A 144,179-nucleotide genomic window follows, 5' to 3' on the forward strand; every position below is an offset into this window, starting at 1 on the left:
AGTGCCTACTTTTTTGAGTGCCCAGCTTGAGGTGTCTGGGGCCTGCACAGCACCTCTGAAAATCCAGGTCCATGATGTCTCAAATTGAGCTCCCAAAGTCGGAGGCTACTTTGGAAAACTGTGGCCTTAAACTTTTTGTGTGATAAAACAGGGATCCTGATACATCTACCTGCCTCACATGGATGTTGTGAGGTTTAATTAATTAATGTCTGTATAATGTTTAAGAATTGTAAAATGGAAGCTAAGTGCTAAGTATTGGGTTTGTTACAATTCAAGTTATAATCACTGCCAACAATTCCTTCTGCAAATGAAGTTCAGCACTGGGTTAGTCTATATTATTATCAAAAGCAGCAGCACTCAGCTATTCACAGTCAGAAAGTCACTCTGTCATCAACTGGAGCCCTAGAGAGTCACAGAATTAATCACATTAGTTTTTTTTAAAATGTACATAACACATTTATTATGAAATAAATGTGACACTTAGGCTATGTCTATACTACAAGCTAGGAGTGTGATTTCCCCTGCTTGTGTACACATACTCTCATTGAGCTAGCATGAGTATAAATAGCAGTGGATGTGTACCCAGCCCAGCTAAGCCATGCTGCTGCTGCCCCTACTCATGCTACCCCAGCTCTGCTGTTATTTACACTGGTCCTTGCTCAGTGAGAGCTGGCGCAATGAGCAGGGGGCTCACACCTCTAGCTCAGAGTGTAGACATAGGTCTTGTCCACATCACAAAGTTGCAGCGCTGGTGAGGGGGTTACAGCGCTGCAACTTAGGAGGTGTACACATCTGCAGGGCATCACCAGCGCTGCAACTCCCTGTTTGCAGCGCTGGCCGTACTCCCGTTTTGTCTCGGGTGTAGAGGATCAGTGCTGGTGATCCAGCGCTGGTAATCAAGTGTAGACACTTACCAGCGCTTTTCTTGACCTCCCTGGAATAAGCAGGTATCCCAGCATACCTGAGGAAGCCTCTCTGGTAATCAAGCAGGTATCCTTCCCCACGGTTTGCTCCGGTGTTCTCCGAATCCCCCCGCAAGCGGGTCTCCTTCCCAACGTTGCAGGGGGGTTCGGGGAACGCGAGAGCAAACCGCGGGGAAGCAGGTCTCCTTCCCCGGTTTGCTCTCGCGTTCCCCGAACCCCCGAGCAAGCAGGTCTCCTTCCCCACACCCCCGAGCAAGCAGGTCTCCTTCCCTGCCGTTTGCAGGGGGGTTCGGGGAACGCGAGAGCAAACCGCGGGGAAGGAGACCTGCTTGCACGGGGGTTCGGGGAACGCGAGAGCAAACCGCGGGGAAGGAGATCTGCTTGCTCGGGGGTTCGGGGAACGCGAGAGCAAACCGCGGGGAAGAAGATCTGCTTGCTCGGGGGTTCGGGGAACGCGAGAGCAAACCGCGGGGAAGGAGATCTGCTTGCTCGGGGGTTCGGGGAACGCGAGAGCAAACGGCGGGGAAGGAGACCTGCTTTCCCGCGGTTTGCTCTCGCGTTCCCCGAACCCCCCTTGAAGCCGCCCAACAGCGCTGCAGTGTGGCCACATCTAACACCACTTGCAGCGCTGGTTGCTGTAATTGTGGCCACTCTGCAGCGCTGGCCCTATACAGCTGTACTAATACAGCTGTAACAACCAGCGCTACAACATTATAGATGTAGACATACCCATAGCCTATAAGGGACAGCTCACTTCCATCTGAAAATGGAGCCTATTGTTACAAGTAAGAGCAAACATTACTATAACTGAAGAGATTAGAAAGTATATTTTTTTCTGATTTCTTTATTTAGCACACTGGCCAGTATCTACAGTTCTTTACTCAGCACTTTGTGTACAAACAGTGTCAGGGTTCCCTCCCCACTCTGAACTTTGGAGAACAGATGTGGGGATCTGCATGAAAGACCCCCTAAGCTTATTTCTACCATCTTAGATTAAAAACTTCCCCAAGGCACAAATCCTTTCCTTGTCCTTGGATGGTATTGCTGCCACCACCAAGTGATTTAGACAAAAATTTAGGAAACGGGTCACTTGGAGTCCCTAGTTCCCCAAAATATTCCCCCAAGCTCCTTTATCCTCTTTTCTGAGGAGGCTTGAGAATAATGTGAGTACCAGCCAGACCCTTTGCCTCTAGGACACTGAAAATCAATCAGGTTCTTAAAGGAAGAACTTATATATTTTTTTAAAAAGCAAAAGAATCAGGATGGAAAGTAACTTTACAGGGTAATAAAAAGATTTAAAACACAGAGGAGTCCTCTCTAGGCTCAGCTTCAAAGTTACAAAAAACAGGAATAAAACTCTCTCTTACCACAGGAAAAATTCACAAGCTAAAACAAAAGATAATCTTAACATATTTTCTTGCCCTTACTTACAATTTTTGTAATCTCAGATGGATCGTTTTAGGTATGTTTTCAAGAGATGTTTTTCCTGCCTGGTTTCTCTCTCTCCATCCAGAGAGGGAACAACAAAGAGAGCATAAACAAAATTCCCCCTGCCCCAGATTTGAAGTATCTTCTTTCCTTATCAGTCCTTTTGGTCAGGTGCCAACCAGGTTATTTGAGCTTCTTAACCCCTTACAGTTAAGGCAATTCAGTACTTCTACTCAGGAGGTATTTTATGCTACCCTTAGCTGTATGTTTATGTCACGCCCCTCCCTCCGCCCAAATCATAGATGGTACTGGACAGCCAGTTTCACACTGGCTGTGATTTTTTCCTGGAGCTCTAGGAGAAAACAGAGTTACTAAGACACATGTACCTCTATATATACTACTAATTATATAAAAACTAACAATATTTCCCACATTTTAAGGACAATTTTAACCAGTTGATTCTGGGAAACTTTTACAGGAGAATGCATCAGCCACTTTGTTAGAAGCTCCTGAAATGTGTTGTATATCAAAATCAAAATCTTGGAGAGCTAAACTCCACCAAAGGCATTTTTTGTTATTTTCCTTGACGGTATGAAGCCACTTTAGTGCGGCATGGTCGGTTTGCAGGTGGAAACTCCATCCCCAAACATATGGGCATAGCTTTTTCAGAGCATACACAATGGTGTAACATTCCTTTTTGGTGATTGACCAGTGGCTTTCCCTCTCAGACAGTTCTTTGCTGAGAAACACGACAAGATGGAATTCTTGATCCAGTCCTTCCTGCATTAAAACTGCTCCCACACCACACTCAGATGTGTCTGTGGTTACTAGGAAAGGTTTGTCAAAGTCTGGGACCCTTAGCACGTGGTCAGACATGAGTGTTGCTTTAAGCTGGTTAAAAGCCTTCGGATACTCTTCAGTCCACTGAACTGCATTTGGCTGTTTCTTTTTGGTCAGGTCTGTTAGTGGGGCAGCGATCTGGCTGTAGTGTGGTACAAATCGCCTGTAATAACCTGGCCAAACCTAAGAAGGATTGAACCTGTTTCTTTGACTTTGGGACAGGCTACTTTTGGATAGCATTTACTTTAGTCTGTAGGGGGTTGATAGTTCCTTGACCCACCTGGTGTCCAAGGTATGTCACTCTGTTTAGCCCTATTTGACTCTTTTTAGCCTTAACAGTTAGTCCTGCCTTCCTTATGCACTCGAAGACTTTTTGTAGATGCTCCAGGTGTTCTGCCCATGAATCAGAAAGTATGGCCACATTGTCAAGGTAGGTGACTGCAGATTCTCCCAGTCCCACTAGGAGACTATCCATAAGTTTTTGGAAGGTGGCGGGTGCATTTTGCAGCCTGAAAGGGAGCACATTAAATTCATACAGCCCCTTATAGGAGATGAAGGCTGACCTTTTCTTAGCAAATTCATCTAGCGGTACTTGCCAGTACCCCTTGGTTAAGTCTAAGGTAGAGATGAACTGGATATGTCCCAATTTCTCCAATAGCTCATCTGTGCATGGCACTGGATAGTTGTCTGGGCAAGTTACAGCATTCAGCTTACAGTAGTCCCAGGGCCGGCTCCAGGCACTAGCATTCCAAGCTGGTGCTTGGGACAGCATTCAGCAATGGGCAGCAGTCCCTGTTGTTTTGCCCCCAAGCAGCGCGCTGAAATGCCACCGCAGACAGTGGGGGCAGTCCGTGCGCCGTTAGGGCAGCAGCTGTGTTTCCGTGGTGAGGGCAATTCGGCAGCAGCTTCTATGTTTAGCTGTCTGAGGTGGCTTAAGCTAAACACAGAAGCTGCCGCTGAATTGTCGCTGCTGTGGAAACGCGCCTGCCGCGCTAAGGGCACACGGACTGCTCCCACTGTCCGCGGCAGCAATTCGGCATGCTGCTTGGGGCGGTGAAAACTGTAGAGCCAGCCCTGGGTAGTCCACACAAAAGCATATTTCCCATCTGGTTTGGGAACTAGAACCACTGGAGATACCCATGAACTTTCAGAGGGGCAGATTACATCCATCTGTAGTATGTCCTGGATCTCCCATTTTATAGCAGTTTTGGCTTGAGGAGCCACACGGTAAGGTTGGGCTCCAATTGGGCGAGCATTACCTGTGTCGATGGAGTGGTATGCCTGTCCTGGGATGACTGAGAACATTGGCGTGAAGTTAGCGCACAGCTCCTTGATCTGCTGTCGCTACATACGTCCAAGGATCATGGAGAGGTTCACTTCTTCCACACCACCGTCACTTTTTCCATTATAGTGGACACCTTCAGGCCACTCAGGATCATCTTCTCCCTGGGCTGTAAACTGAAGAAGCTTTAACTCTCTGGAATAGAAGGGCTTTAGAGAATTAATATGGTACACATTAGGCTTTAGGATTGAGGTTGGGCACGCTATGAGATAGTCCAAGAGCTCCTGGGAGCTGTTAACTGTAAATGGCCCTTCCCATGATGCTTCCATCTTATGGGCCAGGAGCGCTTTCAAGACCATGATCTGGTCCCCTACTTTGAAGGAATGCTCTCTGGCATGTTTATCATACTAGGCCTTTTGCTCTTCCTGAGCATCTTTTAGGTTTTCTTTAGCAAGGGCCAAAGAGTCTCTTAGGGTGTTTTGTAGGTTGTTTAAAAAGTCCAGAATGTTACTTCCTGGAGAAGGTGTAAACCTCTCCAATTGCTGCTTCACCAACTGTAATGGCCCTTAACCTCGTGGCCATACACAAGTTCAAATGGTGAAAAGCCCAAACTGGGATGTGGAACAGCCCTGTAGGCAAAGAGCAAGTGCTGCAACACTAGGATCCAATCATTGGAGGGCTCATTTACAAATTTACATATCATGGCCTTCAAAGTTCCATTAAACTTCTCCACCAGGCCATTGGTTTGATGGTGGTAAGGGGTGGCAACCAAGTGATTCACCCCATGAGCTTCCCAAAGGCTTTTCATGGTCCCTGACAGGAAATTAGTTCCCAATCCCATAGGGATGTTGGAGGGCCAACCTACCTTGGCAAAAAATGTCTGTTAATGCCTGGTACACACTTTTGGCCCTGGTGTTGCTTAGAGCTACTGCTTCCGGACATTGGTGTCAAAATCCATGAAAGTCAGTATGTACTGCTTTCCTCTGGGTGTCTTTTTCGGGAAAGGACCAAGAATATCCATAGCTACTCATTGAAATGGAACCTCTATTATGGGGAGTGCCTGGAGAGGGGCTTTGACCTGGTCTTGGGGTTTTCCCACTCTTTGGCACACCTCACAAGACCGGACATAGGTAGAAATGTCCTTGCCCATTCCTTCCCAGTGGAATGACCTCCCCAAATGGTCTTTGGTCCTTTTCACCCCAGCATGGCCACTAGGATGATCGTGGGCTAAGCTTAAGAGCTTTACCTGGTACTTAGCTGGAACTACCAACTGTCTTTGAGGATGCCAGTCCTCCTGGTGCCCACCAGAAAAAGTTTCCTTGTATAAAAGTCCTCTTTCTACAAAAAATGGGGATTGATTAGATGAGCTGAGAGGCAGTGGGTTGCTTTGTGCTGCTGTCCAAGCTTTTTGGAGGCTTTCATCTGTTTTCTGCTCTGCCTGGAATTGTTCCCTTGATGCTGGAGACAGTAGTTCCTCACTGGATTATGGACTTGGGCTTGGTCCCTCTGGAAGCGATGTAGGCGAGGGGGTTGTTTCCGTTGTCTGTGAACCACTTTCTGCTGGAGCACTAGGTTGTATTTCAGGCTCTGGCTGAGTCTCTTGTGCAGGTTTAGCTGCTGCTGCCAGTGCAGGCTTGGTGGTGCCCTCTGGCGTTGGAGTTGCAGACAGGGTTACAAATACTGGATTGAGTGCTGACAATGGTGTTGGTGGTGGTTGCTCTGCCAGTTCCGGCTTTGGGACTGGTTCTGGCTGGGTCTCTGGATCTGGATCCACTACTGCTGTTGCAGACATTGGCATGAGGTCCAGTTCCATCACCTCAGTCTGGGTCACTGGTAACACAGACTGGGCCCTGGTAGAAGGATCAGGAACAGAGCTAGGTGAGAAGGCTTGCTTAGCCTGGCTGCGGGTAACCATTCTCACCCTCTTGACTAGCTTCCCATGGGAATGGGATAATCATCATGGACTGCAAAAGTCCACATTCCTGACCAGCCCTTGTACTGGACAGGCAACTTGGCTGTAGGCAAGTCAAAAGAGTGACTTGAAGGGTTGAATCATCACTTGGGCCTCTGGGTTGATGAATTTGGAACCACTAAGGATTGGTGGATAGCTGACACCTATGCTCCAGTGTCCCTCCACGTGATAACCTTCTTCCTGCCCACACTCACAGTTTCCCTTCACTCTGAGAGTATCTGGGAGGCATCTGGCCTAAAGACCTTTTCTGTGATCCCGGAGCAATGAACTGCAATCTGTTGCGGTTCTTGGGGCAGTTGGCCTTTACATGCCCCAGCTCGTTACATTTAAAACATTGCCCCACTGACTGGTCACTGGAGTGAGATGGGTTGCTGGAGAATGGTGTGGTGGGAAAATAAGGTGTCTGGGGTTTTCCTTGAGGTGTAGGTGGTACCTTGGGCTGCCCCCAGTGTCAGGGTGTCCCTCCTGGTATCTGCCCAAACTGCAACCAGGGTTGTTCCTCTCTGCTACCTCCACCCGTTTTGTTCCAATTTTCCCTGCCTCTCTGACGGTCTGGAACTGCTTGTATTGATCAGCATAAGAAGCAAGACTTTCTGCTGATTCCATTTTTTTATCCCATAAACACTGTTTTACATCATAATTGGTCATAGTCAGGAACTGCTCCTGTACAACCAAATCACACATCCCTTCAAAGTTACACACACCCCTTCCTTTGACCCATTTATCTAATAGATCCTTCATCTGGTTTACATAAGCCATATTACTTAGTCTAGTCCCTCTCTTAAGGGCTCTAAATTTTACTCTGTACGTTTCAGGTTTAATTTGAAATTGTTTCAAAACCAAATCCTTAAATTTACTGTAGTCAGAAGCATCCTCAATAGACATCTTGTTGAATATATCCAGAGCTCTTCCAGTCAATTTTGTTACCAATGTGGTCATCTTTTGATATTCAGGAATTGCATGGAGGATGCACAGTCTCTCAAAGGTGATAAAATATTTAGCAATATCACTGGATTCATCATACTGTGGACATAGCCACTCACATTTGTGGATTTTTGGGGAAATTGAGCCAGCTGCTGAAGGATTCCATTTTCTCCATTCCATCACCTCCAGTTCATGCTGCCTCTCTCTTTCCTTCTCCTACTGAGCATGCTGCCTCTCTCTTTCCCTCTCCTCCTTAGCAGCTTTTTCTCTGGCCACTTGGGCATCAATCTCCATTCATTTGAATTCCAGTTGTTTTTCTTGTTCCTTCTTTTCCTCTTCAGCTTCCCATCTGGCTAATTCTAGTTTTTTCTGGATCTCACTTTTTGTCATATTCGCTAACCTTCCTGCCCTTACCGCAGCCTAGCCCGAGAGCTAGAAAAAAACAAAACAAAACAAAACAAAACCAGCTTGTGAATTCCTTGCTGTAGCTTAACTCCTCTGCCTTCAGGCAAAGAAAAACAAAAACAAACAAACAAAACCTCCAGCTGCTCTCAGCTAAAAAAAAAAAAGTGACCTTTAAAAAAAAAACAACCTTCCCTGGTTTTCAGGCAGCCAAAAGGAAAAAATGTATCCTTTTAAAATCCTGAGGTCTTACAGGTAAAGATTCAGTACAGCTGCTCAGGAGGGATTTTATGTTACCCTTAGCTGTATGTTTATGACAAATGGTTTCAGTACAGCCACTAGAAAATGAATCAGTTTCCCCCTGTTTGTGTAGGCCCGTAGCAGGCTGCAGCCCAGAGCTGGTTTTAAATAAACTGACAGTTAAACAAAACTGAAATAAAACTTGTGAGGGTTTTTTCTCCCAACTCTCCTCTGCAGCCTGGAGTCCAGGCTGCTCTCATTCTCCCTAAACCAAGGAAAGGCTAGCAGCTCCTCCTCTTCCTACCACTATCTCTCCTACTCTAAAGGTAGAGGCAGATTATAAGATACATTTCTTTCCAGAGCTTGGCTTAGTCCACTGAGAGACAGGGAGCCCTGCTCTACCCTATGTTACAAGGCTTCTGATTCCAGGCCCTAAAGAGTATGTCTACACTACACCTGGAAGGTGTGATTCCAGTATAAACAGACTCATGGTAAAAATAGCAATGTGGCATGACAGCTTCTGAGGCTAGCAACCCAAGTCCAAGTCTGTCTAACCCCCTGATCCAAATAGTAACCTGTTTTTTTCCTAGATATCACCTGTTTCCCCAGAACTACTTTCTCTTTCTTAGTGTCCCCTTCTGCCATCTTCTTGGTCTACATCTACTGCAGAGCTCTTGTAACAGGATAGCCTGGCCTCATGAGACTTCCCCCACTGGCTCTTGAGGACCTGCAAACCAATGAGAAGTTCTTACATAACATGAGAAAAAAACATCAATTTTGTTTAAAAAAAAATTGGGAGGTGGGGGGTAGACACAGGCAAGTTAACTTCCCTAAAAGGCTTAATTTTGGTGAAATTGATTAGTTTCAAGTTGTCTTTCTTTAATACATTTATAAAATTGACTAAATAAAGGTTGAAATATTAGATATTTTCATTTATGTTAATTTGATATTGGCAGAAATAATGATTGAATCACCTGTCCCTCTACACTTGTTGTTTTAGGAGTTGATCCTGTAAAGAGCCTTATTAGCCTAACTTCAATTCTGGGCAAATTGGTTGAAACTATAGTAAAAAACAGAACGATCAGATACATAGATGTACACGATCTGTTGGGGGAAAAGTCAACATGGCTTATGTAAAGGGAAATCATGTATCACCAAGTTATTAGAATTCTTTGAAGGTGTCAACAAATATGTGAACTAGAGTGATCCAATGGATGTAATGTACTTAGACTTTCAGAAAGCCTTTGACAGGGTCCCTCATCAAATGCTCTTAAGCAAAGTAAGCAGTCATAGGATAAGAGGGAAGGTCCTCTCCTAGATCAGAAACTGGTTAAAAGACAGAAAACAAAGAGTACCTTCAATATAGTGTGCATTTTTGGTCACCCCATATCAAACAAGAGATATGAGAACTGGAAAAGGTACAGAGAAGGGCGACAGAAATGATTAGTGGTATGGAATAGCTTCTGTATGAGGTGAGATTTAAAATGAGATGTTTCATTTTGGAAAAGAGATTACTAAAGGGGGATATGATAGAGGTCTATAAAATTATAAATGGTGTGGATAAAGTGGATAAGGAAGTGTTACTTATTTCTTTATGAAACACAAGAACCAGGGGTCACCCAATGAAATTAACAAGCAGCAGATTTAAAACAAAAAAAAGGAAGTACTTCTTTACACAATGCACAGTCAACCTGTGGAACCCATTGCCAGGGGATGTTCTGAAAGCCAAAACTATAACTGAGTTCAAAAAAGGACTACATAAGTTCATGGTCAGGGATGCAAACCTGTGCACTGGGTGTCTCTAGCCTCTATTTGCCAGAAGCTGGGAGTGGATGACAGGGGATGGATCACTCAATGATTACCTGTTCTGTTCATTCCCTCTGAAGCACCTGGCATTAGCCATGTTGGAAAACAGGATACTGGGATAGATGGACCATTGCTCTGACCTAGTATGGCTGTTCTTATGATCTTAGAGACGTCCTGATTACACTGATTGAGCGGTTTCCTTAGGAAAAAATGATTGGTTGTGATCGTTCAAAGACATGCACATGTTTAACTTTACTGGCTTGACTTCCTGTGGTTACTTACAGTGCATAAGTCTTCGCAGGATTGGGAAATACATTGTCATATTTTTTCCTGAGGCAACCACCGCATCATCCTTCTGAGGATGTCTAATCTTATCAAACCTGAGCAGAGACCTGTATGCATATGGTTCAAGTGATACATAAGCAATAGTGGTTGTGTTCTAGAAAACAAATCTCTTAGATAGTTGACATTTAAAATGTGACTGCTGGCTGGTGCAGTAATCATCTTTATATGTGTAAGGATGGATTTTTAACTTGTAACACTGAGAGCTTGAGTATGTTCTTCAGTGGTGCACATTACTAAACGTTTTGTAAAATCAGCCCCTTTCCCAAAATATAGGATGATATGTGCTGCACAATGTTAGTATTTATTTATACAGTACCTGAAGGCATGCTAGGCACACAAAGGCAGAGGTCCCTGTCCTGAAGAGCATGCAACCTAAGGTCCAGGTGAAGTGACTGCAGGATGAGAGCCTAATTTTAGACATGACACGAGTAATGAGTGTAACTGAGGGAATGGAATACGAAAAGACAAGGTTCACACTGACAAAATCATGTGGTTGCTTATTTATGCTACGGGCACGTCATGTTTGTTCCATTAGACTTATTTATTAATGGTAAATTAACTCACTTCTTGTAGATCAAAGGCAATACAGGACTGATTTTTTGTTTTAGGGGGGATTCACATGAGGAGATGATGTTATGTGGAACAAGGATGAGGCGCAATGCGTATAGGGGTGCACCCTGTATCTGAAGAATCGGGTCTGTATATACCTTTCAGTTATTTAATGCATATTTATACCATAGATCACAATGCCTCCATGAGAAACATTTTTCTTAAACTTACAAGCCTGAAAAGAGAGTAAATTAAATGCATAAAACCATGAACAACTAGCGTTGTCTTTTACATGGAGAAAAGCAAAGTTAGGCATAGTTTGTGTCCTCCCCCATCCTTTCTCTTGAATCTAGGATGTTTTGTCATAGAAGTGCCACGTTTTATTATTTATTGTTAATGTACCATGTCTGGTATACAAAAGTCTCTGCAATTCCTAAACAATGGAGGTAATCAAGTATGAATTCCAGCCTTAACTTTCAGCTGTTGGGTTTGCCAGTTTAAGCCAGATGCTACACTATTTTAACATTTAGGGTTAGATTTTATATTCTTACATTGACTAGTACCTTGCTCTATCAGTGGTCTCATTGGAGTTAATAAACTACTCTTGGGGCATAGCATTACTAAACCCGAAGAAAGGCATCAGGGTATGGTCAGTGGTGGATGCTTTCCAAATACATTTAAGAAATGCATGAGAATTTTTGTTTTAAAACTGGAATGCTGAAGTGAGAAAACAAATCCCAGCTTCTACTGTTGTCTGTTGTATTAGGACTAATTCATGGCAAGTATGATTCTAGCCATGATGGAGGAAATACTTTATCCACGTAACTGACCCAAATCTTTGTCATTTGTATGCAGAAAGGGGGAGACTGGGTTAATAGGAGGGAAGAAAAGGGCAAAAGGAGGAAGGGGGTTAAAGCGTTCCTGGCCAAGCTGTTGCAGACGCTGTAACTTTTTCATGTATGTGCTTCTGCAGCGCAAAAGGCGCCCCGCAAACCCAGCGCGTTGGGAAACGCTGTAGGTGTGTTGCAAAGAGCTCCTCTTCTCCCACATCCCCCGCAGCTAGAAACCCAGGGGCGCCGTTTCCACCCAGAGAGGCCAGTTTCACAACCTGGCGCGGGTGCCCGGAAGGGGGAGCACGGAGCGGCCATTAACTCTTGCAGGGCCTGACTTGCGGCGCCTGCGCTAGTGCTCTGGGTGTGAGCGGCGGCGGCGCGAGCGGGCTGTCCCGGGGCGCAGCGCCGAGCCATGGTGAAGATCAGCTTCCTGCAGCCGGCGGCCGGACTCAAGCCGGAGAAGGCGGCGGAGGGCGATGGGGTCAATTCGGAAATTCTCCTGCCTCCGTGTGGGGTGAGTCGGGGCGCGGGCTCCAGCGGGCGCCCCCTGTTCTCCGCCCCGGGGCGGGGGAGCAGCAGGGTGCAGCGCGCCTCCAGCCGCCGCGGTGCCAGGGGAGGCAGAGTGGCCGCTCTGCGGGCGGCCTGTGCCTTGGGTTGTGGGGCTCCCCCTACGCCCGGTGAGCCTGGGGCTGGGGGCTCCAGACATGGCAGCGCCCCCGCACTACTGACGCCCCCCCATGCCGGGTGAGCCTGGGGCTGGGGGCTCCAGACATGGCAGCGCCACCGCACTACTGACGCCCCCCCATGCCGGGTGAGCCTGGGTCTGGGGGCTCCAGACATGGCAGCGCCCCCGCACTACTGACGCCCCCCCATGCCGGGTGAGCCTGGGGCTGGGGGCTCCAGACATGGCAGCGCCCCCGCACTACTGACGCCCCCCCCCATGCCAGGTGAACCTGGGTCTGGGGGCTCCAGACATGGCACCGCCCCCACACTACTGACCCCCCCCATGCCCGGTGAGCGTGGGGCTGGGGGCTCCAGGCAGACAGCCCCCCCTACTGTCCCCTGCCATGAGCTGGGTGTATGTAGGTGTCCAGATATGTTATCCTATCCCCTACCCGGTTCCCAACCCACTCTGAGTCCTGTGTTTGTTTTTATTTTGGTGGGGGGGCGGCTTTACCGAATGTATCTGTGCTTGCTTCCTCTGTGTATTGTGAGTCTGGGGAGCCCTGAGCATCTCCCCCTCACTCCCCTCCCATTGTGCATTGCTAGTCTGGGTGGCCATGGGGCCTTTGGGATCATTTTAGGCCCCAGAGCTGGAGAGAAAAGAGCAGCGAGCTGGGACACAGCGCGTGCTGACTGGGTAAAAAATGTGCACTGCCTCCTGCTCTGGTTTGTAAACCTCTTATTTTGCTACAGAGGTTTTAAAAGTGAAATCCTGCTTGTGAAGGCAGTTTCCCTCTTCCATCCCCTGGGCAGTAGTGCAGTGGTGGTGTGGGGGAACCAAGAAATGTTGTTCGTGATGGCTCTGGTGCCTGCTTTTGCTTCCTCGATATCACTCCACTCCTCTGCTCTGCGATCTTTCGCTTGCACGTTTTCCCTCCTGCCTAGAAGGAATGGCTGTCATTTCCCTCCAAAGCCTGCATGGAACATAAATAACACAGCCAGATTTGAGCATGCAGAGCCCTGTTTACCATTTGGTATTTTTCTGTTAGTTTGTTTCTGTATAGCTGAGTCTGTATGGGGAGATCACTTCTTCCTTCAGCCACCCCAAACCCATGTCCAGATAGCCTGCTGAGTCCCTGAGTGGGCACGTCTTTGTCCCTGTTATTTAGGAAACTGTCCTTGACTCTTGTGAACTGCAGCCTCCTTTGTCTGGACGGTAGATCGACTTGGAATTAAAAAGACATCAGCAGATCTTGGCACACTGTTGACTTGTTACTGGGACATCTGGACTCATTTACCTGACGTGTTCCCCCCACCCCCATAGCTGGCCTCACTTATGTTTGCTGTTAAAGGGCTACCCATTGAAACAAGGGCCTATTCTTTTCTACCTGTTCCCGAAGTCACAAATTCAGCATTATGTGACATCAGCCAGTTCCATGGCAACAGATTGTGATGACATAGGTACAAGATTATAATTGTAGGCTCAATCAGGGACAAGCTGGGTTGTTAGAGGGGGAGACATCCGATTTTTGCTTGATGGTAGCAAAGGAAAAACAGAAGCATTGGGCAGCTTTTAATATTAATTATACTCATTTTTCACCTCCCTGCCCACACCAAGTTAGACCTGATGTGAATTCTCTGTAAGCTTTTTTTTGCAGGGGTGTGGGGGAGGGGAGTGGAAGGGCTCAGCATAGCTACTGCTTGTGATTTTCTTGCATGAGCAGACACCATAAAAGAACAAAGCTGTATGGCACTGTAGACAATGATTTGTCCTAGGGTGAGAAATGGGCATATTGAGAGGCAGCTGGGCATACTATTGTAGGGAGTGGTCCTGCTTGGGCAATAAAGATACAAGATGGGACCAATAAATACAAATATTGCGGCAAAAAATGCCTTTTGGCCCTGGGCATTCACTTGGGTGGAGGTGATCTGGGGCTAATTGTTCCAGGATGATGATCAAATGAAAAATGTCTTTTGCCTGAAGTTCATCATTAGCGTGGAGAAGAGAGTGGGAGAAATGAACATCTGAGGTCTTGAGGAAATTCCGGGATCTTGGAAAGATTAGGAACCAGGGGAAGGAAGTGGTGATAAAGTGTAACTAAGAGCATGGCACAGTTGTGCTCAGATTATTCACTTTTTCCAAGATAGGAGTTGATGTTCACAACTTGAATTTACTTTGATTTACTTTCGGTAATGGATGATTGAGAAAGGAAAGTTCTTGCACAGAGATGACTAGTGGAAGGGACACAAAAGGAGGTATCTGCTAAGCGGGGAGAGGGGAGCCCTGTGGAAATTGGGATCCTGCCAGGCACAGAGGTGTTTTGGGTGTATTATTACCTCCTGGGAGTACTAGGTTGTTCTTGAGATCATGGGATCTAATTGATGCTGATGTGTCCCTACCAAGGAATGCTGTAATACGGTAATTGGCAGTGCGTATTGCATGCTAGTGGCTGTGTATATGGTACCTCTCAATCAGAATGAAGAACTATTCCTAGATGAAGAGATCAATATTGTCACAAATTGATATTAATCTAACTACTCCTCAAATCACATGAACTGTTAACGAGCTCCTCCTGCAAGGTGTTCTTTGGAGATGGACCCCCATTTGAAGTTAATGAAGGTCCATGCAGGTGTGCATGTGGAGCATCTACCTGAACTGAACAACTTACAGGATCAGGGCCAGCTTAACTGACAACACTATATGATTTAAAATGCTTGTGAAACAGATGGTGGCATTTAAACAACATTTTACATCCCTTCACAAGTCCCTGAAAGTGTGTGCAAAGTTTGATTATTTATTACATCCTGATATCCCACCGTGTTGAGAAAAATTGTGATGTATCTATGTTGTTGATACCAAGCTAGTTGTTCTGAAGTGCATTCTGGCTCTGGGAAGTGTCTGCCAGAACGAGATCGTGCAATTCTCTATGAAGGTTCCATTTATAAAGGATTAATAATAGGTGGTTTAATAAATTGTTTAATTGTTAGAGTCCAGCAGGTCAATAGGTTGATCAAAACTGTGATCTTCTCTAACACCCCCTACTGATATGCTTATGACTGTACATAAAACGTATTGCTAGCATCTGTGTAACAGGCTTAAAACATCTATTAATCATTAACCCTTTATAAGCTATTTATAAATGGAACCTTAATATAAAGTATCACCATTTATGGTCTCTCCCTGATTTTCAGATCCAATTTGCTCAGGGTTATTTTTCTTTCTCCTTCTCCCTTCAACTTTCACCACTGAAAACTCCACCAGAATTGGAAAATCATGCGGGTTTCTTTTGGCTCGCATGTCATTTGCAATAAAGATTTCTACAACTGGAACTTAGTTAATAATTTTGCTGATGTTGCATGAGTCATCTTCCCTTCTTCTGGTCTTTTGAAAATAGGAGTTAAAAAGTAGCAAAAGCTTACTTCACTCAGCAGTGTTACCAACGCCAAGCATTCAAAAATCATGAGGTTGGCTTAGATCATGAGATTTAAAACACAAACGAATGTTGGGTCATTCTTCTTTGCCTTTTGGTTTCTGAGTCTTTAGGATGCACTTGGGTCTTGTTTTCAAGCTTTATTTTTGTCCTCCAGCCCCCCAAAAATATACCGTTTTTAAAAATGAAAGCTGGGACTCTTAGGTAGTCTCTGGAGTCCAGCAGTTGGGGCTTTAAGAAAAACGCCAAATATTGCAAGATTTCTGATCAAATTGAAAGTTAGCAGCACCAAGTCAGTGACAATGAATGCACATAGGGAGCGTGTGAGAGAGTGGTATTTTTATGATGTCACTTTCCAGACTAGAACCACACTTTAAAGGATTAGATATTTATTGATATTATCTTGTGTGTGTGTGTAACTCATGCTAACTGGACCAAAAGGGAGACATATTTCCCTTTTGTATAACAGAACAACTTTTACTTACTCAGTGGGGTTTCTCATTCAATAGGGGAAGGAGTAGGGGGGCCGTGGTATTGCTACCCTTTCTTCTGCACTGCTGCTTTTGGTGGTGCTGCCTTCAGAGCTGGGCGCTGGGACAGTAGCCACCACTGTCCACTCTGTCTTCAGATCTGGGTGGCTGTATACTAGATTTCCTTGGGGAGACTAGATTTCATAGTTTGTGATGCAATTTTCACGGCTATGAATTCGGGAGACCCCTAATTATAAAAAGTTCATAAAAGAGGAGTCTGACAGCAAGCCCAAGTGATGCAGCAGGGAAGTACAATGCTGCACAGTTGAGGTGATTGGTTTCATTTGGAGAGACACTGTAATTCAAACTCAATCAGAAAGTCTACATAATTTTGAGGCAATCACAATATTTGAATATTTCGTAGTGAAAGCAATCTACTTGTCATTAACACAACCTGGAAGACTCTTAACAGCCTTGCTGAGTGTGGATTCAATAGTCTTTGGGGTTATGTAGTCAGCAGAATGACTTGTATTATCTTTTATTAAAATATATTTCAACATACTTAACTGCTTTCAGTATAAGTTTTAATCAGGCTTGTTTTGATTTAAATGGAAAAGTACAGTTATATATGCAGATATTTTCAAATACACTGATGACAAAACAGCTTATTGTCTTTTATTTGTGGATGATCATGACACACAGGTAAAGTCAAAAGATTTAAACAAGACACGAGAAGTCATTCTTCCGCTTTACTCTGCGCTGGTTAGGCCTCAGCTGGAGTATTGTGTCCAGTTCTGGGCACCGCATTTCAAGAAAGATGTGGAGAAATTGGAGAGGGTCCAGAGAAGAGCAACAAGAATGATTAAAGGTCTTGAGAACATGACCTACGAAGGAAGGCTGAAAGAATTGGGTTTGTTTAGTTTGGAAAAGAGAAGACTGAGAGGGGACATGATAGCAGTTTTCAGGTATCTAAAAGGGTGTCGTCAGGAGGAGGGAGAAAACTTGTTCACCTTAGCCTCTAATGATAGAACAAGAAGCAATGGGCTTAAACTGCAGCAAGGGAGATCTAGGTTGGACATGAGGAAAAAGTTTCTAACTGTCAGGGTAGTTAAACACTGGAATAAATTGCCTAGGGAGGTTGTGGAATCTCCATCTCTGGAGATATTTAAGAGTAGGTTAGATAAATGTCTATCAGGGATGGTCTAGACAGTATTTGGTCCTGCCATGAGGGCAGGGGACTGGACTCGATGACCTCTCGAGGTCCCTTCCAGTCCTAGAGTCTATGAATCTATGAATCTGTTTGTTTAGACAGCCTTTAAAAAGGCACTCAAGATTAACAGACCTAACCTGTGATGGCCTCAGCTCTCCACCCCAGTAGTAATGGGTAACTATCCTACAAGGATGGTGCAAGATCTGGAGTAAGGGGTTTCTTAAAAATCTCTTATAGGAAAGTGGGATAAGGGGGTTTGGAAGATAGGGTTGTCAACTTTTGACTCTCACAAAAATGAACACCCTTGCCCTGTCCCCTCCCCCAATCGCTCCCTCCCTCCTTTGCTCTCTCCACCCTCCCTCACTTGCTCATTTTCACTGGGCTGGCTCAGGGGGTTGGGGTGCAGGAGTGGATAAGGGCTCTGGCTCTGGGTGTGGGTGTGGGAGGGGGCTCTGGGCTGGAGCCAAGGGGGGTTGGTATATGGGAGGGGACTCTGGGCTGAGGCTTTGGGGTTGGGCTGGGGATGAGTGGTTTGGGGTGTAGGAGGGGCTCCAGGCTGGGATTGAGGGGTTCGGAGGGTGGGAGGGCGATCAGGGCTATTGCAGGAGGTTGCAGGGGCAGGAGGTCGGGGTGCCAGAAGTGAGGGCTGAGGGCGTGAGCTCTGAGGTGGGGTTGGGGGTGCAGGAGGGGGCACCGGGCACAGGTCGAGGGGTTTGTGGGTGGGGGATCAGGGCTGGGGCAGGGGTTTGGGATGTAGGAGGGGGTAAGAGATGCAGGCTCTGGGCGGCTCTTACCTCAGGCAGCTCCTGGAAGCTGCGGCATGTCCCCCCTCCTGCTCCTATGCAGAGGCATGGCCAGGTGGCTCTGTGTGCTGCCACATTTGCAGGAGCTGCCCCTGCAGTTCCCATTGGCTGGGAATAACAGCCAATGGGAACTTCAGCCGGCACTTGGGGCAGAGGGTAGTGCATGGAGCCCCCTGGTTGCCCCCACATGTAGGAGCCAGAGGGGGGACATGCTGCTGCTTCTAGGACCTGCATGGAGCCACAGCAGGTAGGGAGCCTAATGTAATCCTGCTGTGCCACCGACCAGACTTTTAACAGCCCAGTTAGTGGTGCTGATCGGAGCCACCAGGGTCCTTTTTCGACTGGGTGTTCCAGTCGGAAACCAGACACCTGGTAACCCTATTGGAAGAAGGTATTCCTAATTTCCAGCCCTCTTTTTGCCTGGTTGCAGTTCAGGTCAGAAACTATGACTGAGCTCCCCACTCTGCTGAGTGTGAAGCAAAATGCCACTTCCAGCAAATGTAGTGTTGGGTGTCAGCAAACAGGACTGCAATAGTGCTTAGTATGGCTCTGGTAAGACTGCACTTGGAATACTGTTTTCAGCTGTGGACTTTTAATTTCCCAGGGAGACAGATGCCAGTTGAAGGGAATGCAGAAAGGAGTCATAAAATGATCAGGGGCTTGAGGGATTGATTTAAGATGAAAGGTTGAAGAGCATTGTTAAATAATGATTAAATCTGTGAGATATTCACCAACACCTTTCAAATATTTATAAACACAGAGAGGGAGCAGAAATACTTAGCATGGACTGAGGGACCTGGGGATGTCAGAGGGGGATACAGCTGGAAGTAATTGGATGAAATTAAGGAAGGGGAAATTTTTAAATGTTTAAAAAAAAAAATCTTCCTGTCACAAAATGGGCAATGTGTTAACTTGGTGTGGGTGTAGGGAATTATCCAGCATTGGAAGAGCTAGCAGCCTCATCCCTTTCCTATTGAAATGAAATGGAAATTTTGCCATTGATTTAGTCGGAGCAGGATTGGGACCTAAAATATTGAATTAGTATTCATGCTTTTCATCTTGAACCTGGTCCAAAGTCCACTGAAATCAATGGGAATCTTTCTGTTCTCTTCAGTGGGCTTTGAGTCATGACTATTCTGTTCATCACTGTGTAATGCTGAAAGTGCTTATTGAGTGGCCATGTCTGCTGCCCTGTGATCATCCTGTACCCCTTGATGGAGCCTGAATCCTTGCTTCTTTTTGTGTGGCCTCCCTCATATCAGATGGACCTTCATTTTGTGGCATCCTGATTTTCTCCCTGTAGAGTTGCTAGCATCCACTGTAACAGCTCTGATGATGATTACAACCAGCACAAGAAGAATAGGTCTGGCTGTTGGGGTAACTGCGAGTACTTACTGTGAGCATGAGTTACCTGGCTCTAAAGGAGTTAACAGTGTAAAAAGGCCTAAATTTCTTTTCTGGCAATTATGGGGCCTTGGGGATTTTCTTCCTGGGTGCACTGTATTTCATCACTCCCACAATAATGACCCTCCCCTACTTCAGTGACTGCCATAATCAAATTTCCCAATAAAAAGCAAAAGGTCACTTTGAAATGCAGAAGGTTAGGTCCTCTGTGCCACAGCATGAGGTGAGCATTGTCTCCTATTGCAGGGACTGAACATCAAGCCACCACATCCACTCTGGTTTCTTCTCCTTTTTGTTTTTTCCCTCATGCTCCAGACAGGGAGAGTTGAATCCGGCTCTTCCCCTGAACTTACCAATGACTGTCTCTCTCAGATTAGAGGTTCATCTGAGGTTTATAAAGTTGCTGCTCTGAGGGTGACTGAGTTTCATATGTGGAGAAAGTGGATAAGGAAAAGTTATTTACTTATTCCCATAATACAAGAACTAGGGGTCACCAAATGAAATTAATAGGCAGCAGGTATAAAACAAACAAAAGGAAGTTCTTCATGCAGCACACAGTCAACTTGTGGAACTCCTTACCTGAGGAGGTTGTGAAGGCTGGGACTATAACAGCATTTAAAAGAGAACTGGATAAATTCATGGTGGTTAAGTCCATAAATGGCTATTAGCCAGGATGGGTAAGGAATGGTGTCCCTAGCCTCTGTTTGTCAGAGGATGGAGATGGATGCAGGAGAGAGATCACTTGATCATTAGGTCCCCTCCCTCTGGGCACCTGGCATTGGCCACTGTCGGGAGACAGATACTGGACTAGATGGACCTTTGGTCTGACCCGATACGGCCGTTCTTATGTTCATATGTGATGTGCAGGGGCATTGTGTCCCAAGGGGCTGTGATTCCTACCACATGTAGCCAACATCCCTTGTTTTTGTGGCGATCTGTGTTTAAAGTAGAGGTGGCAAAGATATGTTTAAACATAATAGCTTTTCTCAATCTGCACTTCTCTTGACCTCTCCAGTTATTATAGAAGTTATTTCTATGTCAGGAAGAGGTTTCTCCTTTCGTATAAGCCTACAATGAAGACTCAAAAGAGCAGTGTCCAAGCCACATTGGCAGAAGTGCTTGTCAATGTGATTCTGGTGCAGGTGACATTAAGTGCTAGGGTATGTTGTACAAATTGCGACTATGAGTTTACCTGAACTCAGCTGTTCTGTAAAAATTCTTAAGATGTTTCAACAACCTAAATAACAGATGTCAATGAGAAAAGGTACAAAAGGGAGATAAAATAACTGTATTAGTCAAAACAAAAAGGCCAAGTTGATATGATTCAAGGATTGTTGAAATTATGCTTGTTAAAAACAGATGTGGAGCTGTAAATTAATGAGGCAAAATTGGTATGTCAGAATTAGCCCTAACTAATGGACAGAATAATGAGGAGATAGATTGTTCCACCCATCACTCCCTTTGTGGCTTCTTAAAAGGAAGAGATTTTGTGAGAAAAACAAAAAGAAAAAAACCCAGAATGAAAGAACAGACAGAGGCTACTGGAGCAAGCTTCACCATCATACATGCCATTCCTCCCCCCCCCCCCCCCCATCTCCTGCAACCCTGAGCCTTTTCAGCCTGATCCTGACAGGTATCTTGATGAGACCAGGGTAGAGAGAGGGATCCAGATGACTTTGCCACCCTTACTGGCTCCAGCTGACTCATAATTACTCAGAGATAAAACAGGATTGGATTTTTAACAGCAGCAGCTGTAGTCCATCTCAACTGATTTCTTTGCTTACCTAGTTATTACCATCTTTAATGACATCTAAGAGACTGTCAAACAAGGGTTTGTTTTCCTTCTGAAATGCTCTGCAGCTGAAGGGAAAGGGAACAAGAAATGTTAAAATGCATGCCTTGCTTAATGCTTTACATTTCAAATGCTTTAACTGGTTTTCCTTTTCTGTATCTTTAATAAAAGGTTAACAGGAATTTTAATGGTGTGTTTGCCATGGTACTACACAGGCTGAGGTCTCTGCATACCAAGCGCTAGACCTTGTTTAATACTGTTTTAATGTTCAATAATAACTGGGTTATGTTAACACCTTTAGGTTATATTTTCCATCTAAATTAATACAGCATTTTCTGTGGCACAAGATAACCTAGATGGCTACATGGGAATGGACTGTGCTTTGCCTGCTTGTAAAAGCTGCTCAACACCAGGTCTAAACTAGCAGTTACACAGCGTTTAGCCAAAGTCATTTTGCTAGTATGGTTCTAGGCCTCATATAGTGAGAGTAGGGCTCTGGTGTGTGACTTCTATGCAGGATGGCTTGTGGAACAGCAGTGCTGGGTTGAAGAATTTGGGGGCCCTGTGCACTGCAGAAATTGCCTTCCCCCGGTTCCTCCACCCCTTCACTCAAATTTGGCCTGGCACCCACCTGTCATGGTGCAGGTTCAGCCAAGTCAGATCTTAACGCTCTGACCTCATATGCCAGGTCACAATCGCACTCACTCAAATTTGGCCTGTCTGCCACACCATCATGGCAGAGGGGTGGCCAGGCCAAACCTGAGCAGCGCTTTGACCCTGTATGCCAGGTTGCAATGCCACCCGCTCAGACTGAGTGGTCAGGGGGCAGAGGTGGGAGGATTGGGAAGGCATTGTTTGAGAAATGGCAACTATTTCCTGCGGGATCCACTCGTCTGGAATGATAGTATCTTAATTGGATTTTAGACATTATTGCTGGATATTCTAAGCAAGGATAATATAGGCTGCTTCTAAAACTGGAGGAGAAAAAAGTTGGTAAAATAGCTATTTCTAACAGAAGTGCTAAATAATACTGGGGTTAGAAATGTGGGAATCTCTTTCAGCAAATGATATGTAGGCTGAGGTGTTGGAGGCTTTCTGAGCTTGTGAATTTTGGTTTCTTAAAAGTGAACCCTCAAGCTGAGTACATGTTTTAAAAATTGAACAGGATTCCAAGTCAATACAAAATTGCAAATAGGTGTATTTCTAGCATGAAAATGGATCTTTCATTTACTTCCCTTCCTCACTGTACCTTTCCCCTTGAGAAGTTGGTAATACAATAAGCGTTGTGCCAAAGCATGGGAATCTAGCTGAGTGTCTCAAAAAGGGATAGTCATTTTAATAAGCATGAGCGGAAAGAATGTGAGAAAGAGGCAGTAAGCTTATTTCTATGTGGAACATAGTGATCCAGCTGCCTCCCCCCTGCCTCCCAGGGCGCTTGAGTGATTTTTTTTTTTTTTTTTAAAGTTTGAGACATTTCTTTTGAGATGCAGTAAGCTCTCTGCCAGTCTGTCTGAAGACAGTATTTCATAAGAACATAAGAATGTTCATACTGGGTCAGACCAATGGTCCATTTAGCTCAGTATCCTGTCTTCTGACAGTGGCTGGTGCAAGATGCATCAGAGGAAATGAACAGAGCAGGGCGATTTTCCAGTGAGCCATTCTCTGTCATCCAGTTCCAGCTTCTAGCAGTCAGATGTTTAGGGACACGCAGTGCATTTGGTTGCATCCCTGACCATCCTGTCAACAGCATATCATAGATTTATATAGTGGCATTATGATATTTTCTGTCTTATTACCTATCCATTTCCTAATGGTTCCTAAGATTGTCGTACTTATTTTTGACTGCAGCTGCACATTGAGTGGATGTTTGCAAAGAACTATCCACAGTGACTCCCAAGATCCCAGCTACTTAAGACCCCAGATTGTTTTCCATGTGTATTACTTTGCATTTATCAACACTGAATTTCATCTGCTGTTTTGTTTTGTTTTCATCTGCCAGTCACTCGGTATTGTGAGATCCCTTTGTAACTCTTCACATCTGCTTTGGACTTAACTGCCTTGGGTAATTTGGTATCATCTGCTGACTTTGCTACCTCACTGTTTACCCCCTTTTCCAGATCATTTATGAATATGTTGAACAGCACAGGTACCAGTATAGATCCGTGGGGAACACTGATGTTTACTTCTCTCCACTGTAAAAAAATGTTTAATCCTACTCTTTCCCCCTATCTTTTAACCAGTCCATTAAAGGACCTTTTTTTTTTTTTTTCCCCATCTCTTGGCTGCTTATTTTGCTTAAGAGCCTTTGGTGAGGGACCTTGTCAAAGTTGTTCTGACAGTCTAAGTACACTATATCCACTGGATCACCCTTGTCCGTATTTGTTTGACCCCCTGAGAGAATTCTAATAGATTGAAGAAGCATGATTTCCCTTTACAAAAGCCATATTGGAAATGTTCCACAACAGATCGCGTTCATCTTCGTGTCTGATAATTCTGTTCTTTATTATAGTTTTAGCGAGTTTTTCTGGTCGTGAAGTGAGGTTTACCAGGCTGTAATTGCCTCTGGAACCTTTTAAAAAAATGGATGTAGCATTAGTTATCCTCCACCCATCTCATATAGAGGCTGATTTTAGGGATAGTGATACCACAGTTAGTAGTTCTGCAATTTCATATGTGAGTTCCTTCAGAACTCTCGGGTGAATACCATATAGTTTTGGTGACTGTGAGGGGGTGGACTAGCCCTGAGGTCCTGCCACACCCTACCCCAGAAAAGGGCAGTAGAGAGGTCCTCCAGGATGCCTGAAGTGGCTGTGTGTGAAGCAGCCAATCAGAGCCCAGCAGGTTAGTATAAGAAGAGCTGCAGGGCCAGAGCGAGTTCAGTTCCTTGCTAGAGCTGGAGGAGAGTGGATGGTGTGCCAGGCTGGCTGCTGGGACTCCACAAGGACAAGGCCCTGAGGTAAGGGTGAAGACTGTGCGGGAGCCATGGAGCAGTGGCCCAGGGAATTATAGCAGTAACACCGTTTATTTAAAGGGCCATTGTGGACAGCTGCTATCTATAGGGTCCCTGGGCTGGGACCTGGAGTAGAAGGTGGGACTGGGTCCCCTCCCCCACCATCACCAGCCACTGGGAAAGTGGCCTGGACTTTGAGACAACCCAGAAGGGGAACTGTAGTCGCCCAGCTGAAGAGCTGGCGCTAGAAAGGCCCTCAGAGGGCTAAGACAGTGCCTCCAGGGAAGGAGCCCTGGGGCACTGCTTTATTCCGGAGCAGGGACAAACTGAGAGAGACATCAGAGGGTATTTAGAGAGGCCCCTGTTGGACTTGTTGCTTATAGCTGTCAGACAGACTGTATATGACTTGGCCGGAGAACTGAGTCACTGAAGACCCACCACAAACAGAGTGAGTGTGCAGGCACATGCACTTGGCCAGAGGGCGCTCGCGAGAGGTGAATGTGACCCATACAGTGACTTATTACTGTTTAATTTATCAATTTGTTCCAAAGCTTCCTCTGTTGACACCTCAATTTATGACAATTCCTCAGATTTGTCATCTAAAAAGAATCACACAGGTGTGGGAATCTCCCTCACGTATTGCACAGTGAAGACGGAGGCAAAGAATTTATTTAGCTTGTCTGCAATGGCCTTGTCTTCCTTGGGTGCTCCTTTAGTACCTCAGTTGTCCAATGGCCTTGCTGGTTGTTTGGCAGGCTTCCTGCTTCTGATGTACTTAAAAAAAAATTGCTATTAGTTTTGAGTCTTCTGCTAGTTGCTCTTCACATTTGTTGGACTGCCTAATTATACTTTTACACTTGACTTGCAAGAGTTTATGCTCTGGTCTAGTTTCTTCAGTTTGATTTGCCTTCCCAAGTTTAAAGGATGCTTTTTTGTCTCTAGCTGCCTGTTTTACTTTGTTGCTTTTCCATGGTGGTGGTTTTTTGGGTATTCTTACTATTTTTATTATTTTATTTTGGGTATACATATAGTATGAGTCTATTGTGATGTTTTAAAAAAGTTTCCATGCAGCTTGCAGGCATTTCAGTCTTGTGACTCTTCCTTTTAATTTCCATTTAACTAGGCTCCTCTTTTTAAACTTGAATGCTGCTGTGATGGGTTTCGTTGGTATTTTCCACCCTACAAAGATTTCCAACTACTATATCAGAGAGTAGTCTCTGCTGGTATAAAAGTCTTGTATTTCTCTAAGCCTATGTTATAAATTATAATCAAAATATATCATGTTATATCTTGTTGAAACCTCTCTCTCATTATTTTTTTCTGACTATTACATTCATGACTATGCATTATTACAGCTGGAGTAATAGCTGAGCTAGAAATGCTTATTAGGGATTTCTATCTCAGTACTTATATGGCACCTGTCATTGTGGTATTTGAATGCTTCCCAGGTATTTAGAAATAACAGCACTCTCTCCTTTCCCTACCTGTAGGCAGAATAGCTTGACAAGTTTAGTAGTTGGATTTTTTGCAGTGGCTTGTGTGAGTGGGGTGTGTGTCTGTCTACATGTTTGAGAAGAAACTGTTGCAGGAAAGTTAAGTGGAAGAGATGAGCTTTGTGTATTTTCTGAACACAGTGAGGTTAATGGTTATTCAGTTATTTCATCTGGACATGAATTCCCTCCTTTGGCTGGGACCAGCTCCCATGACATTCCTGTCTCTTGCCTTCCTGAGCCACCCACTAGTGACCAATGTTGTTTTGGTTCCAGTAGAACACGGCTGTTGGGTGTGGACAGTCACACTGAAGAGGAAGCCGTCTCTCAAAAGGGACATGTAGAATAGTGAATCACGCTCTGTGTTCAACCCGAAGTCAAATTAAGCCTTTTGTTTTCAATCCCATAAAGGTGTTAATTGGATCACCACCTCTCCATCAGGTCTGGGACCCGTATAATAGAAACACTGCTGTTGCTGCTCTTTCCCTTCCTCATTTATTTAAGTCTTTTTCATCTGTCATAGAAAGTTAGGTATATACTATTGTCATGGTATAATTCCCCACTCTGAACCTTAGCGTCCAAAAGATGGGGTACCAGCATGAATTCCTCTAAGCTCAGTTACCAGCTTAGTACTTGTAGCGCTGCCACCAACCAGGAATTCCAGTGCCCGGTACATTCTGGTCCCCCCAGAACCTTGCCCGGGGACCCCCAAGACCCAGACCCTCTGGATCTTAACACAAGGAAAGTAAACCCTTTTCCTCACCGTTGCCTTTCCCAGGCTTCCCTTCCCTGGGTTACCCTGGAAGATCACTGTGATTCAAACTCCTTGAATCTTAAAACAGAAAGGAAAATCCACCTTCCCCCCTCCTTGTCTCTCCCCCTCCCAGACTCTCCCTGAGAGAGAGAAAGTAATCCTAACACAGAGAGAAATTAACCTTTCTCTCCCTCTTCCCTCCTTTCTCCCCACCAATTCCCTGGTGGATCCACACCCAGTCCCCTGGGGTCTCACCAGAATAAGAAAAACAATCAGGTTCTTAAACAAGAAAAGCTTTTAATTAAAGAAAGGAAAAAACAGTAAAAATTATTTTTTGTAAATTTAAAATGGAATAGGTACAGAGTCTTTCAGCTATAGACGCTGGGAATACCCTCCCAGCCTAAGTATACAAGTACAAATTAAAATCCTTTCAGCAAAACACAAAATTGAACTCCTTCCAGCCAAATACATATTTGAACTCCTCCCAGCCAAATACACATTTGCAAATAAAGAGAACAAACATACCCTAACTCGCCTTATCTACCTAGTATTTACTATTCTGGACATATAAGAGACTGTGTCAAAGAGATTGGAGAGAAACCTGGTTGCACGTCTAGTCCCTCTGAGCCCCAGAGTGAACAGCAACCAAAAACTAACAGCACACACAAAAACTTCCCTCACTCAAGATTTGAAAGTATCCTGTCCCCTGATTGGTCCTCTGGTCAGGTGACAGCCTGGCTCATTGATCCTGTTAACCCGTTAGAGGCAAAAGAGATATGAAGTACTTCTGTTCCATTAACTTTTAACTATCCGTTTATGACAACTATACATTTTTATCTATCCATATGCCAATGATGTCTTCAGGAGTCAGTTGTTTTGATTACAATAATACATTGCTGCTCAAGTGAGGGCAGTTCTTCTATTCAAGAAACTACTGATTGTAGATCAGAAAAAAGTCTAACTGGGTCCTTTCTAAGGAGGATGCATTATTGCAAGTGATCTGTTTTTGTGCTTGCTGTTTGTTTGCACATGCATGACGTTACAGGGAAGATTTATTTTCCTTTGTGAGACTAGTATTTTTTTTCTTAATGCAATGCATTCTAGCTCACAGAGTTGTCAATTTTGGCAAATACTGTTCTAGCTTAAAAAAGAAAAAATCTCCCTGATTTTATTTCCTATGCTGTCTAGATCATTAGTGAGCTATCACCTAATCTCCTAACTCCCAAGACTCTTTTAATAACAAACCTGGGAAGACTGAGTTTATCTCACTGGGTTTTTAAAAACCAAAACCAATTCCTATGTGTGGTAAACTTTCTAGTGCAAGACTTATTTTTTCAAGATTTCAGATCCTGTTGCAGTCAGTGTAACTTACGCAGAGAATTACAAAAAGGGTCTGTCAAAGGGTGGCTGGCCCTTGTAACTGAAGCACGTCCAACTCCTCTGTGACAGAACAAATGCTCCCAGTTTGGCCAATTAAGAGGGCAGGACAGCACCTGGGGGCTGTAAAAGGTTAGGGAGAGTCTCAATGAGTTGGAGAGGCCTGGTGAGAGTCAGGGCATGTCTACACTGCAGCCCTAAGTCGACCTAACATAGTATGGCTGATGTCCACACTAGTCTCCTTCTGTCGATGGGGTGCATCTGCGTCCTCACAAGGAGTAGTTCCACTGAATGAAAAGCGGCAGTGTGGGGGTCTGAGAGCCAGGGCTCTGCCCTCCGCGCAGTTTCCTGCCAGGAGTTCAACTGCCCCCCAAGCTTCTCACTCTCAGCCAGTAGCGGGGGGCAGGTGCCTGGGCTTCTCAGCTCCCTGAACAGGGGGCCTCCGGGCAGCATCCCAGCTGGGAGTGGGAAGCTGGGGGCAGTTGGGCTTTAACTGCCTGGCTTGGAGCCATGAAATTGACAAGAATGACAGCTAACACCCCATGTAAGTAATGCAGTATCTACACAGACACAGCATCATCCTAATATAATCCTGATATAAATCCTACGCCTCTCATGAAGGTGGAATTATGTCAGTGTAGTAGGGCACTTACATCTGCGGGACAAGACTGTAGTGTGTACACTGACATAATTAGATCAGTGTAAGATGCCGTATCCTGACCTAACTGTGTAGTGTGGACCAGGGTTCAGTCAGGAGATTGGAGCAGAGAGCTCCTCAGGGAGGGCCTGCAGAAAGCTCTCTGCGGGCTCTCCCTGGGAGGGAGGAATTGGATTGAAGCAGAGGTGAAAGTAAGCCGGAGTGGTCCGTTACGGCATACTGGCAAGAGCCAGTACGCCTTACCCAACGGCATCGACTTCCATGGCGGGGATTGAAAGGGTTCAGAGCTCCCCGCGGCTGCGGGCAGCCCAGAGCCCTTTGAATCCCTGCCGCAGCTGCGATTTAAAGGGCTCAGAGCTCCCCGCGGCTGTGGGCAGCCGAGAGCTCTTTGAATCCCTGTGGTGGCTGGAATTTAAAGGGATCAGAGCTCCCCGTGGCTACGGGCAGCCCAGAGCCCTTTGAATCCCGGCCACAGCTCTGGTGGCTGGGCTGGGGCCAGGATTTAAAGGGCTCCGGGCTTCCCTCAGCAGCAGGAGCCCTGGACCCTTTAAATCCCTGCCCCAGCCCCACAAAGCTCGGGGTTCCACATGGCAACCAGAGCCCCAGGCCCTTTAATTTGCCCCTGAGCCCCAGGGGGCTCACAGACACCTCTCCAGCTGGGAGTCCCTGGTTGATTTAAAGGCTCTGGGTCTCCTACCCACAGCTGGTTCCCCAGGGCCTTTAAATCTTGAGAGGCCATGCCTCTTCCGGATGAGGCCACGCCCCCCTCAAGACTCTGGCAGTACCGGTAAGTCCTGTAAATTACTTTCACCCCTGGATAGAAGACTTTGTTTGGGGCTTGAGAAAAGGCTGAAGTCAGGAAAGCAGTGAGAGGGGTTTGTTGTCTGGCGTCCCTAAGCCAAGGAGCCTGGGCCAGAGAGCTGGAGAGGACTGGAGGCAGGAGTAGGAGCAGCAGCAGAGGGATTTGCCTGCTGGCTCTGAGCTCATGCTAGGGGCTGGAGAGGGCAGAAGAGTAGTAGTGGAGGAGCTTACCCACTGACATCTTCAGGGCCAGTGAGCTGGACCTAAAGGAACCATGAGAGGGTCAGGGGAAGTGAAGGATGCGTCCCTGGCAAGGATGCTCCCAAAAGAGAGACTGTAGGGATTCTTGCAGGGAAGAGTGGGGTTTCACTCCAGTCAGAAGAGCTGGAGTGCATGTCCTGGTGCAAGGACTGTGCTGGAGAGCTGGGGTGTGCCTGGTGGCGGATGCCGGGGTTGCACTGGAGAGCTGGGTAAGGTGGGAAATGCCAAGGCATGGTGGGGGGACACGGGGGCTATATTTAATGTGTTAGAACTATGGAGTTGGGAGGAGTTGTGTTCATGTAGGGCTTTCTTTGGTAATAAATTAACCAGGGCTAGAGGCACTAAGAGACTGGACTGTTTCAGGGGACTCTGAAAAGGGAACCTGAGGCAGGCATGCTGGTTGTACTGTGGCTTGCCGCAGGAACGTGATCCAAGTGGCATGGCCCTATGACAGGGTCATGGCCAAGATTTCTGGAAGTGAGTAATGGTTTTTCGTGTCCAACTGAAGACATCTTAAAGGGTTCCAATTTTCACAAAGCACTGAGCACACTATAGTCTGAAATATTATTATATTATTTGTATGACCCTATCTCCTAGGAGCCCTAGTCATGGACCAGGACCCCATTTGCTGGCATTGTGCAAATGCAGAACAGAAAGATGGTCACTGCCCTGAAGAGTTTACAGTCTAAGTAGACAAGACAGACCAAGGCGGAGTGAACAGTGTGGTGGCAGCAATTGTCATGCTCCAATATTTTGTGGGGGTTTTTTGGATGGATTTAGTTAGGAGAGGTCAGTTAAGAGAAGGAGATGGGGCATTGAAGGATGGGGGTGCAGGGGCACAGAGAAGAGGAGAAGATGGTAAGAGGAGTAACACTGAGGTGAAGAGACTGTGAGTGGGGGAGAGGGCTGGTTGGACCAAACAGCCAGTCAGCACAGGGCACAGAAATCCAGTCAAAACTATAGAACGTTCTCCAAGGCCCTGTTTATCAGCACTGTAAATCTGCTTGTGGACTTGGTGTTTCAAGGCCTAGACTTGATCATCCATTCTGTGTTGTAAACCTGGGCTTACAGTTGCTGGACCCAGGTGTCTCAGCCGTACTAATGCATCCCACTGCACTACGCAGACCTTCTGATTTGGGTCTGTGCCTTGATCTGTGTCCATGCTGCAAACTGAGAAGGTTTGGACTGGGGCTTGGGCTCTGACCTACCCTGCTAACGGGATCCTAAGGCCTGGGTCCTTGCTAACCTGAATCATACTCTTGGGGGAATTCTGTGCCAAAACATTTAAAATTATTTGCCCAGAAAAGTAAAATTCTGCACACAATATTTTAAGATTCTGCAAATTTTATTTGTCAAAATAACACTACATAATCACGCCAGTTTCAAATATTTTGGTAATTTATTTCAAAATACCTGTCAGCAAGTATGTCTGTAACAATACAGAGACACACGAAAACACCTGCACCATTTCCTCCCCAGAACCCAGCCATCACTCACTTTCACTGGGCTGGGGCATGGGGTTGGGGTGCGGGAGGTGGTGAGGGCTCCAGCTAGGGATGCAGCCTCTGGGGTGGGGCCAGAAATGAGGGGTTCAGGGTGTGAGAGGGGACTCCAGGCTGGGGGAAGGGGTGAGGGGTGTGTGTGGAGTGCAGGCTCTGGAAGGGAGTTCGTGTGTGGGAGGGGGCTCAGGGCTGGGGTTTGGGCTCCGGGGGTGGGGCTGGGGATGAGGAGCTTGGGGTGCAGGAGGCGGCTCAGGGCTGGGGCAGGGGGTTGGGGTGCAGGAGGGGGTTTGGAGTGTGGGCTCCAGCTGGGTGGCAGTTATCTCAGGTGGCTCCCAGTTGTCCAAGCAGTGGGGCTAATGCAGGCTCCCTGCCTCCGCGCAGCTCCTGGAAGTTGCCGGCATGTCCAACTCCTAGGCGCAGGGGCCAGAGGGCTCTGCACGCTGCTCACACCAGCAGGCACCACCCCTGCAGCTCCCATTGGCTGCGGTTCCCAGCCAATGGGAGCTGTGGGCCCGGTGTACGGCACCTTCCCTGCACCTAAGAGTTGGACATGCTGGCCACTTCTGGGAGCCTTGTGGAGGCAGGGCAGACAGGGACCCTGCCTTAGCCTTCCTGTGCTGCTGACTGGACTTTTAACTGCCCAGTCAGTGGTGCTGAATGGAGCCGCCAGAGTCCCTTTTCGACTGGGCAGTCCAGTTGAAAACTGGATGCCTGGCAGCCCTAACCCCAGAGGCCCCTGCTTTGGCTGCTTCTGCCTTTAGCAGCTGGAACCTCTGACTGGCTCCGCTTGGCAGCTTTCTCCTAAACCCACATGGTGGAGAGGAGGGGAGATGCCCCGAGACCTACTGCCCCCACATTGTACTTGGGAAGAGTCTCCATTGCACAGTGTTGGGGGTAGGAGTGGCCCCAGCTGGGCCCCTTTTTAGTGTGTCTCAGGTTGAGTGTTGAAAAACAGAGGCATCCAAAATCATTAATCATTTTTGCAAATCTCAGCCTGTATCTTTACAGAAGCTCAAAAAGTTGGTATTGTTCTTAAATTGTACATTTGGGCCTGAACTGTGTACTAATGGGACTTGGAGTCTAAGGGGAAAGCATTACTAACTTCATTGATGCAACAAAGCAATGAAATGCCTTATTGCTAATGTACAAAATAAAATTTTCCCCCAGGATTCAAAAACGCTAGTAGAGATGAATAACTTCAGACGAAATGCAAAACCTTTCAATGGTAGGAGTTGTTTTTGGAATGTTGTCTGTTCCCAAACATGTCAAGACTGCAGAGCCTTTTCTTCTTTTGTAAAATTCATTAGCACATCATAGTAAGTCAATAACCTACTTGGCTTTTGTTTTGGTATTACTTGTACAGTCAGACAAAAAAAGGCTGGTATTCTCTGGGTTCGTCTATGCTGGAAAATTAGGTTGACCCAGCTACATCGCTCAGGGGTGCGAAAAATCCAGTGACATAGATAGCGTCTACACTGAAGAACTACTGCAGCTGTGCTGCTATAGCATTTTAAATGTGGACAAGCCCTCTGTCTGAGATGTACATGATCCATTGTGGCATTTGTATTTGAAAGGAGATTAGCCAGGCTGTCTCGGGGTATGGCTACACTTGAAACTTCAAAGCGCTGCCGGGGCAGCGCTTTGAAGTGTGTGTGTGGTCGCAGCACCAGCGCTGAGGAAGAGCTCTCCCAGCGCTGCACGTAAACCACATCCTCTACGGCACTGTTTACACTGAGACTTTACAGCGCTGTATCTTACTGCGCTCGGGGTGTGTTTTCACACCGCTGAGCGCGAAAGTTGCAGTGCTGTAAAGCGCCAGTGTAGCCAAGTCCTTTGTGGAAGGTCTCTGCAAATAGCTGACTGATCTGTATTTATTTTGCTTTTGTGGCATTGAATAGTTTTGTTTCCTTGTTTACATGTTCTAGATAAGGGTTTTTTTCACTTTTTTTTTTTTTTTTAAGGACAAATTTCTCAAACCTGGGTGCGCAAAGTCATGCTTGGAAATCCATATCTAAGGATCTAAAAAAAACTGGCCTGATTTTTCAGAGTTGTTATGTGCCTGCAGTTCCTGTTGATTTATGAAAATAAGACCACTTTTATTTGAATGCTTTAATATGGCCTTAGGAGCCTTATTGTAAGCACTTAGTTTGAAAATTTGTGCCTACGTCTTCACCACAACCATTTATTCTCTTCTGTCTTCACTTCTGTTTTACTTGGGCTTGGAAATCTAGCTGAGTCTTACCAGAATTGGCTTTGTTAGTGCTGCTAATGCCTTATATGGTTTTCCTCCTGAGAAACCATGAGGAAAGCTGGAAGAACTTCAGTTGAAAGCTATTATGCATCTGCCAAAGATACTTGTTTAATTTATATAAATATGTATCCCCTACCCTTCACTAAGAGGGGAAATGGAACAGCCCCTTGGTTCCCTAAATCTTTGAAGGAAGGACAGGTTGGGGGAAAGAGGGTTGAATACCCCGTTTTACTGATTGGAGAGAGTGAAAACATGATCACAGAACTCTGAATGCTCTCACATATTAAGCTGCATATTTAACATCCTTCTATTTTTGTCATTTAGCCACAAAACTGTGTTTTAATTCATTAGCAGTTATTGTTGATATTCTAATTCACATTGCTGCAAAAAAGCTAGAAAAAGGCAGTTAAATTTTGTTTCTAGTCACATGGGGTTGTATTGTTTGAAGATGTGATTAGATTAATTAACTGTGACCTTTTTGTCTTTAAATGTGATAGTCTGTTAATTATAGCAGTTTCTTTTTGTCTCCTACACCTCTGAGTCAAAAAGCCACTGTTTGTGTTCTCAGTGGAACTGCTACTTTTGGGGCCCTGTAAAAACACCCTGTATAAGTGCTTTCCACAGGAAAACTGGTTGCCTTGGAAACCATGATGCAATATTTTTTCATTTCTAAATCAGAGCATTAAAAATGCTTCCCAGTTCATAAGATGTCTGGATTCTTTGTTTTGCTACTGGAAATGATGTTCGTGGACCCTTCATAGTATTGCTGCAGCATGGCACCTCTGATTCGCACCCCTAGCCATATTCAAGACACTATCTCCTGCTTATATATCACTTCCCATTTCTGTTTATTTCACTGGCCTCTCCTACCTGCTTATAACCAATTCTTATGATAGAAAGCAGGAGCACTTATCCCAATATACCAGAAAACCTTTTTAGTGTGGAGAATTATTGAAGTGGTTCAGAAGAAATTTCACCTTCTTAAATTTGCCTTTAAGAAATATTTACCTCTCCTCCCCCATTAATTCATCAGCTCATTCCGAATCTGCACCCCACTAGATTTTCTTCCTTAAGATCCCTGTATGTAATCTGCTGCCCCTCTCTGACACCAAACCTTGGATGCGGGGCTTTGGAGTGGAGACCGGAGCAGGAGCGCGGAGCAGCTCCGGAGCAGTGGAGCTGCAGGTTTTTGCTTGGAGCTGGAGCGGAGCCAGAGCACAGCTCCAAAGCCCTGCTTGGATGACTACTCCACTGTTAGCTGTTACCTTCCCCCAAGAGGTACTTGGTTTGAGCTCCTATGGTGTAGATCAGAAGTCTCAAACACGCGGCCCGTGAAGTTATTTTCTGCAGCCGGCATGCCCTCCTTCAGCATTTACCTAGCTTGGCTCTGGCCCGACGCGCACCTGCCTGCCTGCCCTGCCCCTGCTCCGCTCCTGGAAGCGGACAGAACCTGGGGGAGGAGAGATGCAGGGGTATGTGGTGGTGTTGCTTCAGCTACCGCCCGCAGCAGCTCCAATTGCCTGTGGTTTCTCGATCCCGGACAATGGGAGATGCTGGGGGCGGTGCCTGAAGCAACAGCAACACACACACTCTTATGCCTTTGCTCCCCCACATTCCAGACACGGAGCGGCGTGGTGGCAGGGCGGGCAAGCAGGCAGGGAGCCTGCCCTGCACCTGGTGCATGGTGGGCCAGAGCCCACCCCCCGAACTCCTGCAGTCGACACTCCTGCCCTGAGCCCCTTGTCGCCTCCTGCACCCCGACTTCCTGCCACACCCCTCCTGTACCCCAACCCACTGTCCTGAACCTCCACCACACCCCAACCCCCTGCCATACCCTGCACCCTGACACCCTGTCCTGAGCCCCCTGCTGCACCCCTCCTGCACCCTGACCCCCTACAACACCCAACACTCCTCCTGCACTCCCTAAGGGCAGGGAGGGGGCGGAGTTGGGGTGGGGATTTTGGGGAAGAGGTTGGAATAGGGGTAGGGAAGGGATGGGAAGAGGCGAGGCAGGGTGGGACCTCATGTAAAGGATGGAGTTGGGGTGCGGCCGAGGGCGGCTGGGGGTGAAGGTGTCAGTAATGTGGCCCTCAGGCCAATATACTAGTCCTCATGTGGCCCTCTGTCATAACATTTTTCCCAGATCTGGACCTTAGCATCCAAAATATGGAGGTTAGCATGAAAACCTCCAAGCTTAGTTACCAGCTTGGACCTGGTAAAGCTGCCACCAGCCAGGAATCTATACAGTGCCTGGCGCACTGTGGTCTCCCCAAAACCTTCCCTGGGGGACCCCCAGACGCAGATTCCTTGAGTCTCACAACAAAGGGGAATAAACCATTTCCCTTCCCTGTCCTCCCCTCCAGGTGTTCCCTCCCTGGGTTCCTGGAGAGATATACAGAAGCAAGCTCCGTGAATCTAAACAGAGGGACTCCACCCTCCCTGTTTCCAGTCCTGGAAAACAGAAGTACCGAGAGCTAATCTCTCTTCCCCCCTCACCCAGAGGGTATGCAAAGTCAGCCTTAGTAAATCTAACACAAAGAGATTTCCCCCCCCCCCGACTTCTTCCTTCCACCAATTCCCTGGAGTCCCCACTAAAGAAAAAACTCCAACAAGTCTTAAAAAGAAAGCTTTATATAAAAAAGAAAGACACAAAAATGGTCTCTCTGTATCAAGGTGACAAATACAGGGTCATTTGCTTAAAAGAAAAAAATGAATAAACAGCCTTATACAAAAAGAATACAATTTAACACATTTCAGTAACTACACACATGTAAATACAAAAGAAAACAATATAAACCTATGGTCTTCCTATCTTTGTACTTACAACTTGGAAACAGAAGATTAGAAAGCTGGAGATAGAAAAATCACTCTCATAGCCGAGAGGGCACAGACACAAGACAAAGAACAAAGAACTCACACACAAACTTCCCTCCACCCAGATTTGAAAAAGTCTTGTTTCCTGATTGGTCCTCTGGTCAGGTGTTTCAGGTTACTGGTGTTACCCCTTTACAGGTAAAAGAACATTAACCCTTAGCTATCTGTTTATGACACCCTCATGGTCATTTGAGTTTGAGACGCCGGTGTAAATGACTCCTTGGTACTTCCCTGAACTCCGTAATGCCTCTAAATGTGGAAGGCACTGATACTGGATGCTGGAGTCTCATGGTATGAAGGCAATGGACTGGAGGATTGGTGGAAGGGAAGTATGCTTTGGCGTTAGAAGGGAGGGGCGGGGTGCATTTTGATGTAGCGATTGGGACTTTTTTTTTTCCTTAGGAAGATGATCTAAAAGATTTTTGTAAGTATGCTAGAGCTTTTCTGAACCTTTTCTGATTTCTGGCCATTGCTCCTATATGCACTACACCGTGGCTAGAAAACTCACAAGAAGTTAAGTATATTTTATTTCTTCCCAAAGTCGTCAAAGATGCTTTTCATACAGACCTTTTAAAATTCCATTAAGTGGTTGCTAATGTTGAAGAAATTGGGCACATGATGATTGCGAATCCTGAATACAGGTAGTTTGACCCTTTTATCTCTTCCCATAATTGACACTGACCTTTGGTTGCCAGAATTAGAAAATTGCACCATTGTGTAAATCTGTATTTGTTTCCAGAATTTCATTTTGCTATGTGCTCTCAAGGTTTGCAGTCTACTTGTGGTGTTTATAGCTCTGTTACCATGCCTTACACTTCCAGAATACAGACAGTTCTTTTAAAACAACAAACAACTCTCTGAAGATAGCCAGCATTATTGTAGATGCTGCTCTGCCTTTCAGATTATCTATTAGCTGTAGAGTTTCCTCTTAAAGCTGCATCTCACTTCAGGCTTCTACTCCTAAGTTTCTACTCCTTATCTTCAGTTCAGTTTAGAATGTCAAAATAACATCTATTATTTTTAATCTCCCAAATGTGCCTCACTTTTGGGATGCATATTTAGAACATTTGTCAGGCAGTCTCTTACCCATTAATCCCTGAAAAATCTAGGACAAAGGATTCCAAATCTGAATAGCGCACACATGCATAAAAGCAAAGAAAAGAGTTGGTATAGATATAGACAAGTCCATTAAACAGCTGAATACATATAAGCATGTTTGACCTTAGCTAATTTTAGTATTGCATTATCAACAGGAATATGTGTTTATTTTAAAGTAATTGCAGATCACACCAAAATGAAAGGGGAATGTCTTGAATCCCACGCAGAAGATTTCAGGAGAAAGTGATAAATAATAACATTCTTCTATGTAATTAGATGCCATTCTGGTGGAAATAGAGTGATGTACTAAAGAGCAATAAGCTTTGAAGGGCTGAATGCCCTTAACACTTTTCTGGGAAGGTTGTTACAGTCTCATGTTTTGATCTCTTGGCAGCAGCTGACAAAATAAGGCAGACAGAACTATTTTAAAAGCCAAAGAGACAGGTACAAGAAAAGGGCAGGAGTTAAATCCATCTCAGCTAGAGGACTCAGGTGTGATATGATTTGAGAGCTGTAAAGTGTGACATTGCACAACTTCCGTTCCTTTGCTTCCATTTATCATTCCCATCACACGGTCATTAGGAAGGAGAGATCAAACCTGGTATCTTTTTTTCATAACCCTGATGCAGTATTCATAAGCAACGCTAAAGACCAGGCTAAATGGTTGCCATTACTGTGCTTTGTTAATAATACTCTAGTTTTCTAGGCCAAGGATTGCAAAGCATGCTACACGTGTTTAGGGGGAGATGTTCAAAGGCCCAAGGAACACCTAAGTGTACAGTTCCCAGGGAAAGTCAGTAGGAATTGGATTCCTAACTGCTCTTTGTGCTTTTGAAAATCTCCTTTTCCATTAAACTTCTCCACACTCCTGAGATATAGGTGTTATCAAATGGGGGAAACTGAGGCACAGAAAGGTTAAGGACATGCACAGGGTCACTCATAAACTCACTGGCAGAGCCAGTAATAAAATCTAAGTCATCCGACTCCAGCCTGTGCCTTTTCTACAAATCCATCTTTCTGACCCTACCACCTTGTTTTTCCACAAGGACATGAGCTTTGACAAGCTTCCTCTCCTGGTTCTGCTTGTTCTCACTTCAACCTCAGTCCCCAAAATTGCCTTCATAAAGCCTGATTTTAGCTCCATCATTCTCCCACCCAAGGAGGATTGAGTCATGTTAGAGTCCTTCTACATCAGGCATCGGAAACCTGGAGTGTATGGCTGCCTTGTAACGTGAGTTAATGAATGTTCTGTCTCTGCAATACTCTGCTGATCCCCTGTTAGCAGAAACCTATGTTGGACTTTGTATTCTGTTTCTCCTTTTCCTTTATGCATCCTTCCCTATTCTGTATTGCCTGATATCCTTTCCTTCTGCAGCCTTGTGTGTGGTGCAAATGTACAGGAAACATGCAAGCCTCTCGAGCTCTGTGATGCAAACAGCCACTCACTTGGAAGCGTGCCTAACGAGAAAGGGTAGTACAGATTTGCTGCATGCCCTGCATGCTGCATGTATGTCTGCTTGATGCATTTGTAAGGAAATGGATATTATTTCCCTTCCTGCAACTTGCCAGCTATTCCTGTGTTGCTGGGGAGCTTCATCTCCATTTTCAGTTTCCATTTCAAGCACACAGATTGGTGCACACTGTGAGTGTGGCATGTTTGTATTAGTATTGTTATGACTATTTATTGGTATTGTGGTAGTGCCTAGCAGGCCTGGTCATGGAGCAGGATCTTGTTGTGCTAGGTGCTGTACAAACACAGAACAAAAGGACAGTGTGTGCCCCAAAGAGCTGCTTGTTTTAAAAATCATTGTAGCTAGATATTTATTTTTTGGGCCAGGCAAATGCTGCCCTTGCACCTGCAATAAATCCCCATGCTTTTGGGGGAGCCTAACTTATACCCAGGACTTCCCCCTCTCAAATAGCCTGGCAACACCCTTCACCTTAAAGAATTCCATAAGATCCAACCCCTCCCAGTTGCAGGAAGCCTCCCTACCCAGCTGATTCTCTCTGCTCCCCCGACCTTCCCTTCAGTAACAGGAAGTACCCTGACTCCGCTCTTCCAAGTGCTGCAAACCCAGCCTATTCAGCTGTCTAACCCTCCCATCCCAGATATGTGCTGCGGCTTATGGAAGTCTACCTGAGGTCCTGCATGTTGTATCAGGCCCTACAAAACCTACCACCTGCTCTACTTGATTGTTTCCCCATTTTGATACTCTTTAGACCTTGGATCTGTCACTCACTGTGTTCACAGATGCTGTCCAACGCCTAGCACGACGAGCCCTGACATGTTTAGCCCATAGGTGTAACTCCTGTATGTGTTTGTAAATAGTTAAACAGGACACTGTTGATCTTGATCTTGTCTCTCTTAAGCCTGCTGTTTATTTAAAATTAAAAGAAAAACCCCAAACAAAGAGAGAGAGTTTTTGTATCTGCCTTAATTTTAAGCACATTCTCCCAATCAGCCTGCAACGTGACTTCTTCATGTCCATGGAACTGCCCTGACAGTAAATCGGAGATGCTGAGGATATCTGACCTTCTGTACACGCATGCTGCTCCTCTGCTCTGTTCTTGTGAGCAGGCAGAGCACTGAACCATACAAAAGAGCCTGTTTTATCAGAAAACAGGAATTCTTGTATGTTTCAATGCCCTGTCTCCTGGCAGGAACTTAGAAATATTTTCAGTGCATGCAGGCCTGCAGATCAAACCAAATTCAGCGAGGTTTATTATTCAGGCCCGCTAGCTTCGATTGCCTCTCTCTCTCCCTGTGCTGTGCAGCCTGTTCACTAGAATACTTGGGTAAAAGCCAAGGGACACAGTCTCCCTTGTTTTGTAATGGACGGTTCCCTACCCCCACATGGGAAAATGTGCTTGTGCTCCTCCCCACTCCAGACAGTGAGCAGTGTGAGCTTACTGCTAAATCCATAAAGCAGACGTATCTCAGATTAGCTGGTGCTTATTTCAGTAAGGGTGTCCTGGGCTCTGCTGTGTTTAAATATTCTTTGTCAGTACTAAGGCCTCGTCCAGACTAGGGGAGGAAAATCGATCTTAGATACGCAACTTCAGCTACGTGAATAACGTAGCTGAAGTCAAATATCTAAGATCGAATTACTCACCCGTCCAGATGGCGCGGGATCGATGTCCGCGGCTCTCCGTGTCGATTCCGGAACTCCGTTCGGGTTGATGGAGTTCCGGAATCGATGTAAGCGCGCTCGGGGATCGATATATCCCGTCTAGACTAGATGCGATATATCGATCCCTGAGCAATCGATTTTAACCCGCCGATACAGCGGGGTAGTCTGGACGTGGGCTAAATGTGTGGTTTGCTCACTACAGTGACTTTCATTGTACTACTAGATTGTGTGCCTTGTGTTATAATGTTAAATTAGCATTATCAGCATGTTGTGAAATCCCAGGGACATTGGGGACAATGATGTAATGTCACACACCAGACGCTTCTCATGTGATTTACTGTCAGTGGTTAGAGCCCTCATACCACGCACTCTCGGGGCTTGGCTACACTTGTGAGTTAGAGCGCATTTAAGCCCTAGCTCACTCCCCGTCCACACTGGCATGGCACGTAGAGCGCAGAGCTGCCCAGAGGGGGGGCAAGTGGGGCAATTTGCCCCAGGCCCCCACTAGAATATAATATTCTATAATAGTGCAATTTTTTTTCATGGAAGGGGCCCCCAAAATTGCTTTGCCCCAGGCCCCCTGTCCTCTGGGCAGCCCTGGTAGAGCGCTCTGACTTCAGGGCTAGAACACTCCTGGTATCCCACCTCAGCAAGAAGATTAATGCTTGGTGCGCCTTGGCTAAAACGCCTGGGCATCAGTGTGAATGAAGAGTTGCATTACTGGGCTCTGATCAGCCTCCGGAAACGTTCCATAATCCCCTTAACTCAAGTGGCCACTCTTATCATGTTTTGTAATCATTGCAGGAATATGGATATGCCTTTTGAAAGATCTGTTTTGGACAGCCAGCATGCTTATCTGCTCTGAGACAAAGCAACCATTACTGTGGAATGCTGTGTGTGAGAGAAAGAGGCGGTTTGGGGGCGGGGAGGGTCTGCTGCTGTCTGAACTTACAAGACACCATGCTGACATGCTCTCAGCCCCTCCAAAACCCACTCTCTCTCCCCCAACATACACACAACACACTCCCTGTTACACTCCACTCCCCCCATTTGAAAAGCACGCTGAAGCCACTTGCACACTGGGATAGCTACCACAATGCACTGCTCTCTGTGGCTGTTGCAAGAGCTGCTAATGTGGCCACGCCAGTGCGCTTGCAGCTGTCAGTGTGGACAGATTGCAGCGCTTTCCCTACTGCACTCTGCGAAAGCTGGTTTAACTCAAAGCGCACTACATCTGCAAGTGTAGCCATGCCCAGAGTTAGTGTCCAACTCTTGTCCCCTTCCTGTGGTGTGCCTTTCCATTAAACTGACTCTCAGTCTCAGCTTTCTCCTGAACTTGGCTTGTTTTGAAGGTTTCTCCCTCAAGGCCCTTCTCTTGCTGCCCCTAGGTCACTCTTTCCCCTCAGACTGCTCTTGGGCTTGAGCTAATGAGCAGCATCTGGTCTGATGTCCTACATGAGTCAGCAAAATAGATATTGATGAACAGAAATTTGCACACAAAATATTGACACATTTTTAACCTTGTTGAGTTATTATATTGACCTCCCAAGAGAGTGGTTCTTTTTTTGGAAGACCTTTTTATATATTATTATTATTATTTATTATTATTATTTTTAAAAAATGCTTCCCAATGCTAGAACTATGAAAGGTGGGGAGGATGCTAGCCCTGCAAAACTTGCAGTAAAGAATACTGTATGATACGTTACTGTGCTTCTCAATAGTGTGCTGTTTCCCTTTGAGATATGTGCTATGTCTAATTTCGAAATGGACTGATTTTCTTATTAAAAGATTAGTTAAAGGAAAAACTGCTTCCATGTTAGAGAGTCAAATATTCTCAGGGCAAGAAGCTGTTAATGAATCAACTGCGATGACTTTTTTTAGAGTGTAATGGGCAATTTTCATTTGTAATACAGGAAGTAGCAGTGTTACTGAGAACATACATACCTTGTGACTCTAGTAGTTGACGGCCCAATAGCAGGCGTGGATGCTTTTTCTGAAGTTTAAAGATGTGGTTAAAGCAGGTTGTACACCAGTTTTTCCAAGAGCTTCCATTCTGTCTGTCTCATAAGTGACTCTGCCTCTGGCCCAGAGGCTCAAATGCAGATTGTAATTTAAAAGCAAATAAGTGTCAGTTTGTTCACGGTGACGAATACTACTTCTCACCTTGCAAGTTTTTAATCTGCTGGGCTGAGATGATAGGTGGGACAAGTAATCTTTACAGTGTGTTTTGTCATGGTTAATAGTTCTCCTTTAACTGAAAGGCAGCATCTTTAATTTATCTGACTGAACCTTGCTCTTCTTTCCTCGCGTACCCTTACTTTCTTCATTTACTCTCTGGCTTTGCTCTTTCATTGTTTCTTTGCTTTTCCCAACTCAAGCTAGTTTTTTTTTCTTCTGCAAAATTCGAAGCATTTTTATCTTGCCACAGGGATACGTTGTAGAGATCAGATTTCCATTTTGTGTTATATGCTAGAGCAGGCATGGGCAAACTTTTTGGCCTGAGGGCCACATTGGGGTTGCAAAACTGGATGGAGGGCTGGATAGGGAATGCTGTGCCTTCCCAAACAGCCTGGCTTCCATCCCCTCCCACTCCATGACTACCCCCCTCAGAAACCCCAACCCATCCAACCCCCCTGCTCCTTGTCCCTTGACTGCCCCAACCCCATACACATCCCCGCCCCCTGGGAACCCACCCCCATCCAATGCCCCCTGTTCCCCGTCCTCTGACTACCCCCCTCCCTCAACCATTCAACTGCCCCCTGTTTCCTGACTGCCCTCAGGACCTCCACTGCCCAGAGCACTGCCCTCATGGTGGCATGGCTCTGTGGGGGACGGGAGACAGCGGAGCAGGGGCCAGAGGCTAGCTTCCCTGGCCGGGAGCTCAGGGGCTGGGCAGGATGGTCCCGTGGGCCATAGTTTGCCCACCTCTGCGCTAGAGAGAGCAGCCTGTTATACTGTTCCTCTCACAGGGCAAGTCTACTTTCGCTGCACTGTGAAAAGGCAAATGAGGGAAATTTGCCCAGTTCAATTGTTTTTCACGTTAAAACACTCTCTTTAAGTTTGAGTTTTATGTGCTTTGATCTTTCTGAATCCTCTCCAAATGCTCACACTCCAGCTCATCCTCTCCAAGAGGCAACTTGCTGAGAAAGCTATGGATGCATTATCTCTTACAGGAACCTGGCACGTGTTTCAAGTAATTCACCCATAAGCATTAACATTTTTCTTGGCTGTTGTTGCTCGAGTTTTAGTAACAGGACCACCATTTTTTTTTTCCACCCTCACTCTCTCTGCATCATGACCGTGAGCACTAATAATCAGCAAAGTGTGTTTTGTCAAGGCCGTTGCCATGTAGCATGTTTTTCCCACCTTAGCATTGCTGGTAGAGATTCTTTAACTTCCTTATAAATGTGATTGTTTGGTTTTGAATAGTCACTGCTTTGAACTGCTCACTCTGTGACGGGGGAGAGCTTACATTTTCTTCAACTTCCTTACTCTCTCGATGAAGAAGCAGTACAGAATTGATTATGCGCTGATCCCACAGCATTGGGAGTTGGCAATGTATTGCGAAGTTGTATTTGTTGTGCAAGCAAGGAAAACAAATTTAGATTAGCTTCTCCTGAAGGTGCTTGGGGATTGCAGTTCATCTGACGCCACTCACATTCTTGTCTTTGCAGCTATACCTGTAATAATACTAAAAAAGTAGAAAATCTGTCTGATCCATGTCATCTGGGAATTAATCGTGCAGTGAAGTTGTATAAAAATGAGGTTAACAGCATAAGGTCAGATTATTTGCTGACTGGCATGGTAGAGGTGGGACTATCAGAGCCTGTGACAATTCCCTAATTCTCTGGCCAGCCGTTTTCCTGGAGACAAGTTAGTGCAGCCTAGAGGCTGCTCTAACATACACCAGATAGTAACTGTCCTTCTTTTCTTCCTGACATGCCCCTCTGCACTGGAGGTTGTGGGGAGGATGGTGTAGGAACTGGCAACACTGTCTCTGATCTCATTTGGCCTATGCTATACCAAGGGAATTTCCAGCTAGGAAGGGGCAGCCTTCCTGAGCAGAACAAAGGGAACAGAGTGAGGCAGAGAATCTGCCCCACTGACTTGAACTAAGATAGAGGGCTGCTATCCAGGCCTATAAAGATTTTGCCCAGGAAGACCACTTTTGCCTTTGGGGAAGGAAGATCTATGGGTTCAAGGCTTGGGATCATTCTACTGCAGTTCAGTAGTGGACGAAGGGGAGGGAATGGGTCTCAAGTCAAAGTCAAAATGCTTTTTATTTCTCTGGTGGGGAAGAAGGGAACTTGGACAGCTCTTGCTGTGGCTTGTTTAGCCCAATCTGCTTTTCAAGCTGCCTTCTGATCACAGCCTGATTGGATGAAGCATGAAGACTTGCAGGACTTAAGGCTTGGAAAGCAGATTGGGCTAAACAAGACTTTAAAAATAAACACCTTGTGCTGGATCCCACATAGAAGGTTTCTGGGTTTGACGTTCCACGGACATATTAGTCATCTCTGCAATAAATTCTGCTACTCCTGGTGTAGTCATCTAGCTCAATCAACTTCAGGTGACATTGTAGTTGGTGCCCTACACCAGCGATACAAAAGAAGAAGCAACTCCTCTGTTTGCATGGCTAATCATCCCACTAACTACCGTTTGGTAAATCTCACCTTTTCCCTTTGGATTTGTAATGGATTTTGAAGTTAACATGACATTTTGCATAAAACAAGATTGTAAACAACATGTGAGAGAATATAAAATGCTGGCACATACTTGTCAGTAGGATTTCGGTCATTCTTCTGCACAACCAGCCCTGGAGCACGGAGCATGATGTTCTATGATTTTGTCTAGGTTCTAGATACAAAAAGGGGCTAGATTTTTATTAAAAAATAATAGTAAGTAGTCTTGTATTGCCCTACAAGTTGTAACACTCTTCAGACCAACCAAAGTCAGTCCTTTTTTAAGTGCTTAGGATCAGTGATTATTTCTGTTGAGAGATTCCATCCCTTCCTTCTCACAAATAAAGTGTGTGCGCAGTTCCAATCTGCATTATCTGCTTGTTTAGCTGGAATGTAGCTTTACATTCTTCCTTTTGGAAATCTGAGCACCGCTAAACCTGCCTGTCAATTTTCATCTCCCTGGTTCAGGATTCTAAGTGTCCTTATGTCCTCTATCTTAATGTTCTAGAGATTTTTTGGGGGAGTGGGGAGGGAGGGATTGGTGGTCATACAAGATCAGAATATTGGTCCATCAGGTCAAATATCCAAAAGCAGCCAGAGCCAGCTGCTTCACAGTAAAGTGCTAAAGTCCTTGAAGTGGGAAATTGAATAATCTATACTTAGGGAAAGTTTATTCCGACCTCTGTCAGAGATTGACTAATGCCCTGAAACATGAGTTTATTTCCTTTCCAAACTCTTTTCTCTTTTGTTCCAAGTCCCATGTACCTTGATTGTTTGTTAAAGGTGTGTTGGAATATGATTCGTGGGAGCTAGGATAATGTTTTGAACACAGATGGTTGATAAAATCATTGCACCCCTATCGTTAAGCAGCTCTTTAAAACAAGTGTATCCCCTGTCCTCTATTTTATTTACTCCAAGGACTGTCCCTGAAAAATTCAGCTCTTCAGTTGATTTTCATATTTTTTAAAAGGAACTTGTGCACAGATATGGGAGAAATGCACTTACATTTATCAGGCATTTTATTTCATAACTTCTAGTTCTTCTTCGAGTGATTGCTCACATCCATTCCAGTTAGGTGTGCGCGCCGCGCGTGCACGTTTGTCGGAAACTTTTTTTACCCTAGCAACTCCAGTGGGCCGGCAGGTCGCCCCCTGGAGTGGCGCCGCCATGGCGCCCAATATATATCCCTGCCGGCCCGCCCGCTCCTCAGTTCCTTCTTACCGCCGTGTCGGTCGTTGGAACTGTGGAGCGCGGCATAGCTGTCCTCCACGTCCCTAGCTCTCCTAGTTCTCTATCGTTTATCTATCGTTCATCTCTAGTTCCATTATAGTTGTTAATTAGTTTGTTAAGCAGATAGTTAAGTTAAATAGTTGCTAAGTAGTTCTTTGCCGGGGGCTTAGCCCTTCCCGGCACCCGGCGCCAGGCTCATGCCTGTTTCGCCGGGCTTCAAGCAGTGTGCGGCCTGCAAGAAGCCCATGCCTACCAGCGATCCCCACGAAGCGTGCCTGAAGTGCCTCGGGGAATCGCACAGATCCGACAAGTGCCGCATCTGTAAGGCCTTTAAGCCGAGGACAAAGAAGGAGAGGGATCAAAGGCTCCGAACTCTCCTAATGGAGGCGGCACTTGACCCGACGGCTTCGCAGGCCGTGGTATCGGCACCGGCACCGGATCGCTCCGGCACCGAGAAGACTCCTCGGCACCGACCCTCTCCGGCACTGGAGTCAGAGTCAAGGCCGTCGAAGTCTGATACTCCGGCCAGGAAGACCCGGCTTGAGCGCCCGGCCTCGACATCGGCCGTGGCGCCGCCGGCACCGTCAGCACCGTTGACTCCGGGTCCGGCGGGTCCGTTGAGTCCGGTACCGCCGAGCTCCCCCATGAGATCTGGGGTTGAGATAGTGGTCCCGTCCACACCGGAGACCTTCGCCTCGGCTCGGGACCTTATTGCCCTGACTGAGCCCACTCGGCTGCCACCCCCGGTACCTCCGGTGCGGGTCGTGTCCAGAGGCAAGCCCATGATATCGGCACCGCCCAGAGACAGTCGTTCACGATCCAGGTCCCGACGTCTTGGGCGCTCCAGATCCCGACGCCGCTCCCCGTCCCGGCACCGCTCCCCTCAGCGGTACCGGTCGCACTCGCGGCACCGGTCGGCATCGAGACGGTCGCGGTCAGGCTCCAGTCGTCGACACCGGCACCGCGATTCCAGGAGCGGGTCCCGACGCTACTCGCCGCACCGGTCGACCTCCCGGCACCGAGCTGGTGGCAGGTCCCGGTCCCGGTCGACCTCCTGGCACCGAGCTGGTGGCAGGTCCCGGTCGACCTCCCGGCACCGAGCTGGTGGCAGGTCCCGGCACCGAAGCAGCGCCCGGTACCGATCAGGATCCCGGCACCGTGACAGATCCCGGTCCCGATCCCAATCCCGGCACCGATATGACTCCCGGCACCGGTCCCCGGCACCGAGACGATCCTCCGTGCCGGCCCGCGCAGACCCTTACCATCCAGGGTCGGCCCCACCATGGCCCTCGAGACAGCCGTCCGTATCTTCCCAGACGGACAGCGGGTATGCGCTGGGCACCGACAGGCAGGCGGCGCTGTTCGGTGATCCGCCGCTGCAGGACCAAGGCCCACAACAGTGGGGATTCTGGACACCCTGGGCATACCATCAGGCCCAGGGCCCCCAGCAGCTCCCTGCTAGACCGGCGACTGCGGAGCGTAGGGCCCCTGAAGCCTCGTTGTCTCGCCCCCCTCCCTCCCCGGAAGGGGAGAAAGGGTCCAAGCAGCAGGACTCCGCTGCGGCTCCGGAGGCAGAGGCGAGGGCTGAGGAAGACCCTCAGTTAGACACTCTCGTGCCTGGGGTCTCATCTTCCTCCTCCCCGGATGAGGCGGTGGCGGGTACCTCCTCCAACAGTCTCCCCCCCCCCCGCTGGATCTCAGGGCGCACCAAGACCTCCTCAGGCGCTTGGCTCAAAATCTGAGTCTGCAGGCAGAGGAGGTCTCGGAGATAGAGGATCCAATTGTAACCATCCTCTCTTCTGATGCTCCCACCAGGGTCGCCCTGCCCTTCATACGGACCATCCAGGCCAACGCCAATACCATCTGGCAGTCCCCGGCCTCCATCCCTCCGACAGCGAAAGGAGTCGAGAGGAAGTACATGGCCCCTTCTAGGGGATACGAATATCTCCATGTACACCCGACTCCGGGTTCACTGGTGGTGCAATCAGTGAACGATAGGGAGCGTCACGGCCAGGAGGCTCCAGCCCCCAAATCCAGAGAAGCCAGGCGGATGGACCTCCTTGGCCGTAAGGTGTATTCGGCTGGGGCGCTGCAGCTCAGGGTCTCCAACCAGCAGGCCCTGCTGAGCAGATATGCCTTTAATTCCTGGGTGGCAGTGGACAAATTTAAGGAGCTGCTGCCACAGGATGCTCGCCAAGAGTTTACGGCCATCTTGGACGAAGGCAAGAAGGTCGCACGCACGGCCTTACAAGCCTCCTTGGACGCTGCGGACTCGGCTGCCCGTACCCTCGCGTCAGGAGTTACGATGCGTCGCATCTCCTGGCTGCAGGTTTCCGGACTTCCGCCGGAGCTCCAGCATACCATACAGGACCTTCCTTTCGAAGGCCAGGGCCTGTTTTCTGATAAGACAGACCCCAGACTCAAGAGTCTAAAAGACAACCGGGTTATTATGCGGTCCCTCGGGATGCACACCCCCGTGACGCAGCGTAGACCCTTTAGGTCGCAACAACAGCAGCAACGTAGGCCGTTTTCCCAGTTCCGCCAGCGGCAGGACCTTTACAGGCGCCGCGGCAGGAACGGAAGGCGCAGACAGTCGGGGAACCAAGGGGGGCAGAACCAAGGCTCCTCGAAACCCCCGCCTGGTCCTAAGCCTTCATTTTGAAGGTGCGCCCGAGGGCGCGGTAACAGTTTCCCCTATGGATCCTTCCCCCCCGTTTTCCAACCACCTTTCGTTTTTCCTCCCGGCGTGGTCCCAAATAACATCGGACCGCTGGGTCTTGAGCATGGTGCAGACGGGATACCGCCTGCAGTTTGTTTCATTTCCTCCTTCCCGCCCTCCTTCCTCGTCCCTCTTCAGGGACCCCTCTCACGAGCAATTCCTTCGGCAGGAGGTGCAGACGCTCCTCAGCAAAGGAGCTATAGAGGCGGTTCCGGAAAACGAGAAAGGCAAGGGGTTTTATTCCCGCTACTTTCTGATCCCCAAGGCCAAGGGGGGCCTCAGGCCTATCCTCGACCTGCGAGAACTCAACAAATACCTCGTGAAGTTGAAGTTCCGCATGGTATCCCTGGGGACCATTATTCCATCCCTGGATCCGGGAGACTGGTACGCCGCCCTCGACATGCAGGACGCGTATTTCCACATTGCCATTTGGCCACGCCACAGACGCTTTCTCCGCTTCGTTGTGGGGGCTCTTCATTATCAGTTTGCAGTCCTCCCATTCGGCCTGTCCACGGCCCCGAGGGTGTTTACAAAATGCATGGCAGTTGTCGTGGCGCATCTTCGGCGCAACCGTGTCCACGTGTTCCCTTATCTGGACGACTGGTTGATTCGGGGCACGTCGGAACAGCAAGTCAACAGCCATGTCCGCGTGATCACCGGCATGTTTGCAAGTCTGGGCCTCTTGATAAACACAGACAAGTCCACCCTGAGGCCCACGCAGAAGGTGGAATTTATCGGGGCCGTCCTGGACGCCACTGTGGGCAGGGCCTCCCTGCCTCTGCAACGGTTTCAGACCATGGCGGCGATCGTTCAACGTTTGCGGTCAGCCCCATTGACGTCAGTGAGGACATGTCTAACCCTGTTAGGCCACATGGCGGCGTGCACCTTTGTGACCGACTACGCTCGGCTCCACATGAGGCCTCTCCAGCTGTGGCTTATCAGTCACTACAGGCCGGCAAGGCAACCGTTAGACATGTTAGTCACAATCCCCCAGAAGGTCTTAGATTCTCTCGGCTGGTGGTTAGACCAGTCCGTATTATGTGCGGGTCTTCCCTTCCACCCCTCTCAGCCCTCGGTATCCCTGACAACGGATGCCTCAGATCTAGGCTGGGGGGCCCACCTAGGGGCCCTGTGGACACAGGGCCTGTGGTCCCAGGAGGAGGTGGGGCTACACATCAACATGCGGGAGTTGAGAGCGGTCCGCCTTGCTTGTCAAGCGTTCTGTCATCAGCTTCAGGGTCGTTGTGTCGCCGTGTTCACGGACAACACGACGACCATGTACTATATCAACAAGCAGGGCGGCACCAGGTCCTCCTCCCTGTGCCACGAGGCGATACGACTCTGGGACTTTTGCGTAGCCCACTCCATTCACCTCAGGGCTTCCTTCCTCCCTGGAGTACGGAACACGCTGGCGGATCGATTGAGCAGATCCTTCCTGTCACACGAGTGGTCCCTTCGCCCGGACGTCGCTCTCTCCATTTTCCGGAGGTGGGGTTATCCCCGGGTGGACCTCTTTGCGTCCAAGGGGAACAGGAAGTGCCAAGCGTTCTGCTCCTTTCAGGGCAGGGAGCCGGGGTCGATAGCGGATGCCTTCCTCATCCAGTGGTCGACCCACCTGTACTATGCGTTTCCCCCGTTCCCTCTGGTCCACAAGGTCCTCCTGAAGGTGCGCAGAGACAGGGCTCTCGTGATCATGGTGGCCCCGGCATGGCCCAGGCAGCACTGGTACACCATGCTGCTGGACTTGGCCATAGCCGACCCAGTTCCCCTGCCCCTTCATCCGGACCTGATTACCCAGGACCACGGGACCCTCTGTCACCCAGACCTGCAGTCGCTGCACCTAGCGGCGTGGCTCCTGCGTGGCTGACTGGTTCCGAGCTGCGCTGCTCCACGCCTGTGAGAGAGGTGCTCTTGAGCAGCAGGAAACCGTCCACAAGAGCCACATATTCGGCGAAATGGAAGCGCTTCTCCTGTTGGTGCGTAGAGAGAAATCTCCGCCCTATGGAAGTTTCGATAACCGAAATCTTAGACTACGTTTGGTCCCTCAAAGGGCAAGGTCTGGCCTTATCGTCGTTGCGAGTCCACCTAGCAGCTATCTCCACCTTTCACCCAGGTGCGGACGGTCGCTCCGTTTTTTCTCACCCGACGGTGTCGAGATTCCTGAAAGGGCTGGAACGTTTATTCCCTAACGTCCGTCCCCCTGCTCCAACCTGGGATCTTAACCTGGTGTTGTCCCGGCTCATGGGGCCCCCCTTTGAGCCGTTAGCTACTTGCTCCCTGCTCTACCTCTCTTGGAAAACTGCCTTTCTAGTGGCTATCACCTCAGCTAGACGGGTGTCGGAGCTCCGAGCTCTTGTGGTAGACCCCCCATATACGGTCTTCCACAAGGACAAGGTGCAGCTGAGACCACACCCTGCTTTTCTGCCCAAGGTGGTCTCAGCCTTCCACGTCAACCAAGAGATTTTCCTTCCGGTTTTTTTCCCAAAACCTCACTCCTCAGGCAGGGAGCAGCAGCTCCACTCGCTGGATGTCCGTAGGGCTCTCGCGTTCTACATAGAGAGGACTAAGCCCTTCCAAAAATCCCCCCAGCTTTTCGTGGCGGTAGCAGATCGTATGAAAGGGCTTCCTATCTCCTCCCAGAGGGTATCCTCTTGGGTTACGTCCTGTATCAGGACCTGTTATGACTTGGCCCATGTCCCTACGGGCCGTGTGACTGCGTATTCTACCAGGGCGCAGGCGTCGTCGCTGGCTTTCCTCGCCCGCGTGCCCATCCAGGAAATCTGTCGGGCAGCGACCTGGTCATCGGTCCACACCTTTGCTTCCCACTACGCCCTGGTCCAGCAGTCGAGGGAGGATGCGGCCTTCGGAACTGCAGTGCTCCGTGCCGCGACTTCTCACTCCGACCCCACCGCCTAGGTATGGCTTGGGAGTCACCTAACTGGAATGGATGTGAGCAATCACTCGAAGAAGAAAAGACGGTTACTCACCTTTGTAACTGTTGTTCTTCGAGATGTGTTGCTCACATCCATTCCACACCCGCCCTCCTTCCCCACTGTCGGAGTAGCCGGCAAGAAGGAACTGAGGAGCGGGCGGGCCGGCAGGGATATATATTGGGCGCCATGGCGGCGCCACTCCAGGGGGCGACCTGCCGGCCCACTGGAGTTGCTAGGGTAAAAAAAGTTTCCGACGAACGTGCACGCGCGGCGCGCACACCTACCTGGAATGGATGTGAGCAACACATCTCGAAGAACAACAGTTACAAAGGTGAGTAACCGTCTTTTATATAATTTTCCTGTTTGCTTTGTTGTTGAGACTTGTCACAAATAATAAAAAAGGTGAATCCCTAGAAATCTGTCTAGCTTGCTGAGAATAATGTGTGTGTACATGTGTACAAATATATAGGAAACAGTATGAAATGTGCCCTTGTCATCCCTACTGGAATGATATTGTCACATAAGGTTCCCAGGATACCCATGTGAGATTACCTTGAAAGACCCTGATCTGCATTTATTAGCTGTGCTTCATATTACCATGCGTGGGCTTTAAACAACATGTTGTTGCTCTTCCGATAGCCTCCTACATCATCTGACTAATGTTTTTGTTCTTTCTTTTCACAGGAGGAGGAGCAGTCTCCCCCAGTGCAAACAAGGAGGTTGTCTCTCAGTGGGTTATGCTACTTGACTGTGGGCCTCATTGTTTTGCTCCTGGGCCTTGTTTTTGCATCCATGTATGTCTACAGATATTTCTTCATTACCCAGGTACTATACAATCTGAAAATTCCAGTTCTCCTGCCTTCTTCCCCAAATACATTTAAGCAGCCACAACACCTGCCTCATTTATTTAAAACAAACAAACTTTTTTGTGGTAGCACCTATCTGTCCCAGCCTAGATCAGGGCCCCATTGCACTGGGCACTACACAAACACACAATAAGAGACAGTCCCTGCTTTGAAGAGTACATGAAAACTTTTCAAAACCAACAGAACTTTTTCTTGTAGCATAAAACATTAACACAATTTCTCTTTGATTTTTCTGTACTATGTCACAATATAACTGGCTTTGCTTAAGCTATCCATATCTCTGTCTTGTGATTAGCAGTTACATTTGATATAGCCCATTGTATCATTCAGTACACACACAGCAGGAGCAGTACATGTCTTTTATACATGAAGTTGCTTTAAGATTACATTCAAAATTGAGACTGATTTCCAGCAAGTAGATTCACGTGCATTTGTCTGCATATGATTGCGCATGTGCAAAGTAGATGCATAGGCAAATATATGAAGCTAGTCTGGGCTTATATGCAAATGCACGTGGCTTTTGCTGATTCCTGTTGGGCTGTGTGTGTGCGTTCACACTTACAAATGCACTTACTTGGGTGGACACAAAATAAGCATGGCTCTATACAATCTGGCCTGTATACGGAATAGCAGGAATACACGGTCCAGAAGCCTTTTGTTTTTCCAGGGTATATGTAAATATCCTGTCACTCCTATGTCACAAACATAAGTTTACTGGTCTTAGTCATAAACCATTTTTAAAGTGTTTTTTGCTAGGAAGGAATAGAAGGGGTTGGAAAGAACACAGATCTTAAGAGACACTTTCTGTATGTACAGCACCTAGCACAATGGGACTCGGGTTTCTGGCCCTGCTGCAGTACACATAGTAAATACTACTATTAAAGCACAATAGGAAATGCTATTGGAAAATCAGTGTGGGTTTTCCATGAAGCCTGCAGGAGTTAGGTGAATTGAGTGCCTTCTGTTAGGTGCCTCCTTCCTAGTCTAAGTGCACAGCAGTTAAACAGCAGCTGTTCAATACACTTCAAAGAATATACACGTGAGGGCCCCTTTAAAAATGCATCTGAGGGTGGGGCTAGGGGGGAGGAGTTTTCTGTTATGTAGGTCAGATTGCCCTCAACTCTAGAAAGAGATTGGTGTATTATTTATATTACAGTAATGCCTAGGGACCCCATTGTGCCATGCACTTTATAGATACATAATGAGAGAGACAGTGCCTGCCTCAAAGAGCTTAAATCTAAATAGACAAGGGAACCAGGGACAGACATGTGAAATGACTTGGTCAAGGTCTCTCAGCAGGGTAGTGACAGAGCTTGGATTAGAACTCAGACTTCTGGAGTCTCAGTTGACTGCTCTATCCACTTGGCGACACAGCTTCCCAATATAATTCTATTTAATATGAAAGCTGGATTCTTTCTGAAACTTCTTGAATGTTCAGCTCTTCTATATTGTGGCAAATAAGTAGTATTATCTAATGATTCCATAGAAATGTTTGAGGATGATGAATTAATCATATTCTTTTGTTGAAAATGTGACTTGTAAAATATAGCGTTTGCTGACTTTTCTGGTTGGCCCACCCAGCACACCATCCTAATTCAGTTGCTTTGGGGAAGGAGGGAATGTAGCTTATTTACAGTTTACAGTTCTAGGGCAAAATCTGCCAGCTCTTTCAATCTTGACTTGAAAATTTTTACCCCATTGGTGGCCAGTTGTTGCTGCTTGGTGGTAGTGCCCTGATGTACTAAGTACTTTCCAAATATACAGGAAGGGATGGCCCCTGCCCTGAGGAGTCACAGTCAATGAATGAGACAGACAAGTAAATGGAAGTCAGGGAAGAGGAACAACAAAGGGATTTTTCTGTACAAATCATCTAGTCATTGTAGGTAGCATATTCAAAGTGGGATTTTGAGAAGGAGATCTTAAAAGTTGAGGGAGTAGAGCCTTGTGGATAATTTAGGTGGGTCAGACCACACATAGCATGTGACATGGAAGAAAGGACAGAGGTGATTGCTCAGGAGACAGCAATGGCTGGATAAGGGTTAGAAGCCCGACAAGGCAGGGTGAGGGGAAATTGCAGTAGATTAGTGCCCCAGACCCAGGTTCAGATCCCCGTTCAGATCCCCATTCAGGTCACAATCTAAGTTGTCCATATAAAATAAGAAGCCAGATCTGTGTGTGATTGATGGTTTCTGTTCAAAGACTCCAGACTGAAGTGCATTGATGGAGCTCTTGTGGGACATTCTGTGCTTGTGCTGAAGCAGAAAAGAGGACTTCTCCTCCCCCAACCATTTTCATTAGCATTGAATTCACATACTTTGTTTAAAAAAGAAAAATCCCTTGCCCTCATTTTAAGAGGCAGTGTGCATAGCTTTCTTGCTAGCTGAATTTCTAGCCAAAAATACATCCAGTCATAGCTGTATAAGGGCTTTGTGATGAGGCCTGCTGTCTATTGAACAGCTATTACCAAATTAATTCTCTGAGGACTGCAGCATCTGTGTGTCCAGCTTTTATCCACTCAGCAATTTAGTCTTCTGTATGCTCCCTTGCTCAATACATTTCCTTGCTGCAAAATTAATGTTTAATCTTCATTTTCAGGTATACAAATAAGTTGTTTCCACCTGTCTTTATAAGTGAGCTTTAAACCCCGTGACAAATTTCTGACCATTTTTTCACATCTTACCCATAGACACAGTTGCTGGGGTTATTTTTACGTCAGGATTGGTTTCCAAAAGCCTGATGTCACATAACATTTAAGCTGACCATTGACTGGGTGATGGACAACATCTGAACAAAAGGAGGTGATCTGCTTGCTGAATAGCACTAAGTGTAAGATGATCCATTCAAGGCTTTACGTTGGACATCTTCATTGTGTGCTGCATGCAGGGGTGGCTCTAGGTATTTTGCTGCCCCAAGCACGGCAGGCAGGCTGCTTTCGGTGGCTTCCCTGCGAGAGGTCCCCGGTCCCGCGGATTCTGCGGCACGCCTGCGGGAGGTCCGCCGAAGCTGCGGGACCAGCGGACCCTCCGCAGGCATGCTGCCGAAGGCAACCTGCCTGCCGCCCTTGCGGCGACCAGCAGAGCGCCCCCCTTACTCCCCCCCACCCCCCCGGCTTGCCACCCCGGGCGAGCGCTTGGCATGTTGGTGCCTGAAGCCGCCCCTGGCTGCATGCAAAAGCAAAGGATAGTTTATATCCAATAACAGAGAGAAGCCCATTGAACACTGACAGTGGTGCTTCCTGGCATCAAGGCTGTGTATGCAATGTCTCAGGTGGTTGCAGTTTACCCATCTGTTCATGGTGATCAGACATCCTTTTATCCTTCTTTTGTTTTTATATGCGATGGGTTAATGAACAAACGGGGTCCAGTGGTGCCTGTTTGTAATGAATTGAGGTAGAGTGAAACCATGTCTACAGTGAAGTTGAAAATTCCTAATGGTTTTGGTGCATTGCAGTGTGCAAACTGCAAGTCCAGTTAGATTGAACCTCTCTGCTTATGTTCTATGGAGGAAGATAACCCTGCTGTAAACTGTTCCATTTGGGTTTGTATGATGGGTGGGAGGGCTCTGGTGCTTCTATAGGACTAGAAAACAGCTACTAATGAGGGGTGTTTTTGCACTTCAGTGACCCGACTAATAAAACACATTGACAGATTTGTTTCTAAATGTTCTCAAAGACATGTTCTCTGAAACAAGCTTAGTGGTGTTTCTTTGTGTCCTCCTTCAGTGCCATGCAAAGCATTGTTTCTTGATGAGATTTATAATGGGTTTTGTGTATGTTCCATCTCCACTTTGTTCTAGTTTCCACAGCTTCCCCGGGAGAGCGTGTTCCACTGTGGAGTCCTCTTCGAAGACTCTTTCTACTCACCATTTAAGGGGCAGTTGGAGTTGCATGAGGATGTGAAGATTTACATTGAGGAGAACTATGAGCAGATCAACATCCCAGTGCCCCAGTTTGGGGGGAGTGACCCTGCAGATATAATCCACGATTTCCAGCGGGTGAGGAATTTCTGTAGGCAATGGTTTTTCGTTAGTATTGTTAAAACATGAGAGCTGCCATACCAGCACTGACTAATCATCCACCAGACTCCTTCCTCTGACTGTGGGAAATGTCAGGAGTTTAGAGGAAGGCACAGAAAATATTAATCACCTAAGTGTGTAATACTAAACCATGCAGGAAATTTGTTCCTGATCATTGATGTTCCTAATCATCTGCTGGTAATCATGTTATGCCCTGAAGAACGAGAAGTGATATTGTTCCCACGTATGACCTTATGTGAAATGTCCCAAGCTGTTTAGTTCAATGTCCTGAGCACTGAGTTCCATGGCCTAATTTGGTGCTCAAAGTAATTTATTATCTTTCATATTTTTACTTTTGATGTTATGAGTTTGAGTGCATAACTCAGCTTTGGTTTCTGAATGCACCTTTAAGACTTAAGTATAGCATCGTGACCATATTCATAGGAGCTGCACACCCTGGATTCTTGTCTAAGTGCCTCCAGGTTCTGTTGGAGTTCTAAGAACCCCCAATATTTCCATTGCTTTACCTGCTGAAGGAACTGTCGCAACCACCATCTTTTCAGCTGAGTGTTACTGGGCAGGAATCCTTCAAGTCCATTGGCATCAGTTCATAATTGACCAGAGGTTCCTGTCAAGTGTTGCATTGCATAGCCTCTTTCTTGAGGTTTAAGTTAGTCGCTTCTGCTTTACTCCCAACCCCAGCAGCACAGGTAACGCATAACTGGTCATTGAATCTATATCTCACATAAGGCTGTGCAAAGCCACCGCTGTTAAACGAGTCAGATGACTAGATTGTACAGATGGGGTCTCTCTAAATCCCATAAATTCAGTAATGATCCAGTTCACTAACCTTCCACATACAGTATATAAGGCTAACTCTTTGAAAGTGTTTGGTTCAGCTGTTCCCTGCTTGAGTATGTAGATCAAACCACAGTGTAGAGAGAGACCAAATAGAGAGATGTTCTGTGGAGTAATGGGAGAAGTCAGGCTTAGGAATGGTCTGGGATCAATGAGTCCCTCTGATATTCATGTTTTTATGTAATTACTGCTCAAATAGCTAATGCAGCAGGTGGTATGGTAGCTGCACAAGCAGTGATGTCAAATATCTGAAGTTTAATGACTTGGTTTAAACCCAGGCTGCTCTCTCACTCACCTGCATTCCACTAGTGTGTGTAATAGCGCATCCTTGTGGTGCATTATGCTGAGTTTTCTTCACAGAATTCTTAGTTTTGCAGGGTTCAAAATAACCATTTTACAGTAACAATACATCCTCAATTCCCCTTTGCCATCCTTTCTTCGTATTGTATCTTCAGCTTCCTTCTGGTGACTGTTACAATGAGAGGGACTGTTGCCCTTCCTAAAACTCACATTGTTACTGTTTTCATGGCTGAGTGTGTTGGCAGTGTGTGGCAAGTTTGTTTTAATTCCCCTCTACCTAAATGGTGACTTAATTCAAGGAGCAACTTCCTGAACAACTCAAGGGATAAAGGGCCAGATCCTCAGTGGGTGTAAATCACTGTAGGTCCATTGATGTCATTAGAGCTTTGCTTTACCATAGCTTGAGGATCTGATCTGTAAGTGTCCAGAGGAACATAATGACATTGACATCTGTTTTTTTTCTACACATAACACTTATCTGAGGTTGTGTAGTCCATAGTATCCTACTGCTACCCACCTCGACCCCCCTCTTCACCAACATATTCATGCACTTAAATTCTGCCTTAAGAAGAAGAAGCTGGAAATTTCTTTTCTGCCTCATTGGTTTGCTGCACTTTTTGCTGAAGCTTTAAAGAAATAGTAACTGCACATGGAGATAAGGTGCTTTTTGATGGCATGGAAGATACCATTTTAGTAAACCCCACAGGAGCTAGTGTTGCCTAACTTTATTATGTTTGTTGTATACCTGAACCAAGCTTCTGTGCTCTTTATTGGTGAATGCTCAAGTGCATTGCTGAACAGGGGTAGGTATAAGCACGTGTTTAAAGCTACGCATGTGCGTAAGGGCTTTATTGCTGGATGTTATAGAAGGGAAGCGTAGTAAGGGATTGTCAGGGCTGTGGACAGATAGGATATATAGAGAGGCAAAAACTTAATGTCTATTTTAAGTAACATTTTTCTAGATAACTTGAATCTGGGGCTTTGCCCCAAAGGGGATCATTGTGGTAAGTGGGTGGTTTTTTGTTTTTGTTGTTAAATAGTATCAATTTAGTCTTTAATGGATTCTATTGGTGGATGATGCCACTACTCCACCCCATTTTGTAAGGTTTTGTAATTTTTAGTTCACTCTCCCTTTGGACTAATCAGAAAGATCTCTCTGTTTTGGATCTAGGGGTTGACTGCCTATCATGACATAGCCCTGGATAAATGCTATGTCATTGAACTGAACACCACTATTGTAATGCCACCTCGCAATCTCTGGGAATTACTGGCTAACATGAAGGTATGCTTTTTTTTAATAGACTTATGTTGCGTTAGCTCTTGTGCGTCAATTAGAATTTTCCCTTGAAAAGAAACTGCTGTATTTGTGAAAACAGGCGTCGGATATGACTATATTTCTGTGTACAGTTACGGTTTCAGAGTTTAACTGAAACCTTATTTTTTTGCAAACAGTGTGGTAACTCAGGCATGTATAAATTTGTATAAGATTATTTTTATCTCCCCCTACTTAGGTTTGTATCTTTTAAGAGCAGAGAGGAAATGCTCTGATACCCTTTATGGATTATATAATTGTAGCAGGTTTCGAGGACAGTTTAGTTTGTTTCCCTATTATATTCTCTTATCACTAAATGTAACCAGTCCCAAGGGTAGAAAAAAACTAGAAAAGACAAGCTTACGTATGTTGATAAGAGTCTAAGGAAAAGGAGGACCCAGGATTGTTGACTGCATTACAAAACAATAGAGAAACAGAAAAGCTAGTATTAAATCTAGTCAACGAAAATGCCAAATTACATTACATATAGCTAAATTACAGAGGCAGTAACATGCTTTTTCTTACATAAGATTAAAGGTCTGACATTCAAGATGTGAATGAAACTATGTGCAAATCGGATATTTGTGTGTGAAACTCTGTTTTAGCCGAATAATCAGTCATTTGCTCGGATAGATGCTTGGCTTGTATGGGCATTTGCACGTGTATCTTTAAAATGATGCCCTACATGTGTTTTAAGTATAGACCTAGGTTTGCCCAGCTTTAAACCCTTCCCTTTTGGGTGAGCACCTGTCTTGGTGACCTATTGGATTGATAAATGTTGGAACAGCCCCTCCCATCCAGGAAGCTCTCTCTCTTTTTTTCAAAATCCTTACTGAGGGAACTGGATGACTCAGGTTGGTCCTGGGGCGGACGGCCTTTTACATCTGGTCTGCTGATTTGAGTCCAGCTGAAGTCATCATTGACCAAAACTTATCTGATGACTGTTTTGGATCTCTGTGAAACAAGTTTGGGGGTCCCAGTATGGTTCCTAGACTAATGTGTGCATGAAAATCAGTCAACAAAAAGGCACTAATTGGCTGCCTCACAGGATAGGCTAGGATTGAATGGGCAAAGAGATGAAATTATCATTGTGTCCTCTCTGTTTGTCTCTCCAGGTCAGTTTGTGTAGATTGAGAGAGAGAGAAAATCTCAGAACCCTCCTATAGTTAGAGGAGGGGAACTGAAATGTCTGTGGCAAAGTACCCCGGCCATGCTGCAGTGATCAATCTAGATGAACCAACAAAGAACCTGTCAGTCCAAGTGGTTCCATATTGAAAGCTTCAGAATAGCTACATCTCCTGATGTTCTGTTTTTCCTACAGCAAGATGCTTAAAACTGTCTTTGTCTTTTCTCTTATAAGCAGCTCTTTGAAAAGAAATGGGTAACAATGTCATGGCCTCATACTTAAGTCCTAGGATTGAGGAACAATGGTGCTCAATTGTTTTAGCTCCCACAAATAACTAAATCTAAAGACTGAAGAAACTAGATTGGCTGTCTCTTTCCCACACATTGGGGACAAGAGGAATTCTGCTCTCCATCCTTGTATACTAACATGATAGTTGTGCCAGTAATTGAACCTGTCATGCAGTCCCTTTCTCTTCCTCTAATGCAGGTGAATCAATAACCTAACTTTTATAGAACTGTTATGTTAGCATTTAAGAACTTCCACTAAATGACTGATACTGCAGTATTGCAAGAGAGTTTTATTGATCCAGTAAATTGTGCCAGTCCAGCAGCACAGCACTGTGTTAAGATGACCTGTTTCTCATTCATTCTCTAAGGAGATAACCAGTGTTTTGGCCAGTGGTAATTAAAGCCTAGGATCTGAAAACTCACTATCACTGCTTGATTTTTTTCTGACCACATTTAAATTGGCCTCTGTCAGGTTTGTAGAAGTAAGGGTTGATGGCGAGCAGAGGATTTAAGAAGAGTTAATGTAGACTGAATGAAGGACTTAAGTGAAAGGTCACCATGAATGAAAAATTAGTCTTCAAATAAAGGCACAGTTAACTTTGAGTCTGTGTTCTGAAGCTCCCAAGCAAATTTTCCTCTTGATCCCTTATATTGCCAATATAGCTCTCACACAAATACCTGATCATTCCTCAATACGATATCACGGCTGTCTCTAAAAATATATACAAACACATGTATGATTTTTCACTATGACTGTTGTGAAGAAAAATTGATAGATACTAGATGGATCCTTCTCCTTTCTAGGAGTTTGAAGGCGTACCATTATCCGCAAAGTGCAATTTATAAAGATGGTGTGTATGGGATGAGCTGTCAGAAATGATTTGAAATGGTCACTATCTAAAGCCATCAGGCCAGGAAATAGATACAGTAATCCTGGATATTCTAAAGAAATCAAGAAGTGGGAAGAAACATGGAAGGCCAATCAAGCTTTTGAGGTGTGCTCAGTGTCTGAGCAGTGTTTCTTTTTGACCTTTGAAAATGAATTTAAAATATAGGCCTTGATCTAGTTTGAGGCTTGGGGGCAATTATGCCCTAATTTTTTCTTGAATAATAGCTTAAGATTCTATATCCTAATATTTTAATGATACCAGTATTTATCATAACCCCCCTCCGGCCCCAACACACACTTATTTATAGCCTTCCGTTCACTTTGCACCCCTGATCCTTGTGTATACCCTAAACATAAACCATCTGATTTCTGATGTTTTTGGTCAGTTTCCCACAATGAAGTGGGAACAACTATTGGGTGGATGGGATGTATAAAATCCCAGCAAATGGAGCTTCAAACCTAAAATATTTTGATACATCGATTTCAAAAAAGAGAGCTCTTTCTGATGAGCTATGAAGAGGCAGTTCTGTTTGTTTTCCTGAAAGGGGATGTAGCTTTATTATATCCTTTTGTATGGGTTTGTTGTTTGTTTTATTATAATAGATGTATAGCTTTGCATTAGGGTATTTTTGGCAGTAATGCAAGGAACATACATGCCACATCCTGTATGAGCTAAATCAGGTTAGCATACATACATTTGTGACCTTTAGCTTAGATAAGTGACCTGCCAATTGCACTTAAGAGGTCCACCTCAAAGAACATGGAAATAACCACCACAACCTGGTTCAGGCTAGAAATAACAGATGTGAGAAGGAACTAATTGTCATTAATATATATGAATATGCCATTTTATGGATTAAGTGCCCCTCAATATTATGTGGGTGAGGAAATTAAGTTTGGACATGGAAACGGGGGCACAGAGTGCTCAGGCTCTATAAGAGGGGCAAGCCACCATGTTGAGTTGTTAGTTTTAGGTTAGGTTTTCTTGGTTTTTTCTGTAGCTTTCTAGCTCTTTCACTTCTTCTGAGTTTTTCATCTTCCACTTGAGAACTGAGGAACCTGGACTGCCAGAGGCAAGGTTTTTGTTTCTTACCACCTGGTAATTAAGGAAGGGTGTGACTATGTTAATCTTGGAAGTTTATATAATAAATAATACCACGTACCTCTAGAACAATACTATTTGCTTTTTCATTCTGGTTGATTTGTTTTCCATTTGATTACTATTCCATTTATGTCAGTGTCATAAACAGATGGTTAAGGGTTAATATCTCTTTTACCTGTAAGGGTTAAGAAGCTCAGTGAACCTGGCTGACACCTGACCAGAGGACCAATAGGGGGACAAGATAGTTTCAAATCTTGGTGGAGGGAAGTCTTTGTTTGTCTTTTTTGTTGTTGTTGTTGTTCGCTCTCGGGACTGAGAGGGATGGGACATCAATCCAGGCTCTCCAAATCTTTCTTAATCAGTCTCTCATGTTTCAAACTTGTAAGTAATTAGCCAGGCAAGGCGTGTTAGTCTTATGTTTGTTTTCTCCACTTGTAAATGTTTCTTTTTGCTGGAAGGATTTTACATCTGTTTGCTGTAACTTTGGAACCTAAGGCTGGGGGGGGGGGAGGCTCTCTGGTCTATAGGAATCTGATTACCCTGTAAAGCATTTTCCATCCTGATTTTACAGAGATAATTTTTACCTTTTCTTTCTTTAATTAAAAGCTTTCTTTTTAAGAACCTGATTGATTTTTCCTTGTGTTAAGATCCAAGGGGATTGGATCTGGACTCACCAGGGATTGGTGGGGGAAAGGAGGGGGATGGTAAATTTCTGCTTGTTTTAAGATCCAAGGGGTTTGGATTTGTGTTCACCAGGGAATTGGTGAAGTCCCTCAAGGCAATCCAGGGAAGAGACGAAGTTTTGGGGGAACAGAGAGTGTCCCAGACACTGGAATTCTGGGTGGTGGCAGTGTATACCAGATCTAAGCCAGTAATTAGGCTTGAAGTGTTCATGCAGGTCCCCACATTTGTACCCATAAGTTCGGAGTGGGGAAAGAAACCTTGACAGTCAGTTAAAGTCTTTAAGGCTGTATTTTGTTCTCAGTGTCCTTGTCATACATACTGAGGGTCCTTGCAAAACTCTGTCCTGGGACAAGATCTGATCAGATCAATTGGCGAGCCCATTATCTTTATTACAAAAAACAATAATATTAATCCGCTAAAAATCAGGCAGCAGGAGTTCAGATTGGATTATCAAATTGATTTTATTTAATTTTTGGAAAAAAATGTAATTTCAGAAAGGGACGTACCTGCCTCAGACATACATAATCCAAGAGGAGATGATCGTTACAGAGCATGTCAATGACATGGAGCAGCTTGGCTCCTTTATCTACCGCCTGTGCAGCGGCAAAGAGACTTACAGGCTGAAGCGGAGGACTGCTAGGAGACGTAAGATCCTTGTGGTGCTTGATTGTATTAACCCTGTTTTTCCACTGTTTCACAACTGCTGTGATTGACTCATGGTGATGAGAGGTACAGACTCTTTGTGAATAGCCGCAAGCTTTTCAAAACTTTCCCACCGTTGCAAACACCTGTGCATCTCCACCCCATTAGTGACATTGGAAGCTCCAGTGTAATTGTGTACTGGCTGCTGCAGGAATTTTTACCAGTGTGTGTACTAGCCTAATAGAGAGATTGATAAAATGCTTGTAAGAGCCAGCTGTCCGTTTAGAGCTTCTGGGACTGAACTAGTATTAGCAGTGCATCTCTAATACAAACCCACTTCAATGGTAGCTATTGAGAGCAGATAAAATCTGCAAATAGACTTTAACTGAGCCCTACCCTGGGGTTTACACCTCTAATAAAATAGTGAGACTGAAGAAGTGGTGATTAGGGAGCACTAGGCATTGTCTGTGTTGGGATTTATTCCAGAATAGGTATTCCTGATTAACTATTCCACTTAGGAAATGTTTTAAGCTAATTTGGAGTAAGGCATACTGATCCCAGAATAAAAGTGTCTGCACACCAAATTAGTCAGGAATAGTTAAACTGCTTTAAAATCACACCCAACCTTATTCTGGATTTATTTTCAGGTATAGACAAGCCCTTAGACTATTTTAGTCCCTAAGGCAATGTGAAGAAATTCATCTGTGAGTGCCTTATATTCAAAGCTAATGTAGCCACAAAAGCTTTTTAACCCCAGCATTTTTAACTTACTCAGGGCTTGGCTACATTCAAAACTCCAAAGCACTGCCGCGGAAGCGCACCCGCAGCAGTGTTTTGGAGTGCAGGTGTGGTCACGGTCCCAGCGCTGGGAGAGAGCTCTCAGCGCTGCAGGTACTCCACCTCCCTGAGGGGATTAGCTTACAGCGCTAGGAGTCGCGCTCCCAGCGCTGGAGCACTGTTTACACTGGCGCTTTACAGCGCTGTAACTTGCTGCACTCAGGAGGGTGTTTTTTCACACCCCTGAGTGAGAAAGTTACAGCGCTGTAAAATGCCAGTGTAGCCAAGGCCTCACTATCCAAAGTCCTTATTCTCTACAATTGTAATATGTTTGATTGATTGGATCAGATTAGATTTTTGACAGGCAGGGAAAGAGGAGGGTTACAGGCCTTTTAGCATATTGGTTAGGATCTCCATAGCTGGAGGCTCCATTTATCCCAGGGAGTCTCAGCTTGGTTCTTCCCTCATCTACGCGTTAAAATATTTGTTTAACATCTTCTTTTGGAACAAAATACACTCATCACTTCCTGCTTCCTATCTCTATTAACTTACTGCACCAACAAGGGTAAATAGGTACTGTGATGATTCTATGATTCTAGAAATGCTGATAGATATAGATACAAAAATAGGTAATCACATGCTTTGTTGCAGCAGTGTGGAATAGCTGGCATGCAAAACTATAATGGAAAATAGCTTCTGCAGTGCAGAAGACTGTTAAGGTATTAGGAATGCTGGAGTGTGCAATATTTGTTTTCTGAGGAGACTCAAATTTACTCCAGAACAGTTGAATAAATGGAAACTTAAACTGGGGTGGCAGTTATTTAAGCACCCATTAGCTTCATTGGATGCTGTCATCCTGTCTCTTTTGAGTCATACTATCTCTTGATTTTTGAGCTAATATTAAGAAGCTGTACACTGAAATCAACTTTTCCACACTACTCCCTATCACTTTCCCCGGCTAGTCTAGTGAATGAACTGGGTAGTAAGGACTTCACTCCAGTGCAGGGATTAAACTAATAAAAACAGATACTACACTTGACCAGAGCTCTAAGGAGCTGAGAAGCGATTCCACTCACTTGGTTCTTATTGCAGGATTGTGGGCTAGTTATTACCAATCTGTTTTCCAGGGGCAGTGAATTTGCAGGGCTTTCCTTGTTGCTATACAGTTGTTATATTTCAGCATGCTAGAGTCGTTAGCATCTCATATGATTTTTTTTTCTGCCCCATCCCAGACACACCTACATAATGCAACCATCCTAACTTGGCTTTTGTTTTTGGTCTCTTTTAGGTATTAATCGACGTGAGGCTGGAAACTGTAATCACATTCACCACTTTGAAAACACTTTTGTGGTTGAAACTGTTATCTGCAAAAAGTCATGAAGCAGCTCTTCAGATATAACTCTCCTCTGCTTTGCTTGCACAAATGGATCCTGTCCTTAGAAGTGATAATCTGTCTTACTTTTTCACTCTCTTCCCTGCTTGGGCAGCACTAACTTCTCAGATCCCTTGTGATTATACATTGGACTCTTGTCTCTGTACAGTATGTACTACTTATCTGGGACTCTTTGTTGGGCTTAAATTTACACAGTAAACCAAAATGCAACTCAGAATAGACTCAGCCATTTGTGAACACAGCAGGACAGGAATCCCGTCATGGAAGATGCGTGCTCCAGGAAGTGTGGGGATGGAAATGGAGGGTAAGAAATAGCCTGCAGTGTAGAAATGTTTCATTCTGCTGGAATCAGTAGGTGGTTTCATGCAGACATGTTGGCACAGAAAAGCCAAAGTAAAATAATGCCATTAAAGGTGGGTTACCATTTGGATGTAGTAACTAGCAGAATGCTGTTAGATGCAGTGAGAATACAGGTCTGAGGTTTGCAAATGCTGCATCTAGGGAAGTTCTGCACATAGAGAATTTCTGCCAAACTAATTAATTACCCTTAGTGTAAATTCTTGTTCTAAGTCATCCAGTGAGCGTGCCTGCTAAGAGCCTATTTCACAAACACCAGATGGAGTCTTTACACACTTCTTGTGCATATTGCTCTGAAATTATCTCACAGTGTACTTTTCTGAGCAAGGACTATCTGATTCTGTACCCTTTGACCATTCTGTGCACCTCAACTGATCTGCAGGTGGGGGTAGAGTGGGGAGGAGGAGGGTGAATTCTTGAAGGAGCCAAAGGCCAAAAAGAGTGACTAAATTGAATGGCGACTGATTCAAGTGTCATTGCTTCATGACCACAAAGAAGTGAATGGTACACAAGTATATATCCCAGCAAAATAATGGGCCCAACTTCAGGTGACTTCTGATAGCACGTTGTGATATTTTCACCAGGAGGACACTTTCTTCAGCAGTTAGCCTGACATATTGAGCACAGACATTTATCTTTTTATACTGAACAGACAGGCCTTCACTTTCCATATATTTTCCTGAAGTAAATAAAGGGGCAGAGCCTCAGCTGGTGTAAATTGCCATCACTCCATTGCAGTCTTTTTAACTGGTCCTTGAAGTCAATGGAACTGTGAAACTTTTTACACTGGCTAAGAATGTGCCCCATACAGTTCTAACTACTACAATCCATATTTTAAAAAAAAAAAAAGATTCCAGGTCAATTTTCTGTCTGAAGGTCTCCACTAGTCTCACACTATCAGGCCTGTGGTCCTATCCCATTTCACATGTCCCTTCTCTGTCTGACAGTCTGAGCTATGGGGTACTCCTCTTCTTCATGGGACGTGGAGGCAGACCAGCTAATTGGTTGTATGCTAGGAGCAAGGAACAGCCCTTCATTGAAAATTGGCAGAGTTCTCTGCCTCCACTTCTATGCAAGTGGCATGTTAAGGGGGTCTGCTTGTTTGGGGACTTTGAAGATCTTAACGTACTAGTTAAGCAGTTTTTTCAGTGGTGGTTTATTTACATTCATTTTCCTTACTTTAACCTGCCAGGATCTTTAATGCTCCCTGGCCCTTTACAAGCACAAGCAGTGACCCCAGCTTCAGAGCTTGTAGAAGTAGCAGCATCAGCGTGAACAGTCTGTGTTTTTTGAGAGAGTTCTCTTGTGTAGTGTGAAACAGTCCTCCTTTTGTAGCATCACAAGCACTTATGTGGGCTATTTTTATGCCAATAAGTATTGTCTAGCCATGTACAGTCTTGCAGAATTAACTGGCATGTTAAGAGACCACTCAACACCTATATTTAAAATGTTGAACTACAAATGTGATGGAATCCTTGCATAGACATTGAAACAAGAACAAGGTTTGGTTGATCAATATATGCATAGAAATAGTAGGAACTGAACTGCATGTCTATTGATCAGCAAAAAGAAAAAAATTGTAAACTGATTATGTATTTTTCCCTCTGCTCCATGAATATAATTAAGTAGGCCCTTGAAACGCAGACAGGTTTTTGTTTTTGCTTGTGTGAATGGAGTGAATTTCAAATTGGTACCGTCTTTTTAACTTGTTTCCAGCAAATCTGGACTTGTTCCCCATCTGTTGAAATGAGCTTGATGTTTTAGAAAGAGGAAAGATAAAGTAAAAGCAAGTACAATCATTAACTCAGCCGAACCAGAAAAAGAGATGTTTTGTGATAGACAACTTTAAAGTAGTAATGCTGTGACTTAATTATATGAAACCAAAAGCAGAAGTTTTCAGCAAGCATGCAGCACAACAGTAATTTGTCCTGAGATATTGAGGGTTATTTTTTATATAAACCTATGAAAGGAATTGTTAAATTTTAACCTATCAGAATGCAGACTTTTTAGACTTACTCTAATGTTTAAGTTTATGGAAAATGAAAAGTCCTGTACAACTCACACAGCTTAGTAAGTTATGTTTCCCCCAACACCAGTAGGGTATGTGCTTTATGTATAATAGAATTTTTTTTTTTTTGAAAATTTAATCTCTTTTGTCCTAACACTACTTTGCAAAGTGGATCACTAATGTATATTGGGAGTGGGGGAGGGAAACGAGCAGATATCAGTTTGCTTGATGCAAATACAGCAAACTGGTAAATTTAAGCCCTGCATTTATTTTTGCTTTTAGGAATCTCAGCCAACCTGCACTCAGGTGGAAATATAAACTTTTTTCCCTCTTCCTTCTGTTTCTGCATGTTTTAACTGGTCATTAAATATGCTAACTATGTGCAGTCCGTGAACTTAAGAACAAGGCCTTAGTTCTTTAGCGTGAACTAAAGTAATCACAGTTCATAGGATCAAAACAGCAGTTGTCTAGTAACAAAACTTAAAATGCTTTGTATATTTTGTCTGTTAGAGAAATCTGACCTGTTAATAAAATCTTTTACCTCTGATTTCTTAGTTGTTTTTTTATTTACAGGGTTGGGTTGTTCTGTGACGCGGTTGTTTGAGAGGTACAAGATTGTTAGCTATGGAAACTGAAACCACCTGCACCTCTACCTCAATAGAATGCGACCCGATAGTACACAAATTGGGATATAACACGATAAAGCAGCAGGGAGCCCCGGGCCCTTTTAAAGCGCCACCCGAGCCCCGCTGCTTTACCACATTATATCTGAATTCATGTGGAGCCCTGGGCCCTTTAAATCACTGCCCAAGCGCCGGTGCCAGAGCTCTGACAGTGATTTAAAGGGCCCAGGGCTCCCTGCAGTGGCTGAAGCACCGGGCCCTTTAAATCCACGAGGGGAAGCTGGTCTAGTCTGGCATGGCGTACTGGACCAAACCCAATATAACACCATCTCACCTATAAGGCGGTAAGATTTTTTGGCTCCTGAGGACCACGTTGTATCGAGTAGAGGTGTATTTTGTCCCAGAACAGATCAAGCACAGATAGCAGCAGTGGGAAGCTGCTATACCAATGTGCCACCCTCCTTAGTTTGGAGGGGTTACTGAGAAATACAGTTACCAGTGGGGTAAGAGCGAAGGTAGGAGCTCAGTTGGCTCTGTCTGACATTTACGGAGCACCTGACAAAGGATGAAAAAGGGTAGCCCAGAAGAGCAGGAAAAGAAGAGAAGCTGAGTGTCGTGAAGTAGCAACCAATTATGTCTCCCTGATAGTATGCCCCAGTCTTAGGGGCTACTCTAACTTGTGCCAGCTGGGGATAGCTAGAATAGAAAATTACTCTAGCTCACTTTCCCATCTCCAGCTCCTGGAGCTGCAAGGTGAGTGGCATGGAACTTGGTTGTGCTGGCTCTGTGTACACCTGCTGGGGACTTTACCAAGGGAATCCTCAACAATGGGACTTGGAGGTATTTTCTGCTCCCTTCTTCCTGCTTGTGTAGTGCACTGGGACAACAAGAGAGCAGAGGATCTGCCTCAAGTGTTGATTGTGGCCAACTAACTTTTCTGTAATATTTGTCCTCATATTTGGACACTGCTGCTCTGGCTCTCTAATCATTCTTATTGCTCTTCTCTGAACTCTATCCAATTTATCTCCTGAATGAGGTGTCCAGAATTGTACTTCACTATATTGTTCCTCTTTCTAAATCCAAATTCTGATCAATTTTTGAAGTACTGTAGTTGATTTTTTTTATTCTCTTCCATTTAGATTCTTTTACTCTGCTCCTCACCAGGTTATTCACTATAACTATGAGAGTTCAGTAGAAAAGATGTATCTTGTAACAACTGCAGTCTCCAAAACTAAGGCTAAAATGTTATACTTTTACAAAGTTGACTTTCTGGCTTTCCTCTGGATGAAGCTTTCTACTGCATTCCTTTGCGGTCAGACGACAGGAAATTCCTGCAGTTCTGAAAAAGAGAACTATTAGTGGAAGTTGAAGTCTGGGATGTGTGCTGTAATGAGAGATTTTATGACAAATATCAATTTATTGTCCTAAGGTGACTGTTTACTGAGAAGAAGTGGAGGTCAATATTTATATCTTGGGACAATAAATCTCAATATTGACCAAAATAAGAAATCAGTATGTTCTAATTGTTTTCATAGCATCTGGAAGTCTCTCTATTGTGGCCTTTACTTTCTTAAATCTTATGGCTGGCAGAATGACATTTGAAGGATAAAGAAAGAAATTTTGGAAAATCCTGTTACAATGGACTTTTAATGAGTCTGTCAAGAATATGAGAGAGTATATAATTCACAAAGCAACCATTTCGCTCAAAGAATATCAGCAAGCAAATCCCAATGTCTGAATTTATTCCACAAATGCATTTTTGAATGTAGTTCTCTGTACAAGTTAGGAATGTTGCAAATTTGAATTGTGTTGCTTAGTTGCGATTGGTCAGATGAGTTACGTAGTTGCACAGGGTGAGCGTCAATATTCACTCTCATCCAAACATTCGTGCCTGCGAAGTGGACCAGAAAACAAACACGGAAGGGAGGTGCAAACATGGCCAAAGGTAATGATCAGATGAATATCCATAGATTTTTAAACAGCAATGAGTTGTCCCTCTGTGGTCTGGGAGCAGAGATTTTACCAGGCTCATAACTTTGTGGAGATGGTCTGTGCCCCTTTCCATACAGGGTAGGGGAAGAAGTGCTCCATTGCTTGAGCCTAAGACACGTAGGGTCCAGCACAGGATTGCTGTCATCTCATTAAACCATCAAATGTATTTATGGGGAACCCCCTCCTTCCACCAAGTGGTGAATGGAAACGTAGGGGAAATCCAATTGCAGGAAGTCCTGCGGAGCCTCGGAAGGAAAAATCAATTTGATGAGGAGGCTGCCAGGAGGGAAAGAATCAGTTTCCAGGAGACTGAGAAGACATATACAGTGTGGGGGCAGGGAGTCACAAAGGATGGATTGAGTGAGCATTTGGGTTGAGTGGGGACCAGACTATGGATTGATGGGCCTGGCAGGGTGGAGGATATGCTGAAGGCCAGAGAAGTGCTGAGGGGTGCTGACTGGAGGCAGTGGTTTGAGATGGAGTAGAGCAGTGGTTCTCAAACTTTTGTACTGGTGACCCCTTTCACACAGCAAGTCTCTAGGTATGACCACCCTTATAAATTAAAAACACTTTAAAAAAATATTTAACACTACTATAAATGCTGGAGGTGAAGCAGGGTTTGGGGTGGAGGCTTGTGACCCCCCCCATGTAATAACCTCATGACTCCCTGAGGCATCTTGACCCCCAGTTAGAGAACACCTGGAGTAGAGCATCTGTTGAATGGTAGAGCTGGGGGACGGGCAAAGAATGGGCCAAATCTAGAGGGCGGATTGTAGGCTGAGGGCGAGGACAGAGTAGGGGGCTGTCTCAGGCAGAACTTGATTGGAGGATCTGGGGAGCCTGACAATTATTCAGATGGGTGGGAGGAGGGAACTGAATGATGGGCATAGAGCTGGGACTGGGAAGACTGCAGGGAAAGAAGATGCATTGGAGAGTTGAAGACAGAAGCTAGATTGTGTTCATATGGCGGGTGGAAGTGAATGGAGAGGCTTGTGGAGAAAACAATGGATTTGAGGACAAAATTAGTTGGGGCAGAAGACTACTGAGGTTGAAAGGACAGAAAATGGATGAAAGACAAGAGGTGGATGGATTGGACCTGGGGATCCTGTATGGCCTGGTAGGGTTGGGGGTAGGTTTGATGGGGAGAGGGGAGGAGAAGGCAAGAGAGTAATAAGTGGTAAGGGCAGAAGGTAAGAGATTATTGAAGATAGAGGGGAAAGAAAATATAGGTAGAGAGCAGGACAGATGATGGACCATGGGGCATTGAAGGGCATGAAGTGAAAAGAATGGGGCAGATGGGATAAGGGGAATTTGGGAAAATGGTATACACTGGACTGGGGTCCATGGATTACGAGAGCTGGGGATGATGAAGGCTCTACTGTGACAGAGGGGAGGGAAAGATGCAGGACAGAAAATTGGGAAGCGAGCAAGTAAAAGAGATTTACCAAGCAAATGTAGTGTTACAGTTTGGGTGCCTTAACTGAGCATTTCCCTACCATAACATGTTTTGTTTTGTTTTAAATGTTACCTTACTCCTAAGTTTGGGGATCACTAGCATCACTATAATGTGTTACTTGCACATGTTCAACCTTAACTCCGGTTTAGAATAGCTGCTTATCTGGGAATGTGAGCAGATGAATGGTAATACACAAGGATTTTGATTGGGGTTACACAGGGACGCTATCAATGTACATTCCAGAAGCTTTCCCAAAGTGAGAAGTCAGTTGTGGCCAGAGTAGCTTCTGTGTCTGGAATGGGAAATGAGGTCCTAGACTGATCTGTTGAGCAGCTGGAATGGTCAAATAGTTGCTTGGAGGCTCCATTGTCACCCCCAAGGGAATGAATAATAGATCTCACTGAGGGTTTGGACTGTTACTTGAAGGGTGGCATCTCCAGTTTTTGGGAGAGGAGTGAGGGTTGTGGCTGCCCCCTGCCCCCAGCTGTTGGAACATTCTAATACTGCCATGGAAGTGGTACGGCCCAACTGCCTCCAACGGTCAGTTCCCATTCCATTACTGATGGGTAGGAGCTCCCTCTGGCTGCCCCTGGGAGCAGCCACAGCCATTCCCATTTCTCGCTACTCCTTCCTCAGGGTTTCTGCAGCATTTCTAGCAGACTGCTGGTTGCTTGTCAGTTCCCATGCAAAGCCCCCTTTCTCCTCTGGGGCTGTCATCCAGGCTACCCTCAGCCAGCTACACTTGGCAGCAACTTCACCTTAGCAGGAACTGGCTGGAGAAGTGTGTCTGCATCACCCTGTGCAGTCTCACGCAGGCTTGATGCTTTTGGACCCCCACCTCTTTAAGCCCCCAACCTGTATTGTGGGGTATTAATGTATGGTCCTTGTAGAGCTAAGGAAAGCTTCTTTGGACCACTCTTCCTTTGAGCCTGAGTGTCTAGCATTGGTGGGGGGGGGCCTTTTCTTGGGGGCAGTGATGCCATCTGGCAGAGTGAGCCAGGCCCTAGTGAAGCCTATATCCAGCTTGACATGGATAGGTTGAAGCTCTGGACTCAGCTGGGATTTGTATCCCAAGGCAACCCTGTCGACCTGCCAATGTTATCCTGACACCTGCCTCGCTGAGGACAAATATACAACTGCAGACACTTGCTGCCATGCTTCCAATCTCCACGGCTAACACCACAAATTGGCTTGGATCATCACTTTAACCTTTCACCCGCTAAGGGAACTGACAGTTGGTGGCATTGTCAGTTGGACTGTACTCCTCATCATGGGAATATGTAGGTATTGGAGGGCATACGGAGGGGAGGTGGTACAGTCCTCCAAACCTACACTCAACTTTAAGGGTCCTTGGGCTGGACTAAAGCCCTTAGAAAGTTCACTCTGTTTTTTGTTTGTTTGTTTTTTTTGATTTTGGCACCAGTTCCCAGAGCAGTGCTGTCACTGAGATGAGCACATCTGGATGACTGACTCTGTTCATTACTCAGTGCTGTGAGTTGGTTAACTTTAAACTCCGTGGGTCATCTTGAGTCTCTTCCTATCCAAGGAAGAGCATCCTTCCTCAGAGACATTTCAGTTGCAGGCTGCCAAGAATTCTGTGCTCCAAAATTGACCAAACTCTGTTTCTTGGATTCAACCTCTAGCAAAGAATTGTCCTTTGGCCTCTGTCTTTCTGAAGCAGATGAACAGAAACTAGCCAACCAACAAAACAAAGTATTTTATGATGACTTCCGCCTTCCTCATACCGCCCAGGGTTGTGCTTGTGTTTACTTTGTTCCTGTGGGAAATCTCACAGACCTTACTCTTCAAGAGTGAGAATCCTGGGGTAATGGTATCTCTAAAATAAGGAAAATGACTCCCTTCCCTTTCATTTGGGGGCTCTGCCCTGTGAGGGAGTGTTATTGTCACAGATATCATGTATTGCCTTGTGTTTATCCTGACTGGGGACATGCTGCTATGCTTACAACCTCTACAGCCAACAACACAGGTTGGTCTTGATCAGCACTTCAATCTTTAACTCAATAAGGGAACTGACTGGTGGAGGCAGTTGAGCCGTTCCACTCACCACTGGAATGGGTATGTGTATGTGGAGTGGGCATGGTGCTGCCATCTCACTTTAGGTTTTCCTGACAAGGCTTGGGACCTGAGAGTGGGAGTCCCGTGAGGATATTGTCCTCAAAGAAACAGTTACATGGGTAAATAGTTTTCCCTTGTCCATTTAAATATGGATGTGCTGATGCGACATACCTTTAATTTGGTGTTTCCTGAATATACTTAAAATGTATTTTCATTTAGTGATTTCTTAGAACATTCAGGCTTGGTTCCCTATTGTGGTGAATAGCCCCTGGCTACTTTTAGACTCTAACTCAATTCTACTTTTTAATTTGTGTCTCTGCCAGATGGAAACTGCTTTATCTGAACTAACAGCAGGAACATGGAAAAGGATAGGAAGCAAATCTACCATGATTGCTTTCAAAGCATTCAACAGGCCAATTTAAACACTAAAACTAAGGGTTAGTATGGTCACAGCTAAAATCCAATTTGTTTTACCCTTTGATTAATAGATCCATCAGACTACATGTTGCAATAAGAACTGGAGATTGTCACTTCCCCCTGCAGTGCAATGCAAAGTGAGTTTAAAGCTTCGGTTTAAGTTTTTTGCACTGCAACTGGTATCAGCTTAAAAACTCCAGCTTGGTTTGGAAGCCTTTATGTAGAGCTTCAAAATTAGATAAGTGTTCAACAAGGTTAATTTTAAGACAAAGAAACTTCAGCGGTGTCTCTGTTAAAATGTGAACTCATAGTGTTTCATTGAAGTCCTTTTACTGGTGTATTCTATAAATCCTGTCCAGTTCAATACTTATTTAGATTTCATTAAATCTAGTACGTGGTTTTCATTGTCACAGGTTCCACTGCAATATCTCTTTTGATTGTCTAGACATTTATAAAGCACCCAATTACCATCATATAGAAGTGCTATTCAATTCTAAAGAATTTGCATATGAAAAAGGCCTTAATTATGTCAGAAGTCTGATGTATAATGATATCATTGTAGCATTTCTCCATGTATTGGCATGTTTGTTTCCCCCAATTTTGCCATCTGTTTTCAGGGTGAAGGATGTAGGTCCTTCAGGCAGTTTGAAGAACGAACATGTATTGTGTGGCAAATAATTAACCTGTGAAATTGCTGTCCTCATACACATGTGAAAATTGAGCAGTCCGTGATGTTTCAGTTTATGAAATTGAAAATTTATTCTTCTTTGGAAGTATACAGGACCCATTCAGTTGAAGAGATTATGTAGTGGTGAACTGCAAGACAATACCCATCGTCTGATCTAATATTATCCACTCTACATGAGACACACATCACCATCTGACATGCCACATCAATGCAAAACTAGTGAAATCCTGTTAGAGTCATAGAATGTCAGAATTGGAAAGGACCTCAGGAGGTCATTTAGTCCAATCCCCTGCTCAAAGCAAACCCCACACTAAATGTACATTTTGCACATTGAGAGGTCTGAACTGTTCCAATTCATCTCAATGGTTCTGAAGCACAATTATGATATTTTATATGTCAGTATTGTTAACTATTGCCCTGCTGATCAAAACTCCCAAGAAATAAAAGGGCCAGCCATATTTTGAAGATCTATACAAGGTACTGTGAGAAGCATTTCATTTTAGTGGCATGAATATACAGAGTTAGTGGTATTCTCCCAAGCTCTGCCTGCAAACCCATCTTTTCCCCTTTGGACTCCTGTTAGAAATGATACTGATCTATGTGCTGTTTGTGGTGATGGCCTTGATGCCCCAGTTGAAATAATGAGTACTTACAATGGGGACTGCTAGGCAGAAGTAAGTTTTTATCCCCCCTTCTGAGCAGAAAGAGGAGAGGATTGGATGGACACTCAAATGTTTCTATGGATGGTCCTGAGACATAACTTGTTGAATTCTGCTCAGCTATTTCACTGGACCCAATTACAGATTGGGCTGAAGGGTTGCACTTGTGGTCAAAGCTGTATGTCAATCTTTTGGTTGACACTAATGCTGGCCCTTTCCACCCCAGTTAGTGTGACTCAGAGGATTTTTAGCATAGTTGAGTTGTGGCATCTGCACAAGGTTAAGCCCCAGTCATGTAGTGTAGCTTTCCCCTCTGAAGTTGAATTTATTTGTCCTTGGACCCACAATAAAAATAATGATGTGCTGCTTCCCACTTCCCCACCTAAGGAATGAGCAATACTCTTTCTCCGTACCCAGGGATCTATACATGGTTGGAAGGGGTGGTGGTGGGGTGTTGATCTTTGTGTTTTCTGTGGTTTTCCCCACAGGTTTTCATTGACCTATTGGGAAGAATTATTTACGTCGTTATCCTGATCTGAATCTTGAATCCCCAAATATTTCACATACCTGGAGTTGAAAACTATATCCTGACTATGAATACTTACTGTTTGACCCATATACCGCTAATGAAAAGTATCTTTGCCAAATGACATTGTTAGAAGGGAAAAAGGACGGAAAGGCAAAAGGAGAAGAGTATGTGTGTGTGTGTGTGTATAAAGACAAGAGACCCTTATGCTTTTTGTCTCCCTAGGTTCGGCCTCCCTGTCCAGCATCTGTCATCTGGTAGGATCCCTTCCCCTGCAAAGAGGACCCGTCCCACCCTAAATAATGAAGAGTCAATTAATAAAGGTAAAATCAAATAAAGTGTATTGAAGGGCTCCTAACAAAGAGTGGGGCAGATAAAAGGGGGAATAAACAGCAAAATGGCGCGATACAGTGATTACCCCCTCAAAATCAACCTAATAAACAAATTTAAAAAAATCTTCGTAGATCAAAGTGACAGCAGGTGCTTGGGTCCTCAATCCTCTGGCTAATGGCAAGCCTTTGGAGAGGCGCTCCAAGGAGTCCCTTGATGTTCCTTTGGGATCACAGGAAAGCAGAACAGATGGGACACTCAGGAGATGTTGTTTCTTCTTTCTCTCTTTTTTTTCACAGGTGAGGAAACTGTTAGAGAAAATCCCTAACCCTTCTACCACCAGGATGGATAGATGCCTGCAGGTAAGACCCGTGACCATTCCTGACTGCCACTCAGATGGACAGCCCTGAGGCTCTGTCTGGGGCAGCCTTTTATATACTTGCCCAGGAAACCCCTTAGAAAAGGTGGGAAGCCCCTTAGGAAAAGAGAAAAAAAACCATTCTGACTGGAAGTTGTTTAGAACTTCAGGAGAAATAAACCAACATGGATTCTTGTAGTTACAAAATATCTGAAAGTGAACCCAACCTAACAACATCCCTAACTACAAGGTATTTAAAATGTACATAGGAATAGTTTAGGGTTGTTCCAGGGGGTTATAATTAGGTTTGATGTGATGAATTTAAGGAACAGATAAATTAGGCTGCTTTTCAGAAAATTATTTTTTAACTGACTTTTCTAAAGGAAGTGGTGAAATCTCATTGCTTAAGAGGCAACTAGACTGAACAAGGAACTAGAGAATATACTGTACTGAACAATCCTGTAGTGGCACGAGCAAGGGGTTAATGTGTTCCCCATCTCTAAATTTGATGATATTCTAATTTATATTAAAAAAATGACTAGAAAGGCAGCTTCTGCTACAATGGCAATGAAAATATTACAGTTAATTAAAGAGTATTCCCAAAAATAGGGATACATTTAGAGGAGAGAGCTAATTGGGCCTCTTCATTATTATTTCTGACCGCTCCCATGGTCCTGAGTCCCTGATGCCAGCCTCTGTGTCCCTTCTGTTGCTTCAGGGCTTAGACATGACCTTGAAAATCTAGTTTGGTCTCACTTGTTACCTGTGAAAGATAAGCAGATAAATGTTTAACAATGATCTAAATAAGACTTTGTTGCAAGAGTTGTCTGTTGACCTGTATCATTTTGGAGCTGTGGAGACTTTAGAGGTAGGAGATCAGAGCAGAACTCTGTCTTAATGACATCATGAAACCCCTTCTGGTAATACCTGACTGACTTGCTCCAAGCCAATTGTTCTCAACCTATTTACCATTGTGGGCTGCATATGCGGACCACAGTGTGTTAACTTATGTAGGAGGCATCCAATTCTACCAGTATGGCCCTGGGGATGTTACATGGGCCACAGCTCTGTGCTGATTTGGCTGCAAGGCCCATGGGCCACAGATTGAGAACCACTGAGTTGTCCAAGCACTAACCGAAGAGGCTCAGAGCAGGACTCTGCTGCCATTCTCAGGAGGCCCGTGATGGTGTTTTTAGAATAAATTCTCAGTCACATTGGGTGTCTCTGGAGCTCCTGGATGTCTGAAATAAGTGTTCACATGGAAAATAAGTGTTCATTCTGAGCAGAAATTCACCGTAAAGAGGTGCTGACTTTTTCTGCTGTCTCTCTAAGAGGCTATTTCCATATAAAAGGAAAGTCTCTTCTGATTACCAATGGCTTGGAGTAATTTCCTTAAAGACAGAAGTTTCAGCCAGTTATTGGAACCCCATGAATACCACTTGCCCGTGCCCTGTGGTAATATGTTTGTTAAATCCTTTCACACAGCCACTCTTCCTAGGTATAGGGGTTCTTATTGTAAAGATGCATTTTTCACACAGCTACACTAGTGCACTACCCCTGTCAAGTGTAGGTAACACTGCCCTCCTGTGGCCAGACATATGCACATACGCTTTCTTACTTTTCCCTATACATCACAATTTTTCTTAAGAGTGACTCACTAACAGTAATACCATAATGTACAGGACCATTGCAACAAAGTGCAGGGCTATAGCAGATTTCCTAGCATCCTAGCTTGTAGTTTAGTGTGTTGTTTAATCATCTGATGGAGACAGCAGGAGGAATAGTCATTATAGTGTGGTGATAACGTGCAAGAATAGAATAAGCAAGTGTAAGCAGAGTCAGGATTAGCTCTGCCCTAACATCTGGTGGTGAATTGTGGCAAGTTGTGGAAAAGAACTCCAGGGGCTGGTCTTATTTGCATAGGCACACCCACCCCACCTAGCATGAGCCCACAGCAGTCCAAATGGTCACTTTGGCTGCTGTAGGATCCCCAGTTTCTCTGTTGTTGGTGCAGGAAGAATAAAGTGGTATTACCCTGATTACCTGAATCAATGACAGTGGAACTGTTTTATGACAGAGGGACTTGCTATCAACTAAGTAGCACTTGCTAGACAAGGGACATGGGGTCCAAAACCCAGTGAATTGAGAGAGGCTGGGGACAGGCATTTTACTGGATGGTATGGGCCCCCTTTGAGGGCCTGAAACAGCAATTGCATCTCCTTCTCTCTCCACTGTGGAATATCAGAGCTAATTTTGATTCCATTAGGATTCTAGTTACAGGTTGCTGAGCTGAATTCACTTTGGGCTAATGGTGCACCAGCACTGAGGCTCCCCTACTACAAGCTGAAATCACTAAAGAGCTAAAATTACTAAGAGGTGAAATCACCGAGTGGGGGCGGGGGGTGCTGAAGATATATTGCTGAGAGGCTGGCATAGCAGAGTAGTTCACGGGATGGCTGGAGCAGCTCACAGGATGGCTGGTGAAGTGGAGTCTGGTGGAGTGGCTGGCAGAGCAGAGCAGTTTGCGGGATGGCTGGAACAGCTCACGGGATGGCTGGTGGAGCAGAGTGGCTCGCAGTGAAGGCTGCAGCAGAACCCCATGGAGAGGCAGAGCAGTCGGTCTTGGACAACGTAAGGTGCCCCTTAACACCCCTGCGCCCCCCTCCTCCCATTTCCACCCGGGATTCATGGGAGGTAAAACACTGCAGATAAACTTTTGAACTCTGGGGCTGCAGTGACCAGGGACAGAGACTTTTGCGTTGTTGGACTTTTGGGTGATTTTGGGGTTGCTGGACTTAAGACCCTGAGGGGAAAAGGACACTGCCAAACTTACTTGGGAGTGGATCTTTTGCTCATGGTTTGTGTTATGAATCCTGTTTGTGGTGTTTCCCCAACATAATGCCACATTGTTTCCCTCCTTTATTAAAAAGATTTTGCTACACTCAGACTCTGTGTTTGTGAAAGGGGAAGTATTGCCTCTTAGAGGCGTCCAGGCGGTGGTATGTAATTGTCACAGGTCACTGGGTGGGGGCTCAAGCTGGTTTTGCATTGTGATATTGAAACGGAACCCCTAGATACTGAACCCGGCCCTTGTTCCTGCCAACTTAGACAGGCAGAAGGGTTATACAAGAATGAGTGTAAAAATAAGACTGAGTATGTTTGCCCCTTCTATCAGCAGATCTGCTCCAAGGATGGTCCAGGAAGTGGGAGTGAGATCCAAAGAGTGCTAGCCAAACAGCAGAAATACAAAATGGCACAGAGTGAAAACTTACTACTTCCAGGACATTAGCATCACTTTAAACACTTCGCCCTAGGTAAAGCTCCTCTAACAGTGTAAAGGTGGTTAAGCACTGGAATAAATTATCTACAGAGGTTGTGGAATCTCCATCATTAGACATCTTTAAGACTAGGTTCCACAAATGCTTGCCAGGGATGGTCTTGATAATACTTAGTCCTGCCCCAGTTCAGGGACTGAACTAGATGACCTATTGAGGTCCCTTCCTGTCATAATTTCTGTGATCGTATTGCTAACCTCAAACATTCAATTGGTCAGGCCCCAAAAATAGGAGATTGGTTTAAAAATCATGAGATTTAAAAAAAAAACAACATGTTGGATTCTTTTTATCTGCTTTGATTAGAACCATTAGAAGCCATGTTTTCAGGCTTTTCTCTGCAACTATGATGTGTAGAAAGTTACTTGTTTTTCAATGAAAGCTGAGATTTACGGTTTATCCTTGACTCCAGGAGCTGGGTGCCTTAAGAAAAACATCAAGTATTGTGAGACTCATGAGAGCTGGCAATACCTGAAAAGACTTAATGGCTTCCAGGCCCACCAAGAGATTTCCAAAGTGAGTGAAATATTTTGGGATAAGGACCCTGTGGATGTTCAGGTAGGTGTCAGCATCTGTAGGAGGAGAGGTACCAGGTCAGGGTCCTATGAGATTGGGAACTTCTCTTCACATATTGTCCACTGGGCACTGGAAGGATGTTGGGAGGGAGCTGAAGGGTTTTCTTCATTTTCATTCCCCTTGGGTAACAGTAGGGAGGTTAGAAGGGGGAATGGAGAGCTATCTAACTTCTGCATCTGGCTGGAGGCTTCAGCTTTCTGATCTTAACTCTGGCTGCCCACAGCCCTTCCTACTGCAGTGTTTCTGGCTCTTTTGTGGATTTTCTTGAAAGTGCTTTGCCTACTGGCTGTCATTACAGGCTTTTCTGGCTGCTGGTTGGGCAGGCCAGAGGAACTTCCCCTCTCCCTTCCCTGGCCAGCCACACAGCCTGCAGTGGATGCATATGAGGAGGAGACAAGATCAACAACACTGATCCCCATCTCCCACTTCAGTCTCTAGTTCTCAAAGAGGGGACACAAAGACAAGAGACCTCCAGGGAACATAAACAGTGAGGGCAGCAAGCTAGAAGGGAAAGGACAGGAGACAATATTGGATGGATATAATTAACAAGGATTTAGACATAAGGGCGAGGGAACAGAGAAATAGAGGAAGAAGCCCTCCAGAGAAGGGACTGTCTCTTCATATTTTTCCAGCTCCCAGCACAACAGGGCCCTGATCCTGACAGAGGTCATTGGATGCTACCATTCAATACATGATGAATAATGATATTAACAATAAGATGAGGGAACTCAAGAGGGAGAGAGAAGAGAAACCCAGAGGATGAGTGAGGGAGTTGCATTGCCTCACACAGACAGTGAATGTGCTGCCCTGTGGCTGCTGTGTGTGGGGGAGGGAGCACATTTGTCATCTGCCCCAAGGATACAGAGGTGAAAATATGCTTCATTTGCCATTGGGGCAACGAGGGTAGGAATTAGCATTCACATGTATGCAAATATGACCTTGAGCTTTTTGAGGGCCTGGTTCTGGAGACACCCAGAAAAAACTAGTCACCCGTTTGCTGTTAGCAACATGTCAGAGGACAGCATTGGGTCTTTTCACCCCTATCCTTGAACAGTGGGAAGGGAACTGCGTAGGAATTCCTTTTCCTAGCGTCCCTTTGTTCTTCTGTTCTCTCAGGGCTTCTCTAGGCCTACCCTGTGGGTGTTTCTCTCTTTCTCTCTCCTGCTACCCTATTGGCTGACCTCCCATATTCTCTCTCCCCTTGGAGTCCTCATTTCTCCTTATCTCCTCCTAACCGCAGGGGCTGAAAGCTGAATTGCTCAATGTTTGTACAGAGGCTAACTGAATGGGAGTTCTTGTCCGTGGCTGGGGCTCCTAATTACTATGGTAATACAAATAATAATAATGGCGATAAGTTAACCATCATCTGGTTATGAGTTCTCACCTGACAGAGAAGACAGTTCAGCTGTGGCCATCTGTATATGCATTACTGTTTACTGTCACACAGTGGCAGTATAAGAACTCAAAGGAGATGTGTCTAATGTAAATCAAATACCATGTAGGGCAAAGTAACTGGAGCTGTAGTGTGGCACCTTCCATTATGGCATCTGCTGCACAGAAAACCTGAGAACTGTGCATGTTTTCTCAAGAATATGCAGATCTAGTGAAGGGTGTCATTTTGCTATTTTCACCAGTGAGCCAAATTTTTCACAATGTAAAATAAGCAAATGCCTCATGGAGGTCTGGTGTGCACTACAAAGTGAGTCTGACATAAGTCGCCTTGCATTAGCCTATTGGTGCATTTGTAAAATTTGTCTCCAGCCGATGTAAGAACCTTGTCACAGCATGGCCAATCAGCTGAGGTCAACACAGTGCAAGAGTATATATTGCATGACCGGTGTCCTCCAGAGGTTGTCCCACAATGCACTATTCCTTGTGACAGGGACCAGCCTGGTCATAGTTATAAACTCCACTGCCCATGGGTTACAGAGACTAGAAACTACACTCTTCAGCATATTTTTGAAATGTCTTTTCCTGATTGCCTGCTTTGATGAATATGTCCAGCAGCTCTCCCTTTTTATGTGCAATTGCCCAACCAACCAGCCCGGCTCCACACTCAGAGAGGAACTAGATACGCTCCTGCCTGGACTAAACAGGGTATTGCCAGGACCGGTACTAGTGTTTTCAGCACCCTAGGCACACGGCCATTTCGCCACCCCGCACGCTGGTCCACGGCTCCGGTGGAGCTGCCGCACTCGTGCCTGTGGGAGGTCCACTGGAACCGAGGGTGCAGCGGACTGTCCGCAGGAATGCCTGCGGCAGCTCCACTAGAGCCACGGGACCAGGGAACCCTCCGCAGGCATGACTGCAGCAGGTCAACCGGAGCCGCCTGCCGCCCTCCGCCCCTGCAAAATGCCACCCACCAATAATCCCGGCGCCCTAGGCAATTGCCTAGGCTGCCTAAATGGAAGCGCCAGCCCCGGATATTGCATCTTCTGGGCTTGCAGGATGAAAAAACTGTGCAAGCACAGCTATGGGCCAGTTGTAGAAATGAGAACATCTCTGAAAAGATTATGTAGGGGATGCAGGCAAAGAGGTATAACAGGGATCAGCAGCAGTGCTGTGTGAAAGTGAAGGAACTGTGCCAGGCATACCACAATGCCAGGGAGGCCAATAATTGATCTGGAGCTGAGCTACAGACCTGCCACTATTACAATCAACTGCATGCCACATTTGGCAGAGACCCCACAAGTACCCCATAGACTACCATGAGTACTTTGGAGGAGCCTGAGACAGAGACCCTTGCCATGAACAGCAAGAAGGAAGAGGGAAGAGATTCAGTGGTGGGATCCAGTCATGCCACAAGCCAGGGTCTCCAGTACAGTCTAGCCAGTCCTGCCAGCTGAGCATGGACGAACCCAATGAAGGGAAGGGACCTTGGGTGTGTGTATGCAATGTTTAAATGTAAAGATCGTGCCTGAGTTAACAAGACACAGACATAGACTTTTCATCAACTTTTGTTTTACTTGTATGAGTAGATGTAGAAGTACAACAAAGAGGTGGAGTTGGCAGCTCTTTTCATTCCCCTGTTGGGTTAGGTGGTGCATGAAGCACAATTTGTTTGTTTGTGTAATCTCTTGAGAGATCTTGGTGCAACTTTCAGACCGATACTCTGCAATCCGCTCCTGAAGGTTTCTAGAAACGGCAGCCTCATTTCTTCCTCTGTGGTAGGACACTTTCCCATGCCACTCTGCAATGAATTCAGCTGGCACCATTGCAGTGAACAGTCTAGTAGCATACAGCTTTGGGCAGCTTCAGGACACCAGTAACAGCTGTGCTTTCTGTGCCTTTTGTTACCCTCAGGAGTGAGACTTTAGCTAAAACCACCACTACCTGTGCAAACTTGTGCCAGTGTTCAGCTGCATTGGCTTATACTTGTGCCCATGGAATAGGGGCTGAAATTATATTGTTTCATGCAACTGAAATTTCTCCCCCCCTGCTCTGGCAGGCCATACTCACCCTGGCAGGTACTAGAGTGCTGTGCAGAGACAATCCAAAACTGAAGTGTCAATAAGAGTATCTTATTAAAAGTTTCATGAGAATAAGGGAAGGAAGTTTTGAAGCTTCTTTTTCCCCCTTCCCTTGTGACTGTAAGTCCCATGATACTTCTGTCTACCTTTATCAGTAGCTTCTGCTTTTGTTGCCTTCAGGGTTGACCTGTCCACGCTCACAGAATGCTTGACTCTGAGGAGGAGAATAAAGATGGGGATTAGGGAGGACATGTTCAGTGTGATCCTGCAAGCCATGGCTTTTTTGGACCATGAACAAAGAGCCTGGAAGGCCAGCATGGCAGACAGGAGAGAGGCCCATAAGTCCCATCAGAAAAAGGAGGGGAAGATGCACCAGGACATAATGGGTCTGAGGCAGCGAAGAGAAATGGTTGATCTACAGGTCTAAAAATCCCAGACTCAGTCCTTAGAGAATGCCAAGGTAGCAGCTTCCTATGCTGCCCACCATACCACGTGACATCACAGGCCACATCCTTACCTCTAACATGCCAGGACCGCAAGGAAAACCACAGTTTCACATCCAGTGAGCTGTGAGAACCATGGTTGGTATCTGTATAGTCAGAAAGGATGACATTAGTACACTGAAATGGGCAGAAATGTTTGCTGTCTTTCCAATTTTAAAGTTGCACTCCATTTATTTATGTTATAAGTTTGTATTGCATTGCCTGTGGCTTTTGCACATCATTTTTCTGCACTTTTTTGCCGCTTAATAATTTTATTCTCCAAAAATAGAAATGTATCTCTATTACTTCACAGAACGTATTGCATAATGCCTAGCAATACTCAGAGCACATAATACTTGTAAATGCACCTCTATCCCAATAGAACGTGACCCGATATAACACAAATTTGGATATAATGCGGAAAAGCAGCTGGGATCCCCGGGCTCTTTAAAGCACCACCCGAGCCCTGCTGCTTTACTGCATTATATCTGAATTTGTGTGGAGCCCCGGGCCCTTTAAATCACTGCTTGAGCCCCGCTGCCAGAGCTCTGGTGGTGATTTAAAGGGCCAGAGGCTCCAGCTGCTGCGGGGAGCCCTGGGCCCTTTAAATCCCCACCCGAGCTCCACTGCCAGAGCTGCAGCAGCTGGAGCACCGGGCCCTTTAAATCACCATCGGGGAAGCTGGTCCAAACCCATACTGGACCAAACCCAGGATAATGTGGTCTCACCTATAAGGTGGTGAGATTTCTTGGCTCCCGAGGACCACGTTATATCAGGGTAGAGGTGTATACAGCAAACACCATGGAACTTAATAGGTTTGGGAAAACAGAGACTCATTTATAAACATACAGCAAGTACTGCACAGCTCCTACAAGCACCCAAAGCTTCTATTTCTGCAGATCCACCTACTGTGTCCTGCATATTGCCAAGCATGTCAGTCCTGTGTAGCAGGAGATGATTAATGCCCTACACATTTGCATGACAATGGCCCCACTATGGATTTTCCAACCCCAAAATGATTTACTACTGACCAGTAGCAAACTGGTATTGCAACTTCCCATAGGGCGATCTCCACTCGCTTCTCCACTGTCAGTGCAGCTCTCATTCTAGTGTCCCTCTCAGGAGGGCTGGGGCAAGCTCAGCACACAGATCTAGGAATGTGGCCTTTTGCATCCAAAAGTTCTGCAGCCATACTTCTTGTCATGAACCTGCATTACAATGTGATTCCACCCACTTGGGCTAGTTTCTTGGGCCCAGAAGTGATGCTTCACCAGCTGCAGTTGTTCTGTGACTGCCAAATGCAAAAATTGTGGGATATAGGTGGCATTGTGGGAAGGAGAAAGTAGCATGCTGTGAATTTGACCCCTAGCTCCCAGAGAACTGTGGGTGACTCATGTCTACACCACAACAACATTGTGAGAAATTCCCAAAAGGTTTTGCACTAGACAGTGCACTAGACAGTGGTGTGAGGCACACGAGGATGTGCAGCGCCGACACCAGCAGCCAAGTATGCTCACTCAAACGTTGGCAGTTGTAGGCCTACGTAATTTTCTTTAATCAAAGTTTGTAGTGTTGCTGTGGCCTGGAAAAAAACACAAACTTTTAGTTCAGAGTTTGTCAGCATGACAGTCTTCCCCTTAAATGAGGACTCATTCTCTCCCTACATACTTGTGGATAGGAGATGACACATGTTATAGTGTAGCTAACAGGAAATAAAATGAAAATTTCTGTTTGCGATATCACTGTGGGTTAACATGGAAAGAATTATAATGCCAGCAAGAGGCCTGCAAATGAGGAACAAACAGGTTCTCACGCGAAGATCCTTTTATTCATTAAAGAATGCAGGAAGAAATATACAGCAAATATGAGGATCATCTGCAGAACTACAAAACTTTTTTCAAAGATTTCCACTTAGAGCCATTTTAAGGGCTTGATCTGAAAGCACCCTGAAGTTGTGCAGTCTGCCTATTGATTTCAAATGGCTTTAGATCAGGCCCTAAATATCCTCTATCCAATCACTAACATAGGCGGCAGGTATAATAGGCCAGGGGAGGCTAAGGATTCCAGGGAGATTACTGATGAACCCAGAAATCTGAAAAGCACATACCATCTCCTCAGCTGCCTCAGATCATGCATGGTGCATATTAAAAGCTCAGGTTCTTTGGGAAGAGACCAGAGCTTTTCCTGCAGGGCACCTTGGGGTCTCAGGAGTGTGGCTGGGGCAGTTCCTGCCAGTCTGGGGCTGCTCTGACCATGGGAGGAGCAGCAGGGGGAGGCCCCCACAGAAAGGGCAGGGCCGAGGGACTAGCTTTCCCAAAGGGGGCTAAACCCACCGTCCATGATCACTAGGTTTTACTGGCCATCACTCTGCTGGTTATTAACTCATTCTTCAGAGTTGTTGGGTTGGCATCAATCTATTATTTTATTGCAGGGTGTTTCCCATGTCCTGCCTTTGTGAGGCAATTGCTTGTCTTGAGCCAAAGGTTTTTTTGCCATGAACTTACAAAGAAACTTTTCAGAGCCTCAAGTATCAGAGGGTAGCCGTGTTAGTCTGGATCTGTGAAAGCAGCATAGAATCCTGTGGCACCTTATAGACTAACAGACGTTTTGGAGCATGAGCTTTCGTGGGTGAATACCCACTTCCTCAGATGCATGTAATGGAAATATCCAGGGGCAGGTATATATATGTGTGCTAGCAAGCAAGCTAGAGATAATGAGGTCAGTTCAATCAGGGAGGATGAGGCCCTGTTCTAGCAGTTGAGGTGTGAAAACCAAGAGAGGAGAAACTGGTTCTGTAATTGGCAAGCCATTCACAGTCTTTGTTCAATCCTGAGCTGATGGTGTCAAATTTGCAGATGAACTGAAGCTCAGCAGTTTCTCTTTGAAGTCTGGTCCTGAAGTTTTTTTGCTGCAGGATGGCCACCTTAAGGTCTACTATAGTGTGGCCAGGGAGGTTGAAGTGCTCTCCTACAGGTTTTTGTATATAGCCTTGGGTGGCAGGCCTTGGGTGGCAGGCCAATCCTTGCCCACAGACAACCTGCCAACCTGAAACATATTCTCACCAGTAACTGCACACCACACCATAATAACTCTAGCTCAGGAACCAATCCATGCAACAAACCTCGATGCCAACTCTGCCCACATATCTACACCAGCGACACCATCACAGGACCTAACCAGATCAGCCACACCATCACTGGTTCATTCACCTGCACATCCACCAATGTAATATACGCCATCATATGCCAGCAATGCCCCTCTGCTATGTACATCGGCCAAACTGGACAGTCTCTACGGAAAAGGATAAATGGACACAAATCAGACATTAGGAATGGCAATATACAAAAACCTGTAGGACAGCACTTCAGCCTCGCTGGCCACACTATAGCAGACCTTAAGGTGGCCATCCTGCAGCAAAAAAACTTCAGGACCAGACTTCAAAGAGAAACTGCTGAGCTTCAGTTCATCTGCAAATTTGACACCATCAGCTCAGGATTGAACAAAGACTGTGAATGGCTTGCCAATTACAGAACCAGTTTCTCCTCTCTTGGTTTTCACACCTCAACTGCTAGAACAGGGCCTCATCCTCCCTGATTGAACTGACCTCGTTATCTCTAGCTTGCTTGCTAGCACACATATATATACCTGCCCCTGGATATTTCCATTACATGCATCTGAGGAAGTGGGTATTCACCCACGAAAGCTCATGCTCCAAAACGTCTGTTAGTCTGTAAGGTGCCACAGGATTCTATGCTGCTTTTTCAGAGCCTGACATCTGCCTCGGGGATTTTCTGCTATTTACCATCGGTTTCTAGGTTGTTTTGTTTTGTTTTTAAGATTTTCTCCTTTAAGAGATGTTAGAAATTGCTTCCTTCTAAAGAGTATGAAAAGGAGACAAGCGATAAAAAGAAAACAAAAGCAAATCTCATACCTATTTTTGGTAAAATCTGTCACTGTGCACCTAAGGATACAAAAGTGAATCTAAAAACACCTGAAATTTTTGTTTACAGTTAAAAGAGTAGCTGATAGCTCATGAAAAACATTCTGCTCAGAAACAATCCTGCTTCTTTGTACCTAGATTATCTGTGGGTATGTCTACACTATGAAATTACTTAAATTTTACAGAAGTGGATTTTTGGGAACAGATTGTATAAAGTGGAGTGCACGTGTCCACACTAAACACATTAATTTGACAGAGTGCATCCATAGTACTGTGGCAAACATCGACTTTCGGAGCGGTGCACTGTGGTAGCTATCCCATAGTTCCCGCAGTCCCCGCTGCCCATTGGAATTCTGGGTTGATCTCCCAATGCCTGATGGGGCCAAAAACTTGTTGCGGGTGGTTATGGGTAAATGTCGTCAGTCAACCCTCCCTCCATGAAAGCAACAGCAGACAATCATTTTGCGCCCTTTTCCCTGAATTGCCTGAGCAGACGCCATAGCACAGCAAGCATGGAGCCCGATCAACCTTTTTTACTGTCACCGTATGTCTATTGGGTGCTGTTGACAGTCACAGTACTCCAGTGCTACACAGCAGCAGCTCCTTGCCTTTGCAAGTTAGCAAAGACAGTTACCAGTCATATTGTACCGTCTGCTGCTTTGTAAGTTGGCAATGACGGTTACCAGTCATACTGTACCATCTGCTGCTGTCATGGGTGCTCCTGGCCAGCCTTGGTGAGGTCAGTCGGGGGCACCTGGACAAAAATGGGAATGACTCTTCAGGTCATTGTCTTCTTTAAGTTTTGTCTAATGGAGCTAATGGAGAATATCAGGCAAGCCTACTAAAGAACCACAGATACACCTCTACCCTGATAGAACGCAACCTGATGTAACACAAATTCTGATATAACGCAAGCCAGTAAAGCAGTGGGGAGCCCCTGGCCCTTTAAAGTGCCACCTGAGCCCTGCTGCTTTACCACATTATATCCAAATTCGTGTGGAGCCCTGGGATCTTTAAATCACCATCTAAGCCCTGCTGCCAGAGCTCTGGCAGTGATTGAAAGCGGTCGGGGCTCTGGCCGCTGCAAGGAGCCCCAAGCCCTTTAAATCCCCACCCGAGCCCTGCTGCCAGAGCTCTGGCCGTGATTTAAAGGGACTGGGGCTCTCCACAGCCCTGGAGCACTGGGCCCTTTAAATGTCCTCCAGGGCTCTGGCAGCCAGGCTCGGGCAGTGATTTAAAGGGCCAGTGGCTCCAGCCACTTCGGGGAGCCCTGGGCCCTTTAAATCCCTGTCTGAGCCCCACTGCTGGAGCTCCGGCAGTGATTTAAACGGCCCGGGGCTCCCTGCGGTGGCTGGAGCACCGGGGCCCTTTAAATCACCGCCGGGGAAGCTGGTCCAACCTGACATGGCATACCAGCTCTTGCCGGTATGCCATACTGGACCAAACCCGATATAACACGGTCTCACCTATAAGGCGGTGAGATTTTTTGGTTCCCGAGGATCGCATTATATCGGGGTAGAGGTGTACAAGTGGCCACTCCTGGTCAGAGCCCCAGATATCCCACAGAAATTATGAACTGCATGCCATTCTCAGGGGTGCACGTACAACAACCTCACCTGTTGCTTCCCTCCTCCTCCTCTCCTCCCAGGCTACCTTTTCAGTTATCCCCCCATTTGTGTGATGAAATAATAAAGAATGCATGAATTTGAAACAATGCTGATTTTATTGCCTCTGCAAGCAGAGATCAAAGGGGAGAGGAGAGGGCGGTTGGCTTACAGGGAAGTAGAGTGAACCATCATTCTGCACTTGCTCAGCCCATAGTTGGACTGCTCCTTACTACTGTCCAGGCTTCATGAGCCATGGGAGCAAGGGTTAGGCTGGGATAGGTGCAACCGTGTGGTGCTGCCAAATAGGAGAGCAGCCTGAGGAAAAAGCCTCCAGCTCACATGATATTCCAGGCAGGACTGAATCTCCATTACACAAAACTTAAAGAGAGAATGACCTGAAGTCATTCCCTTTTTTTATCAGGTGCCCCTGACCGACCTCACTGAGGCCAGCCAGGAGCACCCACGGGACGACGATGACGGCTACCAATCAGCCTGCACAGTCGGCAAGGCAAGGCAAGGGGACGCTGCTGTGTAGTGCTGCAGTACTGCGTCTGCCAGCAGCATTCAGTAGACATAAGGTGACAGTGAAAAAAGGCGAAAAACGATTTTTTCCTGTTGCTTTCACGAGGGAGGAGGGGGTCTGATAACATGTACCCAGAACCACCTGTGACAATGTTTTTGCCACATCAGGCATTGGGAGCTCAACCCAGAATTCAAATGGTTGGCAGAGACTGCGGGAACTGTGGGATAGCTACAGTCTCAGTGGCTGCTCCCTCCGTGAGAGCAACTGCAGACAATAGTTTTGCACCTTTTTTCCATGCAGATGCCATAGCATAGCAAGCATGGAGCCCATTCAGGTCACTGCAGCTGTTATGAGCATTGTAAACACCTCACGCATTATCATGCAGTTTATGCAGAAGCAGAAGCTGAAAAACCAGCCGCGGAGGCAACGGCAGCGCGGTGTTGAAAGTGATGAGGATATGGACACAGATTTCTCTCAAAGCGTGGGCTCTGGCAATGTGGACATCATGATGTTAATGAGGCAGGTTCATGCCATGAAACGCCGATTCTGGGCGCAGGAAACAAGCACAGACAGGTGGGACCACATAGTGTTGCAGGTCTAGGATTATTCCCAGTGATTCCAAAACTTTCACATGCGTAAGGGTACTTTCATGGAACTTTGTGACTTGCTTTCCCCTGCCCTGAAGCGCAAGAACACCAAGATGAGAGCAGCCCTTACAGTTCACAAGCGAGTGGCGATAGCCCTCTGGATGCTTGCAACGCCAGACAGCTACTGGTCAGTCAGGAATCAATTTGGAGTGGGCAAATCTACTGTGAGGGTTGCTGTCATGCAAGTAGCCAATGCAATCACTGAGCTGCTGCTATCAAAGATAGTGACTCTGGGAAATGTGTATGTCATAGTAGATGGCTTTGCTGCAATGGGATTCTCTAATTGTGGTGGGGTGATAGACGGAATGCATATCCCTATCTTGGGACCGGACCACCAAGGCAGCCAGTACATAAACTGCAAGGGGTACTTTTCAATGGTGCTGCAAGCACTGGTGGATCACAAGGGACATTTCACCAACATCAACATGGGATGGCTGGGAAAGGTTCATGACACTCGCGTCTTGAGGAACTCTGTCCTTTTTAAACAGCTGGAGGAAGGGATTTACTTCCCAGACCAGAAAACAACTGTTGGAGATGTTGAAATGCCTATAGTTATCCTTGGGGACCCAGCCTACCCCTTAATGCCCTAGCTCATGAAGCTCTACACAGGCACCCTGGACAGTAGTAAGGAGCTGTTCAACTGTAGGCTAAGCAAGTGCAAAATGGTGGTAGAGTATACATTTGGACATTTGAAGGGTCACTGGTGCAGTTTACTGACTCGCTCAGACTTCAGTGAAACCAATATCCCATTGTCATTGCTGCTTGCTGTGTGCTCCACAATCTCTGTGAGAGTAAGGGGGAGATGTTTATGGTGGGGTGGGAGGGTGAGGCAAATCACCTGGTGTCTGATTACATGCAGCCAGACACCAGGGCAATTAGAATAGCACATCAGAGAAGCTTTGAAAACCAGTTTCATGACTGGCCAGGGTCAATTTCTCCTTGATGAAAACCTGCCCCCTTGGTTGATTCTAAAATTCCCTGTAAGCAAACCGCCCTCCCCCCTGCGATCACAGATTGGAAATAAAGTTACTATCATTTTATAATCAATTAATAAAGAATACATGGTTTTTAAAATAGGGAGATAGCTCACAAGGTAGCCTGCATGGATTGGAAGAGGAGGGGAGGAAGGAAGGAAGAGGCCACTTCAATACTTGTTGAATGACAGCCTTCCATCCACTGGAGTGGAGCAGTTGGGTGCCTGGAGCTTACCCCCTCCATCCCTTCATTCTTGGGCATCTGGGTGAGGAGGCAGCTATGGAACATGAGGAGGAGGGAGGGGGGTTAAACAGGGGCTGTAGTATCAGTCTCTGCAGCTGATGTTCCTGAACCTCCACTAGATGCCGCATCATGTCCATTTGTTCCCGCAGTTACCCCAGCGTTTCTTCATACATCCTCTGATCTTCCTGCTGCCACCTCTCTTCACGTTCACTGGCTGCTTTCCTGTCCTGTGTTGTTGTATCCCTCCCCCTTTCTGCTGAGCTCTTTCAGTGCAGGTGGCCTGCATGAGCTCAGAGAACATTTCATTGTGCATGCGTTTTTTTTCACTGCCTTATCTGAGATAGCCTTTGGGACGAAGGAGGCAGGCTTGAAACATTTGTAGCTGCAGGAGGAAAAAAAGGGAGAGAAGTATTTTAAAAGTTACATTTTACAGAACAATGGGTATACTTTTTCACAGTGAACAACACTATTCACTTTACATAGCACATATGATTTCAGTACAAGGTCTTTTTTTGCATCTTATATTGAGTGCCTGTGGCTTTGGTGTTTAGACATGAAACACGCTGTGCAACAGAAATCAGCTTGCAGGTGGCCATGGAGAGCCATAGTCTTTTGCCTTTTGCAACCTTCATAACAGCAGCACCCTCCTTTCCTATATCAAGCAAAGCCCGTTGAGTTGTCCATTTAGGGCTGTGGTTTTCGTGTTAACGTGCAGCAGCAGAAACCAAACCCCTTTAACCCTCCCCGCACCACATGGCTGATATCAGGGAATAACCCTGCTAGCTAAACGTGAACAGCTCAGTGCCAGTGCTCCCCCTCCCCACCACTTGGCTAACTGTGGAGAGGATTTATTTTCAGCCACAGGCATACAGCCTGAGGATAACACAGAGAGATAAAGAACAGATGTTGCTTGAATGCCAGCAAACATCGGGACCATATGCTGCCAGGCTTTCTCATGCAATGATACCAGATTGTTACTAGCTTAGCATGGTAACGTGTCCTAGCATGGAGGATGGAATAAGGCTGCTTTCCCCAGAAACCTTCTGCAAAGAATACCTCCAGGCGATCTTCATGGAGATGTCCCTGGAGGATTTCCGCTCCATCCCTCGACACGTTAACAGACTTCTCCAGTAGCTATACTGGCCATGAATGCATCCCAAGTCCTCAGAGAAAATTAATCATTAAAAATGCTTGCTTTTAAACCATGTTTTATATTTAGAAAGGTACACTCACCAGAGGCCCCTTTTATGGCTTCATAGTCCGGGATACTGCCTTGGGAGGGTTGGGAGGGTATTTCAGTCAGCGAGAAAAAGATCCTGGCTGTTGGGGAGAATGGTGTTCTGTGTGGTCTCCCCAACTTCGTCGTCTTCCTCATCATCATCATCTTTCCCGTCCGCAAAATCCTCAGGCATGGTGACTGAGAGTAGCCTATCATCAGAGTCCATGGACAGGGTGGGATAGTGGTGGCGGCCCCACCCTACAATTGCCTGCAGCTCAGCGTAGAAGCAGCATGTCTGTGGCTCTGTTCTGGAGCATCCATTTGATTCTTTGGCTTTCTGGTACTCTTGTCTCAGCTTCTTAAGTTTCACACAGCACTATGTTGCGTCTCTGTTGTAGCCTCTGTCCATCATGGCCTTGGAGATTTTTTCAAATGTTTTGGTATTCCATCTTTTGGAATGGAGTTCTGATAGCATGGATCCATCTCCCCATATAGCAATCAGATCCAATACCTCCTGTACAGTCCATGCTGGAGCTCTTTTTCAATTCTGGGACTGCATGGTTTCCTCTGCTGATCAGCTCTCCAGGCTTGGCAAACAGGAAATGAAATTCAAAAGTTCCCAGGGCTTTTCCTGTCTACCTGGCCAATGCATCCAAGTTCAGATTGCTGTCCAGAGCAGTCACAGTGGTGCACTGTGGGATAGCTCCCGGAGGCCAATACCGTCGAATTGCGTCTACACTAACCCTAATTCAAATAAGCAATGTCGATTTCAGTGCTACTCCCCTCATCAGAGAGGAGTACAGAAATCGATTTTAAGAGCCCTTTACGTTGACAAAAATGGCTTTGTTGTGTGGACGGGTGCAGGGTTAATTCAATTTAATGCTGCTAAATGTGTAAACTCGTAGTGTAGACCAGGCCTGTTTCTCTTCTCTTGTTCTTCCTAACTGATTATATTTGCATGAACACTGATCTTTTGTTTTTTAAGAGTTAATCCACCCCTGCAGCTTGCTCCTCATTTAAAGCCTGATCCAAAGTCCTTTGGTGGCAATCAGAGACTTTCTATTGATTGCAGTTGGCTTTAAATCAGGTCCTTGAAGCTTTAAGCCTCTGTGACACTAGAATAATATCTACAGCAACTAATTGTGATATAATAAAAAAAAAAGGTTTATGACTTCAGATAGGTGAAACAATCAGCATTAGCTGAGGCAACATGGTTCCTTGGTTACAAAGAATTAGGGAAGACAAGAACAGAAAATGTGCTATATCAGTAGAACTAGCTCTAAATGAGGTATTTTCCCACAGTTCTCCAGGAGGCAACAGAACTTGTTTAAAAATCCAAAATTTCATATGCAGCTTCATGTTCTTCAAAAAATTCCATCTTATTCCAGTGCAGAAAATATGTTAGGAATGTTGGGCTCACTAATTTCAATGGATCAGGTCTCTAGAGCACAGTCAATGAATTGTTCAGTTCCAAATACACCAATACTTTATCACAGAGAGTTCTGGATTTTTAAAAAACCCAAACAATTCCTTATAATTTTAGAAATGATCTATACTGTTGTTTCCCTGTTCAGTGTTCTGATGCTAATTCAGCACATTCCTTCCCAATCAGTCACTCCTCCAACTCTATTACATTTTGGCCTTGTCTCCACTGTAACTACACTGGTTTAACCTCCCCAGCTTATATCGGTAAAGCTTATTCCCATATATGGAGAGTGTTTGCGGGTCTGAACATTATACCAATATTGCAGAAGTCAATGGCTAATTACTGTTTGCAAGATGTATTTGCTCTCTCTATAAATACAACTTTATTTTTAAAAAGTGAGCTGCTAAAAAGTATTATAAGCCAATCAAAGTCAAATTATTCAGGTAGGAAAGATAATTCTGATCTAAATGTGCCCTAAATTAAGTGCTTACTTAAGTGCTTGTCTTTATTACATTTCAAAACAAAGAGGGGGGGAATACAATTGTAAAAAACTGAGAGTAGCGGTCTGGGTTGAAATAATGAGCTCTACTGAAGATAATGGGAGTTTTGCAATACCCTTCAGTGGAGCCAGGATTTCACCCTGGATTCAGAAATGCGTGTTGAATTATGAAGCTGCATTTTCACATGCCATTATCGTACATGTAAATGAGTAATCATAATTGCTTTCAGAATTATGTGCTCTGATTCTGAAAACTTACCCAATAATGTCTTAGCTTGCATTTATGAACAAGATTGATTGCTTGAACGGGTCTCCATGTGCCTCAGACTCAAGCTGCAAAGTGCTTCCTTCACTCCAAAAGCAGCCCAGATCCACTCCAGTGAGACATTCAGTCTTCGCTGCTTCCCCCTATCTGTTCTGTTTGTTGCTTGTATTTTCCTGTCTATAATAAAATAATTTGTACTGTCCACAATTCTGTTTATCTTCTATAAAAACTTAGAAACTAACTAGAGTAACCATAGAAGTTCTCTTCATTGTCTTGGTGTTAGTTGGATCAGATGTGTTAAAACTTTGGATATACATAGAAGTGTGAATCAGAAACCTATATTTTAAGTCTCTGGGTACTTCTGCTTTCTATTACTCTTATAAGTAAGAGATGTACTAAATCCCAAGCTACTTTCGAAGCATCAGTTCACAGCTCAGTTTGATTTCCATTTTGGATTTAAAGCAATGATTCAATATCTTTGTTATGAATGAGAAAAATTGTATCCATCCTAACTTACTGCATTTTGCCCTGAGTACAGAATGAATTTTCTAAGAGTAAATTCATTCATTAGACTGAGTTAAAATTAAATTTAAAACAGTTCCTTGAAGAAATTTAACATCTTTGTCCATCTTTTCATAGTCCAAAATCATCTTAACAATCAAATAAACCAGACCTTTCAAACTTTCCATATAGTAGTAATTAAGCTAAGTTATTAATGATTGATATATCACTATAAAAGAAAAGAAAATAAGAAAAAAAAATCTGATTTGTTTATACAAATAATTTAATATGGGACCACAAACACGGTCAATCACAGCTCCACCACCATAAAGGCCAGGGAGAATTATGGTTTCCCCTGGAGAATAATAGGCAGGTGAATGGCACCAGGGTAATGATCTGTTGCAGGGCTCTCACAAGACAGGATAGTTACTATGTAGTGGTGAAGGTAATTATGTGTGTAGAAGTGATTTTTTTATATGCATCTCACCCAGGGCAGATTCACTTTTGTTTCCTAAAAGAGAATGCAGCTTTAATCAAAGGCAGGACTTGCCCATGTGAAATGTGGTAACAGCCCCTTAAGATTATGGGCTTCTGCTATTCTAGATCCCAATATAAACCAGTGAGAGAGTGGGTACCTAACATAGATATAGTTGGAGCAGAAAATGGTTAATAATGGGAATTAGTTTTAGGGTGTCCTTTTCTTCAATGCTTCTTATACTGGAGCAAAAGGGGTACTTTGTTTTTTAACCCTTCTCCTAATCTATGCAGTTGTAGGCCTAGATAAGACAAGATATTTGGGAGTTGTCTAAAGTTTAATTGAATTAATTGTCATTCTGGAAGAATGCACACCCAATTAACAATAGCTTTATTATCATAATAATAATGGCATTGGGCACATTTCCTTTGATTGTGGCACTATATAATTAAAAAAAAAAGAATTGGGATAAAAATAAAAAGATAAAAATAAGGTGTCTATTATCCTCTACCATTGTCAAAATAGCTGACAGACACTAATTGATGGGAGTTGATTATAACATTGAAAATGTGTTATTGAGCAGCAGGAAAAAAAAATCTTGGCATTTTGCAGTGGGTTCCGTTTCTGTCATCATTGTGAAAACAAATAGATGTGAACCAGGAGAGAGACTGATTTTCATTTAAAAAAAAATGAACCACAGCATTTGATTGCTTGAATCCAAGATTTTGTTTTGGCCCATATAAGAGCCAGCAGCAAAATTCAGATTTAGATCTGTATCTGAATGTCTTCACAGGTGTGTGTGGTCAGAGCTAGAGTTTTAGTTATGGTCTTTCTCTAGCAAGCCCTGAGATCAAGCAGTGGAGGTGCATCTGTGAGTACAGTGTTACATTTTGCATCCTCATGGTACTTACACATTGTAGTGTCAATACCACCTGCAAAAGCAGTAGATGAAGAGAGACCTAAACCACTTAAAGAAGAGGATAACTTTAGCCAGGCAGGCTTTCCCTGTTATAAGTGAAATAGTTAGAGAAGCTTTTTGGGAAAGGCAGGGTCAGAGGAAATGTTCCTAGAAGAGGTTCCCGTAGTATATGTCAAGGGAGATTTGATTCCTTCTGAGCTTGATGATCCTCATTAAAGGTGGACATAAATATAGAATCTGTCTACCTATATATTACCTACTGATCATTATATATGAGCACTTTCCATGTCAAATCAATCACAGTAGTGAAGTTCCTAGTAAATGCCGTGGTAATAACTGAACTTGGGGAATAAACAATAAAGTTTGTAAGTAAACTTCCCCTTGTTTACTGTCTTTTGAAGACTGCTCCTCCTCCGAAGGCCTTTTGACTGGGACTCCTACCTTACCTTTACAACTGGCTGGGAATTTTTTGACAAAATGTTTTCCTACTGAAGCATATCTATAACCAAAACTTCTCATGGAAAAGGGTTGAGTCCAACAAATTTCAAATTTGTTTGGGAAAAAATTCAAAATTGTCAAACCATCCTATTTTGACATTGCAAATTTTAGTTTTTTGGTTTGAAAGAACTTATATTTCAAAACAGTTAATTTATAATAAAAAAATTTAGATGGTCAAAAATGAATGAAACTTTTCAAAATGAATGAAATAAAATTATTTTGAATGATCCTAACTTTTTTTTTTAAATTATATAAAGATTTTCATTGTATGAAAAATTTAAAGATTTTAACTTTGTCCCAATTCAGGATTGGAAAATGTTTTGAAATTTTTTCCTGGGATTGCAAACCTGTTTCCCAGCCAGCTCTACTTACCTTAAATTAGCTGGTGGGCCCACATGTGCAAAAGCAGCCGTAAGAATGTCGAATGGGTCACCGCTGGAGGACTATCTACTCAGCTGTTCTGTCCCAGTTTTCAGCTAGATTGGGGTAAGTGACCACTGAAATAAAATACAAAGGGAAGTGGAGAATTGTCCAGCACTTGAACTCTTCACGCCAAGACTGGTTGCCTTTATGGAATATATGCATTAGTCAAACACAAGTTACTAAGATCAATACAAGTTCATCTTGTATGGTCTGTGTTATATAGGAGGTCAGACTAGATGGACTAATGGCCTCTTTGGAAAGAGAGAAGATCAACTTATTCTGAGAAACTGGTGCTTGTGAAAGTGTCAGCAGTTGAAGTTTTGTTTTATTGTAGTCCATCTATATTTTTGGGCTTTTATTTTTATTCCACTGTTCTTTGTCTTTTTCCACTTGGCTATTTGGTATACGAGACTGTCTATATCAGATACTACCTCTTTTGAAGGTTCTTAAAAGGTATAAATCAAGTTATAAGAAGAATCAAACATTATTCATTTTCTCTCCAGTGACGGGTAAGAATAGCAGAGACATGAAAATTGAGGCAAATGGAAACTTTGCTGTTGACAGTTGCCAGGTAACCTATCCTAAGCCTGCTGGTAATATGTGTTTATACAAGAGGCAATGAAACAAACTACAGGGGTTCTTCTGTAGCGGAAGAGGCAATCAACTACAAGAGCTGTGGTTAACGCTTAGAATTGAGAGCTGCCAGTGACAGTGATGACAAATCAGGACTGCAAGAACCTAATTAGAGCTGGTATCATGATTTGTGTTGTGTGGTAGGTCATCCAAGCTATATATTATTGTTTCTGTTTTCTGATGGTATTTGAATCTTTTTCAAATAAGAATACTGAATGACAAATAACGCAAATCCAGTATATCAGACAAATAATCATTCTTGCTAAAATCCATTAAACTTTGCAGATTTGAGAATATTTTGCACATCTAATGGTTATCCAAATTATTATTTGTATTCATAGAGTTGGAGGTCAGAAGGGACCATTAGATTGTTCAGTCTCACCTCCTGTATGTCACAGGCCATTACATTTCATAGAGTTACCCCTGTATTGAAGGGTGTGCGTGTGTGCGTGTGTGCGTGTGTGTGTGTGTGTAAACTTGTGTTTAACTAAAGGATAACTTGTGTTAACCATCTCTTCCAGAAATGTATCCAGTCTAGAGTTAGAGAATTACCACTTCCAGTGTTCTGATAGTTAGTCATCCTAACTGTTAAAAATTTTGGTTACTTATCTAATGCTGATCTGAATTAATTTGAATTTGCAGAATTTTCCAGAAATCTCATGGGAGCAGAATCTTTTGCAGACCCTCTGAGCACGGTGCACTTTTTCTTGTGGTACTGTACTACATCACTACTGGTTTAGATCCATCTAGAATCCTGAAGTATAGAAGTGAGTGAATGTGAACAATAAAGAACAAGTGTTAACCAAATCTTTCAGACTAGTTCTGGCCAAGCTTTAGGGCATATCTACACTAGAAACTTAAGTCGACTTATGTTAGGTCAACTTACTACCACTATAGTAATTAGTATGGTGGTTCATGTCCACACTACCCTCCTCCTCCTGGTGGCGCATGTCCTCACCAGGAGCGCTTCCACCAACTTAATAGGGACCGTGCAGGGGGCTAAGAGCACATGTAGCTCCCTGCCTGGAGCCCAGCTGCCCCCTGGGCTCTTGTTGCCCACTCCCTGCCACTGGGAACCCAGCTCAACCTCCCCGCTGCCAGGATCCCAGCTACCCCCTTCGCCCCCAGGCTCTTGGATCCCTGCTCCTTGTGGGAGCCAGGAAATTTGAGACAGCCACTAGGAGCCACCCGGGAGTGGGGAGCTGGGGAGGCGAAGCCTGGCTCAGAGCTGGGAGCCGGAAGTGGGGAGCTCAGGCAACAGCCAGGCTGGGGTAGCTGAGACAGAGGGACAGCCTGGCTCTGGGTGCCAGGGCGTGTGGCAAGCACAGCCCATCGAGGAGCTGGGGAGGCAGTCGGGCTCCAGCTTTCTTGTCAATTTCACAGCTCTGTGCTGACAAGAATGACAGCCAACAGTCATATAAATAAGTGTCTACACACATTGTCCTAACTATGCTGATATAAGCCCTACGCCTCTCATGGAGGTGGAGTTATTATGTCAGTGTAGTAGGGCATTTATATTGGTGGGAGCAAGGATGTAGTGTGTACATGAACATAATTAGGTTGATGTAAGCTGCTTTACAATGACCTAGTTCTGTAATGTAGACTGAGCCTTAGTGAGGAACAGTACTTGTTATAACTCAAATCTCAGTTCTGGGTAGTGAATCATTTCCAAACCAATCCTGATTTTTCGTCAATTGCATTCATTACTGGTGAATATTTGCTGGAAAGTTTCCTTGACTAACTTTCAGATTACAGGCTGTTTATTAATTCTTTATTTCAGCTATTTCCTAGTAATATATACCACTGGCATTCTCTTGTTAAATACAAAAAAACCCATCATATCCTCTTTCAGCAGGTATGAAAAGGCATGATTTATTCAGATATAAAGTATCAATGATTGAATAAGATCTCTCACATCTAGGAGTCCAGTTCTCCAATGGGATTATTCGTGTGAGTAAGGGTTGAAGGATCAGATTCCAGGAGCCTTTCAAGAGCACAAGATTTAATCTGAAAAATGGTGTGTAGTAATTATGTCTATCTCTTATTTTAATAAGATCTCCTCTTTATAATTCTTGGGAGGATCAGTAAGAATCTTGCTCTGCAGCTAAATATTGACTTGGGTTACAGAATTCTAACATAACAGCTTTTCATTCAAAGTACCCTGTCACACAAAGAAAAGAGAGAGAGTTTAGAAAGTATGATTAGTCAGATGCAATATCACATTTGTTCCAACCATAAATTCCGTTGAAGTATGGCCATTTCTCTCTGCCAAAGTAGAATGACACCTTGTTTCAATCCTAAAGGATACATCAGAAATCCTGACAAGTTAAGGTGAAATAAATAGACCAACTCCTGCTTTCAGTTTAAATCAACTGTGCTAGTTTGCTTTAACACTAGTATAGCTGTGAGCAGAATTTTTCCCCATGACAGAGATTTTCTGGGAAAGAAAGATTAATTTACACTACGTTAACAAGATTTTCCTTTTTTAGAAACTGGCCATAACTCATGCAAGTCACATATGAATGTCAAATTCACACATCACACTTGCATCGCATCACATCACATGGACTGACCTAACTCTAGGCTGCCACAGTTCTGTAAAGAGAGGAAACATAGTTTCTAGTTCTTCAGAACTATCTAGACTGTTTCATAGTTTATGATAGGGGTCATATTGTTTGGGAAAAAATGAGAATGGTCATGAAAGGGAGGGAAATATGTTGGATGGCTCTCTGACAAGCAAAAATAATCTCTTAGGCATGTTCAAATTGTCCTACATGTTAAGTACAGTTAATTAGAAAATGTTAATCCTTTGGTTGTCATCCTATGCTAATTAACAATTATATTGTTGTTGTGGAAGGTATCTGAGAAGCCAAAGGGTTACTATAAGTAGTAGTAGTAATCTTCTTGCTACCTAAATGTACTTTAAACAGGGGTTTGGCTCCTTTGGCTACTCCTGAGAAGAAAACTTCTTCTCCTTTCATATACTATCTTCAGTCCCTCAAATCAAGCTGTATTCGAGTTGAGACCTGAGCACTGAAGACAGGTACCACCTCAAGACAGTGCAGGCAGAGGACGGTATCAAGGATGACTCAGAACACCATGCTTCCTTCCCTAGAGCAGGAGGAAAGAAAGACTCTTCTAAATCTTGGGCCCACAAGCCTTATTACTCAACGCAGGCCACTGTGGTGGACCTTTTGCCTCCTCCAGAGCTGGCTGAAGCCAAATCAATCCCAGTACCAAAGGGTGGAACCAGCAACAGTTCCCTCTTGGCTACAGTACTGATATCCATGGTACTATTACTATTATCTATTACTAGCTACAGATATAGAGTTCCAGACACTGCCTTTGGTACCATTACTACTGGTATTGGTTTCCGCAGTAATGAGAAATCCTAAGAAGCCCCTGGCACCAGTACCCTCTCCTCTTAGCAAGGGGAGGACTGCACAATGTCTAGAGCGAATATATTTCTCTTTCTTTTTCCTCAGTCGAGCTGTTTCCCTTTTCTGGACATCCAACAACTTTGCCCTAGTGATTCCCTTGATTAAAAAAACACCTACAGCCCCTTATGGTCACCAGAGAGTCAGTATAGGAGGCGCTTGTACTCAGAGATTCCTAGAGAAATCCAAACGGTTGAAGAACTTCACTTTGAAGGACCAGATCTTGTCGTTCTCATATGGATTAATCATTACATACCCTAAAGGACCACATTGAGGTCTCTGAGTATCTGTACACCTGTTACCAGCAGTAAACCATTTCATTTATAGGATCAGTTCAGACAGAGATCCAAGCATTAATGACAGGTCCTCCTTATGAAGTAGTCCATCCACAGGGATAAAGTTGTGCTGAGACCCCATCCTAAATTCCTCATTAAGGAGGTGCCGGATTCTTATTTAAACTCAAACCATCAATTTCTCAGTTTTCCTCTCCAAACCCCACTTGAACCTAGGGAAGGCAAACTGCATACCATACATTTTCCCAGTGCCCTACTATATTACTTGGATAAAACAAAGCCGCTTGATAATTCTCCTGTTTATTTGCAGCATTAGAAAATCAGTGCAGGGTCAGCTAGTCTCTCTGATATTATTTTCCCGGGTTACCCAATGCATTACAGTATTGCATTAGTTAGCTAGTCTACCCCTTCATCAGGAATTGGATCACATTCAACTATTGCTCAGGCAATCGCTGCAGCTTGCCTAAGAAACATTCCTATACCAGAAATCTGCAGAGACGATGTAGCTTATTTTGCTCACTGAACTAATATAAACAATACTTGAAATGACGCTTTTTCCAGTATAAGATGTGTCTACATTGGGAAAGTTTGACATTATAGCTATACCAGCAAACCTTTTCAAATAGAGATCTGGCAGCAGTAACTAGCTTTTTGAGATGTTTTATCCATTTTGATCCCATGACTTGCCCTCCATCCCCCTCCTTCAGAGTCTCTCTCTTCTGAATTAGTGAGGGAACTGAGAACTGGTTGGGGCTGCTCTTCCCTATATCCTCTCAGATTGAGATGGAGCACAAGGATATGCAGGGCATGGCCCCCATAGACATTGCTGATCAAAAGATTCTGACCTTGAACACATGAGACACATGCACACTAAAAGCACCTGGACAAACTTCTCAGAGAGCCACAGTTTCTGTAAGGTAAATAACTGTTGGTTTTGTGCCAATGACTATCAAATATGCAAACCTGTGGACCCCTTTACTGCTCCTGGCAATCTTCTTTCCTTGTCTTGAAGTACATTTGAGATTAAATCGCCCCTTCAGATCTAAGTGTCTGAGGCCATGTCTACACTACAGGGACTGTCGTGGCATAGTTATAGCACTGTAGCTATGCTGGTGTAATTCTGTAGTGTAGATGCAGCTTACAGTGATGGAAGGGGTTTTTCTGTCACTGTAGGAACACCACTTCCCCGAGTGATGGAAGCATTTTGCCACCAATCTAACTGCGTATACGCTAGGGGTTGGGTCAGATTAGCTACAGTGCTCAGTGGGGTGGATTCTTCATATCCCTGAGTGATATAGTTATGTTGACTTACATTTTAAGTGTAGACCAGGCCTGAGAAAGAAGTGCTTCTCTTTGGGGAAAGAGGAGAAGCAGCACCTTCTCTGGCTGCTTCTATGCTGTCCAAAACTTGTGCTCCTTCCTTGACTCTAATGTCCCTATTTCCCTCATCTCCTCTGCCTGCAAACTGCCTGTGACCAGCTCTGCAACAGTGTTGGTATATGTCCTGTCTCACTGAAGTTCTTAGCCATATCTTTACCTCACACTTTGACTATTTCAGCTGCCTTCTCTATGGCCTTCTCAAGTCCTTGCTCTCTAGAATGAATGAAATAATGCTATTGTCTATGTTGTGTGTCTGGTACCAAGACCCAACTGCATCACTCTCCTCCTTAGATTAATTATTGTTTGTGACTCCTTTCTGCTAGATGCTGTACATACATAGTAAGAAACAGTCCGTGTTCCAAAGAGAATACAGTCTAAATTGTAATATATACCCTAAGCTCAACAAAGGGTGGGGGAAATGAAAAATTATTGTTGCCAGTTTTAGAGATGGGAACTGGTGGATGTGGAGATTGACATGCCCAAAGTTACAAAGAAAATCAACTTTTCTGATTCCTTTGTCTTCATCTCAAAATCGAGATGAGGAATTAGCTTTTCTTTGTTTGTTTTTTTTAAACCCTCCATGGGTCTGCATTTGACGAAATAGTGGACATGCTGGGCCAAATTATGCTTTTATTGATCTTGTGGAGTTATTCCACAGGTTTAAAACAAATAAAAGGAAGTTTTTCACACAGCACTCAGTCCTGGAAATCCTTGCATGAAGAGTTTGTGAAGGCTAGTACTATAACAGGGTTTAAAAGAGAACTAGATAAATTCATGGAGGTTAAGTTCAGAGGGTGGAGACGGATGGCAGGAGAGAGATCACTTGATCATTACCTGTTAGGTTCACTCCCTCTGGGGGCACCTGGCATTGGCCACTGTCAGTAGAGAGGATACTGGGCTGGATGGACCTTTGATCTGACCCAGTATGGCCATTCTTATGTTCTTATGAGTAAAATTACAGTGAGTTGTGTATAAATCTGTTGGAACTAAGTGGCAACAGGAAATGGAAAAAAACATGAAATATAGATGAAGTATAGATTGGGTTTTGCTTACATTTATCAACATGGCTGCTGGATACTTTTATTGTACATACCTAAATACTCAGATTCAAATCCTTAAGAAGAACATTTCATCAGCTGAAACACTATTTAAAAGAAGAATGGTGAACTTTAAATGACCTTTGAGATCTAAACAGCAGCATAAATTGAAATCTATGTAATTTTTTAGTCACCTTTTCAATAAATGTATTTATGGAATTTTTCTGTTGAAATCTGATAAATAGAACATATGACCACAAATGAATTTCATTTCTTCAGGCTGGAGACTCCATACCGAAGGTCAGTAGCTCATGGAAGAAATTGATATAATGTATGTTTGTTGTTACCCTTTATACATGTACAGTGAATGGGCTGTTGAAAAGTTGAGTTTCTTTCCTTACACAGCAGCCAATAATGCATGAATGTACCAAATTATAAGATCCTAGATCAACAGGACCATGTATATCAATTACTTTAGTCAATGAACTTGTTAAAACAAGATTATCTATTTCAAATGAACACAGGAATTAAAGGCATTGGTGAACCTTAGTCCTTCCTTTCTTTGTAATTTAGCTCTCATATTTTTGCTATCAGTTTAATAGGGCTAAATGGAAACCCAGTGTGCACAGAGAAAACTGAAACTGAATTAATGTACTTTACCCTACAGAATGTAATCCACATGGGGAGGGAGGAATATTCACTGTGCAGTGTGAGTAAAGTCTATCTTGCACCTATCGCACCAGCTTGTGATCTCAGAAACATTGTTGTAAATCCTGAGCAGGCCTGATTCTGTTTTCACTTACACCTCTGTAAATCAGGAATTCTATTATACTCACTAGAGTAAGTGAGAAGAGGGTATGGCCCAATTACTCTGAATTTACTGAATTCAGAATATGTCTCACCCTGTACAGCTGAGTTGGATTGTCTCAAGGACAATTTAATTTGGTAAAGGACAATGAAATGAGTTTGCTAACTTGTATGACAGATAATCAATAGATAAGCTAGCTTTAGTGTATGGAAGATTTTTGTGTTGCCTTGTTTGTTTAGGCTTTGGTAATACTAAATCTCCCTGAGGAGCCTAAAGAATTTTTTTCCTACTGGGCTGTGTATGTTGCTAGTTGACACCATTGGGTCCAGGGGTATTTTGGCCATGCATCTCTTAATGGTATGAAAGTTCCTTTCGGACACTGGTGCCTGCACTCCTTTAAACTTGTTTTTCAAATTTCATTGCCTTGTTTTTGTTTCTGATTTTATTAATAAAACTAGGTTATAGCCAACTGTTAAACAACAGTGCAGATGTATATGAAAAGGAGATGCTAAGGGGGAATTGAGTCAGGGCCCTGACTGAGGTATAGATTGGGTATGGGATTTTCTAAGCTGTCTAGAGGCTTTAAATATACAGCTCCCATTCATTTAAATGGTGATCATGTGTCTAAATCCCCTGGGTGGCTTTGAAATTCTCTTTTAGCAGCCTTACAACATATATTCTAGGTCTCCAATTCAATATAGGCAAGGTCTGTAGAGACGGAAAGCTGTTACAAAACACAGGCTGGATTTGAAAGGCAGATCTTTAGGAGATGGTGAAAATTGTTACCAAACATCAGCCATGTGAAATGGAATTGGTGATCTCATTTCCAAATGGGCACATGTGCACATCCCCAAAAAGCACGGGCTTGATTCAGCCCAGGGGTATGCAGGTTTCTATTAGCATATCCCAGCAGTGTAGCTCTTTGGTGGGGAAATGGTACCCACAATCCTGCTCCACAGTGAATGACTGTAAAGCAAGGAAGGGGCATGTCCAAGACATACTGGTTCAAAACAACCTCAACCCACAAAGCTAATATGGCGCTCTGGATGCAAATATAGGGTCAGATTATGCAACCCTGATTCATGCTGAGAAGTACTTTACTCATTGAGGAGTTCCACTTAAGTCAATGTGATTACTTGCAAACTAAGTCAATGTGAGTAAAGCTGGCAGAGACAGGGCCTCACTCACTGTCTGCTGCTTGGCTAGGCAGAGGATCTCTGGCTCCAGGGCTGTTAGACCCACACAAACACTTTTCAAGAAAACAAGAGACACCACTCATGGTTGGGATTTGTGTCACCATTTATATTATATTATAATTATAGTTTCAATTCTTATTTTTTACAAATCTCAAGACAAAAGAAGATGCAAAAAGAACAATTAAGGAGGTGGTTCTTAGTTCAGGTTTCACTGTATTTATATTTTCAAATAAATTCCACCTTGAATGTCTACAATTAGGCACCTACATTAACTGAGCCTGCACAGTTCCTATTGAAGTGGCTCTTCAGTAGGCAACATTTTCCGGTAACCATTTGGTGTTCAAGTACAGTTATGTTTGACTGTTAGAACTACTTTTATTTGGCAATTGATTTTTGCTGGTCCTTTGGATGGTGGCTTAAGAGAGAGTTCAGTGAGCATTAGATGAAAACAATCTTCAAAATTAGCTAGCAGTGGTCAGTTTTCAAAAGCTTTCCCCTTCTGCTCCAAGAATAGGTGAGACTTACAGCACTTTGATTAACTACTGTTGGCTGTTTTCTGACTCTCCTGAGGTGGGGATTTCAAAAACTCCTTAAGGACAAAATAATAGCAAATTGCATCCAGGCAGCAGTTGAGGTTAGCCCAGCAGAGGCTGATCTGAACAAAAGAGCGTAAGATTTGCAGAAGATTGCTCGTGATGACCTCTCTTTTTACCAAATAATACAAGAGGAATGCCACATGGAAAGGGGTGAAACAGACGATACATGTGACGAGGTTTGCTATGACTACCTTCACTGATTTACTTGTGTTAGTAAGGGGATCATTTGGCTTTCTGCTCCGTTTCAAGCATATGATGATCTGAGCTGTGCAGAAGGTCATTGCTGTCACGCTGCCAAGAAACACAGTCTCCAAGGTGACAAGCACACCTGGTTTTTCCCATATTTCATCAGAGAAGCCATAGAAGCATGTAGTGTGTGTGCTATCATGGAACTGGCAAGTAAAGGAAGTTCCGGCCCAGACACCCAAGCAGACAATGGAACAGACCATAGCAGCTTTCTTGGTAGATCTCAGGGAAACGGCTAAGAATGGATGTCGGATGGCAATATATCTGTCCACACATATACATACGGAGATGAGAATACTCCCATACATGTTCACAAAGTAAAGGCTTTCCAGAAATGAACAGAATGCGGATCCCAAGTTCCACTCACCCTGGGAGCCAAAGGAAATGATTTTAAAAGGGAGGATAAACAGCAGGAAGGTATTCAAAGTAATAAGTGACACTAGGTAGATTGTTGATTCTGTCAGTTTCCTGATCTTACAAGAGACAAACCACAAAGCCATCATATTGAACAGCAATCCCAGGACAAAGGTGGAAATGTAGATGATTATCTGGAACAGCTGCACATAACTTTCAACAGTGCTATTTGCCATATCTTGTTTTACTGAAAAATAAGGAAACATACTCGTGTTCACATTGAAGAAGTCAGATTATAGGTTTTAGAGCCTGATCTAAAGCCCCTTGAGGTAAGTGGAAAGACTCCAATTGACTTCAGTGAGCTTTGAATCAGACCTTTTATGATCATCATTTTGTTTTAAATATGGGGACCACTGAGCATCTTACTCAGTGCTAGATCATACCGTGTAGGCCCAGTCCTGAATGGCGTGGATCTACACTACCACAGATGAAGCTTGAGGATGGATTGTGTCTTGGGGAAGCACAGACTCCTGGAGTTTAGTGGTGTGCAAGCTCCTCCACCCTTAAAGATGGTGCCTCCTGTTGTCCCTGTGTGCTTAGTTAACTTTGTAATTTGGTGTAGATGAGGTCAAGTCCTTGACCCCACCAACCCTTTGGAGTGATGCAAGACTGTTGGGGATGATTGGAGAACCCTCCCTGCATTCCCCAGATTCAGGGACTGCAACTGTGACTAATCCTTGCACTAATCCTGAGAGAAATGGTCAGATTTCAAGTGGGATAGTTTAGGTTGATGTTAACAACTCAGAAGCAAAATGAGAAATAAGAACATGTGTTTTCAGCCACATGTTAGACTTACCACAGGCTATTTATTACTCTCCGTATACATAGTCCAAGCTCCCAGGTGGAGACAGTGACTGTGTAGCAGATCCTTTCTCAACAAACAGGGTGTTAGAAGCAACACAAGACTCTAACCACGGAGCTGCGGTGGTGAAATATTCCACTGTTTCTTGGTGAATTGAGACTCCAGTTTGATTCAACGCTCCCTGACTCTTCTGAAAAAAGATTTCTTGTTTGTCTCTGCAATTCCAGTCTCCTGCAGAAGCCGTTGTAAAAGCAAATGTGTAATAACTCCCTGTCCTTTCTCCAGTCATTCAAAACAACCATTTCCTCTAACAAACCATTTTTATTAGCTCCGTTCCACTGCTTGACAAATATATGCAACTTCAATATCGTCAAATGCTACTCAGAGATTGCTGCTACCTCCCTGCGGTGCACTTCCAGTAGGACTTTGAGTTCAACACATTTTCGTTTGTGTCACCAATATATTGTAAATTAAACTGTTCCTGTATTTCAGACTAAGTTACTTCCCCAGCATCCCACATGACAAAGCACCACAACATGGTTGGATAGAGATTGAGAGCAGCACAGAGGACATTTAATTTGTTAAACGCAATTTGTTTTATGAGCCTCTAGGAATTGCAGCTGGATTGGAAAGTGGAGAGGATGCTTGCAATTTACCCCTTCAAGAAGACATTATAATGTGACACAAACTACTGTGTAAATCAGTAATCAAGATTAACTTAGAACTGAACAGCAGCACCTAAAACATATCTTAGGTTATTAGTAAATGTGTTACTAGCAGGGTTGTGTGTATGCAATGCATGATTCCTATAATAAAATTATTGCGTGAAATTCAGAGGCATTCAGCCACCCAGCATGCCCTACTTAATTCCCACTGAAACATGCATAGACCTTATACTGTCTCCCTGCACAGAGGGGCATTTCACCCAAGCTCAGGGCTGCTCGGGGTGGGGGGGAAGTGGGGCAATTTGCCCCAGACCCCCACCCCACGAAAATATAGTGTTCTATAGTATTGCAAATTTTTTTTATGGAAGGGGATCCCAAAATTGCTTTGCCCCAGGCCCCCTGAATCCTCTTGGTGGCCCTGCCCAAGCTGCTTAAAGACAGTATCCGTTGTTTTGTAGAAGATATGCTGGGCTAGCTTTTCGAAAGAAGTTTACATATGAGGGAATATTAGATTGTGAGCTTTTTTGAAAATGTGGTCCATAGACTCTATGGAAAATGGAGCTGGGTAAAATAGACGATAGAATATTTATGACATTCTTCAACCGTTGGTTTGGCTCATTTTCACTTCCTTGAAATATTTTGTGACAATGTGATGTTCTGCCATTATGTATTTTATTGATTGCATATTGGCTTTTGTGCTAGCAGGAGGATTTAATTTAATTGTAAGATCATTGTGGGATAGCTTGTGGTGCTCTCGCCCACCCTGAGAAGTACTTTACTGTGCCATTGACTACTTGAGAAGTAAATTACTAGTTTATGTGAATAAGGGTATCACAAGCTAGTCCTATGCACTATTCAATACTGCTGCCAACTGAAAAATGTCAATAGTCATTATTACTTAGTTTCTTCAAGGCAGGCACTTGAATCTATTTAGTACTTGCAAGAATCTTTACACTGGGATTCTCAGAGATGAAAAGCATTAACTAATGGATTATTCCAAGGTAATGAACATTGATGGAGCCCTTTACTCAGCTGACTCTACAGCTAATGAATATTTTTCATTAGCTACAGTGTCTGGGAAATCCTGGAGTGGAGGTCTATGTCTATGCTAAATAAGATTCTTGTCTCTAACCCAGATCTAACCAGAGAAAATCCAGCTATTTTAGGAAGGGATTTCACACCAAAATCTGGTATATGTTTCACACAAAGAAAATATGTTAAAATAAATGGCAAAAGAACAACTCCATTCATTCCTGAAAAGATATCCCTTCACACTATGCTGAAAGCAAAAATAGCTACAGTCTATTTAATTTGCAGATGTAGTAGCAAAAGAAGGTTATTAGACATAAAAACAGTTTTTACTACAAGCTTAGAGTATAATATACTGCATTCTATTACCTTACCTCTTGTTACCTCTGAAAGAGGTCATTAACTTGTCCCCTTTGAACTGGTAGATTTCTCTCTGGTTTAAGCAGGGGATGTTAACTGTATGCAGAATAACTTTCAGTCTACAAACTAGAGGCAATTGTGTTCTACTTTTCAGCTTCTGATTATGTATTTCCGTTTTAATACTGCTTTTAGTAATAGCCTTTCACCTATACACATGAGCACGCAGGGCTGGCACTTCCATTTAGGCGACCTAGGCGGTCGCCTAGGGCACCAGGATTTGGGAGGGCGGCAATTCGGCAGTGGGGGTCCTTCCGTGCTCTGGGTCGTCATCGGCAATTCTGCGGCGGGTCCTTCGCTCGCTCCGGGACCTGCCGCTGAAGTGCCCAGAAGACTGGGAGCGTGGAAGGACCCCCCACGCTGTCGAATTGCTGTCAATGACGGGGAGCGCAGAAGGACCCCCGCCTAGGGTACCAAAAACCCTGGCGCCGCTCCTGTGAGCACGTACAAACACTCATGTATAAACTGAAAAAGTTAACTCCTTTATGCTTGCTTGGTCTGTGTCTCTGTGAGTCTCTTACAGTAAATGAGATTCCACTGTTTTTGTGGGAAATCCTGGCCCTTCTGAAATCAATAACAAAACACTCATTTTCTTTAATATGGCCTGGATTTCAACCTTATGTTTGACATGTGTCTATATAGAGTGAGAAGTCATAATGTGCTTCAAGTTAATGAACAGAGATACCCAAAGCAGACTATGAAGATGATCTGGAAAAAGAAGTAAACAATGAGGTAGCAAAATTTGCAGATGATAAAAAATTACTAAAGATAGTTAAGACCCAGGCAGACTGCGAAGAGCTACAAAAGGATCTCTCAAAACTGGGTGACTGCGCGACAAAATGGCAGATGAAATTTAATGTTGATAAATGCAATGGAATGCACATTGGAAAGCATCCCAACTATACGTATAAAATGATTGGGTCCGTATTAGCTGTTACCATTCAGGAAAGAGATCTTGGAGTCACTGTGGATGGTTCTCTGAAAACATCCACTCAATGTGCAATGGCAGTCAAAAAAGCGAACAGAATGCTGGGAATAATTAAGAAAGGGATAGATAATAGGACAGACAATATCATTTTGCCTATTTATAAATCCATGGTACACCTACATTTGTGCGGATGTGGTGCCCCATCTCAAAAAAGATATATTGGAATTGGGAAAGGTTCAGAAAAGGGCAACAAAAATGATTAGGGGTCTGGAATGGCTTCTGTATGAGGGGAGATTAATAAAACTGGGACTTTTCAGCTTGGAAAAGAGACAGCTAAGGGGTGATATGATTGAGGTCTATAAAATTATGATTGATGTAGAGAAAGTAGGTAAGGAAGTGTTGTTTACTAATTCTCATAACACAAGAACTAGGGGTGACCAAACAAATAAAAGGAAGTATTTCTTCACACAACACACAGTCAACCTGTGGAACTCTTTGCCAGAGGATGTTGTGAAGGCCAAGACCATAACAGGGTTCAAAAAAGAACTAGATAAATTCATGGAGGCTAGGTCCATCAATACCTATTAGCCAGGATGGGCAGGAATGGTGTCCCTAGCCTGTTTGCCAGAAGCTGGGAATGAGTGACAGGAGATGAATCACTTGATTTTTCTGTTAATTCCTTCTGGGGCACCTGGCAGTGGGCACTGTTGGAAGACAGGATACTAGGCTAGATAGATCTTTGGTCTGACCCAGTAGAACCATTCTTATGTTGTTATAAAAATGACATTATAAACAAATAGGATATTCACAGAAATCTTCAACATCTATTACATGCATTTATTTCTAAGTGGGAAATTTGGCATTTCTGAATGACTAAGTATTATTAATTAAAGCCATTTATAAAGAACACTCATGAGTTATAGGAAGTTTGTTCATGAACTAAGTGTCTTTTGTTCCACAGACAAATAGCTTATTTTCTACCTGCTTACCTTTTATGTGTGTGTGTGTACGTGTAGGGTAATGGAAATGTCAGAAATCAAAAGCGGAACTGAAGAGACTAAACCTCAGTGGCCATCACCACACAAAATGAATGCATTCACATAGCACAGTGCGGAGCTTGGTATACAAATATGGACAGATAGAACTTAAAGGTGACCTTCATGGGAAGAGAAAAGGGGAGGAATGGGTCCTTCTTTTTTGCTAGTTTAAAAGATTCTCTCCTAGGGGAAAAATTAAAGGGGGGCAGGATTGGCAGTTTTGCATCTTTTTTCCCCCCTTACGCATTTGAATTTTGTTATTTCTATTTCCTTTTTTTGTTGTTGTTGGAGGACTTCTTAGATAATCCAGAAATATACATGGGGATCTTTCCCAGCCCTTGATGGCAGGGGCAAGAATGCTGATACCAAAAATAACTTTTCTCTAAAATGTCTTAGGTAAATAGGTTTTAACAAAACATCCCAAGCAAACAGAAAAAGAGTATTAGAAGCTCTGAATGCACAGTGTTTCAGCTCCCAGTCAGTTTTCATGTTGGTAGTATCTGCTAATCCCACTCCTTCTCCAATAGTCACAGATTCTTCCAGGGTAGATATTAAGACCTCACATTTGAATTTAAAAACAAAACAGGAAACATCCTTTTAAAAGAATATTTGTAATCATTAAAAAGAAAACCAACCCCCACCCCAACCCCCTTCTCCCTACTTTTTACTCCTTAGCTGATAGCTTTTAAATTCTCTTGAACTGCCTAAAAATCACATATATGTCTAGAGCTCTGCATGATTTTGGTGGTAAAGCCAAAAGGCACATGAAACACAGCTGGTTTAATTCCCAATGAAGCCATTGTGTGTCAAAAGGTTAATGAGCCTGAGCCTGAGCCTAGCTTTGAGCAAAACTAGGTTTGGATGGTTTTGCATCAGAATTTGGCAAAATATGCAGCTTCAACATAAAACGGAGGTGAAACTTGGTGTCTTCACCAGTTGCAGTGCTAGGATTTGGGACACAGGACTCATATGTCTGGCTTGCTACATGGTTTAATGTGCAGAGCTTATTGGTCTGAATATCATGGTGTGAGCAGGAAAATTATGCTTTCGACAACCAAGATTGTAATTAAAAAAAGTCAACTGTTGCCAAAGACCTTTTTTGAGAGAACTTAATTTTTAAAAAGGTTTTAAAAAATTCCCCCTTTCAGTAATGATATGGCCCATAAAGGGGCATTATTCTAGCCTCTCAGCAAACTCCAAAGCCGCCTCAGTACTTTGCGTGCCTGCTAACCCCACCTCAATGGCCCAGGTAAACAAGCACTTTTCCATAGCTGCCAACATTACAAACGTCACTGAAGGGGCTGTTCTTCAAATAATCCAGGCCCCGAGCAGACAGAGAATTCAAGCATATTCCAATGAATTTTACTTTGTCTTTGTGACTAGCACTTATCAAGGCCTCAGCATTATACTGTTTCTGTATACCAACACAGCAGAATATAACTCTGTTACAACCCTCAACCCCGCGTGCAGCTGTGTTTCCCTTATTGCACTGTCTTGTGGTAAACCCGAACCAGCTGCAGATTCCCTTGGGTGTGTTCGGGGGCTGGCGGTTGGCTTGCTTCCCCTCTGGTCTTTTCAAGGGGCATGTCCTCTCTAGCATCTCTGAGCAGGGGTCTTACCCCTTCTCCTCCCCCTGCCCTCTCACTCACATACTTGGGGTTTCTCTAATCTCTCTCTTTGCCTTTGATTTTGCCAGTGAATCAGGGTCTAGAACTAATGAGCAGAAGTTTGAGAGTGTTCCAGGCAAATTGTTACTGCTAAAAAGTGTGAGGTCCATGGCTAAGGGAACTTAAGAGCCAGGATGAAGATGAGTCCCTTAATCTGTTGACTGTGCTGCCTTTCTTGTTATTAAGCTGCTCCACCTGGTGGCAAGCACTGGGTGCTTAGCATATTGTAGGAGTGGGATTTACTGCAGAAACTGGCTGAGAAGGAGATTGCACCTGCTCTAGACTTTGGCTAAACTACAGCTTAAATTGACATAAGTTATGTCGCTCAGGGGTCTGAATTAGCCAGCAACCTGAACGACATAATTTATGCCAATTTAGCACTGCCCACACTGGCGCTTATGTCAGAAGGAGAGCTCTTCCTGCCAACACAAGTACTGTCACTTGTGAGGACTTGAATGGGAGTGCTCTCTCCTGTCGGCTTAGAGAGGCTACACTAGAAAGCTTGCATCAGTGCAGCTGCATCAGTGCAGCTGCATTGCTGTGGTATGCTCTCTAGTATAGCCATAGCCCTAGTGTTACCAATGGCCACTTGCGTACTGGTACACCCCATGGATGGAACTTGATTTGGAGTAGTCCCATAACCTCTGGTCATGGTTTACATAGATTCAAAAGTCAGTCCAGGATAGCTGTAAAGGGACTGTGAAAATCATGTAATCATAAGGGAAAATGAGTGGCAAATTTTTAAACCTTAGTGATCACTTTATACTGATTTATGTTTAGAGGATATGTTGCCTTTTCTTCCCCACCTCTTCCCTTCCCTTTTCTATTTAACTCCTCTCCCCTAAGTAAACCCACACAGAACAAATAATCATGGCACTATCATATGCACTGTTGTAGCTATGTTGGTCCCAGGATATTAGAGAGACAAAGTGGATGATGTAATATCTTTTATTGGACCCAACTTCTCTTGGTGAGAGAGCGAGAGAGAAGCTTTAGAGCTTATACAGAGCTCAAGCCTAAATAAGAGCTCTGTGAAACTCGAAAGCTTGTCTCTCTCACCAAGAGAAGTTGGTCCATTAAAAGATATCTCACTCATCTTGTCTCTCTCTAATGGCACTGTCAGGACACTTGGTGCCATCTAGGGTTGCCAACTTTCTAATCACACAAAATTGAATATCCTAGCCCTGCCCTTTCCCCGAGGCCCTACCCCCTCTCACTACACTTCCTCTCCCTTGGTGGCTCACTCTCCCCCACCCTCACTCACTTTCACTGGGCTGGGGCAGGGAGCAGTGGTGTGGGATGGGGAAGGGGTGAAGGTTCTAACTGGGGGTGTGGGCTCCAGAGTAGGGCCAGAAATGAGGGGTGAGGGCTCCAGCTGGGGGTTCAGGCTCTGGTGTGGGGATGGGGATGAGGGATTTGAGGTACAGGAGGGGGGTCCAGACTTGGGGATGGGGCTGAGGGATTTGGAGTGTGGGAGGGGGCTATGGGTTGAGGTGGGGGTGAGGGGTCTAGGCTGGGGGTGCAGGCTCTGGGTTGAGGCTGGGAATGAGGGGTTTGGGGTGTAGGAGGGAGATCTGGGTTGGGGGGCTCAGGGCTGGTGGTTGGGGATGGGGTTGGGGAACGGGCTTACCTTAGTACAGGCAGGGAGACTGCCTTAGCCCCGCAGCCCCCCGTCAGCAGGTCCAGCTCCTAGGCAGGGGTGCCATGAGCTCCGTGCACCGCTCTTGCCCGCAGGCAGCCAGGCACCACCCTCCCGGCTCCCATTGGCCTCAATGTGAGTGGGGTTTCAGGTGCGTGGAGTTGTGGTGTTTAGGATGTTGGACTATAGGACCTTTATTGAGATTAGTGGGATTGAATAAAGGCTGAGTATGTTGATTTCGGTTTCTTGCTTTTCACATACATACATGTTTTTTGTCTGTGTTCTGTTTCCCTTCAGTAAAATATCTTTAGGAGAGGACAGTTTATTTTTCCCAGAGCTGAACTCCAACTATAACTCTAGGCTGGGGCTTGAGCCATTGTTTTAGTTATTTTCCAGAAAGGGTTACTTTATATTTTTAACCTGGCCCTTGTTGCTGCTGTTGATACCTGGTAGAAAGGTTAATGCACACTGAGATGAATGGTTGCTGTTTGTTTCTTCTTCTGTCAGTAGGCTCAGTCAGATGGCAGCGCACAGAGTCACATCTGAATTTTCCTCCCAATCAGAAAGGCCAGAATAGGGCTGGCTGGACAAGAATTCTATTTTGGGATTTTGAGGTTTGTTTTTATTTCATATCAGAATTAAAATGAAGCCTTTCAAAATTGACAGACAATGAGGCATCCCTTTGAACCAATAGTGAGAGTCTTTCTCTCCCTCCTGTTGGAGCTGTTCCTCTTTGTATAAATAATGAAATGTTCAGTGGGCCAGAACAAGAGACTGACTCTATAGCCTGATGGACAGGGCAACCACCAGAGATATTGGAGACTCAGATTCAAGTCTCTCCTCTGGAGCACGGAGCGATAACTTGAACTTAGATCTCCTACCACCTAGATGAGTGCCCTGGCTAGTGGGTTATTGGCTATTCTGGGATGGATTCCTGATGAAACTGATATATGTCCATGAAAAATTTTGGTTTCAAAATTTCAACCTGTTGTAGACTAGAATTGTTCTCTTTTTTAAAATGAAAGTTGAAATTCTACTGAACCTAAATGCTTGCATTTGGGATTGAAGGGTGAGAGAGGATATTGCCATCACTATTGCATGTAGATCTTCCATTGGTTTCAGTTATGTTCCTACTGGACATTTTGGATTCCCATGCAATTCAAAATGAAACTTAGTGTGGGGGATGCAAACCAATATAGATCAAAAACAAAGAAAATGTTCTCATGTAACACCATGAAACAAAACTGGTGAATTTTATCTAGGTCTTTGACAGATCTACCAGAATCTTTAAGGTAGGATTGAAAGGCCGTTGCATTGTGATAGTGAGAATGGAACATAATAGAAACAGAAAATAAGATAAAAGGTCTCTTATGTGTTTTTTAAAGTAAACAGTGGGAGGCCTATTTTCCATTGATGCCTTACAAAAGTAAGAATATGATTATCTGGGAGATATTTAGAATATTTTAATATTGATAATATCAAGATTTTTCATTCATCTTCATTATTTTTATTTCATTTGTGTTTTGTGGGCCCAATTTAAACTAAACTCACGTTAACACATATAACACATCATTAGGTTTCACTTTCAAATACTTTGAATGAGAAACTAGAACACAGTGATACTTTATCTATGAAATATTACTCAACAACAGAAAGCAAATAAAACATCAGATCAACTGTGGCTTTTAGTCTCCAAATAACAGAAACTGAAGCATATCAGATCGTTTTTCTGCTTGTGTCAGCTAGTTCGTGTTTTTAAAACTTCATGCTTGGTTGCAGTTATGGACATAAGAAATAGGGTGAGGAGCTAATAATCTTTTGACCAATCTAATTGAGAGTCCCTAGCTCAGTGTTTGAGGCACACAGAGGTTTGTGATGAAGGGGATGGTTGAAGCCTCTGGAAAATTCCTCTTAAACCATATTACATTTTAGCAATATTAAAAGGCAAAAGAGACAACCATCAGAGTTAACTTCCCTTTCCCCTTCACAAGCAAGGGGTCATCATGTTCCTCTACTTGGATGACTGTCTACTCAAAGCCCCCTCCCAGGACGATGCCCTGGAATCTACAGAAAAGATGATGGCTCTCTTCTCACAACTAGGATTGGAAATAAACATGCAAAAATCAATGCTGATATCCATACAAAACTAGAATTCGTTGGGGACCATCTTGATGCTTTTGAGGCCAAAGTCTTGTTACCACCACACAGATTTATTGCGCTAGTCAATCTGATCACAACACAAGCCAGTCCGTAGACTTTGGCCAGGACCTGCCTACAGTTATTAGGTCACATGTCAACAACCACCTTTGTAGTATGGCATGTCAGGCTACATAGGCATTGTCTTCAGGGAAGGCTCAGGAAAGTATACATATTGTACAAACACAGCTAGAACATGTGTCTCATGATGCCACTCAAAGTGAAAATTTCTCTACACTGGTGTACTCAACCCCACAATGTATGTATTGGAGTTCCCTTCACATAACTTTATCCATCAATGATACTTACAACAGACACAATCTCTATTAGGTTGGGGAGCATACTTGCACAACCACACAATCCAGGGCAGGTGTTCCCCTGCCTAGTCAACATTACACATCAACCTATTGGAACTATGAGCGGACCACAATGCATGTTCAGACTTCTTATCTCTGGTCAGGAACAAGACCGTAAGGATATTGATGGACAAATTGCTTGCACATTTTATATAAATCATCAAGGAGGAGCAAGAGCAAGATCACACTCCCTTTGCACTGAAGCACTGAGATTATGGAACTGGGGCATCTGTCACAACATCAATATATCAGTTACCTATCTGCCAGGATGTCAGAACACCACAGCAGATGCACTAAGCAGAAAATTCTCTCAGGACCATGAGTGGGAAATAAACAAAATATACAAAATATATTCAGACGCTGGGGTTTCCCAAATATAGACTTTTTGCTACGATTCTGAATGCCAACTGTCCGCAATTTTGCTCAAGGGCAGGATTGGGACCCAGATCACTGAGCGATGCTTTAGTCATTAAACAAGATGCACTTCTACTGTATCCTATTAAAGTGGAGCACCCAGAGAGTGAAGAACCTCAGTTACCGCACAAGGTGAGTAACTCTCTCTTGTTTTGTTTTTTTGTTTTGTTAAAAAACAACTTTTCATTGAACATATGTGGATGCCGAGACCATCTCTGGTTAGGCTAAAGTCTAGTGATGTACTACTGATTATGGGGCTAGACTGATGAAAGCACAGCAGTGTTTCATATTATATTTGTGTGCTTCTCTCACATGCTACATACATGGCATCCCACACATAACCACAGCAAGTACTACTAGCAACACTGCAAATAGTAAAATTTAGTCAGAAAAAATATTCATGCTTTTTACGTTTTTCAGATTTCTTATTTGCTGACACTTGATACAAATACTTTTGTGTGTGTTTTATACAAGAGGACCCTCTAACTGATTTTATCAGCATGATTATTAATTATAATACGTTTGTGATATGAGAAGAATGCTTTTGGTAAGCCTTGCAAACTTTTTTCATTAAAATTAGAACTGGTTGGAATATTTCAAAAACTGTTGAAAAATAAGGGAAGGGAAATGGGAAGAAGAGGGGACATTTCAGTATTTATTTTCCAACTAGCTGTCATTAATATGTACATTTCTTCGCAGGAGCATGTTTCTCATCTATCCTCCCTTCTCTGAAGAGATGTGGTCTAAGAACTGGATTAGGACCCCAAATGCCTGAGTTCTAATCATGGCTCAGATATTAACTCTTTCTGAGGCCTTGACCAAGTCACTTAGTATCTAAGTTTTCTTGTAAAATTGGGATAATACTTACTTAGCTACCTCACAAGAATATTGTGAGGATTAATTAATGTTTTTAAAGCACTACAGAGGGGCTATTCTCATTGTATTGACCTACAAAAAGGCCTTATTGTACTGTATTCAGCTTTAAAAAAATGTGTTTTTTAAAAAGACAAGATGGGACTTAACATATCATTTCAGACCAGTGGCTCTTTTAAAATACAGTATCCTTTCTCCATCACTAGCCAGTGCCAGGTGCTCCAGGGGAAGGTGCAAAAATTACCATAATTGACAATTATAAAGTAACCTGCATATAGGAGGGAAATCTTCCTAACCTCAAATATTTAGTGGCTGACATGCCCTGAAGGCATAGTTAGAGGACATGACGCTGAGCTGGGTAAGGAACCCTACTACAGTTTCACAAGTCGCTTCCCACCTCACCTCCCAACCCTTCTAACCAAATTGTTTCTTTAAAAATCTCTTTGATAAGTGAAATGTAAGAGAAAGAAACTAACTTTTAGTAGCTAAATTTGAAACTATAGGTACCTAAAATTATGCCCAGTCTATATTTAGGGTTGTTGTATTAATTTAGATGGAATATATGGGCCCAAAGTGTCAATGGTGTTAACTTAACTCTGTCACTATCCAACATTAAACAGTGCGAAACAAGGTTGAGGGTTTGGTATACAGAGATCTTAGCCTGCTCAGTACCATGGCAAATACATCATTAAGCATTCTTTTAACCTTTTATTAAAGATATAGTAAAGAGGAAAAAGCATTTGAAATGTAAAATATTAAGTAAGCTTTTTATTTTAACAACATCCATTGTTCCACTTTCTCTTCAGCCGGAGAGAGTCTTTAGAAGGAGACCTCCCTGGTCTGACACTCTTAGATGGTATTTATGTAGAACAGCATTGTTATCTTATAGTACTTGACATCAGTGGAATTACCTGATTAAGGCTCAGGGAGTTTAAGATGATATAACATGTATGTCAAAGGGACAGAAGAGTGGAATGTTGTAAAATATATGTATAAAAATATTTTTAAAAGTTTTGGCTTAAATAACTTAAATAACTTTTCATTATTTACAGGTAGTTTATAAAATCATCCATTACAAAAGCCTTTGTTGACCAGTTTCACTAATGAAAGAATCATCCACCATTAACTGTACACCCATGGCACAATAAAAAAAGCCTGAGAAAACAGATGTCCCTTTCACCATGTTCTGAAAATCAATAGACTTTGACTCAGTTTGACCAGTTGGTGAAGTGAGTTCTAGAGCCAAGGAACCTCTAATGACAATACCCTGGTCCCAGATGATCAGATCTAGCAGCAGTCAGCAAAAGTATTCAGCTGCCACATGGTGTTACATGGAAAGATAAGAGGTCTCTCAGGTAACCAGGATTGGGGATCAGAGTCAACATGTTGAACTGGGAGCTAGGAGTTTGAAATAGGGAGCATGATCTGTTTTTAGAGATTTGGTGCAGTATAATGTTTGCATCTCCTACTGTTAAGAAGTAAGGCAGCTGTGATCAATTCAGGAAGTCAATAATAATGGATGCTGTGACAAAGCAGCCATCTGAGACATGGTAGGTTGTTTTTTATGTGTTCACAAGTTTGGTTGATAAAGGTAACTGTGACATTGTATGCATAGATTTCTGTAAGGCATCCAATTTAATCCCGCATGACATTCTGATTAAAAATTTAGCACTATCTATAATCAACAGATTATATTAAATGGGTTAAAAACTGTTAACTGATAGATTACAAAATGTAATTATAAATGAGGAATCCCCTTATCCAATGTGGGTGTTTTTCAGGTTCTGGAGGGATCTGTTCTTGGCCCAATGCTGTTCAATATCTCGATCAATGATCTGAAGGAAAAATATAAAATCATTGCTGCTAAAAATTGAAGATGACAAAACTTGGAACGGCAAATAATCCAAATTGCTTATTAAACTGGACTCATTACAACAATATACATTCTAACATAGCCAAATACAAAGTCCTACTCTTGGAGCAAAGAAGGTAGGTCACATTTGCAAGATGGCAGACTGTATCCTGGAATGCAGTTATATTGGAAAGGGTTGAGAGAGGAAGGGTGTCTGTGTAGATGATCAATTAAACATGCACTCCCAGTGTAATGCTGCAGCTAAAAGGGTGAACATGATCCATGAATGTATAAACAGGGAGATATCACACTGGAATGTGGAGGTGGTATTACCTCTGTATATGACATTAGTGAGACTATTACTATAATACAGTAACTCCTCACTAAAAGTCGTCCTGGTTAATGTTGTTTCATAGTTATGTTGCCGATCAACTAGGGAACATGCTCGTTTAAAGTTGTCCAATGCTCCGTTATAACGTTGTTTGGCAGCCACCTGCTTTGTCCACTGCTTGCAGGAAGAGCAGCCCATTGCAGTTAGATGGTGGGGGCTTGGAGCCAGCGTGGACCAGCAATCCCCCTATCAACTCCCTTATCAGCTCCCTGCTCCCCTAAGTTCCCTGTGCAGCAGCCGCCCAGCAAGTTATCAATTGCCAGCAGTTCAACTGTCCCTCTCCCCACTGCCATGTGCGGCTCCTGCCCTCTGCCTTGGAGCTGCTCCCGGGAGCCTCCTGCTTGCTGTGCAGGGGAGGGAGGAAGTGGGGGGCTAATGTCAGAGTGTCCCCCTCCCCCTACTCCTGTTCCCCACTTACCTCTTCTCCATATAGAGCAGGGTGGGGCCAGGACAGGGATCAGGACGCAGAGAGCTTACTGGCTGCAGCTGCTATCTCAACATCCTGATTTTTTTAAAGGCAATGTACTTAGAATGGTGTCAGCTTACTTAAAGGGGCAATGAGCATCTCTCTCTCCTGCACACAGGGTGTGTGTGTCTGTCCGCCATGCTGTTTCCCCTCCCTCCATTCGTGCTGCCTTGTGGAGCGAGGCTACATTAACAACAATATGTTAACCCTTGAGGTCTCAGCCGAGTGCTAGTTCATCATTTAGCAGTAAGGCATTTCCTGGGAAATATCCCACCCTCTAACTTCACCACCTGAGCCAAGTGTCACAATCATCATTGTTGTGTAAATTGCTTGTTTAAAACTATACTGTGTGTATATTGTCGGAGAAAAACATAGTTCTCACTCTCTGGTTGGGTGCAGCAAAGTCAGATACTTTATTCTCAAACAATTGCATAGAGTGAGAGCATGCGCTAGGACGCAGGGTTTCCCCTTTCTAGGCAGGTCTCTCTACAGGTAAACAATTACATCAAGCATTTATACCTTTTGTTGCATACAATAATAAGCAAGCGCTGCATTTTGTTTATACATAGGTTATCTTGATATCTTATTTTTCTCACTTATTTAGCCTCAGTCTACATTCCATATTTATCTACACAAGATCGCAACAACTTCTCACACAGTTCTTTCCCACTTGCCTCACACAATCCTCGCTTCTACAAATCTCACATTATTAGGGTAACAGCTAGCCTGACTCTTGCTCACAGAGACTGTCATGCATTGAAATCCCCTTCAAATCCCTGTCATTTCTTGCTCTACTTCCACATCATATATATAATATAGTTCTCTGTCTGGTGAAAATTTTTTTCCCTGGAACCTAACCCTTGCTATTTACATTAATTCTTATGGGGATATTGGATTTGCTTAACATCGTTTTGCTTAAAGTCACATTTTTCAGGAACATAACTACAAGGTTAAGCGAGGAGTTACTGTACATTGTTGAAAAACTGGAAAGGGTTCAGAAAAGAGCTACAGTAATGAGTAGAGGTCTGGAAAATGAGCCATTATAGTGATAGACTTAAGAAGCTCTATATTTTCACTTTGCCTAAGAGAAGGGCAAGTGTGACTTGATCGTGGTCTCCAACAGGGGTTGGCAACCTACGGCACGTGAGCTGATTTTGCCTGGCACATGGCTGCCAGACGGGGTCCCGGCTGCCGGCCCCATTCAGGGCCCAGCCGGCTGAGTGAACGGAGCCCCAGGCCGGCAGAGGCTGAGTGGGGCTGGCAGTTGGGACCCCAGACCGGTGGCAGGCGGCGCACACCCCAGCTCCGCCCTCACCCACCCTCGGATTCTGCGGCTCCTGAGAGTGTGAGCCACCGGGGTGCAGCGTGCTGAGTCTGCTGCAGGAGGGGCAGCGGCTCACAGTCCCAGGAGTCGCAGAGCTCGAGCGCGGCAAGGAGGGAGCTGGGGGGTGCACTGGGACCACCACTCGCATGTATCCACTGCAGGAGCCCCTGGGGGGGGCACTGGGCTGCAGCCCAGGCTGGTGCACCCCCCAGATCCTCCCTCACCGCGCTCGGGTTCTGCGGCTCCCAGAACTGTGAGCTGCTGCTACCACTGCCCCCTTGGAGCTCCCCCCCTCCGGCTGCCTCAGCACTCCACGTGGAGTTTTGCCTCCACTTGGAGCCAGCGTCTGACTGGCATGGGCCTGGTAAGGGGAGTCCCGGGCGGCAGTCAGGGAGCAGGGAGAGGGTAGGATGGGTCGGGAGTTTTGGGAGTCCTGTCGGGGTGGGGAGTGGTTGGATGGGGCATGGGAGTCCCTAGGGGTCTGTCTGGGGCTGAGGGTGTGGATAAGGGTTGGGGCAGTCAGGGGACAGGTAGGGTCCTAGGGGGGCAGTTAGGGGGTTTCTCAGGAGGGGGCAGTCAGGAGACAAGGAGCGGGAGGGGTTGGGGGTTCTGACCGGGGCAATCGGGGTGGAAAGTGGGAGGGAGTGGAGGAGGTCAGGGCTCGGGCAGGACTCTCCCCTCTTTTTTGATTGTTGAAATATGGTAATCCTAGGTGAGGGAGGAGCCAGGGGGGCGCATGGGGACTGGCGCCCGCATACATCCACTAAAGCCTGCAGGAGTCCCTGGGAGGGTGACGGGCTACACCCTGGGCAGGAGGGTGTGGGGGGGCACATCTTCTCCCCACTAGCGGCACTGCCCCCTGTGCAGGGCTGCTGCCCTCTTGCACTGTGCTGACTCCGCCATGGCTGGGGCTTGCTGCTTCTGCAGGAAGGATGCTCTGCCTCTTTGGTGCCTCCGGAAGGTGGCTCCTCCCTGCTGAGCTGCTGCAGCGGCCCAAGCCCGGCAAAGCCACTGAGTGGACTTGGGACAGGGGCCACCTGAGTGGGGTGGGGAGGGCTCATGTTGGGGCTGTGCACCTTCCAGGGGAGTTCAGGGGGACGGGAAGGGGGAACCTGGTCTGGAGAGCGGCCCCTGAGCAGGTTGGCCCCTGGGGTCTATAAAGGCTTGTTGGGATTTGCCCCTTAGTGAACTGATGTACAAGGGAGGGAGGGGGCACAAGGTGGAAGTTTTACCTAGGGCGCAAAATATCCTTGCACCGTCCCTGCCCTAGGGGGGTGTGCACGTGAGGTTAAGAACCACTGCACTAAACTAATAAGATCTGCATTTTAATTTAATTTTAAATGAAGCTTCTTAAACATTTTAAAAAACTTGTTTACTATACATACAACAATAGTTTACAGACTTATAGAGAGAGACGTTCTAAAAACGTTAAAATATATTACTGGCACGCGAAACCTTAAATCAGAGTGAATAAATGAAGACTCGGCACAGCACTTCTGAAGGGTTGCCGACTCCTGGTCTACAAGTACCTGAATAGGGAAGAACTTTCTGATAATAAGAAGCTCTCTACTCTAGCAGAAAAATGCATACTGAGATCCAACAGTTGGAAGTTGCAGCTAGACAAATTCAAACTAAAATAAGGCACTTTTTTTTTAAATAGTGAGGGTAATTGTCCATTGCAACAATTTACCTAGGGATATGGTAGATTCTCCCTCACTGGAAGTATTTAAATCAAGACTGGATGTCTTTCTAAACTAAATGCTATAGTTCAAACAGAGGTTATATGGACTTTGTGCAGAAATTACTGGTGAAGTTTCTTTTGGCATGTGTTATGTGGGTGGAGGGACAGACTATATGATCATAGTGGTCCTTTCTGCCTTAAAATATATATATGACTCACCTGACTAGATGCAAATAAAATTGTTTTTCATCAGCATTATCATGTGAGAGTCGAGCAATAATTGCCATGCTGTTTGAAATGATTCACAGTCATGAGTACCAACCTCATGGCTGACTGTCAAAAAGCAGGGCAGACACTCCAAACTGGTGGTATGTTCTGTAATTAGCTTTCACCAACTCAGTAACAAATGTGAACTCCTGCTCACTGTAACAATCTTACCATGAAGCCATAGACAGTCCCCTATCCAGGCAAGCTGGAGTTCATGATAAATGGTCACTTATATCAAAAATCACAAAATACTCAGGTTGCTCCAAGTCTCAAGAGACCAGTCACTTATCTCAGATTAATTTGTACTTTAGACCTCACTCCAAAGACCATGCTGTTAGCCAATCCTACAGTCAAATAACTAAGGCTCTGTTAACTAGGAAAAAGAAATGAGTCATTTAGAGGTTAAAGCAGGCAACATATTAGCACAAATGGGTCACAGTCTAGTGTGACGGAGCCCCTCATAAGGCTTTAGGGAATATGGTTATAAATGTATATATGACATAAGTAGAATATGTTTTATGCTACCTATGCCATGTAACATATCTATGTAAAGGTTATGATCTACTGAATACATTCCTCCTATTTGTATGCATGTATCATTTTTGTACTTGAAGTTAGGAATATTGACTGTATACTTGCTTGATTTCTATTGAGAAAGGAAGGAGCAAATTAAATGCCCAATCAAGAACCACTTAAGCAAACAATGAACTCGAAGATGCCAATCCACATTGGTGCATTCCCAGGACTGTGGCTTGGCTGGTAAGAACTCAGTCATGCATAAACATTTGACGGCCCTTGTGACTCCAAAACTCCATCCTGGAGCTGGACTTTGCATAGGAGAGAGGAGGGAGTCTCCATCGACAATAGAAAATCTATTTAAACCCCTGGGACACCCCTCCATTTGGTCTTCAGCTGGCTCAAGAGAGAGCCTCTCCACCCCCAAAGGTACCTGAAAGAAACTGGAACCAAGGACAGTAACTACAGGGGATGTGAGTGATTGCTGGACCCAGACTAGCAGGAGACTAGTCTGTAAAAGGAAGCTTACTAGAACCAGTGAGGTTTTATTTGTATTCAGTTTCTTAGCCATAGACTTGCGTGTTCTATTTTATTTCACTTGGTAATTCACTTTGTTCTGTCTGTTACTACTTGGAACCACTTAAATCTTACTTTCTGTATTTAACAAAATCAATTTTTACTCATTAATTAACCCAGAGTATGTATTAATATCGGGGGGGGTGGGGTGCAAACAGCTGTGCATATCTCTCTATCAGTGTCATAGAGGGTGAACAATTTATGAGTGTACCCTTGTGGAAGTTGGGAAAAGAGCAGACATCTTAGTCTTCCAGGAAGAGCAAGAGTCAGGCTAACTCTAACAGCTAATAACATGAGACTTCCAAGCAGGCCCTCGGCAAGTGGAAAAGAACTGTAAGAGATGCTGTTTTTCGACCTTGCGTTAGATAAGAATAGAAAGCAGACTGTAGCAGAAATTGCTGAGAAAAGTAAGATATCAGAAAGGCATATGTATAAACAAAATGTAGTTGTTGATCATTTCTGTATGTCACAAAAGGTATAAATGCTTGCCTTAATTGTTTATCTAACAGAGACCTACCTCAGGAGGGGAAACTCTGCCCGTGTGTACTATCCCGACTAACTGCAGTTGCTTGAAATAAACTGCCTCTGGCTTGTTGCTTTAACCCCAGAGGATGAGAACTCATTTTTCTCCCACACTCTGTATAAGCTTTATACAGGTAAAATGGATTTATTTGGGTTTTAGACCCCATTGGGAGTTGGGCATCTGAGTGATAAAGACAGGAACGCTTCTGTATGTTGCTTTCAGTTAAGTCTGCAGCTTTGGGGCACATGGTCAGTTTGTTTATCTGCCGCGGTGGCAGGTTTGGCGGACTGTGGCTCCCGTTGGCCGCGGTTCACTGTCCCAGGCTAATGGGGGTGGTGGGAAACGCTGCAGGCCGAGGGATGTGCTGGGAGCCGCGGTTCACCGAACCTGCTGACACGGCAGGTAAACAAACTGGCCAGGCCCACCAGGGTGCTTACCCTGGTGAGCCGTGTGCCAGAGGTTGCCAACCCCTGTGGTAGATAAATGGGTGAGGGGGAAAGGCATTACAAGCTTGGAAGAAATGTGTGATTTGTTTACTCAGGAACAATTCCTCAATATGTGCAGTGATGATATAAAACAGTATTTATGGGACAAAAAGGTGAATGCAGTGGGTGAATTAGCTGAGTATGCAGACTCTTATGAGCAAGCACAAGCTGCATTTAAACATAAACCACTGGCAGAGGGTTACAGGGTTGGGGGGAAGCAGAATCAGTCTTTTACCCCTGGGGAAAAGGAGACTGGGCATTCACCTCCCCATTCCTCTGTTACTTGTCCCAAATTTATTTATCATAAAAAAGCATTTCTTACACCGTGAATTTTCAGAACTCTGTGCTGAGCAAAAGAGATATGTTTGTCTATTCAGTGCACTTTGTGCAGCCAGTTCTGAAAAATGGGCAAGAGAGTGTGTGTCTAGACTTCAAGCAGAGAGGGAAAAAAAAGTGAACCAATCTACAAAACCCTCAGACTTTGCAAAGTGGTAAGCAGTTTATATTTTTTTTCCTGAAATTACATTCTTAAAATATTTATTGATTGCAGGGGTTGAAGTGTCTTCATTTTATTTTTGGTTGTGCATAAGGCTTTCCAAAATTAAGAACAAATGATACTAAAGGAGGCTAGATGCAAATCAGACCTTTTTAAAAAATGGAAAGCTTAGCTATAGTGAAAGACAGATCTCAGTTTTGTTTCTTTTGATGTACAGTTCAGCTCTAAAAAAGCAGTGAAATAAAAATGATACCTTCTTGCTGAATAGAGTTTGTCAACCTTAGAGTCCAAAAGATGGAGTACCAGCATGAATTCCTCTAAGCTCAATCCCATCTTAGAACCTGTAGCACTGCCACCAACCAGGAATTCCAGTGCCTGGTACACTCTGGTCCCCCAAAAACCTTGCCCGGGGACCCCCAAGACCCAGAACCTCTGGATCTCAACACAAGGAAAGTAAACCCTTTCCCCCACCGTTACCTCTCCCAGACTTCTCCTCCCTGGGTTACCCTGGAAGATCACTGTGATTCAAACTCCTTGAATCACAAAACAGAGAGGACAATTCACCTTCCTCCCTCCTTCTCTTTCTCCCTCCCAGACTCTTCCTGAGAGAGAAAGTAATCCTGACACAGAGAGAAATTAGCCTATCTCTCCCCTTTCCCTCCTTTCTCCCCACCAATTCCCTGGTGAATCCAGACCCAGTCCCCTGGGGTCTCACCAGAATAAAAAAACAATCAGGTTCTTAAACAAGAAACTTTTAATTAAAGAGAGAAAAACAGTAAAAATGATCTTGTAAATTTAAGATGGAATAGGTACAGGGTCTTTCAGCTATAGACACTGGGAATACTCTCCCAGCCTAAGTATACAAGTACAAATTAAAATCTTTTCAGCAAAATACCAATTTGAACTCCTTCCAACCAAATACACATTTGAACTTCTTCCAGCCAAATACACATTTGCAAATAAAGAAAACAACCATAAGCCTAACTCACTTTATCTACCTAGTACTCACTAGTCTGAACTTATAAGAGCCTGTATTGGAGAGATTGGAGAGAAACCTGGTTGCACGGCTGATCCCCCTGAGCCCCCAGAGTGAACAACAACAAAACTAACAGCACAGCGCAAAAACTTCCCTTCCTCAAGACCTGAAAGCAACCCGTCCCCTGACCGGTCCCCCGGTCAGGTGACAGCCAGGCTTACTGAACTTGTTAACCCCTTACAGTCAAAAGAGTTATAAAGTACTTCTGTTCCATTAACTCCTACTATCTGTTTATGACAGTTGCTTACGTTAGCAGTTAAAATATTTGACCATTTTTAACTTCTGTTAGCCCTGCAGAGCCAACACAGCTCTAGGAGAGATGAGTAGGATTCTTTTCCTCTTCCTGCATCATCACTAGAAATTTTAATTAAGTCCAGGCTACTCTCTGCTTTCATTTGCATATATAATTGATATGACAGTAACAAAATGATCATTAACCAGCAAGTTTGTTGAGCTGGCACTTTAGAAAAACTATATTTTTTACTTATAACCTGGGCAAATTAGATTTTCAGAACTTAAAACACAATAAACTTTAAGCACAATAAACAAGGAACTCCATGAAGCCATTTTGATATAATTAATCAGAGGCAGACCACAATTTCCTTCCTTTTAAAAATTAAATTAGTTCTCTTTGGAGCTAGAACCCTAGTACAGAACTCTGCATCAAAGAGTTATCATCATCTGCATCTCTGGTTATGGACTACTTCTTTCTGCATGCTTCCATCTGCTTCTGAAGAACAGAAGGTAACCTAGACTCTGGGCTCTGGCCACTGATGAGGCTATTTGGTGTTAGTAGGCTCAGGCAGTTAGCCTCTCTGTGTCTGTAGCAGCCACCAAATATTTGCCTACTGGGTCTCTTCACCTATCCTTTTTAAGCCTAAAAGCTACTACCCCCCCCCAGATAATTAGTGATAAATCAACTAATGAGCAGGACTTTTCTGCAATGGCCCTGACTTCAGATACAGTGACTCTGACCAGTGGCTTGGGGTGGGGGTGGGGGTGGGGGAAGGGGAAGGGTGGTCACAGTGTGTCCTGCCAGTCTGCCTGAGGATTTCTTAGGCTTAGACAGTGGGTTCCTTCAGCATTGCTGCTCCTAGTTACAACAGAGCCACTGACAAAGACCATCCAGTATATCTGCTACGTACATTAGCAGCAAGGGAAGGATCTTCTTAAAGCAGAAAAATAAATGAACTTTCATGTATTTGATTCTCAATGTAATTTTCAAAATGAAAGAAACCCTTTTTTAAAAAAAATGATCAAATATAGTCCTTTGTAGCTTTTAAGGCATGTTTTTTTTAAAGAGTCATAAATCATATGAACTGCAATATAAAGTGTCAGCTCACTGGCTGTCTAGCAGAAGAGAGGAATGATGGAAATCACAGAAATTCTGAGGAAATAAGGGAGGAGGGTGAAAAAGATTATGATGAAATATACATTATGGTTAGTATTTTTTTCTAATTGTTTGAGATTTGAGGGGGTTGGTGGCCTCTCCTTGACTCCTTAGGTGTTTGTTTCTAGTGATTCAATTGTGCCGTATTGCTATAGTTGTGAATCTGACACACTTCTTCCTGGAGAGCACTCAATCTCTGACTGATTGTAACTATTTTCAGACTGTCCCGTGTGGTAATCTATAGTAGCAGTTCAGTGTGATGGATGCAAATGGGCTTGCTAGTGTCACAGCACAACAGTCAGCCCAAGAAATTCAAAGAGCAAATGGTTTTCAAATACTATAGTTAAAAGAAAGACGTGTCTTTAAAAAAAATAATATAGCACCTCATTCCCAACATAGACAATTAACTGACAATTTCTTAAGTAACATGAAAGAGAGAGAAAGAAATTGTGCCTCACTGAGTATAGTTTCTGAAAGCTGTAGCCAGCAGCACTGAGGAGACTAGGATGTTTCAGGGATCTGCCATTTTGGAGGAGCCCATCTGCTTGTCCTAATATTAACTATGACAATATAGCTCTTTTTTATTGACCTTATTTTGGTCATCCCCTAATTGTGGCTCAGAAGTTATAAATCAAACATATATGTATCTGGTACAGTTGTAAATATATGCATGTACAGACAGACAGACAACATAAATAAACTGCCTATAAAATATTATATTTCCAGAGCAGGATTTTGGTGTCCTCTACGGAGAAATCTTTTCTCCCCACAACATTTGTAAAAATAGAATTACTCCAGGACTTTGTTATGTGAAGACTCAAGCAGAGCAAAGTGTTATGATGAACATGAAAAACAGATTTCATAACTGAAACATTGAAAGTACTTTTACTATAGCAGTATGAATCATGTCACTATGATACCCTTATCAAAGTTAAGCAATGCAAAGGCAGGCAGCAAATGTCATGTTTGTATTGTACTGTATATCTTTGTCTTACATATAAATACATTTTGATTACCCACAATTCCTTTTATATGATGTTTCACTGAGCGCACTATTCTGTTTTTTTCACGTGGATGTCAAAAAATTGCGATAATGAGAAATTCACAAACCCCAAACCACAGTATGTCCAGCTGCATGTTCTGAAAACTGTCTGAAGCAGTGGGGGAGAAATCTAAATGAAACTCTGATTGGATTTTAAGGTTAAAAATAAAGCCAAGTATACAACTGCACACTCAAAATAGATACCTAATTTGTGTTCACAATAACCTTCAAAATGGAGATGACTTTTGAATAAGTCATTTTACTTTTGGCTTATCCCTAACAAACAATTTCTGTTTGTCAGTGAGACTGGATTTGGAATGAATGAATGTTTTAAATTAGCATTAGACAACATAGATTCTTTCACTTGGGCAAGATATTTCTGCTATAGTTTAAGCAGTTCAATCAAAGTACTAGTTGGAGTGGCAGAAATAGATTTCTTGCGAAATTCTTCTGTGGCAAAGTAGTAACAGATGGCATCCAGGCAGCAGTTAACATTAGCTAAACACATTGCCACCTGTATGAAGAGACTAATGCTTTGTTTCACAGTGCAGTTCACAATGATGTGCTGTCTTACCAGGAACTGCAGAAAGATCCCAAGATGGAATGGTGTAAAGGAGACAACAAATACCATGAGGTTGGCTAAAATGATCCATATAGAGGCAGCTTGCTCAGCCCACTTCTGCCCCTGGTTTTTACGCCTCCAAAGAGTCTGGATGATCTGAACAGAGCAATAAACCATCAGAGTCAAAGGGATGAGGAATCCAAAGATTTCAACAGAAAGGATGATGGGAATATCCCATGCCTGTTCTGACATATTGTGGAAGCACTTGACTTTGTCATTGTTGTGGAAGTCATAGATAGGGATGCTGCTAAGCCAAACTGTAACCCAAATGCAACAGCATACCATGATTGCCTGTTTGGGGGATCGGAAAGCTCTGGCTTTGAGTGGATGCCTTATAGCAATATATCTGTCCAAGCTAATACAGACAATGATGAAAATACTCCCATACATATTGACGAAGTAGAGAGCCTCTATAAATTTGCATAAGAGCCTCTGCTGCTCTTTTCTGGAATAGTACATCTTGAAAGGAAGTGAGAAAAGAAGAAGCAGATCCGCAAGAGCAAGGTTTATCATGTAGATTGATGACTCTGTCTGTTTCTTCCAAGAGTAGAACACCCAGAGGGCTATCAAATTCAGAATCAAACCAATAATGAAGGTAGGTATGGAGATCACGAGCTGGAGAGACTTCATTATAGTATCAATACGGTCAAAGGAGCACTCCTTGCTGAAGCTGTTGTCATCCATTTGTCCTCTAAAACACACACACAGCAGGTTAAAACTACTAGATTCTCAGATTCCAAATAAATAATATAAAATATTGAATACAATTTTCTAAAGTATCTAAGTCCCATTTTCAAAAGTGCCTAAGTAACTTAGGCCCCTAAATCCCATTGACTTTGAATAAGAATTGACCATGCTTTTCAAATGTCGCTATTAATTTTAACTTCATTCTGTTTTAATTTTGCGTGGCCAGCATGAGATACCATAAAAGGGCCTGATTTTTCAGAACGTGGGTACTGAGCACTTTCTGAAAATTATGCCCTTTTAAAGTGTCTTAACTTGGGCATCAAAACCACTAAATCACTAGTTGCTCTTGAAAATCTTGGCCAAGTCTCATTCAAGATCGGTGGGACATAAACCCCTAAATCACTTGAGAGCTTATGAAAATCTTACTCAATATTAATTTTTTTGAAGCCTCTGAAGTGCTGTAGATAATGATTTGCACAGCAGTGATGGAAGAGTAAGCAAGTATTTTTTTTAATGAGAAAAAAAAACTCGGGATCCTTAATGATCAAGTTGAACAATTACAATTGATGTTGAATGTCTCATCTGAGGGAGCTAGGGCTCTGGAGCAGCCACAGGATGAGGACACCAGGGCTTTCAGGCTTCCAGGCTAGCTGGGTTCTCTTTGCCTCTCCAGATCCTGGAGATGGTGAGGAGGTAAAGTGTGGGAGCTCTATCTGCCGCTTTGGCTCCTGGAGCTGGGGAGTGGGGTAAGGCGGAATTGGTGTGGGAGAAAGTTCTATAACAGCAGCTCTGTGTGCCCCCTGTAGTGGGGCAATTGCCCTGCTCCTGAACAAGTCTAGGCTGATTGGTGGAGCAGCCACAGCTGGGTCCACGGCCCAAGCAGGCCACAGCTGGCCATATAAAAGGGTTGTGAGGCAGCTACTCAGAGAGTCTCTCTCTCTACCTGTGGAGAGACATGGGCCTGACTGCCTGAGAACTGAGCAGGGTACCTAGAGTGTATCAGGGCTGGGGGAAGGCCAGAGGAGTTGGGGAGCTCCAGCCTGGAAAAGCCCTAGGCTGCAGGCCTTGCTAAAGGCCAGGAAGGGTACTGGGGTTGCAGAGATACAGCCCAGGGCAGGCAAAGGCAGCAGGTCCAAACCCGCCTTGTCCATGATGAGTGGTTTATAGACTGCAGTCTGCCCCAGGGAGCGAGGGCTAGATGATGACTGGCAGTAGCCACTGAGACAAGGTGGGGATAGAGGGTTGGGGGTTCCCCTGAGAGGGGAGACCCAGAGCATGGTGGGATAGTGCTGGGGCAGCACCCCAAGATAAAAGGCACTAGTGTCTGGGAGGGACGTGGGGGCCAGTGGCAGGTGAGACACTGGCCTGCAGAGTGCACTTCAGAGGCTGGAAAGCTAATTCCCAGATGACCAGCAGGAGGCACCACACCTTGCTATTCCCCCATTTTCCCACTCAATGTTCTGATTGTCCATAAAAGATATAGGGTCCTGGTTATTGGAGCCTAGAACATTCAATAAAATTTTGGAATTGACCAGGTGCAGTGTTCAAAAGCTATTGCATTACACAGAGAGAGAGAGAGAGCAAGAGACAGAGAAATGCCATTGAATTGATTGTATGTCCTCACATGCTTGGCCAGTTAAACTATACAGTAGTTACATGATTTTTGTCCTTTTAGACTAAAATGTAAAATATTTTGATCATAATATGACATATTTATATTACCTTTTGATCTCTATCAGAACTAATTGTCAGGCTTAAAACTAGGCTCTGCAGTCAGTGTTCCTGTGAAAGCCTTTAAAATTTTAACGGAAATTAAAAGATGAGGTACTTTACCTTAATTTCAGCAGAGGGATTTGAAGGGGCTGGTTCAGACAAAGTTAATCTAGAGACTAGATCTCTTGTAGATGCCTGACAAAGAAGCATATACTAATTTGCAATGGACTACCACATCCGTCCCACTCTTCCTCCAAAGACCAGTGATGAATCAATAAGAAACACCTGCACGAGGAGAGAACCTCAAGCAGCTCTCTCCTTATAAGAGAGATGACTCTGAGAAGCTTGCAAAAAGCCTGTTCTGAAAGGACAACAGGAAGTAGAACCCCAGCAGGTCACCACCAAAGAACTGATGCTTTGTGCTAGACTCCTTTTGCTCACCCCAGGCTCTGAGGTAAGAGCTGTGACTTTTGGGGACTTTGAGTTTATTTTATCTGAAGAAACTCAGACTCCAATAAGGATGGTGATTGAATGAGCAAGTATGTGGAGTCTGTGTAAAGGTCCTGGAAAAGGGAGAACAAAGAGCAGGGCAATGCAGAAGCACCTTGGCCATGAGGAGATGTGTGCAGGACAGTCAGCTTTGTTTACAAGCTGTTCTCTCATACGGATTTTCATACACACATGAGAATGAAAAAGGTGGTTGGATTTATGGAACTGACCCCTCAGCTGTTTCTAGCAAACCCTGGCCCCAGCTGCGGTGGGGAGCTGTTTTTGGCTCCCTGATCCTGGGCCCAGTTCTGTACTGGCCCTGGCATAGTTTTGAGCAGTGGCTCTCGAGCTTTTTTTTACTGGTAACCCCTTTCACATAGCAAGCCTCTGAGTGTGACCTCCCCCTTATAAATTAAAAACACTTTTTAATATATGTAACATCATTATAAATGCTGGAGGCAAAGCGGGGTTTGGAGTGGAGGCTGACAGCTCACAACCCCCCACATAATCACCTCACGATGCCCTGAGGGGTCCCAACCCCCAGTTTGAGAACCCCTGGTTTCGAGCAACCTAGGAGCTATGTCAGCTGGTAACAGACAGTGGCAAAGATCATGGATGACAACAAATTCCATACTGTGGTAGTGTGGGGAGGGTTGAAAGGGGTGGTAGGGAGTGGTCTTGATCTAAGAGTAACCCCACTCTTGGGTTACCCACATTTCTGTGCAGCTTTGCATGCTGGAAACTTGTCCTCTGTATTCACCTGCTTAAAAATGTGAATTCTTGCAGGCATTCAGCTGTTAAACTGTTTAAAGGACGTGTAAATTTTAGCCAGTGCAAGTGCCTGCTTCTGCAGTGTGTGGGGGCAAAGAGGTGCATGCAAACAAGTATAGGCTGCATGTTGACAGTAGCTGTAAATAGAGTAACATTTCCCTTTTTTTACTTCCTTATTTTGAGCAAATTTTGGTGACAGAAGCTAGTAATTTAACAGGTGATGTACTCCAATGAAGGCATTAAGAATGACATGAAATGATGCTATAGAAGATTTCTATAGGAAACACTTAATTTTGAATGGATTGGTGGTTCATTAAGAAAAAAACTCCCTCAGTTTCATTATCATTCCAGGTCTTTCTGACTTTTAAAAAGGTAATAGACTGTATCAGTATTTAACAATAATAGGGGCTTAAAGGCTTCTAAGGCCACAGTTGTATACCTAAGTCAGTGACCAGACTTTCTGAAGCATTGAGCACACATTCCCACTGACTTCATCATTCATTACCTGTGTTTCTCATAATGTGGTCTATGCTAAGAAATTAGGTCTGTATAACTACGTTGCTGAGGGGTGTGAAAAATCCACATCCCTGAGTGATGCATTTAAACGGACACAATGCTTAGTGTAGACAGTACTAGGTGGATGGGAGAATTCTCATGTTGACCTACCTACTGCCTCTCTGGGAGATAGCGTACCTACATCAGTGGGAGAGCTGCAGTGGTTTAGATATAAACTAGCCCTAAGCAGTGACTTGTGTGCTGCCTTAGGTTATACGCTTCTTGGACTGATAATGCCTGCAAACAAACAAGACACTGGGCTTTTCCACAGTTTTCAATGAATATATAATCCCTTCCCCCAAAATCCTAGAATGCTCTGTTCTCAGGATCTGCTTTGTTTCTTTGCTATGGAGATCAACACAATGAAAATCACTTTAGAAAGACTATTATTTTTTATTACAAATGTAGAACAACCTGCTTTTTTTTTTAAAAAACAAACTGAGAACAGGCACTTTTAAATCCAAGATGGCAGTGGGAGCATGCAAGCTGCTCTTATCTCTTTAGGAGTAGGTCTAAAAAATATTACCTAGCACAGAAAGACTATTGAACTTTCAATTCCTCCTTTCCTGGAGTTTTGACTGGAAGCCACTGCTTGGTATGGATTTATGTTCAAGGGATTTCAAATGTTAATGACTACAAAATTCTACAAAAAATGTGGCTATATCTTTGATAGTTTGACTATTCTCAAGCTACAAAATTAAAAAATTTATTGCAGGAGAGACCTTGATCATGGCCCAATAGTTAGATTAAGATGGATGTAGTGAGTTGTCCTGTCTTTCATAGTATAATTCAAGAACATTTGAGTGAAACTTGACTGTTGTACTATTCTAAATTGTGTCAGCTCATGTGTTTCTCATCATGAATTTCTTGGAAGAAACATATGCGGTTTTGAGAGACTTACTTCTGCATTTCAAAGTTTTCTATCTAGTGACTAGAAAATGTTGTGAAATATTTTTCTTTTGCAAGAAATTCTACTTTTCCTGAAGAATGTAGTTGAGAGTAATACTACAGACTTTGAAAAAGAGTTGGAGGAATCCAGGTTTCTAAGTGAAATGGCTTCCTTGATAGCTGTTTCAGTTTTTCGAATGTGAAACTTCACAGGAAGAAGCAGAACGGATCTGAACTGTTTAGTCATGTTGATGGGTTTTGTAACAAAACAACGCAGCCCTTGAGTGGAAAAAAATGGTTTGATGGTCTTCTCCTCTTCCAACAAACTGGCTAAGGGACTTGAAGGTTTCAAAGAATTTTTGACTTGTTTTCTAAGGCTTGTTGGAAGATTTCAGGAACTGATTTTAATAATTCTGAGCTCATGAAAGAGGATCTTGGAATTGTTTTTAACTAAATGTTCAAACACTGTATCAACTACAGCTGCGTGATTACCAAGGGGATTCATTTCTCATCACAATAAATGAAATCAGGGCAACTTCTTTAATCTACTATCCAATTTTGGAAGAAAATTCTTGAAAGAATTTATCTTAAGGATGAGTTTTTAAGGACCTATGTTCAAAACAATGAAGTACATCAAATTAGAGTAGGGTGATTTTTTTCATCAGATAGTAAATTAAGAGAAATGCATTTGCCAAATGTTCAGGCCAAAACCAAAGCGTTTTGACTTTGTTTTTCTAAAAAAATAAGTTAGTTTTGATCATTTCAAAACTAAATGTTCTAGAATATAAGAATGGCTGTACCGGCTCAGGCAAATTGTCCATCTAGCCCAATATCCTGTCTTCCAACAATGGACAATGCCAGATGACTCAGAAGGAATGAACAGAACAGGGTAATTACCACGTGATCCATCCCCTGTCATCTGGCAATCAGACCCTTAGAGACACTTTTTAAAGAATTGGAAAATGTTTCATTTTAAAATTGTTGTCAGGGAGTAGAAAAACATATATAAATTATTTGAGGTGTGGTTTATTTTTTACCTGAAACTAATGTTGTTTTTTTCCATCACTGAAACAAACACCAAATTCAGTTTTGGGTTGAAATGTGCCAACATGTGGGGTTGCTTTTTCTTTTGGGTCTGGACCCTAACCCCAAAAATCTGTTATTCACTCAGGTTTACATCCACCCTAAATATCATCTTTCATTGTTAAATTACCCAGTTACATTACCTTGCCCCAACAGAGCTCAACATTGACATTGCTGTAAATGTTATTGATATTATTGCTAAATCAGTAATAAACTCACATGCAACATGAGTTTATCACTTATTTTCAGTGATTGTGTGTGTGTAATTTCTGGCCTGCATATAGACTGTTCACTTACAATCTGACTCATCATTGTTTAAATTAGGACAACTCTGGTCTAGAGTATACAGAATGAGGGCAGCTAGCAAATGATCACTTTCATACATGCAGATAGAGTATTGGCCTAGAAATTACGGAAGTGTCTCGTTGCTTGAGGTCCACATTTTTCATATCATACCTGGAGCTATAAATTAATATGCTTAAAATAGGCACATAATTGAGACACTTGTTCCTGGGGGCCAGTACCTTGGATTAGAGAATGCCAATTCCTAGGCATCAACAGCTGCAAAATTCAGCAGAATTTTAATTATCTTTGACAAGGACATGATCGAACCCCCCCCCCCCAAAACTTTACCACAGTAAGAGAATTTGTTGATATTATTTGTCTTGCCTAAAGTATGATCTAGAGCAGTGGTATCCAACCTTTTTATGCCTAAACTCACTTTTTGAATTTAAGGGTAACCCATGATCTACCTCGCCCCTTCCCCAAAGCCCTGCCCCACTCACTCCATCCCCCACTGTCTCCATCACTCTCACTCCTCTACCCTCACTCACATTCACTGGGCTGGGGTTGGAGTTTAGGAGGGGGTGCAGGTTCTGGGCTGGGGTTGAGGGGTTTGCAGTGTGGGAGGGGGCTCTGGACTAAGCCTGGGGCAAGGAGTTGGGGTGCAGGGGGGTCAGGAGTTCAAACTCTGTGAGGGAGTTTGGGTGCAGGAGGGGGCTCTGGGCTGGGGCAGGCGGTTGGGGTGCAGGAGGCAGTACGGGGTGCTGGCTCTGGGAGGGGGATCAGGGCCAAGGCTTGGGGTACAGGAGTGGGTTCGGGGTGCTGGCTCTGGGAGGCCATGGCTATACGTTAGGGTGTGGCCTCCTGCTGGGCAGCACTTACCTCTGGTGGCTCCTGGTTGGCAGCACAGAGTGGCTGCCACTAAGGCAGGCTCTCTGCCTACCCTGGCTCCACACTGCTCCCGAAAGGGACCAATGCACCCCGTGGCCTCTGGAGGTGGGTGGCACATGGCTCCACGTGCTGCCCCTCTCTGCAAGCACCACCCCTGCAGCTCCCATTGGCCACAGCTTCTCATTCCCAGCCAATGGGAGCTGTGGGAGTGGTGCTTGAAGGCAGGAGCAGTGCATAGAGGGAGACCCCTGCCGCTGTGGGGCCGTGCTGGTCACTTCCAGGAGTGGCATGGGGACAGAGCAGGCAGGGAGACTGTTAGCAGCAGCCCCATTGTGCTGCTGGAGATCGCGATCGACTGGTTAGTGACCACAGCTCTACCTCCTGCCACCCCAACTATGGGGTAGCAGCCATCCCACTCTAAGCCCAGCAGCCTGCATCTGTTGGCTATCTACCAGAGCCAGGATGCCTGACTCTTTGCTGCTCTGCCCTGACTGCAGTCCAGAGTCCCTTAACTGTTTGGTGCCCTGCTCTGCCTGATGGCCTGGGCATAGACTCATTACTGTTTGGCCCAGCTTAAGCAGCCACTGCTTTGAAAACAGCTAATTCTCCTCCTGATTAAACTCTGTGACAAGAGTGTGACCATGAGGAGGCGTAGCCTCTCTCATCAATTGACCCGGAGGGATGGCCAACATGCTTACAACTAAGGCTAGGTCTACACTGTGGGGGGGTTGACCTAAAATATGCAGCTTCAGCTACGTGAATAGCATAGCTGAAGTTGGCATATCTTAGGTTGATTTACCTGGCCATGAGGACGGTGGCGAGTCGACTGCTGCAGCTCCCCCATCAACTCCGCTTCCGCCTCTCATCGTGGTGGAGTTCTGGAGTCGATGGCAGATTGATCAGGGATCGATTTTATCCCGTCTACACTAGACGCACTAAATCGATCCCTGATAGATCGATCACTACCCGCCAATCTGGTAGTGTAGAAGTACCCTTATTCTAACAGGGGTGTATTGTAATGGACTCTAAAGAATGTTAGACTTGGGCTCAGCCCATCTCCTTGAAGAAGCACATTCTGTAATCATGAAAAAAGAATGAGGTGCACTTGTGGCACCTTAGAGACTAACACATTTATTTGGGCATAAGCTTTCATGGGATAAAACCCACTTCACCAGATGCATGCAGTGAAAAATACAGTAGGAAGATATATATATATATACACATACACACACACAAAAAGAACATGAAAAAATGGGTGTTGCCATACCAGCTCTAATGAGACTAATCAATTAAGGTGGGCTTATTATCAGCAGGAGAAAAAACTTGTAGTGATAATCAGGATGTCCCATTTCCAACAGTTGACAAGAAGAAGTGAATAACATTAGGGGAAAAATTAGCATGGGGAAATAGTTTTTACTTTGTTTAATGACCCATCCACTCCCAGTCTTTATTCAAGCCTAATTTAATAGTGTCCAGTTTGCAAATTAATTCCAGTTCTGCAGTTTTTCCTTGGAGTCTGTTTTTGAAGGTTTTTTTGTTCAAAAATTGCAACTTTTAGGTCTATAATTGAGTGACCAGGGCGGTTGAAGATCTCCAACTGGTTTTGAATGTTATAATTCTTGATGTTTGATTTGCATCCATTTATTCTTTTGTGTAGAGACTGTCTGGTTTGGCCAGTGTACATGGCAAAGGGGCATTGCTGGCACATTGGTAGATATGCAGGTGAATGAGCCACCAAGAATTCTCTACCCCAACCCAAACATTTGCATGTTTTAGCCAGCTCTATTGTGACTTATTACTAGACCTTCTGAGGGAGTGCTCTCAATGTAATGGAGCAGAGATGCATATGCAAAGTTACCAACCATGTTTGATACCTTTGACATGGTGCATGGGTGGCTGGTGACCCTGCTGTTGGGAGAACCCCAGTGTGCCAGGAGGTGGGGTGGCAGCACCCCCAGCACCAGTTTCCCCGAGTTCCTGTGGGAGGCAGGCTAGCCAGCCCCAGCCAGCCAAGGCAGAGTATTTGGAACCACAGGAGAGGGCCTGGCCTGGGGGGCAGAGCATGGCAGGGCCTTGTTAGGCTGTTTGGGGAGGCACAGCCTACCTCTGCATACAATACCCACTGCCTATGACATGGTGCTAGCCTCAAGGGGACAGGGCCACAGTCCTCCTCATGCTACTCCAGCTGGCAGAGCTAGCCCTATGTTAGAACAACGTATGCTACAGATGGCATGTCTACACTTCAGCGGGGAGGTTTAATTCCCAGCTTGGGTAGACATACATAAGCTAGCATGCAAAAAAT

At 44.4% G+C, this 144,179-nt stretch overlaps 2 protein-coding genes across 4 annotated transcripts; one reads left to right on the forward strand and one right to left on the reverse strand.

The window, feature by feature from the left end:
• The first annotated feature begins 11,634 nt into the window (after positions 1–11,634).
• ITM2C (integral membrane protein 2C) lies at positions 11,635–69,190 on the forward strand. Of its 3 annotated transcripts, none has more exons than XM_030576022.1 (6): positions 11,638–12,058; positions 52,713–52,853; positions 56,699–56,887; positions 59,238–59,348; positions 63,961–64,111; positions 66,174–69,190. In XM_030576022.1, exons 1-6 carry the CDS (start codon positions 11,957–11,959, stop codon positions 66,263–66,265), a joined length of 786 nt encoding a protein of 261 aa, XP_030431882.1. In that variant the 5' UTR covers positions 11,638–11,956; the 3' UTR covers positions 66,266–69,190. The 3 variants fall into 3 exon arrangements, with proteins under 3 accessions (XP_030431883.1, XP_030431882.1, XP_030431881.1); XM_030576021.1 differs by having other exon boundaries at positions 11,639–12,058; positions 56,690–56,887; XM_030576023.1 differs by lacking the exon at positions 63,961–64,111 and having other exon boundaries at positions 11,635–12,058; positions 56,690–56,887.
• Positions 69,191–134,278: 65,088 nt separating this feature from the next.
• Positions 134,279–135,202, reverse strand: LOC115657663 (G-protein coupled receptor 55-like). Its single transcript, XM_030575745.1, has one exon. It carries the CDS (start codon positions 135,200–135,202, stop codon positions 134,279–134,281), a length of 924 nt encoding a protein of 307 aa, XP_030431605.1.
• Positions 135,203–144,179: the final 8,977 nt, after the last annotated feature.

The sequence above is a fragment of the Gopherus evgoodei genome, chromosome 9 (assembly GCF_007399415.2).
Source record: "Gopherus evgoodei ecotype Sinaloan lineage chromosome 9, rGopEvg1_v1.p, whole genome shotgun sequence".
NCBI classification, from domain to species: Eukaryota; Metazoa; Chordata; order Testudines; family Testudinidae; genus Gopherus; species Gopherus evgoodei.

Bases quoted from the DNA above. Each gene is read 5' to 3' on its own strand.
- ITM2C (XM_030576021.1), top strand. From the start codon at position 11,957: ATGGTGAAGATCAGCTTCCTGCAGCCGGCGGCCGGACTCAAGCCGGAG. The intron at 59,349-63,960 runs GTATGCTTTTTT...ATGTAATTTCAG, and splicing joins AATTACTGGCTAACATGAAG to AAAGGGACGTACCTGCCTCA. The intron at 64,112-66,173 runs GTAAGATCCTTG...GGTCTCTTTTAG, and splicing joins GCGGAGGACTGCTAGGAGAC to GTATTAATCGACGTGAGGCT.
- LOC115657663 (XM_030575745.1), bottom strand. From the start codon at position 135,202: ATGGATGACAACAGCTTCAGCAAGGAGTGCTCCTTTGACCGTATTGAT.